Here is a 126,592-nt window from a genome sequence, read left to right as displayed (position 1 = left end):
AGGTTTTTAGAGATAGCCAATGAGGCGGTCTTACAAGATGGACATTACCATCTGAAGTTGCCCTTTAGGAAAACTAATGTCAGCATGCCTAACAATCGTCAAGTTGCAGAACAGCGGCTCCAAACTCTGAAAAGGAAAATGAAAAAGGATGAACAATACAAGCAAGAATATGTTGCATTTATCAATGACATTATGCAGAGGAGGTCCCAAAGGAAGAACTCATACAGGCACCTGGAAAGGTTTGGTACATACCACACCACGGGGTGTACCACCCCAAAAAGAAGAAACTTAGAGTGGTGTTTGATTGTGCAGCTACTTACCAAGGTGTATCCCTCAACACAGAGCTACTGCAGGGACCTGACCTGACCAATTCTCTTGTTGGAGTCATTTGGAGATTCCGCAAAGAACCCATTGGAATTATGGCGGACGTTAAGTCAATGTTCCATCAGGTTAGAGTAGAGAAATCAGGTGTGGACTACTTGCGCTTCCTGTGGTGGCCACAAGGTGACACCAGTCAAAACCCAAAGGAATACCATATGCTTGTGCACATATTTGGTGCTGTGTCCTCCCCAAGTTGTGCAAGTTTTGCATTACGAAAAACTGCTGATGACCATGAAAGCTGTTTTTCCCCTCACGTAGCTGAAACAATACGGCACAACTTTTATGTGGATGATTGTGTTAAGTCAGTGGCCAAAGAATCTGAAGCCATCCAGCTAGTAAAAGACCTCACTGCACTATGCTGCAAAGGTGGATTCCAGCTAACTCAATGGGTCAGCAATAGCCGGGCAGTTCTAGCATCCATTCCGAAAGAAAAATGGGCAAAGGAAATCAAAACACTGGATCTTGACAAAGACAGCCTACCCATTGAAAGAACCCTGGGACTGCAGTGGTGCGTGGACTCTTACCATTTCCAGTTTAACATCAATTTAAGCCTGAAGCCACATACCCGCAAAGGCGTACTTTCTGTTGTAAGTTCCATTTTTGATCCCCTCGGCTTTCTTGCTCCTCTCATTCTCCCCGCCAAGCAGTTGCTACAAGAGCTCTTCCAGAGAGGCTTTGGATGGGACGAACCTTTGCCCCAAGCTGTAGTAGACAGGTGGGAGGGATGGACAAACACTTTAGAAATAATAAAAATCTTCAGTGTTGCACGTTGTCTGAAACCAAAAGGCTATGGAACAACAAAATGTGCAGAACTACACCACTTTGCTGACGCCAGTGAGAGTGGCTATGGCTCGGTGAGCTACATAAGACAAGCTAATGAGCAGGACATTGTACATGTCACTTTTCTCCTGGGAAAGTCCAGAGTCCTTCCTTTAAAGAACATCACAGTACCACGGCTGGAGCTGGCCGCTGCAGCATTGTTGGTAAAGGTGGACAAAATGCTAAGGAGAGAACTACATATAGCCTTAAAGCCCTCAGTTTTCTGGACTGACAGTCAAACCGTACTTAAGTATGTTAGAAGTGACACTGCGAGATTTAAGACGTCTGTCGCAAACAGGGTCTCGCTGATTCGGGACAACTCAGAGCTGTTTCAGTGGAGATACATAAGAAGCAAGGACAATCCAACTGATGATTCCTCAAGAGGATTGAGTGCAGGCAAATTCATGGAGCAGAGGAGGTGGATGCATGGCCCAGAGTTCCTATGGAAGCCTGAGGGAAGTTGGCCAGTGGTGGAGGCGTTGGGCTCAGTGTTAAAGGACGATCCAGAGGTCAGGAAAGGCACTACTGTGTTTACAACGGTGGTGAACACTGAAACACCCACAGACCAGCTCATTTCATACTTTTCAAATTGGATGAAGCTACTTAAAGCGGTGGCATGGTACCTCAAGCTGAAAAATGCCTTGATGCTGAGAGTCAAAAAACAAAAGGACTTTCCTTCATATCAAGTCACTACCCGCTCAAACACCCAAAAGGTGAGCCCAAAACTTGAGGTTTTCAGGACCAAGCCCGGCGGACAGCTCCTCACAGTGGAAGATCTCTCACAGGCAGAAAGATCAGTTATCTCTTATGTCCAGAGACAATCATTCCCAGCTGAATTTACAACACTGCAAATGACCCCACCTCAAGTGAAAAGGAGTAGCAGGATCTGTAGGCTCGATCCTGTGCTAGATGAAGGCATCTTAAGAGTAGGTGGCCGGCTGCATAAATCTGCCATGCCTGATCAAACTAAACACCCCTGTATCTTGCCCAAAGAGTCACATATTTTAATTCTTCTTTTAAGACACATTCATGAACGCTGTGGTCACAGTGGAAGAAACCACATGCTCTCAGAGCTCCGTAAGAAATATTGGATTAGTAAGGCCAACTCCTTAGCAAGAAAGGTGCTATCAAGATGTGTCATGTGTCGACGTGTGAGGGGCAAAGCAGGTGAGCAGAAAATGGCAGATTTGCCACTGGAAAGAATCCTACCTGATCTCCCTCCCTTTACCAATGTCGGATTGGACTACTTTGGCCCGATTGAAGTGAGGCGAGGAAGAAGCACCATCAAAAGGTATGGAGTTCTGTTTACATGTATGTCCAGCAGAGCTATTCATTTGGAAGTAGCTTTCTCATTAGACACTGACTCATGCATTCATGCTTTGAGGAGATTTGTTTGCAGAAGGGGTCAGGTTAAGCAGATCAGATCTGACAACGGAACGAACCTGGTGAGTGCTCAGGTGGAGCTCAAGAAGGCTCTGATGACACTGAATGAGGCGAAGATCCAAGATGCCCTGCTTCCTGATGGAATCAAGGGGAGTTTCAACCCACCAGCCGCATCACACCATGGCGGAGTCTGGGAAAGGTTTATAAGATCTGTTCGTCACGTGCTGAACTCCACACTCCATCAACAGTCCATCGATGATGAGGGTCTTCAAACTCTATTCTGTGAAGTAGAGGCTATCCTAAACAACCGTCCTCTCTCCACTGTGTCCTCAGATCCATATGACCTAGAGCCACTGACCCCAAACCACATCCTCCTGCTGAAAACCCAGCCCATTCTGCCTCCTAGAACCTTTTTGAAATCAGACCTTTATGCCAGACGCCGCTGGAAACAGGTCCAGTACATGGCTGATCTCTTCTGGCATAGATGGACCAAAGAATACCTTCTTCTACTCCAGGAAAGGCAAAAATGGACTGCAGTGAAGAAGAACCTGAATGTTGGAGACCTTGTCCTGGTGGTTGATCCCAGTGCTCCTAGAGGATCATGGCCATTAGGAAGAGTGCTTGAGACCAAGCCTGATCGAAAGGGGCTGGTCTGGTCCGTTAAGCTCCAGACACAGACTTCAGTCCTTGAGAGGCCCATTACCAAGCTGTGCCGAATTCTGGAGACTGAAGAGTGTCCGGTGCCTCCTAAAGGTCACCATTAAGGAACGTAATGTATACTTGTATACATATTTTTCCTAAATATTTTCATATTTTTCTAAAAGCATTACAAGATTATTGATATCTGGCTCCTTTTTTTTGTATTTATTTTAAAATTGATTTTATAGAGAACAATTAGGGGCCGGTGTGTAGGAGCCGCATTTGAGTTTATTTTTGGTTTCATAATTTACTTATAGTTGTCTTTTTCGTTGCATTGGAGAGTGCTCCTTCTATAGGTGGAGAGGGTGCTACCCTATAAATTGGGGCGTGTAGCGCATGATGAGGAGAAGGCGTGCCAGCAGATACAGTCTTTGACCTCGGCCTGGATCTGCGCTACCGGAGCTTGGCCTATACGGAGAAAGCTGAACTCCGCTCTAAAGACATATTTATGGACATTTAAAGCAATTTGCAACTTTATTTTGTACCTTATATTTATTTGCAATAAATACCGACAAGCCTTCAACAACAACATTCTTGGATTTTCTTGGATTCGGGCCGCGAGTCTGACCCTGCACCCGCATTCTCCAGGTGGTTGAAAACAATAGGAAGAAAACAGGGGGTTACAGGAAAAACCTAAGCATTGTTTTTTGCCACTACAAGTATAGTTGTATTGGCGTAGGCGGTCATACCAACGATGCAGTCTCAGCGGCTTGTGACCGGTGCCAGTAGAGGAGAGCAGTGCTGTCAAGGCCTGGTGGTCTGTTCTCAGCGTAAACTGGCGGCCATAAAGGTAGAGGTGCCATCTCTCACAAGCCCACATGCAAGCGAGTGCCTCCCGCTCCCCAACTGAATATTTTTGTTCGTTTTGGTTCAGAGCCCGGGAGGCGAATGCAACAGGCCTCTCCACGCCGTTCTGTACCTGTGATAGTACAGCCCCTATCGCCACTGTCGAGGCATCACAGGTGACCAGGGTGTAACTGGATATGTCAAAATGTGCCAACACTGGTGGTGAGGTAAGTTGAGCTTTAAGCGTTCGGACTGCCTTGGTGCATTCTGGAGACCAGACCCAGGGCTCATCTCTCCGAAGCAGCTGGCGCAGTGGGGCTGTTATGGCTGAATACTGAGGCATGAACTTCATGTAGTATCCCGTCATGCCCAGGAATGAAGCGAGCTGGGCAGCCAAGGTCGGTTCGGGAACGGAGAGGATGGCCTCCACATTAGATTGAAGGGGAGAGATGCCCTCAGTGTAAAGTCGGAAGCCTACATATTCAATGGCCGGCACCGCAAAAACTCATTTGCTGCCATTGAGGCTTAGACCGTGCTTGGCCAGGGCTTCGAACACACTTTGCAGGCAACTGTCATGGTTAGCAGTAGTAGCACCATGTACCACGACATCATCGAGGTAAATAACAACACCTGGTATACCTGCCAGCACTGAGGTCATGACCTTTTGAAAGCAGGAGGGGGCGGAGCTAAGGCCGAAAGGCATTCTCTTGTAGCGGAACACACCGAGGTGTGTAACGAAGGCCGTCAGGTTTCTGCTTTCAGGGTGGAGGGGCACCTGGAGATAGCCCTCTCTGAGGTCCAGTTTTGAAAAGACAGTGGAGCCGTGAAATTGTGCTGTGAGCTCCTCAGACGTGGGCAACGGATATCTGTCTGGGATGACTGCTTTGTTCACTGCACGGAGGTCCACACAGACACGCAGAGCCCCTGTTTTCTTTCTGACCACAACCAGATTTGAAATCCATGGTGAAGCATCAACCGGCTCAATGATACCGGCATCCAGCAGCCGCTGCAGCTCCACGGACACTCCATCCCTCAGGGCCAGAGGAATACGGCGCAGTGGCTGGACGACCGGAGTCACCGAGGAGTCAATGAGGGGTTGATGAGCAACGGCAGACAGACAGCCCAGGCCTTCAAACAGTGATGACCATTTCTGATGCGGTCCGGCAGTGACAGTCATGATGGCAGCCCCCCCCCCTATATCAATGAGTGAAAATCCCAATGCCATAAACAGATCCAGCCCCATTAAATTCGTCCCACATCGGGCCACATTGAAGACAAAGGAGGGCAAGGCCCTGGTGCCATACCTAACAGTCACTGTAATGGACCCCAACAGGTCAATTTTTGAGTTACCATACCCGTGTAGGACAGCAGTGGGCGTGGACAGTGTACGGGAATGGAAGAACTTATGGTATGTACTGGCATTCAGCAGGGAGACACTTGCACCTGTGTCTAGCAGCAGGGGAATACACACTTCGTTTATATTCACTGTACCTGACTTGAACTGCATGGGCCCTGATGTTAAATGGGCGAATTATGGTGGGTGACCCACGGGGAGTGTGTCCATCCGACCTGGAGGGGGCAGATCGGCACATTTTTGCGAAGTGATTTTTCCTTCCACAGTTACGACATGTTTGGTCATTAGCTGGACAGTTCTGGGCTCTGGTGGTGTGTGTGCTTGATCCACAGTTACCGCAGGAAAGCTGCCTTTGACGCTGACGCTGCCCTTGTTGTCTTGCGAGATGTGTCTGGGGATGTGTCTGGTAGGCCTACATCCACTCCAGCACTAGATGGCTGCCGCTGTTGCTGCTGTTGTTGTTGCTGCTGCTCATGTGCCTGTGTACTTATATGCACTGCTTGGCTTAATGATGAGTCTGTCCGTGTTAATTTACCTGCACATTCAGCTGCACTTTCAATTTGAAATGCAATGGCAACAGCCCTAGCCAGTGTCAAATCATCTGAGCGAGGAAAGAAGGTGGAGGAGGAAGAGAAAATTCAGCCATCCTTGTCGCCAAATGTTGTGTATAAAAAGGACACTGGAGGAGAGGTTTATGCACGCAACTCAGTTTACTTTCAACAAACCGAAACTGACAATTTCAGACAAAAAGAGCTGCTTACTCAACATGCAGCAAGGCATTACCAAGCGAACACAGATACATGTAAGTGCATCCTGAACGGACATAACAGAGTACTCCCCAAAAATGATACTCAAGTAAAGTACAGATCCCTCAAAATTGTACTCAAGTACTGTACTCAAGTAAATGTACTCCGTTACTGTCCGGCTCTGGTTTTCAATATTGTAGCCTATAGCTCGCCACGGTGTGGCGCCCCTGGTGGTTTGGTGCCTTGGGCAGTTGCCCAGATTGCCCATGCCTTCCGTCGGCCCTGCTAGCAACCATCTCAATTACCCTGGTAATATTGATAAGAGGTACCTTCCATCCAACATCCTCTTCATCCATCTTGTTCAAACCATTCATTCATTTAGGACAAAACAGCTTGTTTTGTGGGCAACATATACGCTGTAAAGAAACTCTATCAAAAAAGATTTCTTTAAAAGGGTACTGTCAAGGTGATTTTCATGATAAACATCCTAAAATCCATAAAACACATCCAAATTCATGCCAAAGCCATACTTTACAGACCAAAACTAGCCTGGCTCCGCCCTCCTACTGTACGTACTTCCGCTCAATTTTCATTTTCCTTCAGTACGTCGTCTGGGATTTCGGTATATTCGCGGGTTTTCTCAGGCCAAATTTTACCTGTCCAATCAGCGAACAGATGGGGTGGCTGAGAACGATGACGTTGAGGTTGTGCGATTGGTTATGGCAGATCAAGAGTGGCTCTAGGCAGATTCAATAGTTTTAAACTTGAACAGAGTACTCGCTTTCAAGGAAGTCAATGCTTGGCAATGGGAAGTGGCCAGACTCTCTGTACATTATGAAATGTATGAGAGTCTGGTACGACCAGGCTAGACTAAAACAGCTTGCTTTGTGGGAAGTACACTATAAACTTACAATAATGGGGAAAAGAAAAACACTGCAAGGGAAACAAGCACATTTACTGGTAAAACAAACCAAGCATGGTAAGACATTCATTTACATTTGTTTTTTTAAAGAGAATACCACCTTAATATACACATCAATTTATTGGAAATAACTGTTGCACCCCTGTATTTTAAAACACCTCATCAATTTTTCAAATATATCCAGGGCTAAACTATACAGAATTATCCTATTATAATGTGACAGTGTCACTTTAACGTTCACAGTCATTTTCAATGATTGCTATTGCCTGCAAATCAGTCTGGTTACCTTCTTGGGCCCACAATGACACAGAAAATGTGTTCTTGACAAGTATGTGTATACCCTAGCCTATCTCAACATGGGAAGATGAAACTCTATATGAATAAGTGATAATACAAGATGAATTAAGCAGAGCCTATATTATAATCAATCTCAAACACCACAGATAAGCATATTTCACTCATTCTCATTCACAGAACCAAACTTAAGGAACATGTTCCTTCAGCATAATGAGAGTTTCAAGTTTGCGAGTCTTTAATGTTTTGCCAAATTATTATACTTCAGTAAACCAAGACAACTTTGTCCTTTCATAACCAGCTACTTTCTGAGACTCCTTTGCATTGCTTTTTTGCATTGCGTTGCATTTAAATGGCTACCCTACTTAATGGGTTGACCTCACATCTCAAATAAATGAAATGAAAATTAAATCAGTGTTGCTTTCCTTAGAACCCCCCCCCCCCCCCCCAAAAAAAAAAGCACAACAGTAAAAGGCACTCCACATCGAGGCAATATGTATCCTCCACACCTTACAATTAACACTGACCAGGATGTAACACTACAAGCTAACATTTCAAAATGAACACATAAGTATTTATAGATGTGGATGTGGTCATTGAATAAAATAATAAAATACAATCATAAATAGAATAATTTATTAATATAGCCTAAATACTATTCAAAACAAGTTCTGCATCAACACTTTATCACCCGATATATAAGTTATAACACCTCTAAATGGTCATGGCCCAGAGGAAAGGATAAGATCAAATTAAAAAAGCAGCATAATGTGTTGTTGTGGAGTTGGTGTAAGATAATTCCTTACATATATGCTGGACTGAAAAACCTTTGGTAATTAAATTAACAGTGATTGTCCAATCAGTTCTTGATATTCAAATTGTATCTGTTGTTGGTAGGCTGTGAAGAAGTTTGAAGTCCATTTCTAATTCTGTTTTCAATAATGGGTTACTACAAAGACTAATGCAAAAGTCCATTATCTCCTTTTATTTTTCTTTGAAGCCCTCCATAATTTCATGAAGTTCCTTAACTGTTTTATTGATATCATTATCTACCACACTAAATGTAATACATTATTAAATGATTTATACATAAACCTTCCTCTAATGTCTGTAGATATTATATTTACAAGGCTTCATTATGGGAAATATTAGAATATGAAAATTAATGTTCTGTTTGTATATAACAACAACAGCTAGCTGAAGCATAACGCAGTTAAAGCATATGGCTGGGTTATGGGACAATAACTCTGACTAAATAATTGTGAGTCACCACTTGCTACACTTCACTTTCCTACACTTTTTTCCTGATTTTCTATAACCTGCATGAACTCTATGGGCCCTATCATGACATTCTAAAGTGCATCGTCACTCGTCAAAAGTCTATTCAAATTTAGTAGGATGTCCAGTTCACATTGGGAGGGGTTTCGTTCTCAAAAGTGGAGCGCATGGCGTAACAAGGTGTTCCTAGGTCTTTTAATCAGTCATATGGGTGTGTTTGGGGCATAACATCATTTTAAACCAATGAGAATGACATCTGTCATTCCCTTTAATGGCGCAACGCGCGATATGTCAAATAAATGCATCGGTATTTTGGCATTCAACGGCGCATTTGAAGGAGGCTGCTTGCGAGACTGTATGGAATAGTCATTCTTAAACCATGCTTTACTAAAACCTAGCATAGCCTTCACGCATTTGCACTCGTCTATTATTTGAACTCATTGGCAAAGTGAAACTAACTTCACCAAGGAGTCAGTCTACGACAAGACAGTTATATGCAGTTACTTTCACTATTGACTGACAATGGGTTACCATCGAAAACATAGGCTGGAAAAAGCAACACTTACCCTAATGTTGCTCAAATGACTGAATAAAACAACATTTATCCTGCAGAGGAGTTGCTTATATCTCGTGACAGTGCATCTTCAGCTGTGCTCCATACGTGTCTCTCGCCTCTCCCCTAATCACTTTTAACCATCATTACCAATTTGCAAATGATGGTGAATAGTATAGATGTACAGTATTTCGTAATATCTTTATTCTAATTATGTTTCCCATTGTAATTGTGCAATTTGTAATGCTTTGCATGGACGTGCGCTGCTGTGCGTTCATGAATGATAGAAGGATGGTGCGTGCACCTGCCAATATGACTGTTGACATGCGCTCTTAAAATAGCATATGAACAACTCGCCATTGACTTCTGACCAGGTTTAGGTGGTGTATGATAGCGATTTTTAGACAATGCGCTAGGTCCCTCCCTAGGTTGTTAATTGCCACACCCCTGGGCGCAATGCTTAAAAAATAAACGTGCAAAATAACTAATTCAACTTTCCGCGAATGAATAACGAGTATTACGCCATGCGCTGGTGGCCCAAAATACAGCCCTATGTTCTTTGTTGGAATATTAAGTATTTGTAATGGGCTGAGATAATTCATGAAACAATTGAATAGTTGCCCATGTTAAAATGCAATTATGTTATGGGGTATTGTATGCACATGCAACACTTGTACACTCTTTTCTGTGAACTGTTTCAAATAATGTATCAGTATTTTGTCAAATACTATGCACTTCATTACTAATAAATTAGGCCTATTTCATTGTGTTACTCATAGCATCATTTTGCAAGTAGTTCATTCACGTAATAGTAACAGAACTTCATTGTAATTATGAATAAATACGCTGGTATGTATCTGCATGAAGAAAAACACATAGAAATATATATATATATATGGCGTCCGGTTCATCCTCTCAGGATTTATTTTATTATACTGACCAAAGGACTATATATTATCCTTTACATACAGTATGCCAACAATCATAGTAAAATGTGGCGTCAATGTGGGTGACACAAAGGCCACATTACATCTAAACTATTGTACATTTCTGAACCAGTTCTGAAGGCAAGGCCTGAAGGATGAGGAAACTATAGACATACATGCAAAAGCTAGGATTGGGTATTGGAGTATAACCCTTTAGCTGTGACCTTGCATGCTTTCTTTTTCAATTCAATGCTTAAATTGTCACACAAAACCAGACATAGAAACCGCACATTGGGCTCTATCTTCCGTCCCGGCGCAATTGACTTTGTATACTCGCGCGTTTGTCTTTCCTATTTTGCAGTCAGCGCATATTGGAATTTTCCCTCCACAGGTACATGCCTGTAAATTAGGGAATTCGATTGCGCCCACGGGGACGGTTCAGCGAAAAGACGGGGCGTGTTCCGGCACAAACGTTCACTGTTGATATTTTGCAGTTTCAGAAAACAATTCCGCCACAGACCAGGAACTCCCTGGTCTAAAGTCTGTGGCGAAAATGCAGATGCTATTTTAAGGGCGCATGCATGACCACAGGCCTGCATGAATGAATGCGTTGCACACCAATCTACAGACACCCCCGTGCACAGACGGAAACATTCAAAGCCTTGATAATATTTGTCCATTTCCCGGTTTTGTTCGTGCATTGGTGACCTAAATATTTAGTAGCCTATATAGTACAACATCTACATGCAATATCTTTACAACAACGCCTAATTAAGACCTATTAATCTGGACAACTTTACAGCCCTATAATGGCTAAAGTTACTTTTAGTTTTGTTCCAATTTACCGTTGTGTAAGGTTTTAAGCACCATAATTTTGCCTACCTTGTTGTAGCCCATCTGAAATAACTCCAAGCTTTGCTATGTTCCCTCCATCCTTTCGTTATTTTCAAAAAACGTTTTATATCCATGATGGCCTTGGAGTCTTGGGTTAGTGAATTAGCTTAATTCAGCTTTTCATGTGTGGTTAACCAGCAACAGATAGTACAAGAAAGCAGCAAGTATGGTTACAATTTCTGTACAATTTCTGTAGTTGCTGCATCCATTCAATGTTATTCTCTCTCCTGCTCAAATAAATGTTGTGCGTGAATTAAGTTGATGATAACGTGTTTACAAACTCTGCTTTACAGAAAATATTGTAAATAGTCTACTGTCACGCAGTTAATGGGATACTGTGCAGAGTTGAAAGTTAGGTCAACTTAAACGAAGCCCTTGCTTGGCCGTCTGTGCTGCGCAACGCACACTTCTCATCTATACAATGTAGTTCCCATTTCTGTAAACCATACATAATTTCAAAGAAAAATATTACCACTCGAGGGAAATCAGTGTGGTGTCCATGTGAAAAAATAGGCATAAATCTAGCGTAGCCTACACATTTTCACGAATCACTGATGTGTTGATGACATAAATTAGGAAATGTTAGAGGACTTAAGGAGACGTGATGTTGAACTGCATGCCGATGCCATTTAACCCAAATGCCCCAGCGGCAGCATGGGAGAGAAGAGATTAACTGACAGAAGATATGCATTGTCTATAGAGAGGTAATGTTAGATTACATTGTACATTGCAAATATATCACCATGCATTCATAACCTCGTGATTCAGTGAGAATGATCCCAAAACATCAGAAAGTATGTCTTTGTGACAATTCTGTATTACATTTTGTCAAGATGAAAAATCAATAGCTAACTGTTCCCAACTGAACAGTGATTATAGCGCTGTGAACGCTCCTGGCTGCGCCTGGCAAATACGCCACCATAATAGCAATCAGCTATGGAACAAGCGTGCCTGTTGTTAAAGGGAATGTGAGATGACGCTCTGATTGGTTTATTGCACGTTACGCCCAAACCACACCCATGATTAATGTAGCTACTTCAGACAACCCCATTTTAGATTTGCGTCGGGCCCAACAGTCAAATATCCCGCCGGTAAAATAGCATCAGCGTCCGAGATCCGCCCACAAAGTGAATTGCGTTTTGCGCAAAGACACTTCCGTTTTAGACCATTAAAATAGAGCCCATTGTGTCTCTTTTCACATTCTATTTACCAAACCTGAAAGTATTTTCTTTGTGGTGCCCACAACTGAACGGTATTATTCAATTAGAAGTGCAGTTGAAAGAAATCAACCACAGACATTAAAAAGAATCAAAATGCTAGCAATCAGCAAAAGTACATGCTAATAAGATGTCATCAAACAAAGACATAATGCATCAAACACAGACATAATGCAGGGCAGACTCCAAAATACTCAAGCTATTTGTGCAGCTATAATAAACAAATTCAAAAGTCTATTAAGTCGATGACATGAAATAAAAACTTGTAGTTTCTGAAAGTTTCTCCTATTCATGCATTTAACCGCAGTCTGGATTACACATGCTTTTAAAAGGCAGAAAATGTTCACTGCATAACAGAAAACAGCATTTTTGAAACATACTCCGGAGTACGCCATCTTTTACTGATAGCGCTTGAATGCATATGCATGAGTAAGAAAAATACATTGCTATTCTGCACTCCTGTAGCAGGCAGAATAAAGTTTCATTCATGTGTGGTCTGTTCGTCCTTCATGTACAGTATGACTTTGTTAGTTCAAGTGTGGTGTTGAGATTTTTGTTTCCAGGAGAGGAGTGCTAATCAGAAGGATATTTCATATAGCTTTTTTCATTTCTGTATTTCAGTGCAGTGACCTATGTGCAAATGCAAGGTCCCAGTTTTATGCAGGTTCCAGAGTTGTAGGAACTCTTCAGGCATTGCATGGAAGCCAGAGTCAGGAAGGATATTGTCATAGTAGTGATGGCTAACAGGCTGCTGGTCTAAGTCCATAGAGAATGGCCAGAAGCCGTATGCCATCACTTCATCACACAGGCCCAGCGCTAAGCTCACCAGAAACAGCCCTGTGGAAAGACGCTTGGCATGCACACCACGTCTCTTCCAGAATTTTCCCACACTCTTCAGGAAGTCAGGGTTGGCAAAGAGGACTGTTTGGTTTGAAGAGGTGTCTGCCAGTGCATGATAGGCTCTCAGAGAGGGTTCAGTTCCTGGCTTCATGGTGAAAGCAGACATGTAGACGTAACTGGAACCATAGGCCTTCATACTTTCTACAAACACTTTGCGTGACCGTAGGAGGTTCTGAAATCTGCAAGGAGAGATTAGACACTGTCAGAAATACACTATATGGATAGCATGGAGAATTTACCATTACATTGCATACACAAGTTACATTTTATCACAATCTATCAAGATTCAGGGAGTAAACTATTTGGAAATCACAATGGGACAATTGTTCTCAGTTAGCATTTGGCTAGCTAAGCTGTGCTTTAAAACTATACTCCTTAAACCAGACATTTTGGAGTTTAACACGCTAAGATGACCGTGATTGCTGTGTGAAAAAAGTTTGGGTTCAGTTAAACTGCCTGGAAATCGGAACTACAATTTCCCGGCCATAATGATGCAGGAATGCAAGTAAGATATTGCCACATATTTGCTTTTTAAAGGCCTACACAGACTAATTATGCAATCAAAATTAAATCCACCAAAAAATAAAGCATGTTTTTCCTGATTCAATAAAATTGGCTCTTCATTGATTCACTCATCCGCCAAAATTGTTTTTAAAATATGTTCATAGCAAAATTGGATGCATGTGATTCATTTAGATGATTTAACCACAGATGTATGCAATTAATTAGATTCATTTTTTAATCGCTTGACAGCCCAACTTGAAATTAGATCCCATTATGCATTGCATGCTCAATCTATTTTTAGTTATAATAAACACACCATTAGGAAACATCAATGCATTTTTAAGTGGTTTTAGTGCCCTGTTAGTTTTACTCCTCAGTACACAATCTCAATTCCATCTGCGAGCATCTGTTTATGAGCTCTTAAACATAAACACCACAACTGCATTATGGTAGACAAGCATTTACCTTTTCTCAATGATGCTGGGATTTGCTGTGACCAGATGGGTTTTTGTACCAACATCTGCTGTATACTCTTTATAGAGTGGTGGCAGATTGGATCTAAGGAAAGATATTACAGTGAGACGACACGTAAAATCATACATTTTACCTACATGTAAAAATGTAACAAATATAAAAATATATAAATAGCAAAGGTATTTCATCATGCAGTCCTGTCCTGGCTTTCATTGCTTCCATTTGGGTTGAGACCGCAAAGAAAACCTAATCAAATTTTTATTCAGCTTTACGGTTTTAGTTTTTTAGATTTTTTCTGAGGCAGAGAAAACACTTTAGCCATTTTGTCCAAGAAAGTTTCACTTTCAAAACAAATAAGATATTTGAAGTATTAAGTAAGTACGGGTATGCAACCCCACTCAAAGTAATCATAATTTTCTGACTTACAAAAGGTACATATTCGTTGAGATACTAAAAAAGATACTATTTTCGTTGCCTTACGTTGTAGAAGACATAAAATTATTTATTTGTCAAATGACATAGTATAGGGGATCGCTGTGCGCAACCCATACCACATTTGAGCCCATGTGCCCATGAGGACCGGGTACAAGTACGACCTGGGTCATTTCCCAGTCCCACCCCATCTCTCTCTCCCACTCGCTTCCTGTCACTCACTTCACTGTCCTATCAAATGAAGCACAATGTAAATTCAGACATCATTGTTAGTCTATATCAAAAGCGGCTGTTCACTTTTTGTGAATGACGCTATTTTCACCTTCTTTTTTCTTTCAATTGTGAAAAATGAGAACGTGCACATATCCTGAATTACTTACACCTGGCTTGTAGTCGCTCCTACAGTACTCAACCTGGACTGACGTTAGTGAAACGAGTTAAGCTAGGATGACCAGACAACGCTATGTCAAGCCTCGCTTTATCACTTATCTTGGATTTCTTAATTCTGCCTTTGTGAAATACCCCTCTGAGGCCCGTTGCACAAAACTAGGGATTAAGCCGGGATATCTTGCTTATCCTGGCTCAATTTATCCGTGATCCAGTTGCACAAACGCGGGATAGGGGGCAGCAGGATATGTTATGGTATAAGTTACCATGGCGATTTATTCTGTGGAGCTAGCCTGCTCCAGACCAGGCTAAATTCCAGGATCTCATCCCTTAACTCAGTCAGCAGTCACCACAAACAGAAACCAATAATTTTTCCACTGCCCACTACACATTGTTATCACATATACCTAGACCCACTGTCATTATTTAAACGTTTGTGATCATTAAATAACTTTTACATACTCGCCATTCCCGACCTGTCATGCGACAATGTGACGTCACGGGAGTGCCTAACCATTTCGCGCGTGGTGGTCGCGGCACTAGTTGCAATATTCTCCTAAACAGAGGTGTTGCTGTTTGTTGCTGTTGTCTACAGGCTATCACTACCTACTTCACACCGTAGAAGAAGCAATGAAGCCGCTCTAGTTGCCATGGTGAATCTGTGAATCTGTGATCGGTGGTGGGGGCTATTTGAGGGAGCCGTGAGCGCGCACTTATCCAGGATAGGTTTCACCTGGCTTGATGAATCCGTGTCTGCTCATCCTGGCTTGGTCTTTGTGCAACCAATTAAGCCTGTACGCTCTTGTTTTGGATTCATTGAGCGCAGCTCAGTAACTTATCCCGGATGTCTTAATTCTTCTTTTGTGCAATAGGCCCCAGGTCTGCCCATATTGTTTGTATGTGCCTGGTGTCCACTTTTCTAACCCTCTCACACAACAGAAATTCTACTGGCCCTGTCATTAACCGCCAAAGACTCCCTTGTTCTCAATCAAATATGCCAATAGCTGCGTTTCCAATTTTTCACCATTCAAATAAGAGATTCTAACTGGAAACACTTAAAATTCACATACAGTTTTCTAATGGCAAATTCAATTTTAATTTAATAATAATAATAATAATAATAATAATAATAATAATAATAATAAGGTTTATTTGTATAATTATAATAATAAGCTTTATTTGTATAGCACCTTTCATACACAGAATGCAGCTCAAAGTGCTTTACATTTGGAGCATGTAACACAATAATAGTCAATCAGTCATTATCAGTCTCTTTCACTTTTCTTCATTGCTGTGGCCGTTTATGATCCAATCAGCAACATATCAGAAATATAGAAAATAACATGTAACACAGTTATTAGAGAAGAGTCAGTCATTCCCCTTTGTTGCTGTGGCGGTTTATGATCCAATCAGCAACATATAAGAAATACTAATATACTACTATGGCTATATAAAGGCTTTGCTGACAAATGCCTAGGCTAACAAATGCTTAGGCCCAGTTGATGCTGACTCCAAGCAGCCAGCCTTAGCTTGTTCTTAGCATATGCCGCAATTGTTTGACTTTATACACAGACATTCAAGACTGGCAGCCTTAACCCTTTACCCCCCACAAGATTTACTACAATGGAGTGGTTTAAAGCAATTACAGTAAGGTTGATGGAAACATGATCTGTGTTTGTGTAAACATTGCCACAGCTGTTCACAACTCTTCCCTTGATTAATGTTAGTGGATGGAAACACATGCATATATGTGTATTTTCTTTAGCCAAATTTTCATGAATATGCTTAAAATTATGCAAATGAGCTAAATGGAAACCCAGCTAATTATTTTCGAATCTGATTATTTCTCCATGCGTAGCAACCAGGCTCCAGGATAGTTCTACAATCAGACACAATATTATGCTTTAATGAGCCAACACCTATGATACATAACTTATTTTGTGGGGGAGAGACTAGATATGTATAAAAATGTACAGTAAAAAGTAGGAAACACCCCTGATGGCAACTGATTATGACAACTAATTCAACACTTTTGCATGTAGTGACTCGAACGATGAAATGAGGTATATTTGTTTTATAAGGTATGGAATATACAGCATGGAACCAGTACAGTGCATTTTGACCAACATGACATTAGCAATTGAAAATGTAAAAAAAGATAAGTGAGCAAAAACATTTTTATCTCCGTGCATGCATTGTCGTAGTCCGGTAGAGCCCCCGCTAGGTTAGCTTAGCATAGTGAATGGAATCTTTTGTAGCCAGATAGTACTGCCTATCTAATAAAAATCTAACTAAGTGTTATTAATCTTATATCGAGATCAAAAAACGACTTACCTAGCACTTTCTCGTAAAATAATTTGACTTAAAAAGAACTTTTGACTGTTAATACCCACTCTTGCAGTTCCTCACACATGCAATTCTAGTTAAAATTGCTATTTTGATTAAAAATATATTAATCTTTCAGTTCTACCAAAATGTCTTTTCCATACATTGCAGTATGTTGACAACATGGCACTCCAAGCTATTTCTAACTCCAATGTTTCTTTGGCTAGGATATAAGACTGAATAATTTTGTCCAAAACAAAACCAGTGCTGAAAACACAAAAATCTTGACTTTTTGGCTCTCGTGTTAGGCAGAGTTCTGTCCAAAATAGTTCATTATGCCAGTAGTATAAACCTGACTAAAGTCGCAGGACTATGACCCCTGCCTTTCTGTTAATTTATACCCTGTAGGGGCTCCTCCATATGATTTCAATGAATATGAATTTAAGAAAAGCTGAACACACAATGTTAAGTAGTAGACTGCCCATTTTACCGCATGACAAAGTCTGCCTGGTCAATGTCCCTGCCACAGCCACTCTTCTTCAGGATCCCTCCATTGCCTACCACAGAACACCTTTTTAGGGGCAGCTTCAAAGGTGTCTCCTAGGAGCAACACAAAATCAGTTACTTGTTATTAACAGACAAAATTCAGGCCCTATCCACACTAAACTGGATAAATATGAATACACATAATTATTTCTCCGTTTAGCCCTTCTGTCCACACTAAAATGGCATATTACGACACCAAAATCAATACTTTTTGAAAATGCTCTTTGTGGTGCATAAATTTGAAAACAATGGGTATGCGTTGTAGTGTGGACAGTGAAAATGCAGAGTTTCAGATACAGTGATGTGCAGTTGCCAAGATACTGATAAAAATTGAGTGTTCCGGACACCACCAACCATAGTGTTTTGAGAGGCATATAAAAAATTATATATCCACTTTAATATATCTACACTGGACTATCATCAGTTTACCTATCATGGAAATAGATCCACAGAGGAAGCTATACACATTGTACTCCACAGCACCCTCACCCACCTGGAAAATAAGAACTCATATATACCTCATAATAGCCTGGCATTTGGCCATCCCCTTGGTACGCTTCGCTTCTACAAGGGTCTGGGATCTTGGCTATTGACGAACGTTTGCACGTCAGAACTCATTGACACATTCTAGCCAGCACGGACTGAATTGCTTCATTAACTTCCGCCATTGCCAACTCCTCGAGGACTACAATTCAAACACAGCGCAGAATCTCGACGTCGTCTCTCACAACTCCCGCCTCCTGCTCGCTGATTGGCTCGGGGGTCGAATTGTTCGTTGCGAGCGAGGCCAATGGCCGGAATCCCAGACGGAGTCGTGGAGGGAGATGAAAATCGAGCGGAAGTACGTAGGAAAGCAAGGTCAGGCTAATACCAAAATGCTCTTTGTTGATTATAGTTCTGCGTTCAATACAATAATCCCCTCCAAACTGGTCACCAAACGTAACCAGGAGTACAATGGCATCCGGCCATTTTTCATATAGATCTCCATTTCTGGAGGTCACCAAGTAGGCCTACTGTTAGTATGAAAAAAGGCAAAAGCAATTGGTAAAGCAGCCAGGCAGCTACAGCACTACATTATGGGGGTATGAACATGCCCCCAGAGTGTAACACGGTAGCTGCCTGAAAGCTCTAACTGCTGGCTGCAGCAAGTCAAGCTAGGTAAAACCGATTGTTTTCAGGTTTTTTTCTGCATCGACAGTACTCGGTAACCTTGATAAACAGAGATCTATATGAAAAATCATTTCTCCTTTAAACTTCATTTATAGAGTAGTTTTTTTTTATTGTATCATTACATTTTGCCCATCAGAAAGCTACTACACACAATTAATTATTTTTCTTGATAGGCTATTGCTGATTTCCCAGAGGAATTCATGATTTTTGATTCATGACTCCACTGTGTGCAGGATTGAACAACCTTTTCTAATATATTAGAATATTGTAATCTTAGAATATTGTGGAAAAAGGACCCCCCCCCCTTATTTATTTTAAAATATTCTAAATTCATTAAATATTAAGTGAAATTGTTGATTACGGCTTACATGCAGGAAAAAAAATATTCAAATAAAAATGTTACAATACAGAAATGTCGGATCCCTGAGCCTTTAACCCTTAGAACCCGATTGATGCAAAGTGCGTCAAAAAACACACCCTTTCTTCTGTTACATTGCTCCGGAACTGTTCATGGCAGTGAGATGAAACCATGCGTGCCAGAGCAGAAGTGGGGCTTTCCAACGAGACTACGCACTTGTCTGTAGGATCAAGTGTATAAAATAATAATTTAAATCAAATTGCATCAAATTTACAGTCTATACTTCTCTGCATTCACCTGCAAACCCATTATTCTCGTTTGAATTACCCGCGAACCCGTAATCGCATAGGTTTGGCAAGCATATCAGATGAAAGAGGAGACACAGAGCTATCCATTGGTACCAAGTATATCGATCCTTCTGGGTTATAAAAACAGACGAAGTGACTGCAAAATAATAACGTCATGTAGAACTAACGGTGCACACCCATTACTCGCGAACCTGTGATCGGATAGATATGCCACACATGTCAGATGAAAGAGGAGACACAGAGCTATGATTTGATACCAAGTACATCCTTCTGGGCTATAAAACAGACGAAGTGACAGCAAAATAATAACTTCATATAGCTCGATTTACCCCACGCTTTTGTGTGTTTTTGTGGCAAAGCATGTTCATAATCCAACGCTATCATGTGTGGCAAAGAATGTTCATAATCCGGTTTTGAGATCCTAGCAAATTCCTGCATGGCATCCAATTTAAGGCTCACATTGCATTCCAATTTGTTCGACAAAGAAACACTTTTTTGCCTTTACTTTGTTCATAGCAATGCAGTAAAAAGTTGTTGTAGAGAATCATTATGAGTGCAGACACCATAGGCACACACAGGCCAACACGCAAACTCGGGTCAAGTCAGGTCAGATTAGTTCGTGTCACAGATATGGAGCGCAGAAAGGTCATTTTTCATCACTAAATAAAAAAAATGCCATTTAGGCGCACACCACATATGTCTGTAAATTGCTCAGCCCCAGAGAATCCCTCCACCATGGCAATGATATTGCCAGATTCAGGACAGTCTGCTCTACACACATATGTAAGGCAAGTCGAGCTGCCAGCTTGCAGTGGTGAGATACATGTCAAAAGATTTTATATAATACGCTTTTTGTATTTTTATTATTTAACATAATAACCTAATGGTGATATAACATAATGGTGATAACACTTGTCGGTAGGGCCCCCTTTGGAATTTTTGCTTGGGGCCCCCACAGACTCTAGAATCGCCTCTGTATGTGGCCTACTGAGCTCAGGGATTATTGCTTCACACCTACTGTTATTACTGACGTGCACACCACTTAAGTGGACAATAGAGAGCCAAGAAACCGTCCATTGAAGGCAGAGAATGTCCGAAGTTTTGGGATGATTTCAAACTTAGAAAAGAAGACAAGGTGCAATGTGTCTACTGTAGGGCTGGGATAAACGATTATTTTTTAAACGATTAATCTAGCGATTATTTTTTCGATGCATCGATTAATCTAACGATTCATTTTTTCAGTCCGATTCGATTTCGATTCGATTATCGATTATCTCCTCATTAATTGACTAATAGCAACTTATACATGTTTATTTACATATCTGAATTAATTAAACATGAATTCTTTAACATTGCAATATATGTTTATTGCTCTTAAGATTCCAAAATAAAAGACTATACAAGTGCAAAGTAATGCATTCTTAGTCAGAGGTAGCATTCAATAAAGTTCAGTAGGCTAGTGTATGTCTAATTGAGTGCCTGTCATTTTAAGACGTTCGTGAGGGAATCCTTGCAATTAACATAAGACAGTTAAAAGGCTGCTGATGTGTGGATGCAATTCATTACGTAGTTAGTTCAAATAACGGTTCGTACTTCTCCTTGGGACAAGCACTTTTGAGTCTTGGAAAAAACTTTTCCATTTACATCGGGATTTTGCAAACATTCAGAGTCAATTATAAAATGAGCCCTGCATGAGTAACGAAATACAAGCAGCTGTAAGTAAGCATGCAAACTTGACATCCAAACAGTATTCTAACGTTAGCTTTGAAATACTGATTGATTGCATACTGTAACTTAACTTAGTTTAGTCTCCTCAATGTACTATGTTGTGATAAGACCTTAGCAGAGTTTACTTTAACTTTAATGCAGCAGTTTAGAACAAATTTGCGCAGCATGGTCACGATGCTAAGCGGATTTAATAGCAATTTAGCCCACTGTGTTCTATGCAGTGCTTCTATGTGGCAACAACAATCCTTCAACAATCGTGAATATTTTGTTAAATGCACATGCAGAGGAGGAGCAGCGGGCTCGTTACGAGAGAGAGCGGGCGGGGCGAGGAAAGGCTGCGTGAGTAAAAAGTGGCTCAATGAAATTATTTTATCTTATCTTTAATTTAAATATTACAACATAGAACATCAATGTGTGCTGGCCGGTTTTGATTTTCGTGGCGCCCAGCCACAGATTAGTCAACGTATGTAAAACACTGAAGGTGTAAAATTTGAAATATTAAGCAGCACACTTGACGAATCGACGCGCATATTTTGCGTCGACGTCATCGATTACGTCGACGCGTTGTCCCAGCCCTGTCTGCTTGCTTGCTCTTTCTTCCTGGTCTTTCCTGGCCCCTCTGCTAATGAGTGGGTGGGGCCAATCATTCAATTAGGCCCACCATGTCCTACTTTAGGAGCTCTACAGCAAGAGGCTCGGTAGGTTCCACTGTTTGTCCCTCGGCTGAGCACTGGGGTCTACCGGCCATCAGGTATGTTGCTGCCCTAATGCTGTAGACTAAAATGTGCTTGGTTTAGCTAAACTCCATTTCTCTGTAGCCCTAGATGGATGGATATGCTATCCTCATCTGCTGTCAGTGGAAAATTGCCATAGAGAAGAATATGGGTATGTATAGCTCTAAAATAAATTGATGTTTGGGGAAATGGTATCAGGTTTGATGTATTTTGTTTGTCTTCCAGGTAGCACGGCTTTTCCATCCGCGTTGCCCTCAGCGTAGGTCGTGCTGCTGTCTTGTCTGTCTTAGTTTTGTTTGGTTTCTGTTTAGCTTTGCTCGCACTTGGCAACTGCTCGCATTGTACTTTTGTTTTACTTTACTTTATTATCTTAGTTATACAGTGTCTGTTTATTGCATAGTCTGGGAGCAACAACTTTTAACTGTTTTGTTAATTTGGCAGGCAGGGTTCTTGCTGGCGGGAGGCTAGTCCGTCACCTAGTGGTGGTGCAGTAAAGATGCACATTTTGGTGTGAATTATCAGAATGTTTGCGGTGGTCTGCGGTGTCATGATTTGATCTTTCTTGCTGTGCGTGTGCATGTGTGTGGGCTCTAGGGCACGTTATCAGTAGTCTGCCTCCCCCAGGTAAGCCCCTGCCTTGCTCATCCTGCTCCATCGTGCCTCCCCTATGGAACCTGTGTTAGTTGTGATCATTTTTAAATAACAAAAGTGCAACAAGAAAACATAATAAATATTTTTGTACTTTCCTAACCCAGACTAGTCTTCATGTCTTTTTGCAGCTCTCCCCCCTTCCTTTTCCCTGGCTTTAGTTAAATAAATTTGGTCATGTTTCCACTGGAATTCATGTCTCTGCCTCGTGTATACGAACCTGTGTGCTAGGGTGCAATTATGTGTTCTCTTAGCTCATTTCCCTGGGTGCTAGGCCCAGGGTGGCGTAGTCTGGCTAAAGTGATTGGCTGTTAGTGCCGCTTTCCCTCTTCGAAAACCTTGCCCTGCTACATTCAGTTGTGGAAATTTGAAGTAGTAAACTAATTTATGTAAAATTACAAGTGAACCAAAAAACTCATTCATCTTGTCTTTCTCTCCCTCTCTCTCGCACACAGGCACGCACGCACGCACTGTTAGGTTAGGCTACTTCACCTATCGCCTACCCCAGACATAATTATTATAGCCCAAAATAACTGCATTACTTCAAGTGTCAAAACTGCAGTTTTCTGAGTATCAAAACCATTTTGCCGTTTTTGAGGAAATATTAAAGTCAGTGGAAAATGTACTGTAGGCCTACTGCATAGTAGCCTACTGTACTTTACTGCAGACTTGCACTATTTTGGACATGAAGTACTGCACTGTATTGTAGTATAACTACATTGTAAAAAATGCAGTTATTTTTTTGTAAAGGACATTATTTGGTAGTGTGCTGCAGATGCACAAATCTACATAAAACAGATATATTAATTTACTTTAAAGTGACTAGAGCTAGTTTACAGCATATCAATAAATTGCACTTAATAACGCAAAATTATTTTGTATCCGATTACTCGATTAATCGATGAAGTAATTGATAGAATACTCAATTCCAAAAAGAATCGATAGCTGCAGCCCTATATTGGATTTTCTCTCTCTCACACACACATGCACACATGGAATGTGAAAAACACACTAGGGCCTTAGATCTTTTCAATACAGAATAATTTCTTGGAATATACCAGAATACATCCCTTGAATCCAACACATCTGCATCCGAAAAGAGTTCCATTCATCTCGTACATTTATTTGGGATGAGTCATCACTGCATCTGGCAGGGGGTGGAGGAGTGGCCATGACTCAATTTCAGTCCCAAAGGGAAATTCAGGGCCACATAAGGCTTTTTCATATTACACCAATGTCCCACAAGCTCTGTTCTTTAAGGCAGGGGTCCCCAACCTTTTATATACCATGGACCGGTTTGATTCCTATTTTTTTTTCACAGACCGGGGGGGGGGTTCCATGTTCCATATGTGTTGTGCATGCATTACTTGAAAAGAACTAGCTCCAGTTATGTATGAACAGTGAAGGTAACGATCTCTTGTGAAAAATGTGAACTTGAAGAAGTGAAAATTGAACAATATGAACTATGAATATTGAACAACTTGAAGCTACATCTATAAGTGTGAACATGCTTAAGAAAATATGGGAACAAAACATGGGAACTAAACGTGCATTACGAATATAATCAGTGGGAGCCCTGCTTGTTTCCCTGCAACAAGAAGCTTCCATCTGGGGGTGATGGAAGACAGTGACACCCTCAGTGTGTTTGAAATGTCCAGTCGATTGCGCAATTTGGTCTTAGTTGCAGTCATTGCCGAAAACCCGGCCTTGCATAGATACGTGGTGGGAAACGTTTTCAGCGCTTTTACGGCTATCTCGGGATATTCTGCTTTGGTTTTGATCCAAAAACCCGCCAGAGAGGTTTCCTTATACACACTCTTAAGACCACCGTCATTTGCAATTTTGATCAACTGTTCTTCCTCCTGCGCTGACAAGTTAGGACTATTCGGGATATTGACAAATGGGTTGCGGACCCACTCATTGGTTTGCCGTGGATCTTTGGAGGATGGGAAGTAACGCTCAAACTCATTTGAAAGCGCAACAAGGTGATCGCGCACCAGCTGCGAGAGAAAGGGCCCTGCCTCAGTCTCTCCCAAAACCCCCACTACTGTTTGGAACATATCAAATACTCGTCGTCCCCACAAATCAAGCTTGGTTTTAAATGCAGCAACTTTATATGCCAGTTTAAAGACAGTCGTCATTCTCCCCTGGAGTGACAGGTTGAGGTCATTAAGCAACCCGAATATGTCTCACAGGTAAGCGAGTTTTGACACCCAGTCCTCATCACTAAAATGTGCAGCTAACGGTGACTTTTTTTCTGTAAGAAATCTCTGCAGTGGCTCTCGCAACTCAAACACTCTGGCCAGTGACCTGCTAAAGATGCTTGTTTTTTGTTGCTCATTCTAGCAGTTTAGCTAACTTCGTGTGACACTACCGTTCGCCAAGAACTGTTCAATTGAAGTGAGCTGACCTGAGGCTGCGCAGCGCTGAAGGCAATATGTAAAAGTGTTGAAGGCGGGACAGACAGACGTAAGAAAATAGACCTTGCAAAATGCAAACATGCGTGCAATCAAACAACTGCATATAGGCCTATGCCATGTAAAAACGTGACATTATTGCGAATTAAATTTAGTTTAGTTTGCATGCATTTTTTTTAAACTCATGTCGTAGGCTCCGGCCCGGTTAGGAATGTCCTGCCCGGCCCGGTACCGGGCCGTGGCCCGGTGGTTGGGGACCGCTGCTTTAAGGTATTCAACAAGTCCAAAAATATAGTCTTTTCTGATTAAATATTTTTTACAAACAAATGTGTGAATGGTGGATGGAATGGAGGGTTTTATTCACCAATTTCATTATTTATCAGAAAAGGACTTACAGAAATACATTTTCTATGAGCATAAAAGGATAAATGGGATATTGTTCTTCTTTATAAATGATGCCCCTTATATAGTCATGCCCCTTCATGCTTACCAGTGGGAGTAACATCACAATATATTTAATCCATGGGGGGTGGGACAGGGGTGTCGCCAGCCTATTTTACCGGGGCTTCAGCCCGGGGTAAATTGAGCTCAGCCCGGGTAGCCAAAATTGTCATTTAACTTTTTTATTTAGTTGTGCGTTCTATCCCTCGTAGCCTGTTAGAACAAGGAATCCCGAACACTAAACTCTGACAAGGAGAAGCAGAACAGGCGGGGCGGGGCGGGGCGGGGCTGGGGGTGGCTGGAGAGCGGCAGAGGGTCACTTCGCAGTCTGGTCTAAGATCAGTGGATCTGTGCTCTCAACTAACGTTAGGATACTACTGTCAACTAGTCACTGGGTGGTTCAGCGTCATAGGTTGCAGTACGTTGAGAAAGCAGACGTGACATGGCCAGCAAAAAACAATTGAAACCAGGGGCATTTCTAGGACAACCTGGGCTTAGCCCGGTTGGACCGGATGTAAATTTAAAGATTAGCTGAGGATTTTATATATATATCAGAGGAGGCTCCTTCATTGAGGAAAGGGAGGAACACCCTCCCTAAAATTTCAGAGAAAAATAAAAAATATATAAAGTGAATTACTAATCTGATAAATTACTGTTAATATTACTATTTTTAACACTTTGAATGAACAAAATCGTTCCCCTAGGTCAAAATGCCAACAGCACCCCCTACCGCAATTGAAAATTACTGTATGGAGGAGCTTCCTCCTCAAGCCCCTCATTGAAGTCCATTATAAACGCCTCGGACCCCAGCGGCTCGTGAATCACGTCGTTTTCAATGGCCAAGGGAGGAAGCTCCTCCGTACAGTAATTTTCAATTGCGATAGGGGGTGCTGTTTTTAGCGGCAACGGTTCAAGAATGTTATCTGCAGTCAAACTACGAATCTTATGTTGAACGGAAAGCTTGTTTTTTGCTCATGAAATAAACAGTACAATGGAATCAGAGGACAATCTCAAATCTTTTATACATTCAAATACACTGATAATGTTTATCAAAGCAGGAAGACCAGCTCCAAAAATTCATATAAAAAAAAAACAAGATGGTAAGTGTAGGCTCCTGAATGCTACATAGTCAGACAGATAGGCTACTCATGGCTAACTGGTAACGTTAGCACAGAAAACAATCAGCCATAGCCTACTGCTGGCCTGTCACATACGTGGAAAGTTCACTTGGTGATAAAACATTTTTGGATAGTTATGCGTTGTTATAATCATCCAAGTTATGCCTTAACTAAACAATTGTTAAATAAGGTTCTTGTTGTTATGTTCTTGTTTTCACCGTTCTAAATGTATCTTTGGATGGTAACATTGTTAATGAATGTTTCAGACCATGATGCATTCCTTTAATGACGTCTTCAATAACATTTGACTTTCGAGTATGCTTTCATAAATTCCCACTTAGCTATTATAACCTGTCTTTAAATTATAGCGATTTGGCTTTAAAAACAATAGCATGTTACAAATAACCACATTTAAGGTCTATTTTTAATGGTAAATAGTTACATGGTTTTATAAAAACAAGTGTCTATTTTTATTATTATAGACTTTTCTGCCAATGTATTACACTGAGCAAAACCTCCAGACTTTCCGTAATTTTTCACATCTGGAAAACAGTATTTCATAACTACACCTACATATCTTCCCTGACCTAAATTTACATTTATTTACATTTACATTTATTAATTTAGCACTATTATCGAAAGTGACTTATATATTTAAATTATATTACAAAGTCCATTGTCCCTGGACGAATTGTCCCCCCCCCCCTCCCCCCGAGAATGTCAGAACAGCATTTATTGCACAACATTGCCAGTTAAAATGCTACATAGTACATACTGCTGCTATAAATGTGTCTGGGTAGGCGGCCTACATACTCTATTGTTCACATATGCCACCAACGCCATCACAACCTCACATTTGCCACTAACGCCAATCAGGCAGACATTCCTTCCTCCGTTATTTTTTTAACCACCAGCCGCCACTGATATATATATATATATATATATATATATACAGTACATAAAAGGTGTTATTATAGTAGACAACAGACTACATTAGACTGCCCAAATTATGTATTATTGAATTACTAAGTACATACACGTTTAAGTGTGAGGTTGCATGTAATGTATCAGTTCTGCACCTCCTTCTGTTGATCTCCCTTCTCTCTCCATCACCTGACTGCTCTATTGTTGTTTGATCTATGCCAGAGATCTACCAAAAATATAGTAAAATGTTTGATGTTAAAATGGGACTGCACACACACACTGTCACACACTCTAAAAAATGCTGGGTTATTTTTTCAACCCAAACGCTGGGTTGAGGCTGTTGGGTCGTTTGTTTGGTTGTTTTTACTCATATTGGGTCATTTCTGTAACCCAGCTTGCTGGGTTGATAGTTTATCACTGCTGGGTTGATAGTTTAGGGCTGTGCTCCCCCCTGTCCCCCACCTGACGTGGAGTACACTACCCAGCACCAGGGTGACTTCAACACAGCTGCATAGTTATTTGAAGGTTGAGAGAAAAAAAATCGGCAGGCAGGCATATTCTTTCAACCGTCCAGTCCAGCAGCTGTCAACATGCAATGGAAATCAGGTGATTTCGGAAGGTATGTATCTGCTTTTATTTATTTATTTTTATCCAGACGGATTTTAAAAGTCCACCCAGAGACATACCCTTCGTGATATCAAGGAATATTCTGCCTGCCATTTCGTTCAGCTTCAAGCAGGTTAGCAGGTGTCATTCATTCCAGCTAATATTAGCTACTGTTAATGTTAAATCTACACAAAGACAGACTCATAAAACATATTTCTGTATTCACTGGGTAGGAACTGCTGAACAGAAACAAAACAAACTTTTACAACGAACTACAATTAGCATACCAGCAGCTGGTAGGTAACGTTAGCAGACTTGGAAACTTTATGCTAATTAAATATGCTTCGTGGCTAACGTTTGTTAACTAGCTAACACAGTCGAAGTAGTCTCAGTCTTCACAACACACGTAACTTACGATAATAATCATGCCAAACAACATCTTATTAAATCATTCAGGGTAGCCTCATATTATAGCCATGTAACTTACTGGGTGGTTCTTGGTGGTAACATTAACTTGGATTCACTAAGAATGTGTTAACATAGCTAGCTAACGTTAGCACTGCTGACTGTCAGCCTAATGTTAGGCTAACGTTAATGGTAATGTTATCTGCTAGTGTTATCAAGCTCATCTGACATAAAAGCACGTTTTGTATTACCTACAACTCCATAATATAAGGTGGTCATGGTTTCCGAGTGTGTTGCACTAATAATTTGTCTCCTGGTGGATTTTTATGTCTGTCAACATCATTCACTGGTAATGGTTCATGCACGTCTTGATATAAAGTTTTGTAGGCTAACCGTGATTAAAATGCACTCTTCTTTTCTTTGATTGACAGGACTGACCCCCAAAACGGACTTTGGAATCTGCCTGCCTTCATGGAAGTATCACATGCATTTTATACTAGGCTATCTATTCAAAAATAAAGAAAACTATCAAATAAATAATTATGTTTAACTGTTTTATTTCATTGCATGGCTTTTGATGGACATTTAATATAGACTGTCTATATCAGGCCTAAAGCTGTTAACAGAAGGTGTGACTTTCAAGTAAGTAAATACAAACTTTGAGTTATTACAAGTTTGTACAAGCAGAGTATTTTAAAAATCAACCAGTAGTTTTGGGGGGATTTGGTTACATAACCCAAACGTTACGTAACTTTAACTAAACAGTTGTGTCAACATAACCCAACATATTGGTTAAATGTCAACCCAGTTGTTGGGTTAAATTTAGTAACCCAATTTGCTTGGTTAAGATAACCCAATGCTGTGTTGGACCACATTTTACTCAGCGGCTGGGTTGAAAACAACCCAGTTTGGGTTGTTTTCAACCCAGCATTTTTTAGAGTGCAGGGATTAGAGTGAAAAAAAATTATTTGACTGAACTTTTTTCAGGCCATAAGTCATACATGTACGTTGTTCATATCTACCTATAGAGATAGCACCCCTTTTGCGGTCGCGACCTATTGGTTTTTAATGTACAAAAAGATGCAAACAGCAAGGTAAAGGGAGTATTCGCCTTATTCACAAAGCGGCCATTGTTTAAACCAAAACGAGGCTACAGGGTACACTTACTATATAATTAATGCCACCTACAGGTAAATGCATAGAACATAACAATCCTATGATTTGTGTACCCTGTAGCCTTGTTTTAGCAGCCATTGGCCGCCATGTGAATAAGGTGAATTGCGAGTGTTCTTGATTGAGATTGAGTTTTCCTGATGAACAAAACGATATTTCAGTACCATCCCTGACCATTGCTGACTAGCCATTGCTGTTCTTTTCTACTGCAGCATTATGGTAGAAAGGCTTTAACTTACACTCTTATTTAATTACTTCAGGCCAAAAGTGTTTAAAGGGGAGAATTTTTTTCTTATTAATATGCAATTCAACACCAAGTAAAATCTACAAAATCAATTTTGCAAGACTATTTCCTCATCAAAGTAACAAATCAGAACATTCGAGATATTGTTGCCTCATCCGCATAAAAAGGTGCCATGTGTAATGTCCGCCAAAAAATCAATTCTTACTCCACATTCCATAAAAGATGGGGGCAGTCTACCTCCGAAAATGAGTTGGTCTACCCTAGAGTAACAACCAAGAAACGTGTATTGCAGTATGTTGCCCGTATACCGCCTCCCATGGCCGAAACTGGTATTATGACATCTGTCGGGCTGTGGCTAGTAATTTAGCATGCTAATTCAGGTTGATATCTCTGCAGCACTATAACTTGTCATTTTTTTAATGACATCATCGCCCTTATTTCTTCTCATTCTTTTGATGCGTGTATCTCATTTTTTGGATATTTTTACCTCAATTCTTACACATGGCACCTTTTAATGAAAACATGGTAGTTTTGAGTTTTACAGACAACTCAGTTTCCCAATGAGCAGCAATACTGTGTGTGCTCATGCAGGAGGTCTGCACATTTGATAACGGTAATCTGGAGAGGGCGCTTTTGTCTTCAGCAACAGGTCGTATAAGGTTGACAAGAGGTTGCGATATGCCGGGGCGGAGCCAGAGGGGTGGCTCCGGGTGGCACAGGCCACCCTTGAGAGTCGATTGGCCACCCCAGGTGCCACCCCAAATCCTAGTCTACGATTGGCCGTTAACATGGTCTAAGGCGGGACCTTTCTTGATGCACTTGCAGCAGTTTGAAGTGTCAGACGTCAGAAATGTAAGTGGCAAACACGCTTGCCTTTATTGGCCTGCGGCACAATTAAACTGCGGACCGAAAGGTTTCCCCGATCAGGAAACACTCCTTAATTCGCAACTTTGTGTAGGCTTAACAGAGGTAGCCTAAATATCGTGCCTATGGCGATGACAGCTTTAAAAAAAAAAAAAAAAATTATTTCACTTGTCTCGCTGGATTGAAGGCAGAATGTGGGCTGTTGCGCAAATAGATGAATGAGGGTCAGGATATTCCGTTAACAAAAACCTAAAGTTTTGCTAACATTTTCTCCATTATTATCGTAAAATATGTCTCCATGCAGGACAGGGCTGGTTCTAACCTAGGCTAGGCTACTATATTTGGGTGGGCTGGTAGAAATTTTGTGTGGGCAACATAGCAAAGCTGTCAAATTGGATCAAAACTAACATAAACACAAAACAAACACAAAACAATCAGTACTACCTAGCTTGAGTTGCTGCAGCCAACAGCCAGGGATAGGCAGTCTGTCTGATACATGTATTTAAAATACAAAATAGTATGTAGTCATTTTTATTTTATTTAGTTGGAAAAAAATGGCATCATATTTTGTATCAAAATACTTTATAGGTTTGTAGTTTAAAAATACTGCCAAATACTTTTGGTAAAACCAATAACCTACTTTTGGTGATGTGATTATAAAAGTGCAAAACAATAAATGCAGCACTGGTGCCGACTTGTATTTTGCCCAGAGTTGTTGTGATCAGAATATGGAGATTCAGGCAGATAAGTACATGTTTATAACATGTAGGTTGCTCACACACACAATACACTCCCTCAAACCAACCTCAAGTTTCTTGAGAACTTTAGTCATCCAATTCGAACACATGGAACCGGTTATGTGGTTAAGTTGCACCATTGTGCAATGTGCACAATGTTTGCTCACATCCACAATACACTCCTTCATACTAACCTCCAGTTTCTTGAGAACTTTAAAGTTGTCTATCTGTGCGTCACAAACACGACTGACCCCCTTACTCAACAGTTCGCGATGATGACAGATATTATTATTTTTTTTTATGCTAACACGCTCAGTCAAAACTGTCCGTCGCAAATTGTGAAACACATTGTTGGACATGTCATAACAGACGGGATAATAAATTGCATAGGCTACGGTTTATATTGCGTCTTTACACATGTTAAGCCCTCCTTACACTGACAGACTTTGGAAAGATTTGCAAAGAAAGACTACAGTCTCAGACCCTCTCACATCTAAAGACAAGTAGTAGAGTTTTAAGTCACTGACTATGATTTTGCAATCAGACTGCAACTAGATTCCTTTAAATTATTACCCATCGTGCAATAGATAAACAGGAACTGAAATAATAGCCTACTGAACTCAAAGTCGTATTTTCATGTTTCTGCAGCATTGTTTCATGCGTGACATCCCTAACCGATATAGAGTTGTTCTGTCACATGGAAGAGCCGACTAAATATGTATAAGAAATTACAAATATTATAAGAATAACAAATAATCATATAGGCTACTGCTGTCGCCTACTTTGCCCCTTCCTGTTTGGTGTTGGAGAGGTTCTAGATTAGGACAATGGCTGGGTCAGCTATAAAACGCTTTGGCTCACTCATCCAACTCTAGCGACTGCGGGGAGAGACCCAATTTCACCTAGGGGTGGCGTATTCCTTTAAAGATTTAACATCACACACATTAATTCATCGGACCGCCCCCTCCCCCTCCTATTTTTTTTCTCATCGGATCTGCATCGATCTCAAATATGGCATTTCTAGAATTAAATTGACGGAAATCCGTCGCACGACTGAGAACTTTAATCCTTGCACACACACACACAGAGAGAGAAAGAGAGAGAGAGAGAGCGAGAGAGAGCTCCTGCTGCTGGCTCCTCCTCCTCTGTTTGTAGCCCATCTTTGCTGTTACCCTCTACAAAATCATGGAATCAGATCAGTGTGTGGCAAACCAACAAAAACATACTATATTGCAGGATACAAAGAACTTTTGAGATTGCAATTTTCAGCTCTAATTACAAATGCTTTGCTTGCATAGGGCATTTGCATACATTTCATGTCGTACTCCCATGCGGGCCGGATGCTATATACCACGGACATGTTTTGGGGGGCCACCCAAAATGAAGTGGCAGGCCGTATCCGGCCCACGGGCCCTAGTTTGGGGACCACTGCCTTACAAGATATGAATGGCAAAATATTGCATAATGAATCATATGAGCCAACGAGAGGTTGGAGGAAGAAGACTCTAGGGACCCATGATGAATAAGTATTTTCTGAGTACACAAACATGGGGAGGAAAACCCTTGTATGATGTTCATTGAACTACATCATAAAACTAACAATAGGCTCCTACTGTAATTCCTGGGCTGCTTTTTGTTGCCAATCTGCCCCTCCCTTGAACTTGCAGGAATTTGTGAAAATGGAAGATTACAAAATCCTTAAGGTAATGTACTGTTATATAATGTTGACAATAAATCCAGTATGTCATTCATGTTAGAAGAACTACAGAAGGCGTGGTTAGCCTACAACCAATTGGGCAATTGATGGCCAACAGTGTTGGGCAAGTTACTTCAAAATCGTAATGTACTATGCATTACTTATTAATGTCATTTCAAAGTAATTTGTTACATTATAATATTACTGTCTCTGAATTGTAAGGCATTACACTACTATTGCATTACTTTTAAGTTACTTTCACCAAAATATCTAGAAATATGGATTTGCCATTCTAAATGCAGTTTATTACGCTCAATGCAGCTCATTGCTCTTCCAATGGAGGGAGATGTGGTATAGCATAATGACTGAGCTAGGCTTAAGGCTAACAACATACAGTAAGAATGCAATAGGCGCAGTGCTCATGATGCAAAACAAGGAACAATCATAGTCAGAATTTTGTTAAAAACCGACAAAAGGTCAAAGTCTGGTAAATTGTGATATACATACTGTAACTTTAAGGCCTGCTCAATAGAGAGCCTATTGTAAATCAAAGCTTAATAAAGACATGTCAAGATGGTGGCCTACTGGCCATTTCGGTGCCCTAAGTGAGTGGCTTTGAGTGAGTGACATTTAAATGGTAACTCAAACACCTAAAGTAAAATAAAAGTCCTATTATACAGACCATTACTGTGTGTTTTTTAACATTAATTTCTGAAGAAATGCTGTTTTCTTATAAATGGTGCACGGTCACTTTAAGAGCATTGATCGATCTTTACGTTCTCATAATGCCCTTTTGCCAGCTCTTGTTTACAAGCCTTGTTTGTTGAGTTACATTGATAGCACAATATTAACAATAATATGCACAATGTTAAGTTGTTTTAAGCAGCCTTCATTGCTTCACATTTCGTTTTGCAAATAAAAGTGAATTATGAGCCTGGTATCCACCTAGCTATCTGAATGGATTTTTTGTCGACTTGGCATATCATGTGCTTCATGTAGCCTAAATGCTTGGGAAACGAATTATTGAAGACCCACCAATTCCATTCTACTAGTACTACGTGGTGGAGATTGAGAGAACCCAAAAAGTATCAAACTTCCATGTACCATGGTGTTAGTGCATTCTGACATTGTAAACGTTATTGATGAAGAGTGAAACGCAGTTTGCAGTAAAGCTACTATTCATTGGTTACATTTGGGTGCCCCCTCTGTCCTTTGGTGCCCTACGCAAAGTGCGTGATGCGCGTGATGGGAGCGGTGGCACTGCCAGGCTACACAATCTTTTTCTGCATTTCTATCCCTTTATTCTCTTTAATTCAAGTTCACAGCTCAAAGCTGTCATGCACTAGAAGAACATAGTTTGTTTTTTATCAAGAATAAAAAAGATTAGCGTGGCACCACTTTAGATGTTTCATTAAATGACTTGTGCTATTTCGCGAGGCATAGTGAGATCTTTTGGTTTCGCACACAAAGTGCACTAACTATTATGTTCTTCATATCCTTGTCTCTGACAAGCTAAAAATAATGAGCGTAGGCTTATGTCCATCCCGCAAATAGAGTCCGACTTTGAGTCTGCTGCAGCCACAGTCATCTTCAACCAGTATCAGGAGATACGTTCTACTATTTTGCGCGGATTTTTTCTCGTCTGTTCTCGCGGTGGTGTTTGCGAATATGTATCAAAACAAAACAAGCGCTTAATTTTGGGTTAAAATGCATTGTAACGCGCATTACTGAAGTTTGTACCGAGTAAATATTACCCAATTTTTTTTTTTTAATGCCTTACATTACCGCGTTACCGCAAACAGCAATACATTACAGTAATTACATTACTCCCAACACTGATGGCCAATGCATGTCTGCAGTTCATAAAAACATAACAAATGGACATTTAAGTACTTAAAGCAGTGTATCAGTGATTGTGTGATATTATGAAAGTGATACCTTAACAAAGAGTGGGAATGTGTCATTGTTGACTGTGCGAGAGTGGTACAATTCACCGTCATACCACAAGACCTTGCCAATAGGGGAATTCTCCTTCGTGAGTGCGAACATCTTCCCGGGGTCACAGCATTCTGTGATCAGTTTCCTGTATAAAAGAAACATCATGGCCTATTTATTATGATAATTATAGGACAATAATTATGAGATAACTAAAGAACTTCTAAAGATCAATCATTCCTATTACTCGCGTATGAGAGAACAGATGTAATACGTACTGGTCAAAGTGTACTGTAGTAGAAGGAGAATAGTAGAATAAATTAAAACACAAAACTCTACCTAATTCAGTCAATTCAACAAAACTTTCCCGGGCTACGCTATAGCCTATGTTAGACTAGGCACTGTAAGAGTGTAGTTACAAATGCTTCATATTCACAGAACATCTCTACGCCTAACATCAAAATTTATCAGAGAGCTATCAGACATATAGGTTCACAAACTGAGGAACCCTAGCAGGTGTTGCTTTGTGCTCGATCTTAATCAACTCTACCACATCAGGCTGTTCGTTCTGATATCTATCAAGACAAGAATGAGACTAAACTGACTAATTGGATGACAGGCTAGATCTTAGCAAATTTGTGTGAAGTAACAAAGTTTCTAAAACTGATAGTTCCGGTCCTTGATTGTGACTGAATGTCAATTGCGATTGTGAATCGCGTTCAATGCCGTTGTAAAATCCAGCATAAACATACACCTTGACCGCATTTCATTCTATATTACTGTGCTACCATAACTTCATACAAAAGTTAAAGTAGCTGCGTCTCGACGTTGCTAGCGCGTTGTGCCTAACAACGCCCCTTAGCTGTTGTAGAATCAGTGTAACCTTTCGGGCCTTATTGCTTAAATTTATTTTTCTGCCAGCTTTTTACTTTCACTCTCCTACATTTTAAAGGTGCCCTGCCACACAAAACCGTTTTTACTTGTATTTTTTTTATGTTAGGTTCATATGCGTTTGTGCAAATGTGAATGTGAAAATGAACAGCTTCCTCCTCTGTCAGCTCTAGCCACTGAAAAGAAATAACTGGAGAAATTAGGCCAATTGCAAAAGCTCTTCAATTTGACGTGGAATTGATTGAGCTCATTACTATTAATGAGCTCGCCCAGTTGAGACTGTGCCCACAAAATTCGTTTAGCTCTGTGACAGTTTTCGTAGGCCTATGCAAGGATGGCTGAATGTCAACGGGCTTGTGCGCTATGCACGAATAGAACTTCAACAATGCATTTTGCCTAAGAACCCAGACTTGAGGATCAAATGGCTTCAGCTTATTTTTTGGAACAGTGCCACAGGCTTTGCAAAAAGGTTGCTGTTGAAGCCTGGAGCAGTAGGCTACCATCACAGCAGTCTACGACCAGTGCCCATAAGTAACGTTATTGTCAACTCAAGGAAGTGCTTTGGTATACAGGTTTAATGCACTCGCTAGCCTTGGTTTAATGCCCATTTGGACAATGCTAGCACTCGCTAGCCAAGCTAAGTTCATGTCATGAAGCTAAAATTAGTTGATAACTGCTGTTGATACACTGCAAAAACTGCTTATCTAACAAAATCTCACCAAGTGTTATTAATCTTATATCAAGATAAAAAAAACTAGTTGGTATTGTTTTCAGTATAAAGAGACTTACCTAGCGCTTTCTTGTGAAAACATTTGACTTAATTTAAAAAAGGTTTGACTTATTTTCAGACATCTCATCCTGAAAACAAGCAAATTTGTCTGCCAGTGCGTTAAGCAAATGTGGCCTAAAAACAAGCAAATTTGTCTGCCAGTGCGTTGAGCAAATTTGTCTTGATAAGACTCCTTAAAATAAGTCAAAGTCTTCTTAAATTAAGTCAAAATGTTCTTTTGAGAGGGCGCTAGGTAAGTCTTTTCATACTAAAAACAATACCAAATAGATTTTTTAATCTTAATATAAGATTAATAACACTTGGTTAGATTTCATTTTTTGCAGTGTAACTGCTGTTATGTTATGGACGAAACCTACTAGCTGTTAGCCAATCAGAGTCAAGCAGCTTAGCTCATTGAATATTAATGAGAACTGGCGCAAATCGAGCTGAGTCTTCCTGCAGGCTTTCAATAACCCGCTAGAATGGCTTGAAACAAGGCAACCAAGGCACGTTTTCCACAAAAAATGTTACAGAGTCCATGGTAGAACTTTAGACATTACCACAATACTCTACTTTTAATGCATGTAAGGTAAGTTGTTGAATATTTTTATTCATGTAAATGCGCTGATAAAAGTATTATAGTAAAACAATTTAATATAACTTTATTTCTATGTTATGGTAGCATGATCCAGAATAATTCTGAGATGAGTGTGTGTGATGAGTTTTTTTGGTGTATTTGCTCACTTGCAATTTTACATGAATTAGTTTACTACTTAAAATTTCCACAACTTAACATCATATCGACTCAGGACATTAGGCTACAGTCGCTACAAATACCGTACGTTCTAACTAGCTAATACATTAAATCAGCTAACATCAGGTACGTTGCCTTGTCTCGGCTACACTTGAGGTCCTTTCCGCTCGATGACGTCATTGTTGACGTGCTCTTGTGCTAGCCTACGCCAGTTCTGCTTTGCAGTGGACACAGATGGCTCTCTGTCATCTCGCCCACTTAATTCTGAAAGTGGTGTGCGCGTCAGTAATAACAGTCCGTGTGAAGCAATAATCCCTGAGCTGAGTAGGCCACATAACGCAAGTGATTGGAATTAAACAAAGCTTTGAGGCAGAGAATTTTCCTTGATCATTTTTTGTAATAGAATTATTCAAATTACTCAAGTAATCGTTTCAGCCCTAATTTGTATTAAATACAGCAGACGGTGAGGGTTTCCGTGAACTATCGGGCTTTGGTGAACTAGGATATCGCATCCCATGCAAGGCACGCTGCTTGGGTGCACGACAATGCTAGTAATAGGGAGGGAAAGTAATCTCATCGCCACCTACTGGTTGCGTTCCTAGAGTTTAACAGAGTGGATGGGATTTTTTTTTAGAAAAAATATATCTCGGTGCACATTGGGACCTTAATTTAATGCCTTCCATTTGCTATACACTGGGGTCCCCTCTTTTGCTTCTAGTATACCTTATTTTTAGGATCAGTTGAATTGTTTTGAGTTTTTTTTGTAACATGGTGATAACGAACTACAGTTGCATGCGACATCACCGGTTTGGGCGCTTAATCTCTAACTGATCAAAATAGGCAATTTGCTTGACTGGCTTAACATATTTTTGTAATAACGGAGCGCGATGTAAACCGTGTGGTGATTACCTTTATGTCAGGATAACTTCTGTGAGCTGGCAGTAAGTGTTAAGTGTCAGTGCTAACCAGGCTAATAAACAAACCATGCTATCATGAGTAACGTCAACAAACAATTTTGATTTTTTTAAAGAAGGCAAAATAGGGCATGACATTTTCACAGTTAGGAGATTATTACTGTATACACACTGAAAAATATTTTTGGTGGATAACTTCGCTGATTTGGCTTCACAATATTTTTTTAAGAATAGGTCTATGGGACTTAACATTGCAGCTGCTCTTCGATAGGAATGCAACCACTTGGGGCGCTGGTTTTCACTTTCCCTCCCTATATAGTTGCATCAAACCATCCCACACGAGTGGATTGGCAGTCAGTCTCCTGCTTTGCACATGTAGCAGTTAAATATTTTGTCTATTATTTTTTTACATTTTTGTGGTGAATTTCATCAATGCACATATTGATTGTATATTTACATAGAAATTACTATTATTATTATTGCATGCTTAGTGCTGCACAATGTTGCTAAGCAACCACTGTTTACAGCATTCCTCAGTTGCTATAGGGAGGGAAAGTGAAAACCAGCGCCCCAAGTGGTTGCGTTCCTATCGAAGAGCAGCTCCAATGTTAAGTCCCATAGACCAATTTTTTTTTTATATTGTGAAGCCAAACCAGCGATGTTATCCACCAAAAGTATTTTTCACTTTGTACTATACAGTAATAATCTTCTAACTGTGAAAATGTCAGATACTATTTTGCCAATCGAAATTGCTCCTTTTGTTTCATAAACGAACTACAAAAGAAGTCACGTGACTTTACCCTTCAACGTTACTCACGGTAGCATGGTTTGTTTATTAGCCTGGTTAGCATTGACACTTAACACTTACAGTCAGCTCTTCATGTGAGTAGAAGCACAACACCAGTTATCCAGAGATAAAGGTTATCACCACGCGGTTTACATCACGTTCCGTTATTACAAAAATATGTTAAGCCAGTTAAGCAAATTGCCGTATTGATCAGTTAAAGATTAAGCGCCCAAACCTGATATGGAATAGATTAATAGATGGAAGGCATTAAATTAAGATCCCAATGTGCACCGAGATATATTTTTTCTAAAAAAAAATCCCATCCACTCCGCTAAACTCTAGGAACGCAACCACTAGATGGCGATGAGATTACTTTCCCTCCCTATGTGGATGCTGTAAGGGGTAAACCGCTATTCTTTTCCTCTGATAGAAACTGCATTAATTATTTATTTTAAAATGTTGTTCTTGGGTAGAAATCACCTGAAAACAATGTCATGGTCTTTTATAAATATTATTTAATGACTTGTAACCTTGTTTTAGCAAATGTGTAAGAGAAATCAATAACTTTAGCGTTGTCTTACTCTACCGTAATGTAATATAAACAATTATATTGTACATAAAGTTATTATCAGTACACAATGAAATGAGTGAAAACAGTGTCATAACCTTATTGTATCTGTTATTAGTCATATTTGAAGCTTTGAAAATAGTTGAAATAGTGTTTACCGTCATTAACGTTTCATTGGAATTTGCCGTTACAGGGAGAGAGAATGCTGTGCGTGCGTGCATTCTAAACTTCCCATTTCTGTGTCCAGTAAACAGAGTTGCAGATACCCCCATCCTTCTGTGTGTGCACTTCATTCGTCTTGCCCTGTGCATTCAACTGGTCTTAACCACTTTGCTACACACTCACCTTGCAATTTGCAATCAACGATGGATTTGACTCTATACTTAGATAGAGTCATTGCTGCAGCTGGGAGATTAATGAAACATTTCCATCACAGTACTCCCGCTACCAAATCTTGTGAGGCTAAGCAATAATAATTACGACTTCAAAATCACCGCCTAATACAGTCCTACAAAACCCAATGGAATTCGGTGTGTGACATGTTTGATCGGCTGTTGGAGCAAATATGGGCTGTTACGGCAGTCCTCTCGGATCGTTTAATGACCAATGACCAAGGCAGCTGATGGAGGACTCACTACCTGTGTTAAAGGCACTTTACAGTTTAGTGTGCCACTACGGTTATGTCTGCTGATACTGAAGTCTCTATCTCCAGCACATATCCCATCACATTCAGTCTAATAAATACACATATCACCTCAGAAGAAGGAGACTGTCCCAAAATAGCAGCATTCAAGTCCAAAGTGCAATCTCGGCTAAATGTATGTGTGATTTGTTCCTATTAACAGTTTTGCACCTATTGTCTGATAATTGCAACACAGCCGATGAATCTAATATTCAACACCCTCCCCCCTTTTATGTGTATTTGCAGATCGATTTGGATGGCTTGCCATCAACACCAGCAATGATTGCAACGATGTTAGACCATCGCCCTAAACATTTAGGATTCGTCACCCCTTTGACAAAAATGATTTCAAATACCAAACTACTGATATTGGCCACAGCAGTGGATACGACCGCCAGTGCCACTGAAGTCGAACCTAGTCATGGGACCACCGGCGTATCGTGGAGACAGGTGTCAGTGCAGATGACGCACTGCCGCGGAGGAAAAGTGCAACTGCAAGTGCCATGGCTGTGCTATTGGGGGACATTTGCTCCACTCAACAAAATGGCGTATAAGTTGCATCACTACAAAAGCTTTTAGTGATATGGGCGGGCTGGTGTGTTCAATAAATAATCTATTTTTTTTCCATTAACGTTAGTGAAGTCGATTAAGAACATTTCTGTAAATTTGCAACCCTAGTATGGTTCCACATGAACGGAATTCCACGGAACTTGGCATGCATTCAGAGGGTGTCATAATGATCCTACACTTCAAATTCTGTGCAGTTTTGAACCTGTCAGCCAACGATCCCTACGATTACAATGCCTTGTAATCTTGCTTTTTCCTTTTTAACTAGGTGGCGCTGTACATCAAATGAGTGGATATAGGATGGGTTGACATGGCCCCTGCAGGCCAAATCACAAAAGAAAATTGGTCATCCTAGGCCCTATGGTTCTCGAGATATTCACAGAAAACTGTGTCCGGCCATCTACAGGCCAGTTGGTGTAGTCATTAAATGTAAACATAAATTAATTTATTGTACAGCCCCCCATAGGTAGGGGGGCAATGGATCAACAAAAAAAAACAATGGTTCTGTGTCATCCTTGTAGGGCTACATGCCTTTCGTGCACCCCGGTCTTTCAGTGTCCCGGGAATAAAAAAAAAACTCTCTGAACCTTTATGAAAGAAAAGTGTGGATGAATGATTATATGTAGGCTAAGAAGGCTTTTTACTTTCAGACCCTGTACTAGGTACTAATACTTTCACTTGAGTAAAGAAGTTGAATTAGTACTTTTTGATTAATTAGCCTTAAGACAAGTCCCACCTTTTTTCATATCATGCACAATAGGCTACTTAGTCTAAAAAGAGTCTAGAGCCTAAACTTATATTTTCTAAAAGCCTATACATGTTCCACCTTCCTCCATACCATACGCACAATACATAGTCCTGTATTTTATTTCTAATGTATTGTAGTTCTGTATTGTATTTCCAGTGTATTAGAATGCATTGATTTCTAAGGTACACCTATGTTCAATATGAACATGTTTATATTCAGCAAAGCCATAAAAAGTTTGTTTTGTTGGTGTGTGTGTGTGTGTGTGTGTGTGTGTGTCATTGTAGCTCGCCCTCGCCCATGTACTTTTGCCATCTAACCCTAACCCATCTTACAATGGCTAATGTAACTCCACGAATGGTTCATATTAGTCAAATTTTCATTAGGCCTAGCCTATGCCTGTTGATTAAAAAGATTGGCTATTAGACTGATTAAATGATGGGCGACAAGATCATAGTGTGTTTTTTGTGCACACCAACTTAGGGTGACCAGACGTCCCGGTTTAACCGGGACAGTCCCGATTCTGAGATGTGTCCCGACTCCCGAGTCCCGACAAAAGCCTGTCGGGACGCTAAAATGTCCCGGTTTACACCAACTACTACAACTACATTGTCCCGGTTGTCAGAGATTACATAGCCGACATGGTCTTATTATAGCCCGATCATTAACTAAACCCATGTAGAAAGACTAGCCTAAAGCGTCAGGCGTATGATTTCGATAATGTGTGTGTGTGTGCGTGTGTCAGTCAATCGTAGCAGTCTGCATAATCTTTGCAACCAACGTTACAATGTATCCGTAAACATTGTTGCAATGCCTCTTCATATCTGCCTCGTTTTAATGGTTAGGCTAGGCTACGCTACGACAATGTTGAAGAGAAAGTCATCATTCTCAAAATGAGTTAAATGTTTTCATGCATGTCTGGATAACGGGTGAGCATTGTTTAGGATAAACAAATGACTTTGCACTCGTGTTTGGGCATAGTAGGCTACAGGACCTTTTTCTCTGACTGAAAGTTGCGCAAAACTTGTGCGTTTACATAACGATATTTAATACATTTTCTCGGGGGTGACACCCCCGCGCCCCCTAGAACGTTTGGGCTTAAATAAAAAATGTCTGTTTCTGCCTGAGCTGCCGCATGTTCACGTTAAACACGGTCACGCACAAAGTGTCCCGGTTTTAGTTCCGACAAATCTGGTCACCCTACACCACCTAGACTCTTATAGCCTACGTAATTAACCGTCAGTTGTCTACAAAAACTGCATTGAAGTGCCAATTAATGGTGAAGCCTGATAGTAGCCTAGATCATGTGTGCAGTAGCGCTAACATATTGTCTTGGTCGTGTTAGCACTATTTCCGAAAGCGAAATTGACCTACCTGTATATGTCTATCCCCGTCTGGTTTTTGGTCCACATTTTCCCTTGTCCAAGGACTTCTTCCACTATGTCTTTATCGCTTGGCAGTCTATAGACAGGGAAAATGTATAGCCAGCATAATACCAAAACACACAGAGCAGCCCACACCGACAGTTTGCTTCTGTGGCATTTCATAAACATCATTGCGTTTTCTCCTGCAGCCAAGCAAACAAATCTGTTCAGAAGAAGCGACGTTACGTTAAGCTGTAGGCTAACGTTAAATAAAAAATGCCATCACTGCTGTACAACAGAACACACTCAATGAGTAAGGTGTCCTCCGATATCCATCTTGTTGCCAATAAACGACACAGTTGCATATACTTTCTCCCCTGACACAGGCTTAATAGCTTCTAATTTTGTCAAACACATATTCGGTCTGCTCAAATATCCCATTCAGTTATTCTCGTGAATCCCGGTGTCGGCCATTTAGTTTAAAATCCTGGGTGCTTCGTCTGCCATCCTCCCTGGTACCCAACGCAGTCGCTGTCTCGACGAGTTTATAGTAATCCCATAAATCTCTACCCTATAGCTATGAAGGACCTTGATTACACAGATCTTCTGGACAACCCGCCAGTTTATCTGACATCTCACAGTCACACAAATCTGCTAGCCTAGGCTAACTCACTACATCAGACCATAGTAGAATGGCATTTATCGTAGCGAAATCAATGGACCACCCTTGTTCTATGGAAACAAAGCGCCGTTTCAGATCAGCCCGATTTAACACGAATTGCAGTACTGTGCTGACCCCTCCTGGACGAGTAGGCGATGGACAGACTGGTTATCTTGGCCACGCAATTAGGTTAAGCGTTTTGTTTCATGAGGCCTCAAAATTAAACCTTCTTGAAATAGGCCTACCATTAGCCTATTTTTTTTACAGTGAAATGCACTGTTCTGTTATGGAAGTCTTTTTCTTATTATTATTAGGCTATTACAGTGCATTCTTCTTCTTTTTTATTATTATTCTTCCCACATTTCTGCGTCTAACTCAGCTTTAACATAGAAACTTTGTTCAAACTTTGTAACATAGGTCTTGAAAAGGACACTTGAGGAATGTATTTTTCGTTTTTGTAAACTTTATACTTTTTGAGATATTAACAAATCAAGCTTATTTTCCCCCATAGACTTTGCATTGGTACTGTGACATCACAATGGGCTAATTAAATTGATTTGCACCTGTATCAACTGCCAGCTGCTCAACTAGGCCCCATCAAAGAGCCAGTTAAACTGATTGCACCTGTATCAACTGCTTTCTGCTCAACTAGGCCAACTCCATTGTGTCTCCATTCTACATTCTCCATTGTGTCTCCATTCTCCAACCTATCCACAACTTTCCCGAACTTTGACCTTTCCATGAATCGCTATGGTAACGTAGAATGTTTAGAACAAGCCGGTAACAAACTTCCTGTTTACATTAGCCTGTAACTGCTGCTATCAGCTAAACGCTATTAGTATTTAGGAGTAACGTATACTCTTACAACAACGCCGCTGGCAAAATGAGCACATCTCACAGATGGTCCCATGGACCTGACTATCTTTCGAGTACTGGCGATAGAACAGTTAAAGTGCCCCATCCGTCTACCTTAACGGAATGGGTAGACGATATGAAATTGTGGCCAGACGTTAGCTATGTGGATATCGTTAACTATTTCGTGCTTAGTGAGGGTGTTGATGGTGAGACACTACGAAATTATAAGAGCACAGAGGCTTACAACTATCTACACAGCAACAAAATTGGAAAAATACTGTGTACAAAATACAACGAGTTCATCTTCCTTAAGGCTGAAGTCGAGCCGAGTCAGAGCATCAACAAGCCCAAACAACTTGCTTGGGTAATGACGAGGCCGATTGGTGTAATCGAAACAGTCGGCTGTTCATGCATTGCAGGGCTAGGAAAATCTTGTAGCCATTCAGCAGCTGTCATTTGGAAGGTAGGGAGGCCTATAGGCTGTTAGAGCGATCTTGCTTCACATTAAATCTGTAAATTATTGAAAACAATAAAGAATACCCCTTACAAAAACAGCTTAACTGCAGTTTTTATTTTAAGTAAAGTGCAGGACAATGTCTGTGTCCGAAATATTGAATTTATGCAGTAGCCTATTGTAGTGTGCAATGCCATTAATGTACAAAAAGGTAATCAACAATATGTTATGGCTGATTCAGGTCCAGAATGCAGTGGTTAGTGGAAAGACAGGGCTTGCATGTACTGACACACAGCGGAGATGGAATGAAGGGACATCCAAGAACCTTCAGCCCAAGCGTCTGAGCCAGATACATTTTAGGCACCACAGGGCAGAGGATGAGTATGAGGAAGAGACTAGGGCAGTTGGCAGTCAGCTCCCAAACACACCACAGTATCAGTCCCACAAAGACTTTAGAGAGAGTGTGGACAAATCTCTAACAAAACCTCTATTTCTTCTCAAGAATACACTACTGGAAAAGTGTTACAATGCCACTCCATCAGCAGAACAGCAGGGGAGATCAAAAGAACAGGGAACCATCAATGATTTAACATTTTTGTCACATCAAAATCATGACAGTGATCTGAGTTGTGTGAAATGCCAAAAATTCTACCAGGCTTATGTTAATATGGATGGCAAACAAGCTGATACACTAGAACTTGAGACGAGGGGGCAGAGTGCATCTGATCTGTGGCACAGTTCTAGGAAACTTAGAATCACAGCCAGTTCAGCAAAGAAGGTGCCTGTACGTGCAGGCACAAATAGTGAAAAGTTTTTGTGTGAGCACTTTTACCCCAGCTTTCGTGGTAACTATGCCACTAATTATGGGAAAGAAAAAGAAGAAACAGCTTGCAACCAATTGAAAGAACAGGGAATGAACATAACACACACAGGCACAGTTGTATGTGGGACAGAGCCATGGTTATCAGCAAGTCCGGATGGAATCATCAACTCCTGTGAGCTCTTAGAGATTAAATGCCCCGTCCCAAATAAAAATCACCAGACACTCAGTGAACTGTTATCTCAGAGATTCAGTGATTTTAAGGTAGTGGATGGAAAACTTGAGGTTCAGAAAACTGGTAGCCGGGGCTATTACATGCAAGTCCAACTAGGAATGTTTTGCACAGGTCTCAAGACAGCCAGACTGATGATCTGGACACCAGATGAGAGTCTGGTATTTAGTGTACCATTTGATGAGCTGTTTGTCACGGATCAGGTGAAGCGGTTGAGAGCGTTCTACTTCTCATCCATGCTGCCTCAACTTGTTGATGAATTTGGTGCGGGGCGGCTTAAATTTGATGGGAGATACACTGAAATTGTGAGGAAAATGTAAAGAGAGAGTAAGGAAAGACAAATGTGACCAAGGGCCATTGTTAGTGCCCACTGTTGAAAATAATTCAATTTACAGCAATTAAATGTTAATTCAGGTTTATTACTACTCACTTAATTCCATGTTGATAAAAAAAAAATCAAATGTATACTGACAATGTCTGACATGGACAACATTTCAACAATTACAAATATTAAATGTGATTTCATTACCTCTACATTACAATTCTGGAGTTCATTTGAGGCTGCACTAAACTCTCCCCGTTTTTTTTTATTTTAAAAAATGCATGAAGTGACCTACTGCTCGCCGTCACGAATGAGATCACCCCGCAAATTCACAAGGGCAGAACATATACGTAGAATTTTGTCTACTTTTGGGACCAGGGAAATAGGCACTACTTGTGATAAGATTTTAAACACCTTTAGGCGTCTGATGGCCCTTTCCACGTGTATTCTAACATTTGCAATTCTTCTAGTGGAAGTGACCTGTTCTTCAGTCAGTTGTGCACCTTTTTTTGTGAACGAGGGTATGACTAGGTTAACTTTCCTTTCGAAGAGTATGTCTCTAATTGTGAATCCACGGTCTGCCATGACCTCATCACCCGGTTGTAAGTACTCCAGAATCCCAGAGTCCATAGTAATAAACTTGTCACTACAGCGTCCACCATAAGCTGCAGAGACAAACATTATCAATCCACATGGAGCAATACTTACAAGGTACTTAACTGTATTATGGGAATAATAATGGCTATAGGACTCTCCTCTTGAGTCTAGGTTTTTTGGTTTTTGTAACAGGCTTTCGCTACAATCCAAAATGCATGTTGTGTTGGGGTGTTTAGTTTTAAAAGCTTGTGGCATAGTCGCCCGAATAGTTTCCCTAGGAAGCCAAGGGATGAGGTGTCTTGTAACTTCCTCCAATTTGTCAATCCAGTAAGATATAATCTTACTTGACAAGCTCTCTGATATGAAGAACCGTCTGCTCAGATCACCAATCATGAGGTTCAATCTTAATTTCATTAATGTTAGGAGGACTTGGTCTCTTACAGACATTTTAAAAGACCCCGCAAACTGTTCAAGCACTGAAAGAAGAGTATTAAATGTTTGAAGTGGAATGCCAGTGTACAGTAATGAGTCTGAATCATTGAGAAGAATATTATGCGCCACACTGCACTGTGTTGCTTGATGACGGACTTCTTTAGTGTTGGTGGCCAGCTTCGCATAACCATGATGCAGTAAGGCAGGGTCTTCCCACTGGGTCTGTATCGAACACTTGGTTGCTGTCTTGATGGTTGTGTCAGAAGAGGTGTCCCCACTGCAATCTAAGTTGACAAGAAAATCAAATCAGGTTTCAGGCCTAATGTTGAGCTCTACTACTTCAGTAGCAGGTGGCAAGTTAAGTCATGTTATCTATAGCTATACCAATACTACTTAGAGTTGTATGTAAAAGTTTAGGCACCCCTGTTCATTACTAAGATTTCAGTTTATCTTCTGTTCAGACACCAGGGACTAAGCACTGTGACCAGAGGAAGCATCTACAGGCTGTAGTAACTTTTGCACCTACTATTGTACTATTGTTATTATATAACATTGTTGAAGTTTATTCTATAAATGCAATTTCATATCTCAAATGTCACTATTTGTAAACAAAATATCTGAAGGAAGTTACTGCTTCAAAATCACCCAGCAGATGATAAACTGAATTACCAGGGGTGCCTAAACCTTATTTATTTATTTATTTATCTATGTATTTATTTATGTATTTATTTATTTAAAAAAACGTTATAGCCTCCATCTAGACACTTAACTCATTAGCATCTCTGGTTGACCTAGTTGACCAACATAGCTTTTCATAATACAGGTTAGAATCTAACTGAATAACAAACAATGTATTAGGCTAACTTACCATGCTCAGGGGTTGTGGATGTTTGACGCTCATCGAAGAGTGAAACCTCCGGAGTTGTGTCAGAGTGGAAGTGGGTGCATGCACTGTAATCTATGTAAGCAATTTAAACACAAACTGGGTAAGTTAAATTGGAAACCCAGAAAAGACCATCACAACACTTAGCCAACTTGAGCGCAGCAGTGCGGCAGCATTAGGTTACATTTGGCCAATTAAAATATATATGTAATATAAAGATGTCACATAGCACTAAACAAATTACTTACGAGACTCTTCCTGTTCGTGCTGCACTTCAGTGTTGCTGGTCGAAGCTGATGTCCAACTGTTAGCTTGTTGTGCTACCTCCAAGTTATCCTGGCACCTGATGAGTTTTCGCCTTTTCTTAACTGGCTGACGTTCATAACCAAGGAATAACTCCGGATTCGGATGGAGCTCCGTTGGTTTGTGGTCGATGAAATGGTAAGAACAGACATAAACTCTCTTCGGTGGATTTTTTAGCTTTAGGGCCGCTAACCATTCTCTTGTTTTTGTCTCGTCCTTCGGCATTGAATGGAGTGTGTAGGGTGCTGGGCAACAGGTCAAGCGGGTCCGTTTATGTTGGAAACAGATCCCGTTCATAAAGTCCTTCAGTTTTCGTGTGTTGTTTGTGCACCCGACAACGGCACACGTTGAGCCACAAGGAGCCATTGCTCAGCCTGTCACAATTACTATTTATAAGTAATCCGTTTTCCTCGTTTTGTTTGTACCGCGAGTATAGTGTCCCTTGTTTGCTAGCTTCATTGCTGTCGTCTCCCTGCTAAGGCTAAACCGGAACTTAGATACCGGCAACAGGAAGTATCGTGTGTCATGGCGACGCCCAATAAGACTCGCAGGAAAGTTGTGGATAAGACACATTCCATCCAAACTTTTTATCCATTCATCCTTTTCAAACCATTAACTCATCCACCCATTAAACTATCTATCAACATCCATTAAACAATCTGCCTATCAACATCCATTCAACTTTCTGTCTATCATCCATTATCTACATTCAACTTTTAAACTATATATTCTGTCTCAGGCTTTAAGCAAACAATCTGGTTTTCTTAAGACTACAGATCCTGTTTAACTATTTCCTCTGCCCACAACTGTTTCAGAATAAATGTCCTCACTACAATAATTCACTATTAAATAATTTAACTATTTAAACTACTCAACTATTTAACTGTTCAGCCATTTCAACTGTCAGTTGTCATCAACTATGACTCCCGCCAACTGTTTCCTCTGCCCACAACTGTTTCAAAATAAATGTTTGTTTTGCATTTTATGTTAATATATTTTTTGCATTTTCATGTTCTGGTAATTTCCTCGAAATTACATTTTCTAGTTTTTCTTTTTTAGACAATTTTTTGAAGAATACAAAAATGTATTCTTGTAGTATTTTTTGCCCCTTTTTATTGGTTTTATAACCCTGCTGGAAAAAAACAGCCTGACAAGCTTAAGGTTTGCTGGTTGACCAGCTAGTTTGACCACCCTATGATGGTTGACCAGCTTGACCAGCAAAACTCTTGCAAAAACTTATTTCAGCTGGTTTACCCAGGTTACGATGGTAATTCAGCTCATTTTGCTTGTCGTACCACCTCAAGCTGGTCATTTTACCATTGCTGGTTTAACTGGCCATGCCAGCTTATGTTGGTCATTCTAGCAAACCAGCATGACCATCTTACTACACCAACAATGTCAAGATTGGCAGACTGGGTCACCAGCATGACCATCTTTCACCAGCTGTATTCCACATGATGGGCAGGTCACATCAGTATGACCAGTTTCCTCAGATTGTCATGTCAGCATGTCCTTACACACTTTAATCCCTGCTAGATTCTCTAATAAAAGGCAGAGCGTCATCTGACCATCATCATACCAAACATTTAGCAAAAGTTGTGATATAAAATAGCATCTAAAAAGATAATGCAGAGATGATTACTGATGCTAGGATAGACATGGTGGTTGCAAAGCTTAACAAAAGTTGATAGTTTAAAAGACAGTTTTAGGGTACTTTCAGACTACACGTCTTTTTCTGAAAACAGAGGTTGTGCAGATCACTTTTTCAGTTTGAAAAAAAGCGTTTTTCAAAAAGCAGCCGGAAGCGTCTTTTTGTGTCTTTTGTTATAGGCTTATAGGCCTACAAAGTAGCTAACAGGCTACGTGTGGATTAGGCCTGTCAAACTCGATTCCTTTTAAGGATCCGGGTTATTCTGAGTCACTCACTAAACTGATCCGGGTTGAACGAGTCACTTGAGTCACTTGAGTCAGTATTGCTAAATCGCAAAGAAATTCAGTCCTACGTTCAAGCAGTGCAGTGGGGTGCTTCATTTCGTTAAGTGCCTTCTCATGTTGGATGTGGATCCTCCATGATTTGAAACCAGGTTTTTGCAGTACTTGCATTTAGCCTAAGAGTTTTGCTCTCCTGGTCAAAGTGCATCCACACATTGTTCATCTTTTTGGTGCTCATGTTCAGAAACTTTGATCTTATTGACAGAGAGGGTAGCCTATATTATAATAATTAATTATTTGTTGTTGTTTTGTTAACAATAGAACATTTGCCTAGGTCTAATGCTACTCTGCTACAATGTTTATTACCACTACTATATACTAATAGTAGGCTACTAGGAATCTATTCTAATAGGTATTATATGCAGCTAATACTAGGCAACTAATATTATTAGCCTATTAATCATAGCTATATATATATATATATATATATATATATGGGTGATTCTCCAACTATGGTACTTTTTCTGTCCTTGACATATATTTAAAAAAATAAAAAACATTTCCACTTTTTTATTTTTTTCACACTTACTACATATTTAGGGGAGCCTATATATAAAAAATCATTGTTCAATTATGTTGTTTTTTATAAAATATAAGACATTTTATATGCGTTTTTTACTATTTTGCCTCTGTCCCTAGGCCAGACTTTGGGTCTTTGACCTTATCTCACTTAAAATCTAATACTGATATAATTTTAAATTCAAACAGAAAGTATGCATTATAACCCAATTCATTCAAATCTACTATTTGTTTTTATATTTCTTTTAGATTTGGCATATTTTAAACATGTTAAACACTTGTCCCTTGGGTTCACCGTCATTTCCACACCTCTGCATAAAATGCAATCCCAGGCTCAGTATTCTAGATTTGTATACTCAGTAACCATAGCAACTGACACTCCAGAGGGATCCACATGGCTGAATGAAAGATCAAGGTAAATATGAGAAATACCGCGAGTATGTTTATTGTACGTCATTTCTGAACCGCTCATAATTCATTCCGATGGGAAAAATTCTGGATTTTTACAATTTCATTAGGTGTAATTTGAGATTATTTAATGCTAACACTAACAGGCTAGTCAAACATGAGATATTAGAGGGAAAGTGGGAAAATGTAATTTCCACGACCGTCTTTTCCACATCTGTCTCCATGGTAGTGATAGGTAGACAGGTTGGCTTGTTTTTGTTCGGTTGTGGAAATGACCATTGCTTTTGCCATTGTCTGGAAAAATGTCAAAAAATACATATTATTCCATAAAAATCAGCACAGCCAACTTCAGGTCAGGTATCTAGGCATACTGGGGAAACAAATTATGCCAGTAATATTTTAATTAAAAATGTTTCATTTTCTGAAAATGTTCAGGTCCAAAAAGTACCATGGAGAATCACCCATATATCATGTTAGGTAGCCTAATATAATATCATATAATATAATATAAAGTAGCCTAATATAGCATCAAAACCTCCACCCACTCACGGGAAAGAAAGCAGTTTGAGCCAGACTGTTTATTTATTGTCTTAACCTAGCCTAAGCTTTCAATGTAGACATAGAAACAGGAACGTAGAAATGCCCTGCAGTGAATAAATTATTATTATTGTATTATTATTATTATTATTACTACTACTACTAGCCTACTATTCTCATTAGGCCTATATTATTATCACCTTGACACGAGTAGAAACTAGGCTACTTGCTCGTCTACAGATCCACTCATGACAATGTAGCCGGCTGATTCGACTGACTCGCACTCATAACAACATAATGTAACCGGTCCGCTCGGCTGATCCAAATCACCCAGGTAGGCTAGCCTACTCAAGCAACTCCATACAGAGCTTGCAATGTTTCGGACTGTCTTCGCGACCTAATTGCATTTTAAAGTAGGCTATGCGTGCAGAATATATGTTATTTCAGAAGTGAAAGCATGGCTTTTGTTGTGGATTTTCTTTTAACCTTGACGAGGAGTTACTCGCTCCTCTAAAGATCCACTCATGACAACGTAGCCGGCTGATTCGGCTGACTCGCACTCATAACAACAACGTAACCGGCCTGCTTGGCGACTGGCTACTCTCCTAGCTTGCAATGTTTCGGACTATCTTCGCGACCTAATTGCATTTTAAAGTAGGCTATGCGTGCAGAATATATGTTATTTCATAAGTGAAAGCATGGCTTTTGTTGTGGATTTTCTTTTAACCTTGACGAGGAGTTACTCACTCCTCTAAAGATCCACTCATGACAACGTAGCCGGCTGATTCGGCTGACTCGCACTCATAACAACAACGTAACCGGCCCGCTTGGCTGATCCGACTGGCTAGCCTACTCTCCATACAGAGCTTGCAATGTTTCGGACTGTCTTCGCGACCTAATTGCATTTTAAAGTAGGCTATGCATGCAGAACATATGTTATTTCAGAAGTGAAAGCATGGCTTTTGTTGTGGATTTGTTTTTCACCTTGACGAGGAGTTACTCTAAAGATCACTCATGACAACGTAGCCGGCTGGTTCGGCTGACTCGCACTCATAACAACCTAACCGGCCCGCCCAGCTGATTCGACTGACCCGGGTAGATAGGCTACTCAAGCAGCTCCATGAGCGTGCAGTGCACGACCTAATTGCATTTTAATATACTACATCTATACACCAAATCGAATTATGTCTAGGCTACATGCAGAACATTGAATGTTATTTCAGAAGTGAAAGAAATGGCTTTTTTTGTGGAATTGCTTTTCACCTCGAGGAGGAGCTACTCGCTCTCGCAGATCCACTCATGACAACGTAGCCGGCTGATTCGACTGACTCGTACTCAACGTAGCCTAACCGGCCGGCTGATCCGACTAACCCGGATTCCCAGATAGCAAAATTTGACCGGCCCACCTCTGGCCCACTACCTTGCCTCAGGGTTTTGTGAGTGTTGGCCCAGTTCTGGCTGGGCCTCCGGCCCAACAATGGCCCAGTTACTGATAACTGACACAAAGAATTTCCTCTGGCCCAGATGTGGCCCACACACTGCAAAATGACTCTCATTGTTTCTGTTGGCCCAGGTCTGGCCCACACACTGTAAAATGACTCTTATTGGAACTGTTGGCCCAGGTGTGGCCCACACACTGTGAAATGACTCATTGTTTCTGTTGGCCCAGGTGTGGCCCACACACTGTGAAATGACTGTCATGCATTCTGTCGGCCCAGGTCTGGCCCACACACTATATAACTGAGTGTTGGCTGAGTGTCGGCTGGGCCTCTGGGCCTGTACTGGCCCACACACTATTAAACTGATCTGACTGAGTGTTGGCTGAGTGTCGGCTGGGCCTCTGGGCCTGTACTGGCCCACGCACTATAAAACTGATCTGACTGAGTGTTGGCTGAGTGTCGGCTGGGCCTCTGGGCCTGTACTGGCCCACGCACTATAAAACTGATCTGACTGAGTGTTGGCTGAATGTCGGCTGGGTCCCCGGGCCACATGTGGCCCATTAACTACCAAAAGTACTTGAAAATAAACACAAATCCAGAACTAGTAATTAAAAGCACAAGCTACTTTTATTAACAAGTTTGACAAACACAACCTTGCAAATAAAACAAACATTTAAAAATTATACAAGCTTTTACATATATACACTTTAAAAAATTAAACAAGTTAAAATATACAATCTACTTTTATCTACAACAATCGACATCTTTCATATACAAAAACACAAACAATTAAACATTTTAAAACTGTATAATGATTCAAAGAAATAAATTATTCTAAATGAACATTAAACATTTACAGAATTTACTTTAAATTCTGTATTTTTGTACCATGTACCATGACCTACCCAGCTACATACATGCACACATACTCACTCTCAAAGTATTTTTCAATAGCAGAAACCTTTGCCACCTGCCTTCTCTTTCTGTTGCCGCTTCATTGTTGCCTCCACCAGTTTCAGCAGCACTACCAGCCGGGGGTGTCTCCAAACTGCATTTAGGAATAAAAGAATATTATAAGATCATTATGAGGTCTAAAGCAAGATTTCAACATGTCATCTGTCAGAGAAGTTCTGTTTGTCCACTCAAATATACTTACAGATAGCCACCTCAGCTCTCTGTGGGGGTTGATCAGAGTTCTTTCCATCCATCCTTCAATTTGAGATGCATGGACAGCATGTAATTTCAAAAGAAAAGAAAAAAAACATTAAACTATTTATCCTTTACTGTCTGACTAAATATTACTAAAGCCCAGTCTTGCCACTCTGCAGCTGTCTTGGTAACACCTCCCTGGTAGTTATTTTGGGCAACATTGACATTGTGTGATTGTTAAATGCTGATATATTACCAATGACAATAACCAAAAGCAAGACATATTTGTCAACACATACAGACCTGAAGCACAAAGGCTTGTGGACTTCCTTCACAAGAGCCTTGTGGGTGCTCCAGTTGGTTGGCCATGTTTTCAACAGCGCATGTTTCCTGCCCACTCCAGTTCTTTGCTGACATAATGGATGAGGCAAACCAAAAGCATCTAAAAATGACACATCACAAAACACAGGCCTAGATGAAAGCTGATTCCTATGATTTGGCTCATCTAAACAAAAAAGTATTACTTATTCTATTAAATCAATGTACATCTTACCAAGAGCTCTTCAGGTCTCCTGTTTTTCCAACACAAGAAATGGTTCACACACACGGGTACCCTTCTTCATCCAAAGGAGTGCAGGGCAGGTCTCTGGTCAGTGTGGCCTGGATTCTGAGGTGTAGGCTACATTTTAAAAAAGTCACAGTAACGTTAGGTTAATGGAAGTATATGTGTTCAAAATGATTACATGATCATAAACAACCCCTCAGTACAAAATACAGAACGACCTTAAAATACAGATTTTGATGAGCTTTACATGACCAGGACAGGACCCACCCTGCTACCATCTCTCTCTCTCTCTCTCTCTCTCACACACACTCTCTTAAGGCATACAGTCTCAGTCCTGCCTGCAGTGCCTGAAGTTGGATAGATAACGATGAAATGCCCAATTACCAATCGCAATATTTTAAGTCATGCAATACTGGTTAACTGTTAAGCTATTTCTGAAATGATTAGATCACACTTTTCTTTGAAAACCACATAATTATGCAAGTATGGCTAACGTTACAGCACTGAACGTTTTTGACTAACCACCAACACTGACGTTAACGGTAATTAGGCCAACAAAGTAGGCTAAGAAATCATAACGTATGTTACCGCTAGCTTCGTCATCGTCAAGGGGGTTAGATTGAAACACCCATTCTTGTTATGCTACTTGTTAAACTTTGTCTGCAATAATAAGCCTACGTACATTCATAATGATTTACATGCAATAACAGGTAAAGGTAAAGTTACTTACCACAGGCAGTGTCCAAAACGAGACAGTTTCGCGCCGTCCTGCTGGTTTCAAACTTAACAGTTGCTCTGCTCGTGGCTCTTCCACATGTAATGGGCCGACAGTCACTTTACAGAATTGGGCCATGTACGTTTAGCGTCCGGCTGTCGCTAAATGTTTCATTTTTGCCGCCAACAGCCGCGATACTGATCATTGTTCGTTCCTGAAGTATCGGGCCACACACTGTATGAAATCCGTCTGCCGAGATTGATTCGAAAACTGGCAGTAGCCCATCAAACCCCAATCGGGCCAAATAAGACACTCAGTAATCAGCCCAACTACTGCGTGTCAGTGTCGGCCCATTCAAGGGGACAGTGCCTCAGCCGACTTGAAACTCCGCCGACAGTGGCAGCACTCAGCCAGGATCGGGCCGACTGTGTTTACTGTGCTTCAGCCGACTCGGACCTCAGCCGACACTGCCAGCACTCAGCCAGAATCGGGCCGACTATGCTTGCTATCTGGGTTGCTACTCAGCCGCTCCAATCTGAGTCCCATGGTCTGTGAGTCTGCAATGTTTCCGGCTCTGCGGGAAGTTAACCAGTTATCTCGGACTGCCTGCTCACTCAGTTGCAGTTGATTTGTGGAGTTGTGGTTGCCTACGAAATTGTTACATTTTTGGCAGACGATGGCTAGGGCTAGGAGGCTAGCTAATGTTGCAAGAGGTTTGTGTGGCCCTGTTTATCGTTTTAGATTGAATTGTAGTAGGACTCAACTGATCCGAGTTAATGATACTAGAGACTCGCGACTCATGGGTTAATTTAAAGACACGGGTGAAAGATCCGAGTGAGTCACGACTCGAACACCTTTAGTAGCAACCATCCATTTAGAACTAGTAACGGCAGTTTGTCCTGTGAGTTGAGAAATTAGTTGATATGTGTCGGAAGAAATTAGTTCTACAAACAAGACAGTTTTAGCGATTAAAACGTTTAAATTGTAACATGAAATGAACACAACGCAAGTGGCAACAGTGGAATAAGCGGGATAATGGACTCCACGGTGGTCTGTTCACAGAAGTTAAGCACTATGAGGTTTAAACGGCCCTCCGCTTCGCGTCGGGGCCGTTTTACAACCTCGACAGTGCATTAACTTCTGTGAACAGACCACCGTGTCGTCCATTATCCCTTACATAAAACTCACAATGCCACTGAAATCTATCTTGGGTCATTATGAAAGATCGTTCGAATCAAAATAGACCTTTGGTTTAAATGAAAATAAGGTGAACTAAATGCATTCCTTTTGTCTTTACTGTCCAGGCTCCCATTTCATTGTGCCTCATATTTGTTTATAATAATCTTATATCTATTTATAACAACACCTCATTTGCTCTACTGTACCTAAAGCTGACAAATAACACCTATGACATTAACATAGTAATTTATAATATTGTGCATATGGGGTAAAGATGCTAGACTCGATACTTAGTTCATTGCACCCTTTAATTACTCAGTAAACTTATATCTGTTAATAATATATTCTTGTCACTTTACTTAGAGCTGACAAATAGCACTTATGATATCGCATAGCTGTTTATAATTGTGTGCTGTAGGGAAATGTATAAATTATTATAAGTTTATTAGGCTACATATACTTATAGCTATAGATATATAGGACTACAGTAGAAGTTAAAACTCTTTATGCATCACTATACGCATTTAGCAAAGCAAAGTAGTTATGATGCATCATCAAACTGACAAGTGAGTAGGCAGATCTTGACATATTTATAATGCATTATTCAGATTAAAATTATAATCATTCATAATTAGCTGTCATAATGCATCATGAAGTTGGTTATGACGACTTGTGAATATAGATGGTAATAATGAGCATTACAATGCTTTATAGACACCTTATAAAACATTATGAATGCATTCATAGGGCGTTATAAATACAACCTTCATAGAAAGTGTTACCAACTATTCTGATGAGCATCTGTCAAAAAAATAGATTGATAAGACAGTTTCTTAACTTTCTTAACTTATATTAACCTGTGTCTTTTTTCTCATCTTGTGTCTGTGTGTATCTTGTGCTATTTATGTGTACCTGACTGCGAGACAAGTTTTCCTTCGGGACAATAAAGTTAAACTGAACTGAACTGAAGTCTGGACTTAAAAATACTAAAATTGTCTGGTTTCCTGTTGCAACATAGCCCACTACTTTCATTATTTTCACCACTGTTTCACCACTGACAATGCCATAGATATGATGGTCACAGTGTATTCTTAGATGCACCCTGCATTGTCACAGTCTTACAGTAGCTAATGTTTCATGCCTAAGGGCTAACCAGCATCAGAACAGCAGACATCATATACTATATTTGTCATCCAGTGGCTGAACAGGACTATAAGCTTCCATGGTCTTAAACACCTGTTGTCCTCCTCTGCTCTCATTGTTGGTGATTACCTGCTGAAGAGAACCAGGGTACGGTGTGTGTTTGTGTTTCAAAGTATACTTGACATGCACTAACTTGTACAGTGTTTATGTGTTTTTATTGACAGTGTACATTTACACAGTGACTGGAAATATGACATTAAGTACTAATGGAATTTTCTTTTGGAGAGTTCTTTATGTTTATGTTTGATTCATTACTTTGAAGTTTTTACATGCTTGGAAAACATTGTGATAACCACTGATTTCTGTTATTTCAGGCAGTTAACTTTATTACAGGATCTTCATACAGCACCTCCAAGATAAGTATGTAACTTTTAAAAAGTGTTTATTTAACAGATTACATTTTAATTGGTTTCCAAAATGATATGTTAACTGTCTTAAAATTATTACAATATCTGTCTGTAATTAATTTCATTATTTAAATAAGTGTCTCACCAAGATGGAATAAGTAAAAAAATACATATATCCACATACACACATACAAAAAAAAAATGTCACCATGATTATTGTATTTGTTTTGTTGCGTGTTACATAAGCTGTGACTTCAAAGAAGTTGAAGAAGTATAGCTCTTTCTTATTTCATTTACTGCTGAATTAGTGCCAGTTTGTGCTGAGGTGTCAGCACTTACAGGACTCAAATTTAAATGACAAGTCAGAAGTCTTACTAAAGCTAATCTAATGATGAAGCAAATTCTGTTTGCTAATTTAAATCCTAAATTATATTGTCTTAAAGCCTTACTACACCCTCTAAACCTGAGTTAACACGAGTTGAAATATGTACCACCTTCCTATATACCAGTGGTTCTCAAACTGTTTTTGTCATTCCCCACTTTGGAGGTGGGGAATTTTCAAGCCCTACTTGACCCCATTAACCCGGTAATGTTCAAATATCTTTTTTTGCATTTTGGTTTCAAGTTACATTTCCCGTCTCGGTCCACTGGATCGGATGTTATTTTACTTTATATCTTGGTCTATGACTTATGTTTGTGTGTGGCTGTTTTGTTTTGAATCTACGATCGTCCTTGTCAAAAAGAAAAGCATAATTAAAAATAGGCACAATTTTTTATTATTATTATTTCCTCCTGTTCCTCGCACCCCTCGTCATGTCTCTATTCCACTAGTGGGGCCTGTCCCACACTTTGAGAACCACTGCTATGCACACCAGTTCTGTATTGTATATAGGTATAAGTATGTGGCTGATACATTTTGGCCTTGACCATTAAAGAAAGCAAATTCATGGTAGTAGCCCCTTCTGGCCCATGACCTATTTTAGTTCAGTGTTAAGTTTGATGAAGATCCTACAAACTGCTTCAGAGATTTGCAAACACTGCATATCCATTTCTGTGCATGACCCCATTCAACCTTGATTTTTGATCCCACAACCTTGAGTAACTATTTGTTCAACACACCCTTATAGTAAGTAACTATGAATAGTTTGATGAAGATTCTTCAAACAGCTCTGGAGATATTTGATATCATTATGTGCTAACACATTATTTGTGTCATGTCATGGTGGTTAATTGAGATATCAGTCATTTTTTGTTTGTTTCAGATTGTCATTGTAGGCACATAATATTATCAATCAACATTATCTTAACCCAGTACACCGTGACATCAAGCGTGACACACGTCTTGTTTTTAACAAACTAGGCTAGGCCATGTTTTTTAAAAATGGTTATTGTATTCAAGCAGAGGTAGCCTAATATTTTATGTCATATAGACCATCATTAGAACTTTATTCAAAATTATTGTGGGGCAATTGTTAAATGAATATTGACTTTGTAGCCCATCTCTGACATACTACTAGACCAATAGAATAACATATGCAGGTCTAAAACTGAGAAAATTGTAGTTCAATCACAATTGCAATATAAACCATTGCAATTATCTAATGGCAAAGACTACAAATAATCATGCACAGTAAATGTATTCACATATGATTTTTATATTCATGTCATCCTCCTTGACTTTGTCACTTCTCATTGGTGAGCATGCCTGCCTGAGAAGCACAGCATTATGAGTTTCACAGTCATTCTGGTGTGCGTTTCTTAAAAGGGTAGTTGGCTAACCTCCATCGAAATCTTTGGAGTTAGAACAATCATTCTTGGATTTGATGTTTCTAGAAAGGGTAGTTCCTACGCTCAATTGCAAACATGGGTGGAAAGTTTGGTGATAGAAACTACTGGTCTAGAGTAGTCGTTTCTGCTTCGTTCATGGATATTTTTTGGTTGTCAAAAATTTAATTGCATTAGTTTGACCCTTTATATTCATACCTCAAACCCTCCAACTGAGTATTTCACTTTTCATAATGTTTTAAATTTACATTCATTTTTCTTGAGGACAGGGGTGGAACAACGGAGGTTGCACTGATGACAAAGCTACGTCCACCAAATCGACTCATTTATGCCTGCACGTGAGCGAGGCTGAAATAATCCACTCATTTATGCCTGCACGTGAGCGAGGCTGAAATAATCCACTCATTTATGCCTGCACGTGAGCAAGGCTGAAATAATCCACTCATTTATTAATGCAATGCTTTCATGTTAATCAATCATCTTCGTAAGTTGGTATATGGTTAAATGACTCATTACAGAGCGAATGAAGACTCTCTCGCCCGCCACTACTGCCTGTAGGAAGAATATCCCGCTTGCAAGTTTGGTGTATCCTACCCGCGACCTTCAGTCTCACAAAGTCTCAGACATCGCGAGAAGCAGGATCAGTTTACATCCTGCATCCCCAGCACAGAGGCAGGCTAACGAAACCCAGCTAGCGATTGTTGCAAACGTGTGTATAATGGCAGAGCCGGCGAAGAAGCAGCGAAAACCCTTGACGGAAGATGCAAAGAAAAGTAAAAGCACTTCAGACTGAGCGAGGGCTAGGGGGAGCTTTGTAGAGAAAAAGCACTCAGGCTTGCCTGGTGTCCCTTTAACAGTAATCACCTACAGAGGGCCGCTCAGACAATGGCAGAAGTGCCATTCGTCATGTTATGAGGTTATGTGCCATCAAAATGAATTTGGAAACATTATGTTAAGGTCAAACATTTTTTAAGGGTGCCTTTAACAGTGGACAGTGTTTTGAACAATGGAACTAGCTATTTTCGACCAAACAATGGTACTTTGTCACAGGTGTCCAGAGAAGCACAGACCTCTGGAGCCCTGTGCTTCTAATGCACTAGGCATGCTCACCAATCAGAAGTTGCACAACTTCAAGAGACATTTGGAATATTTAAGTCAGTCAATTCATTTACATTCAAAAATCATATCACAAATCGCAATTACGATATCTGTCAGAAAAATCACAATTAGATATTTTGCCCAAATCATGCAGCCCTAGACTAAATCCAGTTGATAAAATGACCTTGACTAACACTACAACCAAATCTCTCAATTTTAGTTAGCAAGTGAATAACAAACAAAGATCATGTTTTTTTGTTGCATTTTGGGCCTGAAATGCAATATGAACTTGATCCCCAACCTCTTCATTCACCTCAGAAATGGACTCAGCATCCCAGAAAACCTATGATTTGACAGCAATACCATCAGAATTGACTCATTAGATATGCTATTCTTATTTCTCATCCAAGTCTTTTGGCGACCATTTTGGAAATATGGCAATTAAAAAAAAAAAACTCCCACTGCCTAAGTTGACTACATATCCTAAGGGTGCCCAAAACATCAACTTACTTTTTAAGGGGTCCAACCTGATTTTGCAAGTTTTTCCACTGACTATCCCATATCACAGCCTATATGTCATGAATACTCCCAACCATTTCATTTCAACCGAGGAAGCAGTTGCGTGTGCTTTTCCCAGTGACAATGCACAGATGAACACCACATTTTTGGTAGGAGATCCATCCAGCAAAGAGGAGAGCATCGGCAACCTCCAGCCTGAATGGCTTGAGCATGTTGTACTTTTGCACACCAAAGTGTCAGACACCAAACAGGACGAGGACCACTCAATTGAAACGAAGCAGCAGTACAGTCAAGGGCTAGACGGTATATCGTAGAAGAGAGACGAAAGGCAGGTCAAGATTACCAGGGCTAGAGATTAAAGAAGTAGTCGAGCGGGTCCAGGTTCACAGGCAAAGAGTCAGAGGCGTTTTCCAAGACAGGCAGGTAACTGGTGCTGGTTTGCAGATGGTCTGACAAGTGTGGACTGAAAAACAAGGCTTTATATACAGGGCATGATGAGTGGTGAATGCAGTGCAGCTGGTAGGTTAACGAGGGTGAGATAGAGCAGCGCAGAGCAGAGACAGGTGGAGGTGATTAGGCAGAGCGGAGAGTAGAGTGGAGCAGAGTAGGAACAGGTGGAGGTAATCAGACAGTAGAGAGAGAGCAGGCAGCCAAGTGGCACAGAATGGGATTCAATCAGCGTGTGTTACCAGGCAGAGAGAGAGCTCATGACACCAAAGACCTTGGTATCCTGGGGGTAGAGCAGCCATCTATTATTAATGAATATACTGTATCAGCCCAGTTTGCCCAAAGAGGCACCACTGATGAGATTTTTCAGGGGTACTGTACAAGGCCACCATCATGTCAGCAAGGTCTACTCTTCCCATATGGACATTGTATTGTGACACAATGTTTGGACAAGAAACTGCAACTTTTCTTTTCTCGAGAAATGCCTGACTGGGCGTTTAAATAGCCTTCTAGCAGCACAAGCTAGCTAGAGTGGCAGCTTTGTTATTGTTATTGTCCCTTTTCATGACAGCCACGTTTGCTTCATTACCCACCCTATAATTATAGCTGCCCCTTCCTTGCTTCAGTTTGTCACAATTTATAACTAACTGATTTGTAACTGCACAAATGATTTCCGATATTACAAATATTTGGGTGGTGGTAGCGCAGTGGTTAAGGAAGTTGGCTAGCAGTGCAGTAGAAAAAGTTGTGGGTTTTAAAAGAGTAAAAAAAAAGTTGTTAAATTCCCGGCTTACACCGTTGTGCCCTTGAGCATTAGCTGAGTATAAGCTGACATTAATATTTCATTATTTTTACAGACACGTGATCAGTCACCATGAATCCAAAGGCAACAATGGATAAGGTATTTGGTCATGATCATGTTTTCTTTTATACCCTCTCCAGTGATGGCTGCTTGATATATGTGCTGTCTTTTCTTAATTTGATACAGCCAAAATCTAAAATCTCAGCTTCACGGAAGCTCTCCCTGAAGGTTTGTGTTCCATTCCTATATGATTGCTTCATCATATACAGTAGCATTGTAATTTACTCATCTACATTGCCATGACTACCATCTCTGATGTTATTAGATGATGCTTCTGGCAAGAGCCATCGAGGAGTTGGAAAAAGAAAAGGTAGACAGGGAAGATGAGAAGGAACGATACCTTGGGGAGAAGCTGCCACCTTTACAGCTTTCTGGCCTTTCTATGAAAGACTTACAGGTAAGTTTAAGGTGCTGTGAGAAAGGAGAGATATCAGCTAATCCTGTAGAGTTACATATTCAGACTCCTTGATGATTCAGATAAACTCTTTATATTTATTTACATATTTTTTCATAGTTAAAGCAACTTCACACAGTATTTCAAAATGCAATATTACACACACAAGGTGAATTACAAAAACAAATATTTGTTGTGTGCATGTCATATTTATCCTCACATTCTCACACCCAGTTGGAGGGATGAGGGTGTTTGATGTCCATATGTCCATGCCTGTGTGTGTCTGCTCGCGTAACCTTTGAAAGTAGGCTACTGGTCTGATGTACATTAGGCTACATGTTTTATACAAGACAGAGAGCCACCATATGTCAATTTTCCAACATGATTATTCACATGGGGGATTAGAATCCAGATGCTGGGATTTTCTTCACTTTGACTAGGATTATTGTGATTATGGTTGGGACCGTTTTGACAGTGTAGCAGGCTAGCAGCCTAACTATGTAAGGGATAATGGACGACATGGTGTTCGGTTCACAGAAATGTACGAATGAGTTGCTAGCGCGGACGCTGGGGTTTGTAGTCTTTTTGGGAAGAACATGGATGCCACCAGGGCAGCAGCTGTCTCGTTGGTGCTGGACATTGGTCTAGAACAGTGTTTTTCAACCACTGTGACGGGGCACACTAGTGTGCCATGAGAGATCATCAGGTGTGCCGCAGAAAATTACCCAAATTTCACTCACTGGTCCAGAAAAGCATCTGTTGCATCAAAGAATTTATAACCACATGCTCTCATTGATTGTATGATTGCACTATTTGTGGTATGCAGGCATTGTACAACAGGGGCCCATATCCAGTATTCACAGAATCATCACATATCCAGTTCATAACAACAATTAAATTAGATATAGTCACATGAAACAGAGGGCGCTTGTTTTATTGAGCAGGTCTTGCATAGAAGCCATAATAAGGCCATATCTGTGTATTATTTGAAATTTTAGGCTATGGTATGTTAATTTTTTCTTTACACAGGATGTTAGTGTGCCATGGGACATTTTAAGTGTCAAAAGTATGCCGTGGCACAAAAAAGGTTGAAACACACTGGTCATGAACACGAGAACACGTGAACACGTCCCTCATTCTCCCTTACTGGGTATGATCAATGTGAATTTAAAAAAAAAAAAAAAAAAATGTAGTAACTCAATTTCGCCTATTTCTATTTCAACAAGTGCTGTCGTGTTTCTCTCGAGCCAAGAGGGGCATTAGCAGGAGGCTAGTCATTGTTATTGTTTTGTGCTACATGTAGCCTCTAGCTAACCGGCTGGAAAACAAATCATTACATTGTATTGCACGGACAGCAAGATTGTGTGATGCATGAATTGGTGACCGGATTGAACAAGCAATGTAATCTATTGTGAGCATTGCATCGGCCCTCGGGGTACCCTCAAGAACTCCGAGGTAAAGGGGGCGTCATAAAATGCCGCAAGAAAGCTGGGTAATTTACACTTTCCAACTCGGGTGGGGGATTTACGAGACAAAAGGAAAGCTCCATATGTCACACCTGAACTGGGAACTTCGGGCTTTGAAGTGGGAGCTTTGCGAGAGCCCCCAGGAGAATGTTATGACATCACTGAACATAGTGAAAGATAAAAAAATGGACTTGTTCCGTTGTTTGTTTATGTTATACTCATAAGCACAGGTGATTGTGAATCACAGTTTGTGATATTGAACAATACTTCCCAGAGTACCTTTGAGTAACTATGTGATGTTAGCAGAGACTTTCTAATGAGGAGACACAGCACTCAAAGAATCTTAAAGGGTTAGTTCGTAACTCAAACATGGCATATTAATCACTTACAAGTTTGTGACTAATAAAACATCTATCTCTTATGGCTAGCCATGATACATTTGCATATCATTCACTTAATTAAACGTTTTTGAATAATAAAACGTTTATTTCTTACTACTTACTACTTTATTTCTATCTTAGCCAAGTCTGGGGATAAACTTTCTCTTTAGAAAGCGACCAGACAAAAATAATCTTTAATTCTTCCTTAATGGAAGTAGTTTATTAAGACCGGCTAGCTCAGTCGGTAGAGCATGAGACTCTTAATCTCAGGGTCGTGGGTTTGAGCTCCACGTTGGGCGCCTGTCTTTTAGGGGCAGCCGTGGTGTACTGGTTAGCGCTTAGGACTTGTAACCGGATGGTTGTCGGATAGAACCCCGACCAGTAGGAACGGCTGAAGTGTCGTTGAGCAAGGCACCTAATCCCTCACTGCTCCCCTAGCGCCGCTGTAGCAGGCAGCTCACTGCGTCAGAATTAGTGTGTGCTTCACCTCACTGTGTGCTGAGGCAGAGACCAAATTTCCCTCACGGAATCAAAAGAGTACTTATACTTATTATAGAAGAATAAAAAGGATACAGAAAAATACAAAATACAGAAAAAGTATATGTAATGCCCAAAATAATAAATAAATAAATGAATGAGCTGGCCTTGTAGTAAGAGGGCACAGTTTGTCCAGACATGAGCTCAGTGTGGAGCAGAGCGAGTCTGTGGCATCATTAACCTCCAGAGAGGAGAATGTGCTGAGTGGAGGTAGACCGGAGGCGACCACAGAGGAGAGGTGGGTTGAAGACAGGTTGCGGATGTTGCGGCGGAACATGACTATCTGCTGAGTAGCTGGAGGTTGCTCTGTCAGGCTGGCATTGAACCGGTTGAAGAAGTGGTCGGAAAGATGGAGAGGCATCACCATGAGGGTGTCCGCTGAGCCTGGGGCATCTAAGTGGATGTTCATATTGCCGAGGACGAGTAGCGGACAGTCATGCTCAGGGACAGAGGAGAGCAGTGTCCAGTTAGTCCATAAAGCCACCCAGTTGTCCTGGTGGGTGGTAAATGACCATCACATTTTATTTTCATTAGGCTATTGATTGAATTGACATTGTTGTTTATTATTGCTATTCCATAACCATAAAAACCATAACCATAACGTAGAGTTTAACCGGGGCGATCACTGTGATAGCATGGTATTCGAATGAGACATATTTGTTTGAAGGCAGCAGCGGAGTGAATTTCCATTTATTGGAAATTAGCAGGCCTGTCCCACCTCCTTGTCCAGAGTGTGAGGTTAGTGGAGAGCACAGCCGGGGTGGCAGTGTTCTTTGTTCTAGTCTCAGTGAGATCAAAGAGTTCCAAAGAAAAATGGTTGGCATAGGCAGCAATGAAATCAATTTTGTTGACTGTGGATTGGCATTTCCACAAGCCCATGGAGGAGACTCCTGTAGATGAGGACTGTTTTAGTGACTGGAGGTTTGCCAGATTTCTGTCCCTTTTTTGCATAATGTCGTTTCCTGCGATGGCCAGTGATAACCGATATGGATATTGATAATGGAAATCCTTGCCTGTTTCCAATCCAGCTGTTTCCAAACACACAGAGTTAAATTCTCAGTAATCAATCATGTTGCCAATTAACCTCATTTTGAAAGTTGTGGAATGTTCCTTGTGTTTAACAACTTCACAACTTCCTTGTGTTTCAGAACTTGTGCTGCCTATTGTTGCCCCTGTCTCAGCATTATTGAGCTAGCATTGAATTCAAAACTAGTAACATTCCTCAGTTTCAACATATGATAGGTAGTCTATGCCCTATTTTCTAGTAACATGATTTGTAGATCATCACATTTTGTTTTTATTTTCATTTTACACACCGTCTCAACTTTTTTGAAAATGGCAAATGGAAATTGTACATCAGTGTCAGGCAGACTGATTATATTTACTTTTTGAATATTTTAAATCTCAATGTTAATATCTCCTGGTGTTAAAATATATGTGTTTTCTTTAAAGACTCTCTGTGAGCAGCTCCATGCAAAGATGGGCGTGGTTGATGAAGAGCGTTACGACTGTGAGGAAAAAGTGACAAAGCACAACAAAGATGTGAGTGACAGGCAATGGATGAAAGTCAAAGAAATTAATTAATTCATACAATCTAGCAATGGGCATATATAAGTAAGTATTGGCATTTGTAATAAGTATTTGTGGATTTTTGTGTTAATGTGTATCAGATCCGTGAGTTGAAACTGAAGGTACAGGACCTTGGGGGGAAGTTTAAGAAACCGGCCCTGAGGAAGGTGCGTGTATCTGCAGATGAGATGATGCGAGCTCTACTAGGCTCCAAACATAAAGGATCTATGGACCTCCGGGCCAACTTAAAATCTGTCAAGAAGGAAGACATCAAACAGGAGAAGGTACCACAAGGACAAAATTACATTCATTTTGTGTTACTTTTTTTAGAGCAATATGCTTCCCCCTGTCAAAAATTGGCTTAGAGATGCCTAAGTAAGGACCCTATTGTTCTTTCACAGGTACTGACAAGTGAGGTTGGTGATTGGCGCAAAAATGTGGAGGCGATGTCGGGCATGGAGGGAAGGAAGAAAATGTTTGATGCAGCAGGTGGTCAGTGAACAATGACTGAACAGAAATCTGACAAAGAGGTGGAGAATGAAGAGGAAGAGCAGTGGCTCCTGTACTTAACACTACCAACATGGCATGTGTCCACCAAATATACTCAAGCTTATAGTTAGGACCTCAGCAGTGGAGTGAAAGAAATAGAAAACTGAATTGTAATTAGATGGAACCAAACATAAAGGAAGAAATAAAGCTTATCACATGTTCTTCTTGTCTTATATATTTACAAAGCACTACATTCATTTATTGTGTGGTAATGACGTACAGGCGTATACAGAATACCAATATTAAATACAGCTGCAAGCAGCAATGAAGGGGCCAAGCAGTTAATCAGGAGTTGTCATGGCAACTCAATGTTGTTACATTAGAGACTATGACAGTTTCTATCCACAAGCCATCAGGATGCTGAATTATAGCGTCCCTAGTGGTCAAACGTCACCAAATTTATTGTGCGTCCTCAGAATGTGGTCACAAGTCCATGTACCAAGTTTGGTGTCAATACGTGAAAGTGTTGCTAATTATAACGCCCCTTGTGGTCAGCGGTCACTGCATTTATTTTCCGTCCTCGGGGTTGGCTCCCAAGTCCTTGTACCAAGTTTGGTTTCGATACATGAAAGCTTTGTTGGGACATGAGCCTACCACCTGTGATTATAGTACCCCCGTCACCAAATTTGTTGAGCCTCATAATGTACAGAGTTTGGGTTTTTTACGTGAAAGCCTTGCTGAGATATGAGTTCACTTCCTGTTTGGCCGCTTTGCCGCCAATTTTGATTGGTTGTTACAGGCGAACGGTTTTGAATATGCTTCCAAAAACCAATGCATTTGTGAGGCTTGGTTTGAGGATCATCTGTGCCAAGTTTCGTGAAAATCAGAGAAATTTTGTGACCTGTGAACTTTTTAGAGGGTTTTCACACTTGGTCCCTTTCAGCCTTTTAAACAAACTCAGATCAATGACTCAACATTTTTTGTGCATATGTGAACATGCCAAACAAACTCAGACCCCTCTAACGCAAACTGAACTGAGACCACCTTGGGAGGTAGTCTCGGCGCAGTTCGCTTTGAAGTCCGCGGCACGGTTTATCTGTACATTGTGAACACAAATCACCCTGGGTTCTCTTTCACATTTTGCATTGTAGGCTAGCCTATTTGTCCTACTTGACTTGCCATTGCCAAAACAGAAGGCATGTTGTTTATTTTATAGCCTAAAATAAACTATTAGGCTCATGATAGGCTTACAGACATTTGTAACATTAAATTGGCTACAGCCAAACAAGTGTTCTAGCGTAACAAACAATGTAGCAAAATCAGCAAACTTTGGATTGTATTGCTCACCATTTTTCATGATCTGCTAGGCTATTATCTCTTTGTCGAACTCTCATTGCAAACATATACGAGAGACTGCACAGGCAGTTAACGCTTGAATTAGCTTGAATTTCCCCTTGGGGATCAATAACGTATCTATCTATCTATCTATTTAACAGGCTGCTCTTCACTTCATTTTGGACGTGAGCTAAAGTTGGACATAGCAACAGTTACTAGGTGGGGCGGGCCTACCACTGAATTAAAAAGTGTGATTGGCTGGCGTGTTGACTGACAATTCAAGAGGATCTTTGCAATAACTTTACATCAGAATTCATTCTGAAAATATATTATAATATTTATATTTCAGAAAAAAAAAACAATGCATTTGTTTGGATCATCTGTACTTTTACAAGTTTTGTGAAAATCTGGGACATTTTGTGACCTGTGAAAACCTTTTAGTGTTTTTGATGAAATTCAATATGGCAGAAGGTCCAACATGGCGGAAATTGATGTCATGGGGTGCATGAGCTTCATCCAAGGATTCCAACGATATCTCGATGATCAAAATCAGGCATACGGTTCAAAGGTTAAGTGCATGGATGCAACGGCAACTTTGGTGGCGCTAGAGTGCCTGTGTTGCAGACATAAAACTTGGTGAAATGTATTATGGGACTGTCCTGAATCAATGTGCCAAATTTCACACCTTTTTACAGGACGGTTCTATGGGCTGCCATAGACTTCCAACGGAGAAGAAGAATAAGAAATGGTACAAACACAATGGGTGCCTTCACAGCTTCGCTGCTTGGCCCACAATAACACCCCATCTGTAGTAGGAGTCTCATACTATATTAACAGATGTTCAATAACATGGTGGTGTGATTGTGATAGCACTAAAATGTAAATAGTCTAATAATAATTGATCAGAAATAATGTGAAAAAGAATGGGCATTTTAGTGTCCATGTCATGCCATGGCTGGTATTTAACACATCCCAGAACATTTCAAATGAGATCTCTTTCTGTCTAATCTATTTCTCCTGGACATAAGGTTTTGCCAATTTTCTCGTATTTCTTAATTTCAACTCCTGAAAAAATGTTGTGAAATGCTACTGGGACTGCCTCAAATTGTGTTCTATGGTCTGATGATATAAAAATTGCTTGGGCGTACATGAAAGTAGGTATTTATTTTTTATATATTTGTATAGCGCATTCACTAGCACAATAACCACTTACAAAGTGCTTCACACAGGGATAGACATAGACAAAGACAACATAAACATTCCATATCAAGTCAATGGGCATTAGACGGTGATGATTCTCCTGGTGTGAACAACGTACAACATGGTATGTTACTTTTTAACACGATACCCATCAGTAGAGCTTCGGAAGCACAGGTCCTGAGCGTTTTCTCCAGGCAGATGCTGGTCAGCCCACAGATCAGCAGCTCGATGGACGGACCTCCAACAATGCAACATATAGCACCGGTAGGTAGCATTGCTGGCCGTCTGGAGAGCTCTGAAAAGCAGTGTAGTGGAAGTCTGAAGTCATAAGTGATCTCTCCAAAGAGATCTAGTTTTCAGTCCTTAGGAATCTGTCAACCAGACATCAGTGGACCAGAGAAAGCAAAAGAAAGAGTTGTGTGAGGGGATCAGAAAGAAAATTATAGACAAGAATATTAATGGTAAAGGCTATTAGGCCATCCTTGAGCAGCTTGATGTTTCAGTGATCTCAGCTGCACATAATATTAAGTTTAGGGTCCATGGGACTGTGTCTAACCTCCCTGGATGTGGCTGCAAGCGAAAAAAATGACCAGACTGAACAGAAGGATAGTATGTGAATTGGAAGACAAAGTGCCAAAGAAAACTTCAAGGTGAACTCCATGGTCAAGGTGCTGGCACTACTTAAAATGTATAATGTTAAGTCACAATATAGCTGGTAGAAATGTCCTTTGGACTATTTAGTAATACATTTTCATGAAAAAAAGGATCACAGCTAATGATCTTTATGTATTGTACATGAGCGCAGAGATCGATCTCCAGCTATCCTGCACACAACATGCTGATGGAATCTATAAAAAGGCACAACAGTACTTGCTTCTCCTAGTGCAACCTCTTGACAGTGAGAAGCAAAGAAAAACTTTGCAAATTCACTGGTACCTCTCAGTCCTAGACTCCATCAGGGACCTTCACAACCCATTCACTTTGAGTTGCTCCCATCGAGCAGATATTTTTAGCACCTCTGGCCAGAGAGAGATCCCACAAGAACTCCACCAGCCAAAGTCTCATTCAGACTGTGATATGCATGTTAAATAAGGACAAAACACTACCTGATAATGCAACCTAGCACAGATACTCATTAAACGTGCTGTGCATAAAATTATATGTGCATCTTTCATTAATCTATGTTTTTTTTTATTATACTCTACCCAAATCCCCTATATTAGCCTCTAACCCAGGACAAATATCTTACATTGTGATAGACAATAAAGTTCTTTGAATCCTTGAATACTAAGATAAGTTACACTTCTATAACAAAACACTGACCAAATGTTGAGAAATGCAGGGCCTTTGAACTATATTTAACCATGCTCAGCAACTTACCAAGTGTTGAATTTCACAAAGCTGCTTTTATTTATAGTTCTGTTGTTCTCTGACTGGGATTAACCTTCAACAGAGTGCTGGAGGAGGCTGGATAGACAGAGATGAAGCGTGTGTGTGTCTGTTTGGAGGTTAGATACGGATTACAATGTCACTCAGCACTTTGGCATGTGAGAGATTCCTGTCCCAAATGCCTGCTGACTGCTTTAAATGTATGAGAGTATTGTTCATCAACAGTATGGCAATGATACAATGGTACATGTGTTTTAAGCTATGATGTGTTTTGAGCTATGTTTGAAAAAGAATAGATAAATGTCATCTGACGTGTACTTATGGTACTTCCACACATGCTATAAACTTCTACGAGATTCCCATTAGTTTGAAACTATGGGTTTGTGTGTGACCTTGGCAGGAAATATCTTTAAGATGCTGCCTATGAGAGTGTATTACAGAAGCCTATGGTTGCTAGTGTGAGATTTGTTTGCAAACAATATGCATCTATTGTAAACAATAGTCAGATTTGTTATTTATATCAAGCTCAAATGCATACAACATACATATTATACATGTAATATTGGATTGCCATACATACTGGTGACAAACAGTGTAGAATGTACTGTTGGAATAGGTGAAAAAATCATAATGTATGGAATAACTCCTTTGATCGTTGGAGGTTACTGATTTGTGGATATGTTTTAAGCCATAGAGGTCTGGCAACCTACTAATATGGTCAATGGCCATCTAACCAGTGGTATGTCTCCATAAAAGGATCCCCCCCCCACTCCCCGGTTACTCTGACCACCATCTATCTCATTCATATAAACCAAAGAATATTGAATATTGATGAACTTGCTGGCACTTACTACAGCTGTGCCATGTTTTGCAAGGTAATTTTGTCATTCAAAAAATGATAAAGTGAGCCCTAATAACAAAGTCATGGATTAGCCTCCTTAATTCCTGAAAGTGTGCTGGAGACAAAACAGAACCCTTCACAAAGGTTCAAGAGCAAGAGAAGTCAAAGCAGAAATGAAAAGGGCCAAGTTACAATGTAAAAACAAGCTGTAGAAAAGTTTAAATAGGCACCAAGGCAACTTCGGATGGAATGAGGGAAATGAAAAGTACAATGCTGAAAACATGCCAGTCTGCATTGCAGGCTATGAGAATAAATAACAATGAGTTGAAATAGTAAATATGTTATGTGCTTAGGTTGATTTCAAAGTGTTATTTAAAACCAAGAGAAATAACAGGCAAAAAAGTAAGCTACAGAGATAGAACTGGATATGAGACAATAATATGCTACCCTTGAACATAACCTAAAATGACCTAAAAAGCAGTTTTGTAATGCAATAGAGAGACAACAGAAGGGCCTTCACAAGAGGTCAAGAAAACAAGAGAGATTGGGTTCTTCCCAAGTAAGAGACAGTGAAGTTGTGAGCCAGATAGCAGTTCCTAAATGCTCTACAGGGAACTCTATAAATGTATAGATAATTTATCCATGGTCTCTCCTTAATGTCTTTGTTAGTCTACACCTCTTCTCTCTTTAGTTCTCTCTGTATCTCCCCTGTTCCTGTCACACACACACACACACACACACACACACATCACTGGCGGATGCTGCTCTTTGGAATAGGTGAAGCTATAAAAAAAATCGTCAATTATTAGACTAATATTATCAAGGTGCTATATTGTTCCTTGAGGGCAAAAGTTATCCTAAAACCTAGATTAGACCAAACAGTATAGTTCTGAAGCAGCTGGCTTGGCTACATTTTACCAGTTAACTTTGGGGGGAGTTTAAAATAGGCTAGCCTACTACAGCTGGTGAGTAGAATTAGGGGGGGGGGGGGGGGGGGTACACGTACCTATCAGTTTTCGTCATGAGTCATTTTGTACCCACCACTTTTTTGAAAACCTTGAGCTCAATTTAAAAAAATAAAAAATAAAGTTCATAACACATATAATTCTTGAGCGACAGATTCCAACAGATGAGATCCACAAAAATCTCTATCCACACGCACAGGCACAGCTGTAGCTGTTGCTGCTGCTGTGGAGGGCAACTGCACGCTTCTCTGTTCACTGCAACAACTGTAACATTCTAAGTTCTAGGTTGGGGAGGGGTGGGTAGCAAGTGTTTGCCAAATGGAACTTTAACGACTTTGATTGGCATCCACCGATGATCCTAAATTTTGAACTATGAATATATTAATATTTCAGTGAAGCTTTCTTAATGTTCCATAACATGCAATTTTGTAATTCGATGGCCAGTCTTGATACCACGGCATTTATGGCATTTATGTAGGCTACGATATTAACATAAAACGCCCTGATAGATCAGGTTAATTTCATTTCAACATATTTCCCGAGCATTTCTGGGCAACACAAACTTCAATCCACATGATAAAAAAGAATCCACATGCAACAAACCAATGAGAGTGCCATCTCCCATCACCTTTAAAAGCCATAGCGCATTTGGGGAGTTGGTATTTTGACAGCGTGTTCAGTCTCCGCTGAGACATGATTTTCAAACCTCAAATGGCTCTGGCATATAGGCCTAATAAACACATAGAATATATTTTTATAGAATATATTTTGCGATCCTTTCGCAACTTTCGGTCTATTTAATGACAACTGTTCGGCTATTTAATGAAAACTATTTAGGCTAATGAAAACTGTCGGGCTATATGACACAAGGGAATACATTAACAAACATACTTTGTTACCAGTTTTGTCTACATTATCGAAGGGGATTTCACCAATGAGCATAGGACTATATTCGCGACATGTAGCGACATGTAGCGTATGTGGCCACAGGCCACATCCATGCATTTTTAAAACACTCACTCAGGGTAAAATTATATTTTGTCACGATAAAATACTCATCATGCTAAGCAGCGCTATAGAGACAAAGTTGAAGCTGATTTCTTGGAGGGTGATCCAGCACGAGTGTGGAAAGGACTCCGAACCATCACTGGCTTTGACTGTTAACACTCAATATGTTCTGAAGAAGTCCAGACAACGACTCTACTTCCTTCGTCAGCTAAGGAAATTCAAAGTTTCTACATCCATCATGAAGGCCTTCTACACTTCAGCGGTTGAGAGTGTTCTAACTAGTAGCATCATCACCTGGTATGGGAACTCCACAGTTAGAGATTGTAGTACTCTGCAGAAAGTAGTGCGCTCAGCTGAACGTAGCCTACTATAAGAACTCAACTCCCTGCTCTACAAGATATCTATTCCAGAAGAGTACTCCTAAGAGCCCAAAAGATTTTGAAGGACTCTTCTCATCCTAACAATGGATTATTCCTACTGCTGAAATCAAGAAGACGCCTATGTAGTCACAAAGCCAGAACTGAGAGACTCAGGAGAAGTTTTTATCCCCAGGCACTCATGACCCCCCCCACACACACACACCTACATGACTTTTGGCACTTTTACATCCCTCTCCCTATGCTACAGACCTTTTATTTATGTTCTTATTTCATCACACGTCAAAACACAAACACACACACACATATCTGACTTTCTCCAACTTTTGCCTCCATCTCCATAGAACTTTTATTTATTATTTTTGATTTCTCCTCCATCTATCTACCCATGTCCTTGATTGCCTAGCCTTTCTGCCCCCATCACCCCCCACCCCACCCTCATCCCCAACACACACACACAAAAAAACACACACACTTACATCATCAGTCATCACCTCACATACATACAGCACACTGCTTGCTACAGTAAGCCTCCTCTACATACTTGCTGCACACTGCCCCCCCTCCCTAGCCTAGAAATCTAGACGCACCCTAGCGGCGGCAAATTAATTTGCTCAGCCTGTACGTCTAGTATCGAACCATAGGAATTTCTATTGGCTTAACACCGTGGATGTTCTCCAATCACATCGCTCTATTTCGTTAGAGAGTCTTAAGGCAGGCTTAACAGGATAACGACATCCTGCGACGGTGAACAACAAGGAAGGTGGCTATGGCGAACGAAGAGCGGTTGTTTGAATCGGCGTTGGCGTCAACTTTGGAGGAGTTGGACTTGTGCTTTTCTTTGAAAGTAGAGCAACACAATGCACTTAAGTCATTCCTTTCGAAGAAGGATGTATTTGCCGTTTTGCCGACCGGATACGGATATGGTCGTAGCGCTGGCCTATTGCATGCCTAGGCAGTTTGAAAGACAATTCTCTGCCCGCCCCTTGGATTAAGCAGGTGAATGATTTGATTCCAGACTATACATTTCAATGATATAGGATGGCCCGCCAGGCTACCCCCTCCCTACATACACAGCACATTGTCTTCAGGATCTTCTCCAACACACATCCTCTACATACTTACAGCACACTGCCCCCACCTACCCACACACACACTACCCCCACACACACACAGTCACTGCTCCACTCCCCTCCCGCCCACACACACATCTTCACTGTCATCACTCACATACATCATACATACAGTACTCTGCTTGCAATAGTAAGTCCCTTCACCATACTTGCAGTACACTGCCCCCCCCTCCCCCCTACATACACAGCACATTATTTCATCAGGAAGCTTCTCCAACACACATCCCCAACATACTTACAGCACACTGCCCCCCCCCCACACCCACCCACCCAATACACAGCACATTGTCTCATGAGGAAGCTTCTCCAACACACATATTGCACACTGCCCTCTTCCCACATACACAGCACACTATCCCATCTTCCCTGTCATCCCCCCAACACACACACCAAGACCCCTGGCAGTTGGGTTAGCCCCTTGAGCCGTGGATCTGCCCAAGGTTTCTTCCTTGGTAAGGGAGTTTTTCCTTGCCCCTGTTGCTCTTGGGTGCTCCTTGTTGGTGCCCCACCCCACCCCCCCCACCCCCCAATCCCAATCCTTCCCCACCTTTCTTATGCACCTTTCTTGCCACTTTATCTACTAAACCCCTCTTCTACTGCACTTTTTACCCCCCCCCCCCATAAATGCACAAATAGGCTGACACCAGACATAATTTCACTGCATTTCTTACTTCCAGTAACTATATGCATGTGACAATAAACTTCCTTGTATCCTTTTATCAGTCTTAACAGTTATGGGCTTGTACACGATGTCTTTACAAATAGCCTATGTGTTTGTTGTACATTGTTTGCAGATGCATGTCTACAACTTCTTATCCATGTATCAGCTGTTTTTTCCGAAATAATATAACCAACGTTATCATAACCTACAACATGGGCAAGCCATTGTGAACGCGTAAAAGCTGCGTTCAACGCCAGGTTTAAATATCCTACCCAAAACTAGTTTCCTTTCGAGTTTGATCATGTCATCACATTTTCACATGAAGCAGAAGACAGTGGGTCAAATGTCTAATGCTTTTTGAAAACTTAGGCTTGCCTTTCTTCTTCATAAAACGTGTCGGACATCACACGTTTGGATACATTTTTATTAATTACAGTTTTTTACAATTGTTTACACACATTTTCAAAACTCTGTGTCTATTTTTCAAAACTCCACACACAAAATACACAATTGCTCACACAAAATGCAAAATGCCTCAAATCTCCAGCAAAATGACACACAACATTCAAAATGTCAAAAACACATATTTAAAGCAAACATCCGCCTCACATTACAAACACTTTTGTCATAATATGACATTTTGGATACATACACACTGTTACTCAAAACCTAAAGCTCTTCTGTCTTTCATAGGCTTTATGTATTTCCATACAATGTGTGTGTGTGTGTATCTGTGTGTGTGTGTCTGTGTGTGTGTCTGCGTGTGTGTGAGTGTGTGTGTGTGTGTGGGGGGGTATGTACTGTATTCATAGGTCTATAGAAATATGTATGTCTTGGGGAGACACAAAGATATAGTAAAAAAGACAAGTTTTACTGTACATAAAGTCGACTTTTTGTAGAACATTCCTTTCAAAGTATCTGCATTGGTTCTGAACATTTCAACCGTAAATCCTCTAGGAGCAGATTGAGAGGGTCCATACCTACATAGAGAGTACAGTATGTCTACTCATAGGCCTATACTAAGGCAATGATTGGATGGTGTTCAGTAAAGTAATGAGTGTTTATACATGTGAGTAGAGAGAGTGAAGCACTGGTGAATAAGTCTGGCATTTTGATGGGTTGTGTTTGAAAAATGAAATCAAGTTACTTCCTGTTCGATTTTTGTGTGTTAAGTAGAAAATTGTGTGTGGTGTTTTGCAAAATGTGTTTTAGTCAATTGAAAATTGAGTCAAACACTGAGAATTAGTGTATGGTTTTGCAGATTTGGTGTGGGGTTATGATGTTTGGAAGACATGTTTGGAAAATTGTGTGACAAGCAAAGATTTAGTGTGTAAGCATTTGAAAAAAACTGTAACATGAGCTGCGCGAAAGGGGGGAAAAAAGAATGCGCGTCATTGTACCCAGCACTTCTGAAAATGCACTTCCGAGTGCGTCTTTGTCCCCAGCACATTTCAAACCGAACCTACGCCCATGTACTACAGATTATTTCTCTGTGACTTTTCTGTACATGTATCTGCCTTGCTGTTTTATTTTGAATCTCTCCTGGTAGGGCAGACTACCAAATGGCTTTGAAAATTCAAGTAAACATTTGCATAATGTAGCCAGGCTACAGAGTTATATAGTTGATATATTTACTGGTTTTATGTACAGTAGGATATGTACAAAGACAAAACCGAAACCGAATGTATTCCACACAAATATATCAGAATTTGAGCTGCAGCTTAATAAGCTTTATTTGTATAATAATAAGCTTTATTTGTATAGCACATTTCATACACAGAATGCAGCTCATCGTTCTTTACAGTTGGAGCATGTAACACATGTAACAGCTTGCCTCTCGATTTCACCTTCAACACTGCAAAGCATCACTGAACTTGAAACTCTTCCTCTCCGATCGCGACATTCACGGTCAATCAAAAAGAGTCCAGCCACTTATTATGGTTCCTCCAATCATCATACAGAAGCTCGGCGTCCGGTCCATCCATGGAGGTATTATATATAACTGGAGAGAGTGACTAAGTCCCGCCCTCCATACAAATGAATGGTGGAGGCTAGGCTAGTAAATCCGGCCAATTCACAGTCAACGCCATCTTGAACACTGGGGTTCGGATCCAGCGCCAGTCGACTCTGACCATGCGCCAGTTACAAAGCTGGAAATGACGCATGGACCAACGTCAATTTTTATTGGATATTCTGTAAAAAAGAGTGTCATCCTCCAGTAAGAGGGTGGCGATAATGCACATAAAGTCCTTGCCTCATAACAAGAAGAAGAAAAAGTTGCTCGGGAACGCGCATGAGTCCGAGTGGAGTCGCCCTGAAGCACAACTTAATTTCATTGGATAACACAGCGCCTCTAACTAGGAGCGGTCTGCTTGCTGTCCTGCTGCAAATATGCATTCGAACTTGACGTGAAATATCCGTAGTCGAACTATAAATAAACTATTCGGTTTTTAGTGCCAAGTGTAGCGCATTTTTACAGTCTATGATTAGTTTGTTTTTTATTTTATTGTTTGCCATCTCATAGCGGGTGCTCTAAACGTATTCTAGCGTTGGCCCATGACCAAATCAAGCCAATAATAGCCAGTAGCCACAATAATGACTGGAGCCAGAGCCCTCAATAGCCACCCTGTTTTGAAAATAATATTGAAGATATTCAATATTATTGAAGATAGTATTGAAGATAACGCACAGAACGGTCAGCTTGAGCGGACAATTACGCAACTCGTCCCCAACTCATCTAAAATGTGGTGTCTTTACTTTGAGTTGTACCCTGCAGATGGTAAAGTAACGGTTAAAGAGAATGTTGTCTGCGGACTCAGCAAAAAACAGTTTACTTACGCATCCACGACATCCAATCTTCGCGCTCACCTGTGGAGTTACCATCCAAATGAGGCAGCGGTGTCAGAGGCACAGTAGATGGCCAGAGCATCGCCAGGCGTCCAACATCGTATGATTGCATACTTTCCGTAAATCCTAAATTATGTCCAGGGTCTGGTTTTTTACTTAGGCTGCAAAGCACAGGTATTTATTTGAGGTAGACTTATTCGAGGCAGACCTTTATTTCTTACATTGTACGTTATTGTGAGACATGCGTTTTGTTTGGAGCGGCATACCAGGCTATCAAACGCAGACGATTTTCGGTTTTGGTATGGGATTTAATTTACTTTTTGACTTTTATTATATAGTTAAATGTTGAGACTGATGGGCATTTAAATCTAGAGGGTATTTGATGATCACTGTAAAGTTTCGTGTAGTGGAAAAAGTGTTGGAATTTCCAGCTGTTTATTGCGAGACAAGGACTTTCCTTCATTCATTGAACGTGCGCTGTGATCTAATGGAAACCTTATTGCATAGCGAAGTAGCCTAAATTTAGCTTTTTTTAAAAATTATGCATGGTTTACTTTTTATTAAATTCGTAGGCTGGAATGCCTCGCGGCAATAATTGTGTTTAAATGTAGTAGCCTAGTGCTTCAGCATCTGGCAATAGGTTGAGAGCAACGTGTTGGAGACCCATGGTGTAACGAGACAAGGTCTTTATGCCGCTGTTGTGTAATTTATTGTCTTTAATCATGTTTAGGCTATGTTTGTTCGGGACAAACAACAACGAAACAAGATCAATAACGTTACAATTTAATTTATTTGTTTATTTGTCATATGATGGATAAACAACCATAATATGCACGTCTTATAGGATCCTCAAGAAATACGCACTGAATAACGTTTGGCTGTAGCCGCCGGATAGGTACCCGCCCACCAACATGTACGCGCATGAGAGCTCGTGCCCAACACGGATTTTCGTGCATGGAGCTGGTTCCAAATGCTCCATGCAGCGCCATATTTGAAAATGGCGTATGCTAACATGCCGAAGCTAATCTGCACGCTCTTGACCCCCTGGGTCCATCCCACTGCCCCATTCACTTCCTGATCTCAGTGCAGAAAAGCTATATGTTTATTGAACAAAACGCCCCAAAATCATAATTTTCAGGGAAGTCCGGCGTCTCAGGCCGGACTTCCCTGGAAATTATGATTTTGGGGCGTTTGTTCAATAAACATATAGCTTTTCTGCACTGAGATCAGTCCTTTTTTTGGAGTGGAGGGGGGGGGGGGTATTAGGCTAATGCAATATAGTAGTATTTGATGACATTTTCTGTGATATTTTAGAGGAGGCTTCCTCTGTAGTCTTACAGCAATCACCTCTTACACACACACACACACATACATGCACACATGCACACACACACACACACACACACAAACACAAGTATGCCATCTGATAAATAGTAGACAATAGAAATGGCATCTACAGACCAAATTCTGCCAATAAAAGTTGACTAATGACCCATGGGGCTCTATTTTAGCAATCGGAAACGCCTGGTCAGAGACACAAAGTTTAAGGTATGTCCAGTCCACATTCGCTAATTTAACGGCGTGATTTTGTGACCAGGCACATTGTTCAAAAGGGTTGTTCTTATGTTTCTTAATCAGTCATTGGTGTGTTTTGGGCGTAACATCCTTTAAACCAATGAGAGTGACATCTGTCATTCCCTTTAGTAGCAAGCAGCGCAACATCAAACAGCCCATTGATATTTTGACAGTCAGTGCATTTTAATCTGCTTGCATACGAGACCGTGTAAGGTTGTTTTCGTTAACTTTAACTTATCAACCTATCCTTGTGGAAAAGTGAAATATTTTTGTTAACTTCTCAGTTTAAGTAAATTATTATATAACCTTTACACATTTGTTGAACCATGGTACTACTAAAAACTACAGGATAGTAAGAACTGAACTGTTGCTTAATTTATCCAATTTTCACCACCATGGAAAAAGTGGGCTGGTCTTGGGCCTGAAACTCTCGGGCTGAAAAGTGGGCCCACTCCGGCCCTGATCAACAGTGATATGGGCGGGTGCACAACACTGCATTAAAAGTGGGATTTTCATCCCCGTAAACCAGAGGTTTTCAAGTGATTGTGAACCAGGGACCACCATTCTGACTTATTACGCAACCCCAGGACCACCACCACTGAATAAAAATACTGATTCCCACATTGAAACTACATTACTGAATCCATAGTCACGAACCACTAGCAAAGTCCTCATGGGCCACAAGTGGGCCACGAACCACTGGTTGAAAACCTCTGCCGTAAACGGCCGGAAATCTCCCTAATTCTCGGCAGTTAATGACAATTTACAGCCTGCATTTTTCTGTGCCACATATTGTCAGAAATTAACTATGACGTATGTGGAGAGCTTGCGGAGTGTACTAATGGCTCTAGTTAGCATGAATGCAGCGAAACCGCGCGCCTGGCAAAGCCTGGCTTGAATTTTGAATTTTGCTCAGTATTGGATGAAACCACTTATTTCAAACAAGAAAAAATCACTTATGATTGGTTGGCAGATCTGTCACTATTGGTCACCCTGGCTCATTATAAATATAAGCCCCAATAATAAAATAAAAGTATATTCATATGATATGCCATTATGTTGTGTATTCATGTCATTGTTATCCACTACACTATTATTACCCATCAAAGACATGAATGAATGTATTGAGGAAAGGAAAATTTGCCAGGAACACATTTATGCAAAGAAAGAGCTTTATTAAAACACACAACTATGTACAAACTAACAAACAACTACTAACAACAACTAAGAAACACACAACTATGTACAAAGCGAGATCTGCCCACACAACATATGGGTAACTCACGAGAAACCCAAAATCCTAGCTACAGCTCCGTGAACTGGCTGTTTGCCACCTCGGAGCTGTATGTAACTGGCGGCATTCTGTCTGACGGCTCGTGTCCATTATCGCGTCAAAGCCCACCACGCCGCACATAGCCCATTGATTTCCTATGGAGAGCGCCAAGGTGTGGTTTACGCTTCCGCAATGCACCTTGGGAAGGCGGCACGGCCATTTGAACAGAGGCAGTGCGTCAAGAAGTTGGGCTCTGCTGAACTTTATGCAAATGAGAGCGGTTAATGCGAGGCGGTTAGCCAATAAAGTACATCTTCGGTAAACAAGTTCTCTCCTTTGCTCTAGCCTGCCAGAAATATTTGTTCTGCCTGATAATCGTGTTGGTTTCATGAAAATATATTAAGCTATATAGTGGCGAAGCCATTAAGTTTAGAACAAGTTCACCACTGCACCCTATCAAAAAGACTTTGTTGGCGACTTGAACCAAGACAGAAGGTGCTTTGGAGGAACATGTCAGTGATATTTGTGAGTGTTTCAATAAAAGATCTTAACAGTATTACGTTTTAAGTAGGCTATCTCCACTTTAGTAGCCTATGTTAGCTGGCATTGTGTAATGAGACAAAATAAAATGTTACACCATACACTTTAGCCTATTCTTAATACTATTATAATGTTACTGTTTCTGCACTATACTGGTACTGTTACCACACTGCACATAGCTGTACATACTGTGCATATCTGTTTATATGGTTCATACTAAATATGCATATTTATTCAGTTTTCTGTAATATATTTAGTTAATACACTACATATATCTATATTGTTCTTACTACTACTATAATAGTACTGCTCTTATAAGGTTACTGCTAATACACTGCACATATTTATATTTAATTTATACTACTCTAAACCATGTAAAAACAACTGTACACTACTGTCTACACTGCACTATATCTTTTATCAGTCTATGCACCAACTACTTTGTATATCGCATTGCACTTCACATTGCTTTTTCGCACTTCTGGTTAGACACAAACTGCATTTCGTTTTCTCTGTATTCGTACTCTGCACAATGACAATAAAGTTGAATCTAACCTAATCTAATCTAGATAGAAATTGTAATGGATGTTGATAGGCAGATTGTTTAATGGATGTTGATAGATGGTTTAATGGGTGGATGGGTGAATGGTTTGAAGAAAATTGATGGAGAGAAAGTTGGATGGAAGGTGCCTTATGTCCTTGTAGAATAGACACACATAGAGATAGCCTAGTTGAGCAGATGGCAGTTGATACATGTGCAAATTAGTTCAATTGGCCCTTTATGTTGTCTATGGGAAAAATAAGCTTGTTTCTTGTTATCTCAGTATGACGTTTACAAAAATGAAAAATGCAATGCTCAAGTGCCCTTTTCAAGACCTACACAACGGTGGGTGAAAGAGGTTTGTATGTTAAATGGTTCAAGTTGAATCAGACACACAAATTCGGTTAGAAGAAGAAGAATATGGAACAATAATAAGAAGCCTAGGAAGAACAGTACAGTGCATCAAAATAATAATAATAATAACAAGACTTCGGATAACAGTATAGTGCATGAAAATTAAGAGATTCTTAACCCAGGAAGTAAACCAAGAAGCTCCATGGAAGCTCATGTTGTGTTACTGTGTTCTGCTCAGCTTAGCTTCCTAGCAGTTTATTAATAGTTTATTTCAGCAATATGTCTCTAGAGGTGTAATCAACGTGCACACTCTTTCGCTTTCTTTCGGGACACAATCCCTAGAGGCCTCTTCCTTCAGCCTTTCCCTGCTGGTCACCTGCTAGAAATGTGTAGAGCCTATCAGACATCAACAACAGGAACAAACCATCTGTGAAGCAGATCAGAACCTGGCCTGAGGGGGCTACCCCAGCACTCCAAGACTGTTTTGACTGCACAGACTGGACTGTTTTTAGGGAGGCTGCCACTTCCAACCAGCATGTCAACTTAACAGAATACACTGAGTCTGTGACGGGATACATATCCAAATGCATGGAAGATGTGACCAGAGGTGGGCAGTAACGAAGTACATTTACTTAAGTACTGTACTTAAGTACAGATTTTGAGTATTTGTACTTCACTTGAGTTAATTTTTAAAAAAATACTTTCACTTTCACTTCACTACATCTGAATGACAAAAATCGTACTTTTAACTTCACTACATTTCTGTTAAGGCTCTCGTTACTTTTAACTTTCAATAAACTAGGTCTAGCCTATATCGAAACTCTGTCCCCCCCTCCCCTCTCTTCTAAAATGTGATGGTTTGTTCGCAGGTGACAGCCTATCACTAATCAGGGTTGCGTCACATCTGTGCGCTAGGCTATAAAACCAAGTTCAACGTCTAACCGCTCTCTATTCCTAAATCGACAGCAAGATGGAGGTAGACGGAGACGGAGATGAAGGCGGATGCCCTGTCGAGTACTCGCACCCATGGCCGTATCTCGACAAAATGTTTAAGTTTACTGAACGGATGAACGATTCCTATCGTTTTAAATGTGTGCTTTGTTTGCCGAAAGTAAACCACATCACTGCATTCAAAAATTAAAATAAAATAAACATTTTATTTCTGTCAGTTGGGTTTCTTCATTCTGTAACATTCTATAATCCCTTATTCTGCAGCTTATACAAGCTAGTCAGGGGCATGCATTTAAGTGTTAAACCTTACACATGTAATTTCAAATTGTACTTTAATACTTAAGTATTTTTAAAATCAAGTACTTCAGTACTTTCACTTAAGTACAATTTTGAATATGCAACTTTTACTTGTATCGGAGTAACATTTGACCAGTAGTATCTGTACTTTGACTTAAGTACTGAAATTGAGTACTTTGCCCACCTCTGGATGTGACCGTCATAAAACACATCACCACAAGGGCTAACAATAAACCATAGTTCACCAGAGAGGTATGCAAGCTCCTAAAAGCACGGAATGTGGCTTTCAAGTCTGGAGACAAAGAGGCCCTCAGAACTGCCAGGGCCAACTTGAACCGGGGCCTGAGAGCAGCAAAGCATGCCTATGGACAAACAATTCAGTCACACTTCACTGACACAAAAGACCCCAGACGCCTATGGCAAGGCATCCAGTCAGTAACGGACTACAGGCCTACACCCCCACCGTGAGAGGACAGCACAGACTTCCTAAACTCACTCAACTCATTCTTCAGCCGTTTTGAGGAAAACAACAACACCACTCCAACAAAAGCTCTACACTGTCTGGACAATGCAACACTTCAACTTGACCCTGCTGACGTGCGTAGGACCCTTCAAAAGGTGAACCCCAGGAAGGCTGCTGGTCCTGACAATATACCTGGGCGGAGACTGTGCTAACTCACTCACAGATGTTCTCACAGACATCTTCAACATCTCTCTGAGCCAAGCCATCATACCAGAATGCTTCAAAGCCACTACTATCATACCGCTACCAATGAAATCACCAGCCACAACACTGAACGACTACCGGCCTATAGCACTCACGCCCATCATGATGAAGTGCTTTGAAAGGCTGGTCAAGGCCCATTTAACATCAAGCCTACCTGCCATATTTGACCGTTTCCAGTTTGCATACCGTACCACTGATGATGCTATAGCAACAGCCCTTCACCTAAGTCTGGCTCATCTGGAGAACAAAAACAGCTGTGGTCCAAATAACTGTGGACTTCAGGAGAAATCACAAGCCACACACACCTCTCACCATCAATGGCAGCGCTGTGGAATCAGTGAAAAGCACCAAGTTCCTGGGGGTGCACATCACTGATGACTTGTCATAGTCAACCAACACTACCTCCCTTGTCAAGAAAGCACAGCAACGCCTCCACTTCCTATGCAGGATGAGAAGAGCCAACCTCCCTCTATCAGCACTCACCACCTTCTACAGGGGTGCCATTGAGAGCATCCTCACCAGCAGTCTCTCAGTCTGGTATGGTAGCTGTTCTGTTTCTGACCGGAAAGCCCTACAGAGGGTGGTGAGGTCAGCTGAGAAGATCACCAGATCAGCCCAACCATCCATCCAGGACATACCCATCCCGCTGCCACAAAAGAGCCACCAACATCATCAAAGACCCCACCCACCCCACACACAAACTGTTCACCCTCCTACCATTTGGCAATCGCTACAGCAGTATGCGTTGCAAGACTACCAGACTCAGCAACAGCTTTTTCCCACAAGCCATCAGACTGCTCAACTCACTCAACCCCCCCCCCCCCCCCCACAACCCACACACACAAAGACCTGCGGAACTGTGAAAAAGGAAATCTCAATGTTTGCAAAATACTGCTGCTACTTTGCACTTTGCACTTTTTGCCATATTGCACATTGTGTTGATTTTCATACCTTTTAAATATCTATTTGCACTTGTCTAGTTGTGCCCTATGGCCAGTCTTATGTTTAATGTATGCTTAGTGTGTGTCAAATCTTGTTTTAATACTGCACATTGGAGTATGGGCACAAAATAAAAATCGGCCGCCACACATAAATATTCTATGTTTAATTTAATTTAAATTAAATATAAGATCAAATCCTTACATTGCTATTGAGCTGCGCTTTTTATGCACGCAGCATTTCCTTGCTCCGCCCCGCTCTCTCTCGTAGCCCGCTGCCCCTCCTCTGCATGTGCATTTAACAAAATTCATGATTGTTGAAGGATTGTTGTTGCCCCATAGAAGCATTGCATTGAAGACGTCTGGCTAAATTGCTATTACATCCGCTTAGCATCGTGACCATGCTGCGCAAATTTGTTCAAAACTGCTGCATTGAAGATAACTCTGCTAAGATCTTATTACAACATAGTAGGCTACATTGAAGAGACTAAGTTAAGTTATGCAATCAAGCAGTATCTCAAAGCTAACGTTAGAATACTGTTTGGATGTCGAATTTAGCATGCTTAGCCTACTTGCTGCTTGTCAATTTCGTTGAATGTTTGCAAAATCCCGAAGTGGAAAAGTGTTTTCCAAAATTCAAGTGTTGTCCCAAGGAGAAGTACGAACCTTTATTTTAGCTATGTAGAAAACGTTATGAATTGCATCCACACATCAGCAGCCTTTAAACTGTGTTACAATTGCAATTTGCAAGGGTTCCCTCACTAACGTTTAAAGTGACAGGCACTCAATTAGACCTATACACTACCAAGACGATGCCCCCCCCCCGTTGTCCAAGTCAGCTACCGCCACAAATTGAATCCAATTCTGTGAGAAACACTGAACGTCCTACATGGAGTTATGAAAAGAGTCATTTTCATATTTTTACCATGTTGCCAGGGATGGGCAGTATTTCTAATACATGTATTTAAAAAACGTATTTCAAATACAAAATACTATTTTGTAATTGAAACACTTGAAGCGAAAACTATCATTAACTTGTTCAGAAAATTGAAATAGTCTGGCGAGGTGGGGCCATAGGTTGGCACATTCCCGGGATGGACCTGCTGCGTCTTCATCCATTGTTTCGTGCATAGTTTCGTCTCTTATCTAAATCTGACCATGGAGTTGACTTGAGCTGAAGGGTATTGCTGATTGGCTGTCCCAATCAGTGGCGCCTGCACAATCCAATCACGTTTGAGAGGGAAACAACAAATTGAGGGTTTCCGAGATTTTTCTTTTTTCCTTTTTTTTAGAAGTAGTAATGGGTACTCACAGTTATGGATAGAAATGTAGTGGAGTAAAGAGTACAATATTTGCCTCTCAAATGTACTTGAGTAAAGTCATGAGTACTCCCCAAAAATGATACTCGAGTAAAGTACAGATCCCTCAAAATTGTACTCAAGTACTGTACTCAAGTAAATGTACTGTACTCCGTTACTGTCCGGCTCTGACCAATACTCCATTTCCCACCATGCAACGGTAGCCCACGAACTCACTGCGGCGCCGCAAGTGGGCCTCGGCTTCATTATTCATCAGTATTCAGTAGGGGTGTAACGGTACACAGAAGTCACGGTTCGGGTCATACCTCGGTTCGGACATCACGGTTCGGTACAAGTTCGGTACAATGGAGGGAAAAGCAAAACAAAAATGCAGAAAGCTATTTTTTTTTATTGTGCATGTCTCAGGCTGTACCACCTAGTGTCATACAGTTGTAGATGTAGGCTAAACAGTACAATAAGTACCCAGACTCGGGTAACTTGTAAACAAAATAAGACAATCAGCTATAAAACTGAAAATACAGCATCTATTATTTCTGAAAGTGCAAATTAGATAGAATAGAATAATGATTTTTAAAAATCCACTTAAGCAAGACCTTCAACATCCGTGTTTAGTTGTATATGGAAGGGTCTACAATTTGCCTCAATATTTTTCAGTGTGTGTACAATAATCTAGCCTACTAACTGTGAAAATATCACACTATTTTGCCTTTTTGTAAAAAACGAAATTGCTCATTTAATTTCATAAACAGACTACAACTAGAAGTCACGTGACTTTGCCCTTCGACGTTAACTCACCGTAGCATGGTTTGTTTATTAGCCTGGTTAGCGTTGACACTTTCTGTTACTGTCCATGCACTTAACACTACCAGCTCCTCATGTGAGAAGTTACAAGTTACCCCAACATAAAGGTAATTACCAAGCGATTTACATAGCTTTCTGTCATTATGAAATCATTTAATTTAAGCCATAGGTTTTGGCCCTATTTGTATGTGTATCCAAAGGCTTGTGAAGCGCAGGGGAAGTTTTTTTTTCTCTTTTCAGTGATTGGTAGCCTATCATCTATCTGGGTGTTGGCTTTGAATATGTGTAGCATGTTATATTTCCACTCACATACCCAACAACTGCTAAGGGACTGTACGATATTTACCGGGGGGGGAGGGCCGGTCGTCAGGGGGGGGAGGGCCTAAGAGAATTTTTTAAGCCTTAGGGGAAGGCCCAGGAGAAAATTTTTGGCCTGGGGGGAGGGCCGAGGAAAATTATTTTTTCCTGATCCATGATATTTTTTTCCCCTGATCAATGATCCGTTTTCTATATTTTAAAAGGTTTGTAGGCCAAAACATGATTCACGTCTCTTTGACAGAGTGGGCGAATCCAAAAAGTCGCAACCCTACCTGAATCTCCCACAACTCTCCTCGTAAGCTTGCAGGTCACCTGCGGTTATGGGTCATAAACCAAATATTTTAATGATATTCGGGTCATTGGCGGGCGGGTCAGTTAAAATTTATTAAATATATATTTTCTACAAATAGGCCTACTTAAAATATCACGAGAAGGCTAGCATCAATACAGTAAAGCATCAATACAGTAAGTCAACAGTAAAGAAGCTGAAGACGCGAGTTAAAATAATAAAGACCCCTTCAGGAAAAGCGATATAGGCTATGGGAAATATTGGGAAAAGTTCTTAAAGAAGATGACAGTAGTACAAGTTATGGTCTATGTAGGCCTACTTCTTGCGAAGCCATTTAAAAGTATGACAGCCGAAACGGGCAGCCTGCAGGAATACATATTATGGCACAGACTACACAGCCATATCTACCGGTAGCCTATGTATAGGTTCGCGCATGCATAAAAGTTACCTTAGTTCGTTGTGTTTGTGACTTTAAACAGTGGATGTGCTTTAGTAAAGCTTTGTGCTTCATTCAGCATTTTAAACCAGTTCTTACGCTAACGTTTTGACCAGCAATGTATCTCTCTTGCCTAGGCTACCTTGCCTCCCCATTTCTATTTTCGAAAGAAGTATGTCCATGGCCAAATCTTATCCTAGTGTTCTAATCCTTGGTGGTTGCGTGCGTGCTTGCGTTCTTATTCTCATTCTCTATCCTGCGCAAACATTATGTCCTGCATGCCTGTGTGTAGTTCTACTGCATAAAGTTTCGCAAATAAATTAGTTTGTTTTACAGAAATGGACTACTGCATGCAGGCTATAACCAAAAGCACACATTTTGTAAATAAGCGGGTCGGATCGCGGGTCGGGTATAATTTTGTCCTAATTAATATTCGTGGTCCGAGTTGCGGTCGGGTTGATTAGGCTAAAATATCGGGCGACCGCGGGCCGCTTGTGACCAAACCCGCGCAACACTGGTTTGTAGCCCCATGTGTGTGTATGTGTGCTTATGACATTTGCTGGCCGTTTTAACCTTGTAAACGTCATTTTTCGACCAGTTTTATTTGATTCACGTAGGGGGGAGGGCCTAGGAGAATTTTTTTGAGCCGGGGGGAGGCCCCTGGAAAAAAAAAATTGACCAGGGGGGAGGGCCAGGCAGAACATTTTTAACTTGATCGTCTGGCGACCGGCCCTCCCCCCCCGCTAAATATCGTACAGTCCCTAAACAACGCCGACACACAGTTTCATCTTATCCACCACTCTCTCGCTCGCCTGTAACTGTAACTGAAGTTCTCAAACTTGCTATCTTAAAGAGACCAGCGAATCCTCTAACTATTGTGGGTCGCCACCTTAGTGCTGCTATCTCTGACTGACTGACTCGACCGACTACCTGACAAAAAAAAAACATAGGCGCCAATCAGCTTCAGAACTAAGGCGAGGCTACAGATTAGCGTTAGGTGTCGCTAAAGGACTCCCGTAACTCTACGGTAGGCTACTTAACAGTAATTGCGCATGACATTAATTAATCCGCACACGAGTTTTATGTATTTTTATACCGTGTATTCTCCGTGTAAATTCATGCACCGAACCGTGACGCCCGTACCGTTTCGGTTCAATACGAATACATGAACCGTTACACCCCTAGTATTCAGTCAGGGCAGACCGTCAACTTTCAGCTACCCCCCTCCCCAGTGTTGCCTGAACACGTTAATTAAACGAAAGTTAATGAACTCGTTCATATTTTGAGCGAACGTGAACTGAACGTACTGTATTAGCCTACTACTGCCTGATGAACGTTACTGTGAACTCGTTCATTCTGGTGTCTATGAACGGCACGCTCTTTCAGTTTAACTTCGTTGAATAGGGTGTCAGATTTCTACAGAGCCTTCCACGCGAAAACCCGGCTAAAACACACTGTAAAAAGGCCTTAATATGGCAGCACGCAGGTCACTATTTGTCAAACTATGGGCCGCGGTCCGCAATGTGGACAATGGTCTGCAGAGTGAAATTATTCCCGGGCCATCGTCTGATAATTTGCTGCGCAATTGATCAAGGAGCCGCGGACAGAAAAAGAAAACAAACATTTCTGCAATTAGTAGGAAATACTTGTTTGGTGTCATCAAACATAGAGGTATAGAATTAAGTCGTGGTATGGGCGTTTATTCAATGCATGCGTGTGCACGTTGGTAGCAAAGCTAAGCTTCAACCTATTTAATTATGAAACGACATTTAATAAAACGACGTGGATTTATGCTGGTATTGTGTTTCCTGAATCCTTACATTCAGGCATTCAAATGAAATGTAATTAGCATATAAATATTCTATCAGTGTATGATGCTTGCATGAGGGAAACATCCCAAAACAACGGCACCCATAACTGCTGTTGTTTTGAGAAGAATTTCTCATGCAAGCATCATGCAACAATGCAAAAACAATGAAACTATTGTAGGCCTAATTATATTTTACATTAGTAAAGCAGTACTCTGATGGGCATGTTTTCACAAACTTTTGTGAACAATCTTAGCACTTTAAACATTGACTGTTTTGAAGTGCATGTAAAGCAATATAGTATACAAATAATAATAATTGTGATATCATTATGATAATTTGATGGGGGGTGGGAGGAGGGGGTGGGTTCATGTAGGTGGGCCCTATGACCCCAAAGTATGCCTTGACTGGGCCTCAGGTCAAAGAAGGTTGAGAAAGGCTGATGTAGACGACAAAGCAGCAAGGAGGCATCGTATGATCATTTAAACAAGTTTTATGACAAGGTCGGTGAGGATGGGAAAAATCGTACATTTCTGTGCAAACTTTGCCCGCACTTCAGTCACAGTCATTATTCATTTAATCATTACATAAAATACAGTACACTAGGGCTGGGATAAACGATTATTTTTTAAACGATTAATCTAGCGATTATTTTTTCGATGCATCGATTAATCTAGCGATTCATTTTTTCAGTCCGATTCGATTTCAATTCGATTCGATTATCGATTATCTCCCAATTAATTCACTAATAGCAACTTATACATGTTTATTTACATATATGAATGAAAAAACATGAATTCTTTAACATTGTAATATATGTTTATTGCTCTTAAGATTCCAAAATAAAAGACTATACAAGTGCAAAGTAATGCATTCTTAGTAAGAGGTAGCATTCAATAAAGTTCAGTAGTGTATGTCTAATTGAGTGCCTGTCATTTTTTTTTTTTTTTTTTTAACTATATTTTTTATTCAAGAAAGGTAATACTGTACAGGATGCATATAAATAGAATATCTTGAATTGGTTTAACATTACTTTGTCAATCAAATCCCACCCACCCACCCACCCACAACAACCACTTACTGCCATTAAAGTAATTGGAATTAAGGATAATAATAATAATAATAATGAAAATGAGTACATAATAATAATAATAATAATAATAATAATAATAATAATATTAATAATAATAATACAACAATAACTTTAACAGTATTAAAAAAAGGGGGGGGGGGCATTCCACACTCTTACATTTTACATGCCTTTAGCTACACATGGTTGAAAAACACATCAGGGCCCTATTGTCTTACAGTATTGAGCTTATCAAAATACAAAATCAACGGGTCCCTAGTGCCTGTCATTTTAAGACGTTCGTGTGGGAATCCTTGCAATTAACATTAACACAGTTAAAAGGCTGCTGATGTGTGGATGCAATTCATAATGTAGTTTCAAATAACGGTTCGTACTTCTCCTTTGGACAAGCACTTTTGAGTCTTGGAAAACACTTTTTCCATTTACATCGGGATTTTGCAAACATTCAGAGTCAATAAAATGATCCTGAGTAACGAAGCAGCTGCAAGTAAGCATGCTAAACTTGACATCCAAACAGTATTCTAACGTTAGCTTTAAAATACTGCTTCATTGCATACTGTAACTTAACTTAGTTTAGTCTCCTTAATGTACTGTGTTGTGATAAGACCTTAGCAGAGTTTACCTTAACTTTAATGCTGTAGTTTTGAACAAATTTGCGCAGCATGGTCACGATGCTAAGCGGATTTAATAGCAATTTAGCCCACTGTGTTCTATGCAGTGCTTCTATGTGGCAACCACAATCCTTCAACAATCGTGAATAATTTGTTAAATCACATGCAGAGGAGGAGCAGCGGGCTCGTTACGAGAGAGAGCGGGCGGGGCGAGGAAAGACTGTGTGAGTAAAAAGTGCAGCTCAATGAAATTATCTCATCTTTAATTTAAATAGTAGGACTACAACATAGAACATCTATGTGTGGTGGCCGGTTTTGATTTCGTGGTGCCCAGCCCCAGATTAGTCAACGTATGGAAAACACTGAAGGTGTAAAATTAAAAATATTTAGCAGCACATGTTATGCTTGACGAATCGACGCTCATATTTTGCGTCGACGTCATCGATTACGTCGACGCGTTGTCCCAGCCCTACAGTACACGTCTTGGTTCAATAGGTTATGTGCAGTCATTTTAATATGTTTTAATAAACATTGAAACAGTTTTTTGGCCCTCTAATGTATTTGACTTTGACATTCCTGCTGTAGCCTAATGCCTTGTGGCCTGTGGATGCAGAAAAGGAGCGCTAAATGATGTTATTATTCAGAAAATGAGCAGAGCAAATAATTCATCTAGTTTACGGTACCTAGCATGGCACTTCACCTCCCAGTCTTTTTATTGCTCCTTTTCCAGGAATGGATTCTTTGTATCTCTAATGCATCAGTAATGTCAATACTCTCGTTGGTGCTTTTACTTGTCACACACATAGCAGCCATGTTGCTGCATCTGTAGAATAATATCAACACTAATATAACCCTAATATAGACCTGCACTTCCTGACACCAGTCTGCACCTGAATATGTATGCCTCCAAAAGAAGTGAGGTGGTAGTGTTGCTATGTTGCTGCCTGCCAAGTCATCATTTTGACTTTATATCTCATAAATGTGACTTTTTATCTCATAATTATGACTCAACATCTCATTATTATGACTTAAAACTAGAGATGCACCGATATGGAATTTTAGGGCCGATAACGATAACCGATATTTATTGGTTTGTTGTGGCCGATACCGATACGATAACCGATAATATTACTCTTGAAAAAAAATTGTGAAAAGTGATTTGGGGAAAGCATTTAATAAGCATAATTTTATTGCAGTAATTTTACCTACCACCAAATGATAGGACAGAACTCATAATAGTCCTCAATAGTGCGGCAGTCAACAACATAACAGTAGCCTAGCCTAGCTTTCGACCTTTTTTGTGCCACGGCACATTTTTGACACTTCAAATGTCCCACGGCACACTAGACACTAATCCTGTGTGAAGAAAAAATAAACATACCATAGCCTAAAATTTCAAATAATACACAGATATGGCCTTATTATGGCCTCTATGCAAGACCTGCTCAATATAACAAGCGCCCTCTGTTTAATTTGTAGGTGACTATATCTAATTTAATTGTTGTTTTTAACTGGATATGTGATGATTCTGTGAATACTGGATATGGGGCCCCCGTTGTACAATGCCTGCATACCACAAATAGTGCAATCATACAATCAATGAGAGTATGTGGTTATAAATTCTTTGATGCAACAGTTGCTTTTCTGGACCAGTGAGTGACATTTGGGTAATTTTCTGCGGCACACCTGATGATCTCTCACGCCACACTAGTGTACCCCTTATGTACTCGTCCCACTAACGAGTTTGCTTATTTGTTTCCCCGATCAGCGCGGTAAAGTGCAAACACACCAGCACAAGACGGCTCTAGATAGGGCTGAGCTCCGCTCTGGTAAGGTTAAATGGCGGATCATTCACGAGACGATTTTGAGATGCACAGATTCCCAAATGAACGCATATCCACAGATTTGGTTAGAGTGGTGAAATACATTCACACCGCTGACATTATATTGAGTAAAAAGTATAGCCAACCAAGCTCAAGTAGCTCAGTGTAGCCAGACGGACCTTACGTAGGCCTAAATTAGGACTTTAGAAAATATCGGCGCAAATTATCGGCCAGAATTCTGTTATCGGACCGATAATAATATTTTCATTTTTTCACTTATCAGCTAATAATATATCGGCCGCCGATATATCGTGCATCCCTACTTAAAACGTGCTATGACTCAAAATTATTTTGTGTTTTAATCTCATAATTATGACATTGTTTACCAGCCTTTTTTCCTAGGTGGTGGAAATGGGCTTCCATATGTCTGTGTAATTTTGCAGCTATATATGGCTTGTCACATTCGGTTTTTATTTGCATTATACACAACGTCCCAACTTTTTCTGTGTTGGGGTTGTAGATAGATAGATACATACATAGGCCTACATACAGTTAAGAACAAAAATATTCATACCCCCGGCAAATATTGATTTAATGTTGATTTTCTCTTGACCAATATGTTTGTTCTGACTGAAAATGACAGTCACATGGCTAAAGGTTGTAAGACAATGTGGTAGAAACACTGAATCAAAAAAAGAAGTGTTTTCATCTTTTAAAAAAATATATGAAAAATGGCATGTCTGAAATTATTCATACCCTTTTAAATAATCAGTGGAAACATTTTTATTTACATTTATAGCTTTCATAGCTCAAATGGTTCTTATAATACCTACAGTACCAAGCTTCTTCATGTCTCCACAATGATTCTAGACAGCACCTTTTTAGCAGCAATCCATTTTGATGCAGAAACGATTCTTTGCCATCACTCTGGCCTTGTGCTCACTTTTTTGACAGATTGAGGTCTGGACTCTGGCTGGGCCACTCTTAAATGTTGATATTGTTCTCTGTTAACTCATTGAATGCCAAGCTGTTTTCGGAAGCTTTGTCCTAGAGTGCCAGCAATCTAGACCATTGTTGATGATTTTTGTACAGCCACAGCATATTCTGTGTTATAGCTATGAACACATACAATACATACAAAAGGTGAGACTTTAAGCTCTCAGTGGGTGCAAACCGTGTATTTCTACACGCCTCTGTTCCTGAGAAATCCCAAGCGAAACAGTGGCTAGTTTTCATCAAAATCGCTGTTTTTTTTCTAGAAATGGAGATATAACGTCTTTCATGAAATTATGAAGTGTTGCCTGTAAACTTTCCGGGAAGTGATCAGCGAGACCTGGCGAGACTGCCACCTAGTGATAGACCCACGAAAATGGCCTGGTTTTGAGATGACGTGCATGCGTCACTGATTCGAAAGCGGCAACCGAGTTATGATAAAATGTCCAGATAAAATGTCCAGATTGTGCATTTCATGAGTTTTCGATCGTCATATATTTCATTTCCATTCATCACAGAGTTCCCAAAATCACATATAAGGTGTGTTAGAGTGTCTAGTTTCGTAATTTTAAAAAAAGTTAAAAACGTAATATTACGTTTGTAGGCCTGCGTGGTTTGGGTAGGACTGTATAGTTTCAATGGTGGGAATGATGTTCGCCACGGTATGCCGGTCAGAGCATATATAACAGGAGTCAGTCTGAGGTTACTTCACTTTACTTGGTATTCAAATGAGCAATACACAGGGGGGTCAGTTCACTCAAATAGGATTAATCGAATATGTATTGTGCATACATATGTGCAGGGCGTTGATGTGGATGTATGTGTGTGTGTGTGTGGTTTCTGTAAAGACATGAGCAGATATGGAAACACAATGAGTAACATTCACTACAATTTTCCCCAATACAAATAACAAATACTTGGTGGGATATTGGCAATTGCAAAGCATAAACATATACATTCAGCTACATAGCTAACCAGTGCACGAATCACATGTAAACCTTGTGGCTATGAGAGGAATAACACCGTAAGATAGCTTATTAGCCTCACATATGCTGACTCATTTCTCATTAATGCCCAATAGCTCAACATGCTACATAGTCAGAGACTTTCTAATGAGGAGACACAGCACTCAAAAAATCCTCCATAGAAATGCATGGGGCTAGTTTGTCACGCCAATATGGCCGTTGTCTACACATATCCCACCCCTTCCTCGGCAAAACGTCGACATGTGAATACATTGAGCCAATCATATGGTGTGTTGTGAAGACATCGTGCCAATCATGTGTTGTGATCTCGCCGCTGGAGGAAGATTGGTGTCGTGAAGCCTTGCGCACGCGCAGTTCGACCCAAAGACTGTGCCCGATGAGTGCCCATAAAACGTTGGTATATGGCCGCCGAGTGGAGGGACTTGTCTAAAAGGACTTTGACATAGTTCTTCACATCTTTACATGAAATTATAACACTATGAAATATTAACAGTAAACTATACACTATATGAAACGAATGACATTAGTGTGCAGGAATAAACAGTGCTAAGCATGAGCATTGCATGGCTAGCTTGGTACATTCAAAGTATATTGCATTCGTAGCTTGCTATATTTAGCCTAAATTACCAAATTATACATCATTATAATTCGCTAGAAACTAAAATTGTTCACATCTTAAATGACTACAGTAACTGGAAATGAAATTGGCAACACTCACCCTTATCATTTACACACACAAGCCACGAACATAAAGAGCTTACTCACGGCTCCCACACACAGCTGCGTGCATCGCGTTGCTGGAGACGCATCCCATTCACTTTACATGGGCTCACGTGATCCGTTGCCGAACTGAATTGTGGGTCCGTCGCGTCGCGTTTCTCCCGTCGCTCGCGTTGAGGAGTTCAGCTGTTGCTGCACCGACAGACGGCACCGGCCAATCAAGCCAATCTACGGACAGCACCAACCAATCACATTACGGTTTTACTTCAAGTCATTTGCATAGCTACCGTCGGGAACACCCACTGGCATGCATTGACGGAACGCAGCTGTGTGTGGGAGCCGTCAGTGGACACGTTGTCCTGTCTGACCTTCAAACTAACGTGACTCTCCTCACTAACTGAACTTACTGCACATATACCCTAAAGCTACAGAGGGCGCTGTTTCTACATAGTCAATGGCCTTTACAACAACGTTTTTGGCACTCAACGCATAATAATGCGTAATATTACGTTTTTGGCACTCAATGAGTTAACCATTTCTTGCCTTGTTTGGCTGTTTTGGATCATTGTGTGGTCCAATGCTGTCTATGGGGGATGTCAACACACTACCTGATCTTCCCTCCAGAATCTCCCTTGTCATGAAGGCCTTTGAGAGAATTGTGAAAGCTCACATTATCAACACCACAGCTTCAAAAATGGATCCACTTCAGTTTGCATATCATGCTAAAAGAGGGGTAGATGATGCCAAAATCTACATATTGAGTGCCATCCTTGAACATCTAGAAAGCCCAAATTATTTTGCACAGCTCCTATTTGCGGATTTCTTGTCTGCCTTTAAGACCATTCAACCTCACATGCTGGCTAAAAAACTCATGTTTTAACCTGGATCATCAGCTAATTCTGTGAATCAGGGATAGGGATGTAACGATTACCGGTATAATGGTAAACCGCGATAAAAATGTTGACAACAATTACCGTTTTCTTTTCAAATATCATTATTATCACGGTTGATTACTGCGGTGTGGAACCGTGTGTTTAATCCTTCCCAGCTTCATCCGAGTCTGCTTTTGACATATAGTAGGCCTGGTACAATGAAACCAAATTGGTAACCTACTGATTCTGTTGTCTAATTGATGGTTTTAACTACGATTCGGATTAGGCTACACCTGATTTTAAAAGGCAGAACATTTTCACCGCAAAATGTGCACTGTACCCTGCGTCTTTTTATGTTTGCGCCCACATTAAATCCATTCCACTCACGTTATCAGGAGAATACAGTAGCCTAAAGTTTTATTTCGAACGCAAATAGCAAACTCCAAGTTATGGTAGGGTAAGTTCAGCTATAAGCACATAGTCAATTAAACACGACCAAGAAAAAAGTGAAAGGGACACTTTTTGAAACTATTTCAGCTTGTGTAGGCCTATCAGTGCTTTCTGAACATATTGAACACACCGTGATAATACGAGGTTAAATGTTCATACCGTTACATCCCTAATCAGGGACTTTCTCACCCATCTGGTTCTGTCCAAGATCACAGGCCTGTCCTTAGTGAGTTTGTGGAATGGTGTGACAGCTCCTTTTTGGAGCTAAATGTCACAAAGACCAAGGAGATGTTCATTGACTTCACCAAGCATGGAGGATGTAGGACTGCAACCACAATCCATGGGGAACCAGTTGAAGCTGTACATGAATACAAATACCTGGGCACTGTCATTGATGACAAACTGCGTTTTGACTCTTAACACAGGTGATTCTTAAAAAAATGTCAACAGCGGCAGTATTTCTTGAGGAAGCTACACTCGAGCAGGAAGATTCTCAAATTCTTTTACACCTCCTTTATCGAAAGTATACTGACCTTTTCATCTATATGCTGGTTTCACTCCCTCTCAATCAAAAATAAGAAACACCTCCAGAGCATTGTGAACACATGTTCTAAAATCATTGCCCACCCTCTTCAGCCTCTGACATCTCTGCATGACAAGGCAACACTAAGGAAAGCCAACTGCATCTTAAAAGACTACCCATGTCCTACATAGAGTTTTTGAATGGCTGTCAGCAGGCGTCTGCGCTGTCCTGTGGCTAGAACTCAAGGGCGTAGGTTTGGTCTGAGCTTTGGTGGGGACACTACCCACTAACCCCCCCCCCCCCCCCCCGAAAAAACAAACAAACAAAAAACACTCAACTCTTTCACCAGCCACTATAGATATATAAACTGATTAAAATGTGCTACTGTCCAACTACTATCCATGATTAAAATGTGCTACTGTTCAACTTAATCTAACTACACTGTGTAGCCTACATAATCTGATTTTAATATGTAGGCTACAGATATGTAGGCTATATTTAACATTTATTTTCTATTTGGTCTGTTATGAAATCATGCCCATTTAAGCACAGCTCAGTTTTAAGAAACTTAAATACATGCATGCTTAGCATTTTGTAAAAATGAAGGCTACATTGACAAACTCTTAACCGTGAGCTGCCTGTATTCTCTGATTCTAATATTTACAGATATCTAGGTGATGTAAGCACAGCTCAGTTTTAAGAAATGCAGCCGAAAGACCATGTTGAATTTTGCTATAATTTATTTCAAAACAGGATTACTCTGGAACAGCTAACTATACACGGGAATGCATTACACCTTTGTGTTCGGTAAGGTCTGCTGTTTATTCTGATATATGGTTTGTCATGTGTTGCGTGAACTCCGTGAAGAGTGTGTAGGCCTACGATATTCCACCGAGACGAATGGATGTGGAGATGGGCGCAGAGAATAATTAAATCTCTTGAAGTTATTTTTCTCACGAACTGTTTATCACAGCAAACAGTAGCACCGTTTAAAAGCTGAGAAAAGGTTCTTTCATGTGACACATGTGTGATGAGTAGCCTAGGCCTACTTCTCGAGGAGTTCAACAGAGAAGAATTGGTGAATTTGGACGCACTTCATGCTTGTAGTGAAGTAAAGCTGAAGCGCTCCATGCTGCGGCTCACTGGTAGCTAGGTAGTTATTATAGGTAACTTCAAATCATCGCGATTTACCCTTATAGGCTACTGCACATTACAAGATCTGTATGAGATGATCCGCAGCACTGACGTGAGAAATCATTTAACTCTTTGTGTAGCGCATATGAGCACTTTTCCCCCCATTTCAACCTGAATATTGGGGACATTTCAGTCGTAATTTGACATTGGTGTGGACACGTCCTTCGGTCCCCACGCAAATCTATGCCCCTGCAACTAACAGGAAGAAGGCTACTTTTACTTTTGAGGCTATTCGCCTTTTGAACTTGAATATGCTCCCAGGCTCTTTCCTGGGACTAATCCCCCTTACACCCCCTGTTTGTCCAGTTCTTTCTTTTGTCCTGTCTTATATGTTGTGTTCTGTCTTATACTGTATGTCACTATGCCTGCATTGAGAAATTGCCCCTTGAGGATAAATACAGTTTTTTTCATTGAATTGAATTGAATAAGAACCATTTTGAGAGCTATGAATGCAAAAAAAAAAAAAAAATGATTCCATGTTTCTACCACATTGTCTTACAACCTTTAGCCATGTGGCAGTGTCATTTTCAGTCAGAACAAACATATTGGTCAAGAGAAAATCAACATTAAATCAATATTTGCCAGGGGTATAAATAATGTTGTTCTTAACTTTATGTGTACTATTCACAAGTCACAGCCTGAATAAAAACAAAGATTATTTAAAAATATATTCTAAAACCAGTATTTTGTGTAGTGTATGTGAGGTATTGTCCAATATAATTAACAGTTTGTGCAGCATCCCTCTCTCCACCACCAACTCCAGAGTTGTCACTGGATGGCTATTAGGCTTTTTATTCAGGGTCACTTGCTCTGATGCTGCTGCCCCAATAGACAGCAGCAAAAGAAATTGCACTTGCACAACAGTCTAATAAAACATCCAGTCCAGTTGTCAATTTGCACACAACGTATTTGTAGTTGCCTACAACCTCCACCCAGGAGGATACTTCACCCAGGATGGAGATGGAATTCAACTCAGGCCTGTCCCTCCTAATGTCCACCCCCATTTCCTAGTCTTACACACACACACACACACACACACACACACACACACACACAGTCTTACACACACACAGGCGCACACACACACACACAGTATAGTACAGTCTTATTATTCTATAGTAGCCTATATCCCAAAATAGGCCCTACTAACCCATAATATTCCTAAAATATCTACAAGGATACAAGGATACAAGGAGGTTTATTTGTCACATACATAGCAATACTAACGTAAAGCATGTAGTGAAATTTCGTTTGGTGTTCAGCCTTTTCTGTGCAAGTGTGAAGAAAGAAAGATCAATACATATTTTTAATAAATAGCAAAAGAGAGTAGAGGCTATAAAGTGCAGTGTGTGTACAGTCCATGTGCAAGTGTGTAAAAAAAATGTAAGTGCAGTAGTATAGTCTTGTGTGTGTTCAGGATACGGATTGCTAGAGGAAAGAAGCTCCTCCTCATGTCTCTTTGTTCTGGTCTTGTAGCAGCAGAGACATTTGCCTGATCTCAGTCTTTTGAAAAGTCCATAGTCAGGATGTGAGGAGTCTTTTACAATACTTTGGGCCTTTGTACATAGTCTTTTCTTGTAGGTCTCCTGCAGAGTAGGGAGAGGTGCTCTGATGGTGCGTTCGGCAGATCGCACCACTCTCTGTAAGGCACTGCAGTGACGGGCTGTACAGTTCCCATACCATCCCATATAGTGATGATGCTACTTGTCAGGACACTCTCCGCAGCTAAGGAGTGAAAGGCATTTAAGATGGGTGCTGATACTTTGAACTTCCTCAGCTGATGTAGGAAGTACAGTCTTTACCTTGATTTCTTCAGTGTGTGCTGGGTGTTAACACGCCATGTTAGATTGTCAGTAAGGTGTAGGGGGGTAAAGGGTTAAGGCTGCCAGTCTTATGACATGTTATTTTCTATATTTTTGATATGTTGCTGAGTGGATCATAAACGGCCCCAGCAATGAAGAAAAGTGATTGATAATGACTGACTGACTATTATTGTGTTACATGCTTCAAATGTAAAGCACTTTGAGCTGCATTATGAAAGGTGCTATACAAATAAAGCTTATTATTATTATTATTATTATTATTATTATTATTATTACTCACAGGTATGTAAAACTTGTGACTCTCTCCACTGGCAGCCCACTGATCTTTAGTGGAGTGTAAGCTCTGTTTCCTGTAGTCCACCACCATCTAGTCAGGAGGAAATGTAGTTGAACCCCTTAAAAAAAATAGTATTTGAGGTTTTTGCATTTTTGGCATCCTTAGGGCATGTAGTCAACATTTCTTGATGATAACATCAAATTTAGGCGGTGGCAAAGTTTTTATTGGCATATTTCCAAAATGGCCGCCACTGGAGATGCTGAAAACCAAAAAAATCATATTTCAGGGTCTAATAGATCAATTTTGATGGTTTTGATATCAAACTACAGGTTTTCTGGGGTGGTTAGTTCATTTATGAGGTAACTGAAAAGGTCAGAGGTCAAATAAAGGTAATTTCAAGGTCAGAGTTACATTCTCAAGGTCAGCGGCAAGGTCATTTTGAGTAAAAATCCGATAAATTACCATATGTTAGATAATTACCATTTTATTTTAGATGACAGAGGACTATATCTCAACTTAAAAGATTCTTGACTCACTATCACTGGGATGGAGGCAAATTATTGATGGGTAATGGGCTCCTGTTCTGTCAAAACTTCCACCAGCACCAGAGGCTATTGTGGAGCTTGTGAAGTGCTGTTGTCTTACCAGCTAATGCAGTAGAAGGTGTTCTTGCAAGAGTAACAACTTACCATTCACACAACTTTGCAGGTGTGAAGGCTCTGAGGAGATGTGCACCAATATTAAAAAGATGGTGACAGTGAGGATAAATACTTGAGTGACAATGACAATGTTTTGTTGAACTCTTCAATAATGAAACAAGATTTTTTTTTTCTTTTTTTCCATTTTTTTCTCTAAATGTCTTGGCAAATGATGCAATACATCTTTTGAAAATAGTCTGTATCTCACTTGTCTACCTTATTAGGGTATATTTATCAAAAAGTTGACCACTTTAAACTACATTGTGTACTTTTTTGAGTTAATTCTTAGCAAAAACCCATTTGTTCTTTCAAAAATACGTGCTCATTCATGTGTAATTATTTCCACTTACTAATCAAAGTATTCTCGTAAGTGTAGAATCTGCTATTCCAAATACATACGCGCGAGTCGCGCAAATGGCTGAATCCATGTTGCGCCTCCATCTTTGAAATACATTCGCCAACGAGGGACATTCCTGGAAATTCAGCTCCGCCTTTCGCGCTTGTAGGCAACACTCATTGCATGATCAGTCTACTCGCGACTGCCGGCAGATTTGAAAGTCTGTTGAAAATGGAGGATTACACCTATTCTCGAGGACATGAAAAGGAGTCGCCAAGGAAGCGAAAAAGAGAATTAAAACGCCAACGCGACCGGAAAAACAACAGACCAAAGTCAATATTGGAGTGGCTTTTCTAAGATGGAAAGAGCTCGTGAGGAGGAGCAAGGATTTTAAAAGGGACGCCGAAATTGCCTGCTTTCTCCTCGACAGGTAATTCGGCCTATTCGTGTAAACATACAGTCTATGGTGTAAATTCGAATTTTTATAGTTGCTTGGCTTAGTATAGCATGGTTGTCCATAACGCTAGAATGACGTCTGGGATACTTTTCCTCGCGTCGATGAAAAAGGATTGTAACATAAATCTGCTATGACGGATCACAGGCAAAGGGCACTAAATTGTAGTTATTTTTCATTGCTTTTGCTTTGTAGCCTAAATATATCCTAATCTGATAATGCTAGTGTAGCCAATTCCAAGGGTGACGTTCACATCCTGAGGCCTGTCCTGTAGTCTTATTAATTGTAGACGTAGCCTACTAAATTGTCTGAACGTTTTTCACTGCATGAAAACAATTGTTGATTCTATGTGATTGTTGTTTGATAATAACTGAAAGTATATTTTTAATATCTTGGTGTTTACCATTTTATGTACTGTTATATGTTGTGAAACGCTCTGCTTATTCATTTCAGATGAGCATCTTGGCGCAATTGCAGAAGCCCCTGAAATTGAGAACCTTGAACAGAGGTAACCCATCAATGCTCATAATGTCTATACCCGATGACATTCTCTATTGTATATTTTCATGATATAAGCATTTATATATATTTTTTACAAAGCCTACATGACATGAGCATTGTGGAGGAGGATGTGGACGAAATTCAATGGTTTTGTTATGTGATGCACGTGCATGCCTTCATTGTAACCTTGCCTGTAACTCAGTCTAGGCAAAATAGCACTATACAGATTAGTAACAATATGTTGAACTATATAAAATGGCGTGTATGTCTAACGACACTGCATGTCTTCCACAGGATCAGCTTTCCAGGAGACTGCAAATTTAGAATGATGGCCCACGTTGCTTCAAAGGCACCATACAAAAAGGAAGGGTTCATGTGTAAATACCATAATTAGTTAATTTATGTAAATAAATATATTGCAAATAACATTGTTGACCATGTTACTGTCATTTGGTGTTTCAAAATGGTAAATTACCACAACTCCTTTTTTAATTATAAGTTTGTGGATGTAATGTATGAGGTACAGCATGAACAGTCTCTTATCAATTCTAAAAGTTTTTATTTTCATGAAAGCAAAATATAGCGATGTACCGGTGTAAAATAAATTAAATACAGTTTTAAAAGGAACCGGCAGTACAAGAACACTAATACAAAACTATTTACAATAACACAACATTACAACATTATAGGAAGGTGAAATAAATTCCAAAGATGTCCCTGAGGGTCAGGGAATTTATCCCTTATCCTACACACACAGCTTGGGATCACTCTTCTATTACCCTGTCCTAGAGACCCATGCTGCCAGAAAATGAAATGTCTGTAGGTAGCATATCTGAACTCTATTGTCATCACCTGGCTCTCTTACATGGCCTAATGCTGTGATGTCTGTGATGTACTGCCTGTGAATCTGGAGAAAACCTTCATCTAGGCAGTGCTGTGTGTAGTGAGGCAGAAGGCTCACACAGGTGGCAGGGTTTTGTCCACAGCATTTTCTCTTCTGATCGATTGGCATGTCTCTGCAGTGTGTACAACTACACCAAGGCATCCCTGGCACAGGTGGGGGGACGACATGTCTGCACTGATGCATCAAACACCAGACCTGGCTGCCTCACTATAGCAACTGTGTGGTGAGGTTCCTGTGCTCTTGCAGGCTCATTCCATCCACAAGTCTGAAGAAATAAGACACAAGAAATAAGATCAGATAGGCTTGTTTAGGTAGCAAAGTTAGATTGTTAGCAGAGTAGTAGTAATAGTAGCCTACTCTGTGTCATTTTTCAAGTGTTCACACAAAATGATGAATACTATGTATGTGTATGGACAATGAAAAGGTGAAAATGTTGTGTAACATTTTCTATAGACCATAACGTAATTGTGTGTCGTGATTTCACTGGGAGACAACTCGCATCATGCAGTTGACTGGCAACAGCTAGAAATTGCTACAAACAATTGAGATACAAACAGGCAGGGAAGCTACACCAAGCGCGTAACTGAAGCGTTCCGTTCACAACGCGTAAAATCAATTTTAGATGAATGGTCTATTTTTTTTCTGGAGTAGTGGCAGCAGACGCAACGCAAACGAACGTGCCTGGTGCAGCTTCCGAGCTAATTTCGGTGTCATTGACATTGATACTGTTCAGAGAAATATATTAAAAACACAAACCTCCGTTGCTTCTCTCCTTTGTCTTTGAAGTTCTTCCAGTCTCTCCTCGTCATCTTTTGGAGTCTTACTTTTTCTTTGCCTAGGAGGTCTCATCGATCCTCTGCCACCGGCTCTTGGCTTTTCTTTACCTTTCCCTCTTCCTTTACCTTTCCCTTGCACCTCCGTTGCATCGACTGATCTCTGACTCTGCTCACTGAGAAAAATAGTAGGCTACGCTGTAAACATTGCCTTTACACTATTAATCTCGCACATACAGAATAACGATAGCACTGAATACTATAACATTAGCATGCATTCGTTTGGGAACCTGATAGCTGATGCTAGCAATGAAATAGTAGCCTACCAAAATAATGAAAACGTAAAACTAGGCTATTCACTTTACATAGAGGTCATACCCAACATGTTTACTGGCTATATAACTAAATGCAATGTGTAATTGTTTTCTAAAGTAACCTTATAACTGGAAGGAACACCGGACGAAGTCGTAGTACTGGAAGCAATGTTAACTTTGGCATGAAACGGCCACCGTAGGAGTTAAAATGCGCTCGGAATGGGAGGGGCTAGAAAGTAATATTCAGTTGGTTGTCATATAGAATTTCACCGCTAGATGGGAGAAGTTCTTACACAAGGTAGCTTTAAGCCTTTATATTATTTTTCTGCATATTGTCCGCCATCTTGTCCGCAATATTTTCAGGCACTGAAAATGAAGAAAAAAATTGGAAACAGGTTGTTTTGCATTCAGTGGGGTCCCAGCAAGTAAAAAATCACCAGTTGCAAAAATCTATATGAACCGTTCCTAAAATTACACGATTCCCTTCACTAGTAGCACCTGTGACAGTAATACGCTTTTTTAGACAGGCAACATGGATCTGTACATACAGTACATAGGCCTGTCCCATTGCCTCAATAAAGGTAAACAGTTTTTTTGTATCAAACTCATGGTCTCGTTTTTCAGCTTTTCTGTATGAAATGTTGTTTGTTGTAGACGTTGTTATTGTAAGTTAGCTTACAAGTGATTCTTTGGTCGGGACTTTCGTTCAGCTGTCTTCTGAAGCAAGTTAGTCAGGGATATGTCTTCTTTCGTCTGGTAGCAGATATTGGTTTCAGATAAGGTATTGAGATGTCATCTGGAGTGTAATGTTTTTAATCCTCAATGTCGGTAAAATGCAGCTATAATTCTGGTTTGATATTTTTAACTGTGTTTTGTGCTGTATTGAATGGAAAATGAATTGTATACAAACAAGGGATGCATAAGTGGGGTCAAAAATGATCCCAGCGGTTGTTTTTTTGCAATATCTTTCAGTTTATCAGTTTAAATTGTTATCGTTTAATCTTCCATATATTCCTCAAATAGGTTGTCTTTGACATGAGGTCATTTGGATTTGTATCTAATTGGTAGGCTATATTTTTAAGTAATTGCATTTTTTGTATCAGTACCACACTTTCCATACGTGGGGTGAAAAATGACCCCAAGCATTTTCTATGGAATATTCAATTATATATTAATTTACCGGTGTATTATCAACAACTTTTCATAACATATCAATGTAGGTGTCATAGGAAATTACAAAAAACCGCATGTTGCCCTGAGGCAACATTGAACCATAGCGGACTTGCATATGGCCATAGTAGGGAAGCACCTGTATATGTGAAGTGCATGAGTGTGCTTCATGAAGTTTTATAGAATGCCATCACTATGGTTGAGTATGTGCCCTGACTATCATACCAACATCCATGGCTTTTTGATGTTGCATTGAAGCTGCAGACTTGCTACCCTGTACCCTGTAGCCCCAAGTCAGGTGCAGGTAACTTGCATGAAACTTGCATGAGTGTGCATCAGTACGCATACATGAGTATGCATGGGTGTAAGTGTGCAAACTCATGGATATGTGTGTGTGGTTGTGTGTGTATACCGTACCGGAGAATGTTTGGGGAGATTTATGGAGTTTTTAACTAGTACATAACAGTAATTTTGATGATTTCCTATGATAATTTGTATTATTATAACTTCATATCTGTAAAATGTTGATTTTCATTCCGCAATGGTACAATGTTGCCTGGGGGCAAAAAGTAAGTTTATATCCAACCTTGCTATTATCATTGGAACGTTAAAGTGAAAAATACAAAACAACAGGTTTATTCCCTGTGTTGCAAGGTAAAACTTTCACAACAGAGTCTAGGTATGGGGATGGTGATGCATTTGCAGTACTTGCAACAACGGATACCAGCTACCCGACAGGGACACCCATTCTTGTGTGCACACTTGCCACACGAGCAGGGATCTGGTAAACCTTCAGGTTTTGAGATTACAATCTCAGGGACTAATAAACTCCCCTTTCTTACAAAACCATAAGCATCTGCATTTAAGATCAAGGTGGTGTCTGTAAATGGTGTTTGGACCCAAAGCTGCTGTTGAATAGGCTCTTTGTATATGTTTTTTTGCATTAGTTGAGGTGCAAGCGGCCCTCTCAAAGTCCATCTTAAGGGCATTACTATCGAACGCAGCAATGCGTAGGTCGTCAAATGTCTCCATGTCCGTTGATGGTTTGAGACATTTGACCAAGAATGTTTCTGCCATTTGTGTTGCACTCTGTTAGCTGTGGACAGTTGACATTGAGAACCAGAAAAGAGTTGTCTGGTTTGTGGACAGTGTTCAGAGCTGCAAGTTTGGTTGATATTTTGCTGGTTGTATCACACCCAGTCAGCACATGTAGTGCTGGGAGACAATGTGTGAGCGCTATGCAGATATCATGAAGTGGTAATATTGATCTTTTCACTCCTGAGTTGCGGATGAGCCAGAACAATTGTTATGTGGTATAATAGGCACACAAAGACGTATGTATGGGGATATCTATAAAGGGGGAAAAAAGTCCCATTCACCTGTAGTGTGATAATAGTGTCATCTGTTGTGGTCATTTTCAGGACTTTCGTCCCTGGTAGAGATTTTGACACACATCCCATGTTGTTCAGTGGGGTCATATTAGTCTATAACAGTTGAGATATTCTCCGCTAAATGAAGTCCATACAAATCTTACCCAGGACCTCTACTATAATGGCTTTTTATTGGATTTTGGACCCAAATTGACCATCACCCTGACAATTAAAATATGAACCTAACCTCTGACCTTTTCAGTTACCTCATAAATGAACTAACCACCCCAGAAAACCTGTTGTTTGATATCAAAACCATCAAAATTTATCTATTAGACCCTGAAATATGATTTTTTTGGTTTTCAGCATCTCCAGCGGCGGCCATTTTGGAAATATGCCAATAAAAAATTTGCCACCGCCTAAATTTGATGTTATCATCAAGAAATGTTGACTACATGCCCTAAGGATGCCAAAAATGCAAAAACCTCAAATACTATTTTTTTAAGGGGTTCAACTAGCCTAGTTTTTGCAAGTTTTCCCCCTGACTAATCTCCTTTGTTTTGCTGACATTCAAAGTGAGGTTGTTGGACTGTGCTACCTCATCCACCTGGTTCAGATAGGCCTGTTCATTGTTGTTGCGGATCAGGCAGGGCCGTTTCAAGGAATTTGGGGGCCCCAAGCAAAATGGACATGGAGGCCCCCACCCAGCCACCGCACGCAAAGCCTACAGGAACCACAGCATAGCCATACAGTTTAAATTCACCCACACTTTATATAAATAAAAAATGTTGACAGTGCAAATACTGCTGTTGCATATGCTGTGCATTAGTTTTGAACATTTTGAACATTTGCAAAAACACCACCGTACCATAAAATCCAATGTCAGCTTCTTCCTCATGAATGGAGGATGAAGTTGATGGTGTACCTGGGAAAATAATTGAAAAAAAATCTGAGATTACCTGTGAAGTACGTTTGACCATTTCACTGTTTGCATATTGGAAATGGTCATTAACAGCTCAGCGAGAGAAATTCACTCTACCTTCATCAGTGGAGGTATCCTTAGGAAGAGCCTGAGGGCTGAGAAATTTAAGCAAAGCACCTTGAGGGAGAAAGAAAAGATATGTTAGCATTTCCATATTTTGATATTTAGAAGGGATGCAGCTGCTTTCACAACTACCAATGCTTACTGTAAAAACATCCCAAGCTAATGTTATACATTGACCCAGGCCTACTTGTATCTTAACATAGCATTTAAGCATTCTGCTGTTTAAGAATTAGACAGACGCACCCCGTGCTTTAAAGACAGTAAACAGCTGGCGTGCATGAATACTGCTAGACATGAATGTTCCAGTCTGCTTTGATGCACGGAATTTATCGTGTGGTTTTCCTAACCCCCATTTGGTAAATAGATTATCACGGTCGATTAGTAGCCTATAGCAGAGAAGCTATGGCACCTTCATCAAAACCTATTACAAAGCTATAGCAATGTTATGTCCTTAAATACGATAAACAGTGATTCTGGAACAGATCTGCGTCTTCCTTATCCCGTTAATAAACATATTACAGTATGTAACCATATTCCGTCCGTTCGAGAAAAAAAAAGTTGCGCTAGCAGCTACCTGTTCTAGTTTGTTACAAGCAGCATGGGCAGGCAGGTAGTTAACATAACAAATGTTTTTGCTAGGCTAGCCTTCCTGCTGCGACATTACACCATTTGTACAAGACAAGTAGAGCTATTTTATCCAGTATAATTTATCACTTACCACTATCTTGTTTTTTCTTGTCATCCTCTTCCTTTCTCTGCTTTCTTTTCTGGCTTCCGGACGCATAACTCCGCTTCATTATGACTGCGAGGTTTTATATTTTCCCGGCAGCAGAGATCACAAACTTGGCTGGCTGCTGTCAGCGACTACTGAGAGGGGCCCCCTTGAGGGGGATCCCGGTATTGCCGGTAACAGTGTCGTTGCACTTCACTGAATTGACTATCAAAGGGGCGCTCACAGTTTGTCGTTGCATTTTATTATGACCGCCGCGCAGCGAAGCGGCGGTCATATAGGTTTAGTCAGATTTTTTTTTTTTTTTTTCTTTTTCGCATGTCCAAATTTCTGTCAATGATTCCCGGGACACCAGCATGGAACCATCGTTTTTCGTTTTGATCTGTAGCCCCCCCGCTGGACTGCACCCCCCGAAAGGAGGGTAGGGCAGACACAGTTTTCTGTGAATATCTCGAGAACCGTAAGGTTTAGGAGGACCATTTTTTTTTTGTATGTTGATCTCAAGGGGCCATGTCAACCCATTCCATAACCACTCATTTCATGTATAGCGCCACCTAGTTAAACACAAAAAAGTAAAAATGAGGTGTTGTAATCGCAGGTATCTGTGACCTAACAAAGTCAAAACTGCATGAAATTGGAAGTGTAGGATCATTATGACACCCTCTGAATGCACGCCAAGTTTCGTGGAATTCCGTTCATGGGGGGCCACACAATAAATTAATTTATGTTACTATACACCAACTGGCCTGTAGGTGGCCGGAGACAGTTTTCTGTGAATATCTCGAGAACCGTAGGGCCTAGGAGGTCCACCTTTTTTTTGTATGTTGATCTCAAGGGGCCATGTCAACCCATCCCATTACCACTTATTTCATGTATAGCGCCACCTAGTTAAAAATTAAAAAGCAAAAAATTAGGTGTTTTCATCACAATATCTCTGGCTGACATGGTCAAAACTGCACGAAATTGAAAGTGTAGGATCATTATGACACCCTCCGAATGCATGCCAAGTTTTGTGTACTTTCGTTCATGGGGGGCCTTACAATAAAACAATTTATGTGTACATTTAGTGACGTACACCAACAAGGATTCCCGGGACACTGAAAGACCGGGGTACACAAAACTTGGTGGGCATGTACCCCCACATGGATAGCATGGAACTGTCATTTTTCGTTTTGATCTGTAGCCCCCCCGCTGGACTGGACCCCCCGAAAGGAGGGTAGGCCAGACACAGTTCTCTGTGAATATCTTGAGAACTGTAGGACCTAGGATGACCATTTTTTCCGTATATTTGCCTCCAGGGGTCATGTTAACCCAGTTCATGTGCACACATGTGCACAAACAGATACACACACACACACACACATTCACAGTAATCATACGTATGACCAGGGCCGGCCCGAGGCATAAGCGAACTAAGCGGCTGCTTGGGGCCTCCTGGCCACCAGGGGGCCCCCAATCGAGTTTCTTTTTTTTTTTTTTTACATAATAAATAACGTAAACAAGTGACATCAATGAATGAATAAATGAAACAATTATCATTCAAATCAAGAAAATTATGATTTCATGATTAATATGCCTGCCTACTGCTACTGTGTCTGCCAGCCTTTGAGTCACGCGCATAAAGTAGACACCTCGGGTGCATATACAATTCGTGCAGACACTGCATCAAGTTCAACAATCGGAAGAGACGGTAATGTTCAGACAAGTCACAAAAAAGGACGTATCCCTCTGGTGCCGAAAACAGAACGAAGAAAATGACAGAGGAGGAGAAAAACGAGCAAGATACAGGTATGTTTTGCATGATTATTTACAGTATGTTTTGTGCTTGAGGTAGCTAGCTAGCTGTCATGATCTAATATAAGCCATCACCAGAGCTAAATCTCCGCCATCAACAGAGAAATGTCTCCCATTAATATATATTTATCTAGATGTATTTCAGATGTCAAGGATATTGGGATTGTTTTGGATGTTCAATCAAGCATGTACCCTAGCTCTAGGTGGGCTTATTATGTCGTAAATTAAAGTTAGCTAGCTGACTGAAGTGGACATTAGCACTACAGTAGCTACATGAAAACGTAGCTGAAGGCAAATTTACCACAGAGGGTACCACAGAATATTTAGGCTGCAGTAACGTTAGATCACCATGTTAAGCGTTCACCATACTGCAATTAAGTATACTCTTTTGAGTATGCCTCATTTGCCAATAGAATATGAATTGTTACATGTGGAATTGCTTGTTATTTGAGTGTAAGTAATGATAGCAAAATAAACTCATTCTGCTCGATCAACTATGCACTTATGCAATATTTTTTTTTTTTCAGAGACACTGTTGAAGTCCTTTGGAGCACATCTCTACCTTTACCTAACTCTACCTACCAGAAGGTGAGGTTTTCTTGATGGCAAATGATTACATAGCCTGTTAATATGACACAACACATTTAACATCGTTTTTTTTATTTTTATTTATGTATTTATTTAATCATTGCAGATTCGTCCACTGCAGAGTTGCAGATGCCTAAAACCAGGAACGAAGTAGGAATAATTATCTATTTTTTGGGACATTTTATTTTTGATTATTAATGTTTGTCTATTTTGTTTTTATTTTGTAGTTGAAAAACTGATGTACTTGTTTACAACAAATACAAATGCTGTTGTATTTTGTTATTTGTCAATTCAACTTCAGTAAACCACCGTTAGTGCTTCACTTTGAATATGAATGTTTCAAATAAATCTGTGATTTTAGTACCCTCTAAGATTAAAAGGTGACAGGGTTGGTGTAAATAACAACTATATTAATACATTGGTTTACCAAGCACATGGGGCCAGAAGTCTAGATTGGAGCCCCAAAACATTTTTGGCATGTGAGCAAGGATGGATTACTGAATGAGCCTACCGAGCCCAAGAGGTCAAGGGACCCTGAACCCCAAGTAGTTGTGTGAATTCACTACCAATAAGTCAAAAAGCAAAAGGCTATGAATCTGAACAAATTTAGGTACTGCCCTTCTCCAGCTGACCATCCCAAAAATGCACCAGAATACAGGAAATCACATCTAACCCCTCCCCCCCCACACACACACACACCCGTTTGTACCCACATTTGCACAAAGAGGGTAGGGGGAGAGGGTCCTTATGCATCTGTGTCCAGGGGGACAGTAGTTCATAATCAGTCGCTGTATTAATACATAACCTCACTGTATTAATTTATAATATGACATTATAGTGTGAAGTTGTCAATTATCACCAAGCACAGGTGACTGCGTTGTGGGAGGGGGCCCCCAAATCAAATTCTGCTTAGGGCCCCCAAAAGGCTTGGGCCGGCACTGCGTATGACACATACTCACACAGTAGACATATGTACGCTTCCATGCACAGGCACATACGCAGGCACGCACACACACACACACCCACACACATAACATAAACATAACACAAACAATCAAGAATTTCTCATAATTATGAACAGGCAAGATGGAGGTGGGGTTGTATAAAATAAATTTTACATGTGAAATCTATGAACTAATCATGTTTTGGTACTTGTTGTCTAGCAGATACCAGTGAGAATTGAGTGTGGATAATGCAATTTAGTGAGACAGTTAGAATCATATAGGCCTTTCAGCGTGATTTCTTTTTGTGGAAAAAATGTGCTGGACTGGGCGGCGGTCATATTTTGTACCGCTCTGCGGTACATCTAGTTCTTAACCAGTCGTTGTCTTGGGGCCCCGTGCCAGCTCGGGGCCCCAAGCAATTGCTTGGTTTGCTTGCCTTCTAGCGACGGGCCTGGGATCAGGCCCACCACCACTGTGTCATTTGTAAATTTAATGATGGAGGTGTGACTGCTGCTGGCTCTGCAGTCATGGATGTAGATGTTACAGCAGAGGACTCAAAACACAGCCCTGTAATTCCAATTCCTATAAGATTAGGCCTACTAGAATAGTTTGTCCCAAAATGCTATAAGATTCTGTTCTTTTCCGTTAGGGAGCACTTTATTAGCCCTGGAAAAAGAACATCACCGTGATTATGGCTTACCATGCATGTGCTTTGACCAGAGATTCATTAGATCTCAGACCAATCAAAATGTTTCTTTCTTGTAAAGGACATTTGCAGCATCAATGTAATAGGCTAACATGTTAGGTGATTGGCTGCTAATGTTTGAAGATCCTCCCCGATGGCCCAAATTACCTGAATTCACCGTACAGCCAGATGCCAAATATAATAATAGCCCAATATAATAGGCAACGATGTAAAACTATTTTGGAGAGAAGACATGCGCGTCTGGTGTTGCCTTGGTCCTGACATCATCCTCAGTCTGCGTCGACCAATCTGTTGTGTAGCCCACAGTCTGTCAACGGCATCAGCACCACTCCCCCGTATCTTCACAGTGGGACAGTCCATTCCGCATCCTCAGCGTAAACAGCTGAGAGTCACAGCATCCGGAAAAGGTTGAGCCACCGCTTCTCGGCTGCATCGACTGAAAATCAGACCTAAATAGTCATATTATCATTATTCGAGTTAGCGAAGCTGTTTCTTTAAAATAGCAAACGATATGGAAAGCCTTCTAGACAATCCTATGAAAGCAGTGCTGTACTTGAAGGAATTGACTACCATTGTGCAGAACCAGCAGAGTCTCATACAGACGCAGCGACAGAGAATTGACGAGCTCGAGCGGAAGGTAGAGGATTTGATCGGCGAAAACCGACAGCTGCGAGAACCAAATCAGTTTTTCCATCACCATCATCCATCTCCAGGAAGCCCTACTACGCAACCTCCCGTGCACCTTCAGCAGCAGTCGGCCCCCGGAAAAGTGATTCTTCCAGGTCAGACTTCGCAGCCAGTTTCCTTTCAGTCGCAGCCTCCGCAACATCCTGCTCCACCACCACCGACTCTCCATAATCCGCAGCACCTGCAATTGGTACTAACCTCCCCGCCATCTCCAAAAACGGGTCAGCCCAGCTCTGCGCAAGAGGACAAACGGAGCCCGTGCTGCACATCTTTGGTTCCACAAACTCCATCGACCCTCGGCCGCTCACTGGGGCTTGCCAGGAAGGCCGAGTGAGTAAAAGAGGCTATTGTTAAGGACTTTAAAGTATCTGATTTGGGCTACTCTCCGATTTAGGCCTACAATAGATAGCCTAGATATGTGTTTACAGTATAGCCTACTATTGATATTCAGAAGACAGCAAGCTACCCTAGGTGCAACGCCATTTTATTCTTCTGATAATGATAGAATAACAGCTATACTTATGTTGGAATAGGCCAAGCTATATCTTGCCGTCTTCATGAAACACACGTGCGATTGAAAATGTGATAAACACACAAATTAGAAAATTATTGTTCTCAGCATATTTCACAAAAAAAGCTAGTGAAACACTCGGTGCTCGAGGAAAAGTTATTTAGACATGTGACATCTGTGATAGCTACCTGATTTGCATTAGGCCTATGCGCAATATTTTTCGTTTTCGTAAAGCCTAACCATAGGTTAGGCTGTAGGCTATTCAGGTCCAGCCTGACTTGTGTTGTAAAATGTTAGCATGTTATGTTCACTAAACGTTAATTTTCAGTGTTAATTGCTCAACTCAATGTTTAATAACTGGCTGTGTCATTGTCAGAGTGAGGTTGTCACATGTAGCCTGTTGATTAAAAAAAACAATGGCCACTTTAAGTCAAATTAATGTGACAATAGAATCATGATGTAGCCATACAATTGTCAATTGTACAAATGACTAGCAGTCCAGTGATCAAAATGCAGTTGATTTTCTTTCCACGTTAAACATCCTCATGTAATCATGTGCTTAGCATACAGTGGGTTTTATAGGCTATTTTGGGTGCAAACATGTTGTCTCCAAGGTTACACAAACACACACACACACACACACACACACACACACACACACGCTTAACACACTAGTTAAACAGTTTGTTCTCAATTTCCAAGCAAAATCAAAGTTGATCTCAGTACACAAAAATGGGTTTTTAATACATTTATGTATTTAGCTTATAATTTATGTATTTAGTATTCTCTCACAGCAGGGTAAAGTTTAGTTTGTTGGTTGTCACCGGGATGCAGAGCTAGAGTTCAGTAGGGTGACAGCCGCATGGAAAAAAACTTCCTCTCAACCTGCTGGTTCGGGTGTGGAGAGACCTGTAACGAATTCCGGAGGGGAGTGGGGTGAACAGTTTGTGGTTGGGGTAATATGCTACCATCAGAGACAATAAGTAAAGTGGTATTGTTATACGGGTATCCATAGAGTAGTTGGTGAATTCTAGGAATGTAATGATGCATTGTGAATCAGCTAAAAATCTATACAAATGTGTAAAGATTACAACCGGTTGAGATAAAAAATGAATTGCGATGCAATTTTTAAACAGAACAGGGCATAATCTGCTTTTGATTTCACTTGTTGGACATCAGACGTCAGTACACGTTTAGTTGTTGGTTGGTTGTTGTTAAAAAAGGCAGCCGAGTGAGTAAAAGAGGCTATTGTTTAAGGACTTTAAAGTCTCTGATTTGGGCTACTCTCCGATTTAGGCCTACAATAGATAGCCTAGATATGTGTTTACAGTAAACAATTGATATTCAGAAGACAGCAAGCTACCCTAGGTGCAACGCCATTTTATTACACACCTCAGCTGTGCTATATTCACAATATAGAACGGCCTCTCGGGGCTTATTGCTTAAAAGGATATAATAATGACATTATCATTAATGGTGGTATGCTAATTGATGTTTCAATGTGTGTTTGTGATAGATGGTTGATAAATGCAATTGTGTGCTGACTAATTGTACATAGAAGTCACATTGATATCTACCAATTTAGATAATTGATTATGACCTACAGAAGTAGCACAACCAACATGTTGCAGGATTTAATTTGTGGTGGTAGCTGACTTGGGCATTTTAAGCTTTAATAGCAATTTAGCCCGGCATCTTTTTATGCAATGTTTCTATGTGCCAACGACAATCCTTCAGCAATTGTTAATGTTTTGTTAAATGTACATGCAGAGGAGGGGCAGCAGGTCCGTTATGAGAGGGAGCGGGGCAGGGCAAGGAAAGGTTGCGTGTGTGAAAAGCACAGCTCAATAAAAGGATTTTATCTAATTTAAATAGTACAACATAGAATATTATTTTGTGGCAGCTACTGTTAATTTTATGGCGGCCCGCCACAAATTAGTCAATGTATGGGAAGCACTGTCATTGTTTGTCTGCAGATTATTCTGTTAAAAAAATTGCTGTGAACTTGAAATTGTGAATCATACCGAATTGTGAATTGTGTATTGTTACATCCCTAGTGAATTCACATAATCTGCTATAAAGCTTTATAACAGAAATGTCATTTGCCATTATCAAGAGGTCAAAGAAGCTTTATAATGCTTTGTGACACTTCAAGCTCACAAAATATCATATAGGTACGTTGCCACAAAAGACGTAAAAAACAGTCAAGGTAGCCTTTGACAATCTTGGGGGTTCTTTTTCAATTGATAGCCAGAATTCATTCAGTGTTTCTGTGGTGAAATAAGCCTGTAGTGTACTGTAACTACAACGTTCTTGCAGCACATTTTCACAGCACAGATGGTAGGTTTAGGTTATTGAGGGGAATACATTTTTTAGTTTGCGTACACAAAGCATCTGGTTAATTTTGTTCTCTTGGAGGAAACATGGAAACACTCAGGTGTGCAACTAGGACTACTGAATAAGCTCATATAAAAAACTAATTATTATTTTAAAATATTTGGGGAAATTATTTTGAAGGCCCTCTAATTTTTTGACAACCCCCTGGAGTAGGGGTATGTTGTGCGATATATATCATCTACAGTATCATCTTAATTTTAAAAATGTAGAAGCTGATATTATGCTGTGGCTTTTTTAAAACTATGGCCAATCTGTGACAAGGAAACTGCTGGCTCCACATGCGCAGAGCATGTCACTGAAAGCATCAAATTAAGCTTGGTGCTTCTACATCACAGAACTGCTAACTGTCAGGAAAGGAAAAGTTTAGCGATCAAGAAATGTCTAATTAACCAACAGAGAAATATTACATAGTATGTGTGTAGTGGTCATAAGACGCAAGGGATCATGGATGTTTTCTTTTTTTCGGCCAGCGTTACAATTGGTTGCAAACGTGCACATGGACAGCAACAGACACAAAGAGTGGGTAGTTACTCTGACCTTCTAAAGTTTGCTTGTAGTCTGAAATTCAGAAGGAATTTATGTCACTCTGACCACATTCCCATCACACTTAAAAGGTGATCAGTGTCATTTACTGTTGTGAGTTCATTTAAGACTGAGAAGTTGGGTGTAGGGGAGTGAATGATTTTGGAAGTAAGATCAGTGTTTTTAGCAAGCTTGTTCCTGCTGAAGATGGTCAGCATGATAAAGATATTTGATGAATCAGATAATATGTCAACTTTCACTTACAGGAATCAGACTGTCTTGCACCAGTTTTGCTGCCCTGCCCCTGATGCCGTTGAGGTCGACTCTCAGTCCTGTGTTCCCAGGTAAGACATGGAGTGCTTAGGTCCCAGTACCGTGACCAGTGCAATAACTGTGCTAATTGATAGTAGTCTACGTACACTAGGTAGTATCATACATAACATCCACACCTATATTTGGACATATACAGTAGTATGTGTTAGCAGTGATGGGCTGTGTTTTTGTGGTTAGGCCTTCATGATTATTTGTTCAGTGACAGCAGAATTGCTTCATCTGTTGCTGTGTCTTCAAGAGATTCCATATAACCTGCTAGAGGTTTTTGCATATTAACTTGATCTTAAACTTGTGGTTTAAATAAGAGATTGGAACTATATCTTTTTTCCAGAATTACAGATATAACATCCACTTCACAGTTAGCAGACATGCAAGCTATGTATTTCTTGATCCACATAGGACTGTGTTGTCTTGTAGAACTACTTTGACTGCATGAATTAACTGCCAGACTATACTGTAGATTATTACAGACAATGTCTGTATGTGACCTAATGTTTTCAATATGATATTATTTTATAAAAGACAGTCATACTCTTTATTTAAGTATTTAAAGCAGATTTTTTTCACATAGATCTCCATTTCTCCAGGTCACCGAGTACAAAAAAAAAGGTTTTACCTAGCTCGAGTTGCTAGTTCCAACAGCTAAAACAGCCAGGCAGCTACAACGCTACACTCTGGGGGTATGAACATGGGGGCTCACGGACATGCCCCCAGAGAGTAGCATTGTAGCGGCCTGGCTGCTTTAGGTGCTGGAACTAGCAACTCGCCAGGTAAAACCGATTGTTTTCGTTATTCCGCCAGATTTCTCCTTTATGTGATTGATTTGAAGTTGTTTGGATGACTAGAGTGTAAAGGGCTCTTAAAGGCATATATATGCTAATCTAGGCCAGCAGTTCCCAAACTTACCACCACCTACATCCTGACTCAGCTTGCGTACCCCCACCATCCGACACATAAAAACGTAACACATTTTATTGACGCATTCCAGGCCTCATTTTTAATTAGCCGCCCTACATGACATAACAAATAACAAAATCAAAATGTGCACCTGGTCTATGAGCTCTCACTGTCTCACACTAAAAACAGTGTGGAGAACAACATTATGAAACACAAAGAACAAAGAGAACATAGGCTTAATATTTAAAAACAAATAATTTGTAACACCTTTCCAACGTTGCCCTTTTTATCTCGCGTATCCCCTAGTGGAAGCTCGTGTACCACCGGTGGTATAAGTACCACACTTTGGGAATCCCATTGTATTGCAGTTGCAAGTGTGTATATAGGTTACATACTTAATTTCAAACTTTGCACAGCACCCTCACCTATGGGTGGGGATTCTTAGTTGTTTGCACTGGAAAACTTGCAATAACAGACATACAAAAGTGCAGGACAGACAGACTGAGAAAATGTTTTAATTATTCTGCCGCTCTTTCCAAATGTAAAGTTACAAAGGAATTAAATGATCTACCATCTCATCTCCAAATTATCTTGAGTTAGAGATGGAGAATTCCATAATTTCAGAAAGGCTCACAAAAGCTTGGGATATACTCAAAGGTAATTTCCAAACTGATTTTCAATTAAACTGAATAAAAAACACTGCATTTGACCAATATAAAGCTAAGTTATAAGTTATTGGGTATTTGGGGTTCTTACAAGCTTGCCAGATTTGATCTAGTTTGATTTAGTTTTGCTAGCTTGCTAACTTGCTGTTAAAAATACAGTCCATTGAAGTTTGCCACTTATGTGGTGTCAATATGCCCCTGCTTCTTTAGGCTACATTGTCACTTCACAGCAAAGGCAAACGTGACAGATTTGTGAATGCTTCACTGCAAATATAAATATGTGCTTAATTTGTGATTAATTAGTATTAAACAGTCCATGCATCATTGTGGTTAGGATCTCTTGCATGTGTTGGGCAAGCTGTGTTGGTCTGTTACTGACTGTAATTAAACTGTTAATGTTGCTGTCATGACAATGATAGGAGAAGGTACGACGTAGGTATTAAGCAGTATGAAGGCCAATATTATTAATACAATTTGCATCAGTGTCATGTTTTCACTGTTTAATCTGTGTAATTGAACATACATATAGATCCAGTCTACTACCACCTATACATATACTGTACATCTATACATCTACATGTAGATACATAAAAACAAAATATAAATTTGTTCCAGATCTCATTCAGACCAATTTCCTGAAATAAATGTACATCATGCAAACACTGGTTTGACACAGCAATATGTGTTGAGTAACCAGTGTTTTTATATGATGTATAGGAACTTGACATATTACCAACCGTCACGTATGTCCAACCTCTTATATTAATTATATTATATATTATATTAATTTCTATACAAACCAAGACGGCGGATTCCTAAAGAAACGCAAGCACCCACACCATACGTTTATCTAAATTAGCTATGTATCAAAAATTACATTTTATCGTGACTCGAAGAGCTGTAAACAGTGTTGTAAGGCTGCGTGTACAAATCCGCTTGGAGCTCCAGTGGAATTTTGAATTGCTGACGAGAATTCTCGGGCTAACCGTTGATGTGCTGTGAAAAAGGTTGGGAATAAGCACCCACCAGGCCAGCGCTAAACTCTGAGCGTGGTAAACAAAATCGGATATTTCAGGTAGTAAAAGCCCCGGTAAGAACTAAACTAGATTTTGTTCAAATCTACACACCTATGGCTACTGAAAAATGTTAAGTTAATTTAGCAAATGTTATTTTGAAGTATTAAAAAACATTGTTGTTTTAGAATTTTCGAACAAAATGATTGGTAATAGCATGTTTACGATACTAATTTTGACAATCCATAGCCTGGACCCCAGGTTGGCGTGCACCTGGAAGCATCTGCACTTGTTCGTAGCCATCATCATGTATAGACCTCATTTTTACCTGTTTATCTGTGTGATTATTCGAAGACTCCAACAGTGTTTGCTTCTGTCTCATACCTGCAATTCACTGAAAACACTCCATTCCCAGAACTCATTACAATCCCGCACACATAAAATCTCTCCTGCAGCCATAACACTTTGAGCTTTTAGGCTTTCAAAATACAAATTTGCTATTGATACAACAAATTCAATTATCTTTTGGCTGCATATCATCAGTTCTAATACCACCCCTTTCTGCATCTATATACCTCTAATAGTACTGCTAGCTCAGTTGAGCTCTCCAGAAGTTTCATCATATTGCATATTCCACCACAATGCTGATGGGGAGATGGTAGGTTTTGTCACCATTAGCGGTAGAATAAATACAGACAATATTATTTTGTGTAATAAGTCACTGGTTACTGTTTTGGTTAGAGTTGGTTTGAAAGTTGTGTGCCAACCGGGAGATCCTCTGGAGTTGTTTGTTCTTAACCAGACATATTGTGAGATGTCATGGAGCCATTTTGACAGAAATGGGCATACTCCGTTCTGACCTTGTCATGGCTTTAACTATATCAGTGGTCTCAAACTCTCAGAACTCAAGACTGGTTTAGTGCAGCCCCTTGGTTGATTAACATTTGTAATGAGATACGGCCTGCATGTCCATATTGTGTTTCCAGCTTCTTAAGAATAGGGTACTCAACTGACCTTAGCGGACTGCAGTTGCATAGACTAATGTCAGTTGCATTATTTAACGCTGCTGTGTTAACACTTCCTTGCAATTACACATTAGTTGTCACTTCACATAAAATTGTCAAAAGGAAATGCTTGCCAGGAGCATTGGCAGTATTGCAGGGAGAAAAAAAAAACTAAAGCACCATTACACTTTCCCCAAGAGACAGAAAAGAAATGTGATGCAGCCGTGAAACCATTACACAGGGGCAACCCCCCCCCCCCCCCTTTTGGATATGTGATGTTGTAGAAGGTTGTAATACAAAAATGAAATCTAGAATGTTCAATTATCACAACCAATGTGTTCCTACTGCAAAAATAGTACTTTGGTCCCGATAACACAGTCACAATCAAATGTAATAATTCTAATCTGACTGCATATATCTGCAAAAGTTCATGCTAGAAACGGAGTAAATATATCTACCAACACAGCGGAAAACACCCTTTCAGATGATGTCCCCATTATGCAAATAAGATTTGATATATATTGAAAAAAATATTTGTTGTTGGTCATTTTTATAGAATGTTCTATGGGTCCATCTTTCTCCACTAGCTTAGCCCACATCAAAGAAAAGGCTAATGTATTTATATTTGATGAATTCAATTTGAACATTTTAGCTTGGCATTTCCTGAAGGAAATAGGGTTGGGTATCGTTTGGGTTTTATCCAATACTGGTGCTAAATCAATACTTTTAAAACAGGGCCGGTGCCAAAATGGTGCCTAAACCAGTACTTTGTTTTTACAATAAAATGCCCAAACCAGTGGTCGAAAACATTAACTGCTTTTTTGATTGATATATAACAAATTGAACATGAAAAATGAACATGAAATTGAACTATATATTTAGTTTATTATCAATATCTGTAGTTTAATTGCTTCTAGGCATAATTCTAATTGCAGATAACTTGCCATAACTTTAAATGTTAAAACGGCTTACCATGGATGCACACACAATGTCAAGTAGCATAATCAATCTGCTCAATCTCAATTTCCTCTGCTTTCAAGTTTATCCAGTGCAGATGGCTTTCCATAGCTTTAAATGTAAAAATGGCTTGCCTTGGAACTGCCAGGTCATGGACAATGCAGTTGCAAGTGGTCTTATCTATGGAGTCAGCTTTCAAGTTTATCCAATGTGTTCTCAAATGCTTCAATTAATTTCCCCCCTTAAAACGCAATCATCTTTTTAACATGTTACACATGCCAGTGCTAAAGTATTTCGCTTCCTAGCGCTAGTAGGCATTTTAACAGCAACTATGCATAACACATTTGGCTACCTCCCTTCAGAGCAGCTTAATTAACAATATCGTACGGTGATGGTTCCGCAATCCGTAGCCTCTTTAACAGCTTAGGAATATCAATGCAGCAGAGGATTGTTTGTCACCTACATACATACGTGGAGTTAGTGGGGGTGCAGGGGGAGCACTGCCCCCCCTGGTGGAAACGGGTAATTGCATTGTTTCAAAAATTTGTGAAATACTGTACGTCTGGCATAACCAGATATTTTAAAAATAATTTAAATAACACAAAACAACGATTTAAGGAACGGGCTATGCGGTTGATGATGGGAGCAGCCAGGTTTTCTTCTCTTGCGATCCTTCACATCGAAAGCGACATTACGGCCAACCTGACAAGGCATGCAGGACGCAAAAAATGAAAATTACTGTTGCACTAGTATGGACATCTTGCCGTGCCAACGTTGCAATAAAGGTTGCCTAAATACCATGTATATAAATGTCCTGTCAGCTTACTAATTGATTTTGCGTTGTGTGTAGATTTGGACTTTTTATTCCACTTTGTTTAAACAGCAAAGTGGCGAAGCCTTTTTCACCTGTTTGGAACTGGCTGGTGAATGTGACACGCGTAGGCCTGGTTAGATGACCCTTTTTGTGCATCTAGGCCTACTGATTGCTGTGGATTACTTTTTTTCGTGTCATTGGATTACAGCAAAATATGAATATTTTTTTCTTAACATGTAGGTGAACACTTCCTTTGATTCTTGGAGTTCTCACTATGATTTAGGTCTGCCCTGCACTCAATAGCCTACAGTTTGGAGTTTACTTACTTTGCCTTTGTAGAATCGAATTTGAGTTTTCAACGACTCGTTCTCCTTAAGCTAAGCATGTTGTTAGTCGCTTTGGCTAAAAATGCGTCAGCCAAATGTAATGTAATGTAATGAAAGCATACATGAACCGATGCATCTTATTATTTAAAACTCCACTCTGGAGTCAGGTGGCTCGCATGCCAGCAGCACTCTTGAGGCGGGGTTTACCAATGTTCCACAAGCACAGCTAAGCTAGCTGGCATCATTTACACTAGGCTATATAGTTCGTTTTTAATAGCAAACAGAAATGTCAAGATGGCAACAGGACATTACATTCTTTAATTGACAA

The 126,592-nt window shown here is 40.4% G+C and overlaps 3 protein-coding genes, 2 long non-coding RNA genes and 1 other non-coding gene across 7 annotated transcripts; 3 read left to right on the top strand and 3 right to left on the bottom strand.

Annotated features, from left to right (window-relative positions):
* Window positions 1–12,021: 12,021 nt before the first annotated feature.
* Window positions 12,022–44,047, bottom strand: st8sia1 (ST8 alpha-N-acetyl-neuraminide alpha-2,8-sialyltransferase 1). The gene is made up of 5 exons (XM_076297454.1): window positions 43,378–44,047; window positions 35,330–35,474; window positions 17,765–17,874; window positions 14,122–14,214; window positions 12,022–13,331 (listed from the first exon to the last, which is right to left on the bottom strand). The coding sequence occupies exons 1-5, from the start codon at window positions 43,557–43,559 to the stop codon at window positions 12,857–12,859; spliced, it is 1,005 nt and encodes a 334-aa protein (XP_076153569.1). The 5' UTR covers window positions 43,560–44,047; the 3' UTR covers window positions 12,022–12,856.
* A 2,368-nt stretch (window positions 44,048–46,415) lies between these two features.
* On the bottom strand, window positions 46,416–49,430 carry LOC143136765 (uncharacterized). Its single transcript, XM_076297453.1, has 3 exons — window positions 48,872–49,430; window positions 48,609–48,698; window positions 46,416–48,024 (listed from the first exon to the last, which is right to left on the bottom strand). Exons 1-3 carry the CDS (start codon window positions 49,290–49,292, stop codon window positions 47,003–47,005), a joined length of 1,533 nt encoding a protein of 510 aa, XP_076153568.1. The 5' UTR covers window positions 49,293–49,430; the 3' UTR covers window positions 46,416–47,002.
* Window positions 49,431–54,507: 5,077 nt separating this feature from the next.
* LOC143136764 (uncharacterized) lies at window positions 54,508–56,758 on the bottom strand. 2 transcript variants are annotated; one of them, XR_012989441.1, is made up of 5 exons: window positions 56,266–56,758; window positions 55,524–55,649; window positions 55,274–55,380; window positions 54,978–55,030; window positions 54,508–54,869 (listed from the first exon to the last, which is right to left on the bottom strand). It is a non-coding gene; the product is annotated as an uncharacterized LOC143136764 (long non-coding RNA). The 2 variants fall into 2 exon arrangements; XR_012989440.1 differs by having other exon boundaries at window positions 54,509–54,869; window positions 55,274–55,412.
* A 1,899-nt stretch (window positions 56,759–58,657) lies between these two features.
* tnni1d (troponin I, skeletal, slow d) lies at window positions 58,658–68,758 on the top strand. The gene is made up of 8 exons (XM_076297154.1): window positions 58,658–58,719; window positions 58,947–58,992; window positions 63,686–63,729; window positions 63,817–63,858; window positions 63,956–64,087; window positions 67,920–68,009; window positions 68,138–68,320; window positions 68,438–68,758. The coding sequence occupies exons 3-8, from the start codon at window positions 63,703–63,705 to the stop codon at window positions 68,534–68,536; spliced, it is 573 nt and encodes a 190-aa protein (XP_076153269.1). The 5' UTR covers window positions 58,658–58,719; window positions 58,947–58,992; window positions 63,686–63,702; the 3' UTR covers window positions 68,537–68,758.
* trnak-cuu (transfer RNA lysine (anticodon CUU)) lies at window positions 66,157–66,229 on the top strand. Its single transcript has one exon. It is a non-coding gene; the product is annotated as a tRNA-Lys (tRNA).
* A 36,256-nt stretch (window positions 68,759–105,014) lies between the features above and the next one.
* LOC143136763 (uncharacterized) lies at window positions 105,015–106,181 on the top strand. The gene is made up of 3 exons (XR_012989439.1): window positions 105,015–105,275; window positions 105,753–105,807; window positions 106,095–106,181. It is a non-coding gene; the product is annotated as an uncharacterized LOC143136763 (long non-coding RNA).
* The last annotated feature ends 20,411 nt before the right edge of the window (window positions 106,182–126,592 follow it).

The sequence above is a fragment of the Alosa pseudoharengus genome, unplaced genomic scaffold (assembly GCF_046254945.1).
Source record: "Alosa pseudoharengus isolate Yale_2024_CS ecotype anadromous, Long Island Sound unplaced genomic scaffold, YU_APseudo_1.1 YU_APseudo_1.1_scf_20, whole genome shotgun sequence".
NCBI lineage: Eukaryota > Metazoa > Chordata > Actinopteri > Clupeiformes > Clupeidae > Alosa > Alosa pseudoharengus.
Note: the sequence above shows the minus strand (reverse complement) of the source record. Positions and strands in the feature narration are given on the sequence as shown.

Coding starts and splice junctions, on each gene's coding strand:
- st8sia1 (XM_076297454.1), bottom strand. CDS start 43,559: ATGATGTTTATGAAATGCCACAGAAGCAAACTGTCGGTGTGGGCTGCT. Junction 35,475..43,377: donor ACGGGGATAGACATATACAG/GTAGGTCAATTT, acceptor TCTTTTATACAG/GAAACTGATCACAGAATGCT. Junction 13,332..14,121: donor CCCAGCATCATTGAGAAAAG/GTAAATGCTTGT, acceptor CTCTCCTTGCAG/ATTTCAGAACCTCCTACGGT.
- LOC143136765 (XM_076297453.1), bottom strand. CDS start 49,292: ATGGCTCCTTGTGGCTCAACGTGTGCCGTTGTCGGGTGCACAAACAAC. Junction 48,699..48,871: donor GCACGAACAGGAAGAGTCTC/GTAAGTAATTTG, acceptor TTGCTTACATAG/ATTACAGTGCATGCACCCAC. Junction 48,025..48,608: donor ATCCACAACCCCTGAGCATG/GTAAGTTAGCCT, acceptor TTGTCAACTTAG/ATTGCAGTGGGGACACCTCT.
- tnni1d (XM_076297154.1), top strand. CDS start 63,703: ATGAATCCAAAGGCAACAATGGATAAG. Junction 63,730..63,816: donor CAAAGGCAACAATGGATAAG/GTATTTGGTCAT, acceptor AATTTGATACAG/CCAAAATCTAAAATCTCAGC. Junction 68,321..68,437: donor AAGACATCAAACAGGAGAAG/GTACCACAAGGA, acceptor GTTCTTTCACAG/GTACTGACAAGTGAGGTTGG.